The sequence below is a fragment of the Tympanuchus pallidicinctus genome, unplaced genomic scaffold (assembly GCF_026119805.1).
Source record: "Tympanuchus pallidicinctus isolate F22 unplaced genomic scaffold, pur_lepc_1.0 scaffold7, whole genome shotgun sequence".
Lineage (NCBI taxonomy): Eukaryota > Metazoa > Chordata > Aves > Galliformes > Phasianidae > Tympanuchus > Tympanuchus pallidicinctus.
Genome location: NW_026294791.1, coordinates 8252055 through 8390607, shown reverse-complemented (window position 1 = coordinate 8390607; position 138553 = coordinate 8252055). Strand labels below are relative to the sequence as shown.

General features: G+C 45.9%; 8 protein-coding genes across 15 annotated transcripts; 3 read left to right on the top strand and 5 right to left on the bottom strand.

Moving 5' to 3' along the window:
• The first annotated feature begins 33884 nt into the window (after positions 1-33884).
• RAD54L (RAD54 like) lies at positions 33885-52093 on the top strand. 3 transcript variants are annotated; one of them, XM_052665775.1, is made up of 18 exons: positions 33885-33995; positions 34082-34162; positions 34360-34479; positions 35153-35213; positions 37059-37194; positions 38007-38076; positions 40391-40679; positions 41158-41282; positions 42890-43040; positions 44968-45094; positions 47175-47249; positions 47680-47810; positions 47914-48024; positions 48167-48290; positions 48600-48678; positions 48786-48965; positions 49942-50105; positions 51233-52093. In XM_052665775.1, the coding sequence occupies exons 1-18, from the start codon at positions 33993-33995 to the stop codon at positions 51432-51434; spliced, it is 2229 nt and encodes a 742-aa protein (XP_052521735.1). In that variant the 5' UTR covers positions 33885-33992; the 3' UTR covers positions 51435-52093. The 3 variants fall into 3 exon arrangements, with proteins under 3 accessions (XP_052521735.1, XP_052521737.1, XP_052521736.1); XM_052665777.1 differs by lacking the exon at positions 51233-52093 and having other exon boundaries at positions 48877-48965; positions 49942-50081; XM_052665776.1 differs by lacking the exons at positions 33885-33995; positions 34082-34162; positions 34360-34479; positions 35153-35213; positions 37059-37194 and adding an exon at positions 37221-37339.
• Positions 52094-52103: 10 nt separating this feature from the next.
• LRRC41 (leucine rich repeat containing 41) lies at positions 52104-61621 on the bottom strand. 2 transcript variants are annotated; one of them, XM_052665773.1, is made up of 10 exons: positions 61304-61616; positions 61135-61221; positions 60691-60761; positions 58779-59946; positions 57163-57408; positions 56564-56728; positions 55904-56002; positions 55286-55408; positions 54293-54368; positions 52104-53052 (listed from the first exon to the last, which is right to left on the bottom strand). In XM_052665773.1, exons 1-10 carry the CDS (start codon positions 61485-61487, stop codon positions 52818-52820), a joined length of 2454 nt encoding a protein of 817 aa, XP_052521733.1. In that variant the 5' UTR covers positions 61488-61616; the 3' UTR covers positions 52104-52817. The 2 variants fall into 2 exon arrangements, with proteins under 2 accessions (XP_052521733.1, XP_052521734.1); XM_052665774.1 differs by lacking the exons at positions 54293-54368; positions 55286-55408 and having other exon boundaries at positions 52841-53052; positions 61304-61621.
• A 94-nt stretch (positions 61622-61715) lies between these two features.
• Positions 61716-63170, top strand: LOC128072235 (cytochrome b-c1 complex subunit 6, mitochondrial). The gene is made up of 4 exons (XM_052665788.1): positions 61716-61846; positions 61951-61977; positions 62114-62275; positions 62908-63170. Exons 1-4 carry the CDS (start codon positions 61805-61807, stop codon positions 62938-62940), a joined length of 264 nt encoding a protein of 87 aa, XP_052521748.1. The 5' UTR covers positions 61716-61804; the 3' UTR covers positions 62941-63170.
• Positions 63171-64119: 949 nt separating this feature from the next.
• NSUN4 (NOP2/Sun RNA methyltransferase 4) lies at positions 64120-67444 on the top strand. The gene is made up of 6 exons (XM_052665784.1): positions 64120-64258; positions 64571-64977; positions 65666-65820; positions 65998-66152; positions 66630-66754; positions 66937-67444. Exons 1-6 carry the CDS (start codon positions 64160-64162, stop codon positions 67208-67210), a joined length of 1215 nt encoding a protein of 404 aa, XP_052521744.1. The 5' UTR covers positions 64120-64159; the 3' UTR covers positions 67211-67444.
• A 303-nt stretch (positions 67445-67747) lies between these two features.
• On the bottom strand, positions 67748-77393 carry LOC128072232 (vitamin D3 hydroxylase-associated protein-like). Its single transcript, XM_052665783.1, has 15 exons — positions 75331-77393; positions 74389-74502; positions 73932-74075; positions 73002-73135; positions 72419-72625; positions 71982-72022; positions 71534-71658; positions 71268-71393; positions 71002-71099; positions 70759-70858; positions 70246-70289; positions 69781-69820; positions 69170-69278; positions 68833-68978; positions 67748-68736 (listed from the first exon to the last, which is right to left on the bottom strand). Exons 1-15 carry the CDS (start codon positions 75523-75525, stop codon positions 68611-68613), a joined length of 1749 nt encoding a protein of 582 aa, XP_052521743.1. The 5' UTR covers positions 75526-77393; the 3' UTR covers positions 67748-68610.
• Positions 77394-80278: 2885 nt separating this feature from the next.
• On the bottom strand, positions 80279-92437 carry LOC128072230 (vitamin D3 hydroxylase-associated protein). Of its 3 annotated transcripts, XM_052665782.1 has the most exons (17): positions 92220-92437; positions 91874-92053; positions 90008-90135; positions 88984-89097; positions 88516-88659; positions 88149-88282; positions 87620-87826; positions 87233-87273; positions 86806-86930; positions 86136-86261; positions 85500-85597; positions 84724-84823; positions 83935-83978; positions 83326-83365; positions 81640-81748; positions 80741-80886; positions 80279-80566 (listed from the first exon to the last, which is right to left on the bottom strand). In XM_052665782.1, the coding sequence occupies exons 3-17, from the start codon at positions 90080-90082 to the stop codon at positions 80438-80440; spliced, it is 1632 nt and encodes a 543-aa protein (XP_052521742.1). In that variant the 5' UTR covers positions 90083-90135; positions 91874-92053; positions 92220-92437; the 3' UTR covers positions 80279-80437. The 3 variants fall into 3 exon arrangements, with proteins under 3 accessions (XP_052521742.1, XP_052521741.1, XP_052521740.1); XM_052665781.1 differs by lacking the exon at positions 91874-92053; XM_052665780.1 differs by lacking the exons at positions 91874-92053; positions 92220-92437 and having other exon boundaries at positions 90008-91856.
• Positions 92438-92498: 61 nt separating this feature from the next.
• Positions 92499-101937, bottom strand: LOC128072229 (fatty-acid amide hydrolase 1-like). Of its 2 annotated transcripts, XM_052665778.1 has the most exons (16): positions 101579-101937; positions 100423-100536; positions 100010-100153; positions 99827-99934; positions 99583-99716; positions 98713-98919; positions 98213-98253; positions 97566-97690; positions 97251-97376; positions 96430-96527; positions 95969-96068; positions 95641-95681; positions 95133-95172; positions 93344-93452; positions 92886-93031; positions 92499-92796 (listed from the first exon to the last, which is right to left on the bottom strand). In XM_052665778.1, the coding sequence occupies exons 1-16, from the start codon at positions 101834-101836 to the stop codon at positions 92668-92670; spliced, it is 1920 nt and encodes a 639-aa protein (XP_052521738.1). In that variant the 5' UTR covers positions 101837-101937; the 3' UTR covers positions 92499-92667. The 2 variants fall into 2 exon arrangements, with proteins under 2 accessions (XP_052521738.1, XP_052521739.1); XM_052665779.1 differs by lacking the exon at positions 99827-99934 and having other exon boundaries at positions 101579-101800.
• A 26815-nt stretch (positions 101938-128752) lies between these two features.
• Positions 128753-135111, bottom strand: DMBX1 (diencephalon/mesencephalon homeobox 1). Of its 2 annotated transcripts, none has more exons than XM_052665786.1 (4): positions 134946-135111; positions 131423-131601; positions 129613-129967; positions 128753-129153 (listed from the first exon to the last, which is right to left on the bottom strand). In XM_052665786.1, exons 1-4 carry the CDS (start codon positions 135097-135099, stop codon positions 128753-128755), a joined length of 1089 nt encoding a protein of 362 aa, XP_052521746.1. In that variant the 5' UTR covers positions 135100-135111. The 2 variants fall into 2 exon arrangements, with proteins under 2 accessions (XP_052521746.1, XP_052521747.1); XM_052665787.1 differs by having other exon boundaries at positions 131423-131618; positions 134948-135099.
• Between the last annotated feature and the right edge of the window lie 3442 nt (positions 135112-138553).

Below are 138553 nucleotides of genomic sequence, written 5' to 3'. Positions count from 1 at the left end.
GTTGGAATGGAGAAGTGGCTGAGGTAGCTCCCTGAAGGCCTTTTGCCTTTTTTCAGGGCCTTGGTTTCGTGGGCAATATTGGTGGCAAGTGAATGCTTGGACCAGATCTTAGAGTTCTTTTTCAACCTTAATGATATTATTCTATGATTATTTCTCTTCCAGATTTTGTGTGGAATTGTGCTTGTAATGGCAAACCTGGGAAACCCCTTCCTTGCTGTGCTCTTGTCACCACTGAGCAGCCAGCTCTGGTGTTTCATTCTACCATGCTGCTTCTGAACTTCTCTCCAGCTTCTTTCCTAAGTGAACGTCTACTTGCTGCTCACTCAGGGAGCTGGCTGTGCTCCTTGCAATAACTCAGGTGTTGAAGCATCATTTATTGAAATGGTCTTAGGCCATGCCTTGTGCTCTGCTTCAGCAATAAAGACAGCACTGAAGATGTTTCTCTTTTTCCACACACCTTCTTTTCATTCCAGCCACAACCAAGCTGCCCAGGTAGGGCAATCACAGAACATACTGAAGAAGGCATCTGGATCAGCAGTGCAAATGAAGTGGGGATGTCCACCATCTCTACAACATGGTCCCATTAATCTCTTAAGAAGTTAATGTGGTTTGCACGTCATGCTTGGAGATGAAATTTGGGCTGCAGTTTCTAAGGCATTAGCCTTAGAAAGCTAATAGCAAAATCCAAGGAGAGATCCAGAGCTCATCAAACCTTTGATGTGATGCTGATTTAGGGAGTGACCTTGGGTGTGACCTTGGATCCCCATCAGCTTCGACCATGACTGAGCCAGCAAGGACAGCCGGGCCTTTCTCAGCTGGTGTCAGAAGTGGAGCAGGTTTATTGAAGCTGAAACTTTCAGAGGGTAAAATGAGAACAGCCTTGACAAATGGCTCAGATAAAAAAATAAAACAGCCCTGAAATTCTTGAAAGGTCCCACTTTAACAATCAAGATTGCAATTTGAAACACCCTTGTTCCACCATTTAGGCTGATTATTAACAGCATGTTCAGAGACTACTGAAACAAAACATTTTAATTGACCCCAACCAGTTGGTTTTGTTTTAATTTTGTTTCATTTTTCAATTCACAGAAGCTTGAGATTTTATCTTTCATCTTCAGCTGGAACAGGAGGAAAAGAAGAAATCTCCAGAAGCTTTGTGAAGTCATACCCAGAAGAAAGGCTTGTCGCTCTGTGCCACTGAGCTCCCTAAGCCTCCCTCTCCTCCAGATAAATAAGAATTGCAGCTCTCAGCTGGGTGTCCTGCAAGCGGGCACGCATAGCTGTTACCTGGGGAGGATGAGGCATAGGCACGTGTCCCTGTTGGCTGCAGCTGTCACAGGGCTGGGGACACATCCCAGTGCAGAAGGTGGGTTGGTCAGGGCAACATCTCCTAATCTGGATTCCTATGTCGCTTATTCCTCTCAGAACACACATGTCCAAACTTATGTGTGGGGACTGCTGAATTCAGAGGCTGCCAGTGGCACTCCCTGTGAAGAAGCACCAGGCAACCTTTTACTCACCCAGTGTGTGCAGTGCAGCTCTCCAAGCAAACACGAGAGCTGTAAATAAGCAGCTCATTTGAATGCTGAGCCTTCCTTGAAGAAGGAAAGCGCTCGAGTGTGTTAAGGGGCAGCTATTTGTTTTCCTCAGCTCCCATTGAGCTTTCCAATTAGCTAGAGAATGCATGCATGATGGAAGGAACTTCTGTTGAAGCAATCATATACACTCCCTGCTGTCACACATCTACCAGCTATGGGGTGGGATGAGAAGCAGGTCTCTCCAGAGTGGGGAGTTTCCTTCAAACCTTTGAGATTCCTCTGTGTGGGGGCACCTCATGGCCATTCTTTCAGGTCCTTGACATCCCCAGCAGGGCTTCAGTCCCCAGAATAAGTTTCCAAACCTGACAATAGTCTCCAGCAACACCTGTGCTAACAGCACCCTGAATATCTCTATGCTTAGAGAAGAATTGTGACCCAGCCCAGGGGACAAAGGTGAAGTGCTTAGCAGAAGCTTGACATCATTTAAACTGTGGGATTATTCAGGATGAAGAAGGATGACGGATGGCAAAGGTGAGCATCAGAGCAGGAGTGAGGAGGGGCAAGAGGGATGTGCGCTCGGCAAGGAGTTCCAAGAGGTCCTGTGCTGCTGGGGGCTCCTTGCAAACCCCTCCCTCTGAAGCAGCAAGCAGGTCAGCATCCCCACTGTGCATGACTCAGGGTATTTTTCATCCCCACTCCTTAATCCCAGCTATTAGGACCTCTGCCTGACACAGATGATTATTGCCAAGGAGCGCAGTCATTTGGAAAGGAACAAAATATTTTCATCAAGCAAGGAAATTCTCCAGAGAGAACAACAAGCAGTGAAATAAACTGGGTGGGTTGAAGCAAGGAGCAAGGAACTGTAGTGCACAGAGGGTGTGCAGGTGCTTTGCTGCTGCGCTTCACGCCTGGATACCTGGCTCGTGTAGAAATCCCCCCGCTCATAGCTTTGCTGCTGAAGCCTGTGTAATGCTGGTTGCAAAGCTCTGAGGATGGAAAAATCTGTGCTGTATTTTAAGATATTTTTAAATGATGGATGCGGGACACAGTGTTGTTAGCAGCATGGTCAGGAAAGCCATCTTTTTCACTTGAAAATTGATCATGTTTGATCTGAGCTCTGGTGCGAGACAGTAATCGTGGCCCTCTGCAGTGTTGTTATTAAAAGGATCATCAAGTCAGAAGCTCACTTTCATGTCATTTCTAGTACATCTTCACACAGGCAGCAGGCTGGAAATCCATCCTGAACCCATCCAGAGCAGCTGTAGCTAATCCTCTTTGAATGGCTCCTGAGGGTGCACCAGATCCAGGGTTCAAAGAGGACCTAGAATCATAGAGACATAGAATCATATGAGTTGGAAGGGACCATTAAAGATCATCCAGTCCAACTCCCCTGCAATGAACAAGTACACATACAGCTCCAGCAGGTGCTCAGAGCCTTACGGGGTACTGGCCATATCCAAACGTTGCTTTATGTTTATGATGGACAAAAGCCAGCCCTCCTTGGAGATTTGGGCTGGTCTTTGTGACTTTTGGGCTGAGGAAGGCTTATGGAATGGTATAAATAAGGAAGAAATTCAAATGGGGAATTTGTGGCTATGCAGAAGCAGATTGCATCAGGTTACAGGAGGCACACTGAGTGTGGGGATGCGTGATGCTCTGCCAGCTCTGGGGACCATCAGTCATGTTGCAAGTGGGTGCATGGGGTCATTATACAAAGAATGAGGCAAGTGGAGGCTTGGGGAGTGGGAGGCAAAGTGGGGGGATCAGCAAGTGAGAGATACTGGTCAGCTCTCCCAACACCACTTGTATGAAAAAGGAACATGAATGGGAGTGTTAATTCGGCACCAATGAACCTGTTCATAGCCTCAGAAGTAGTATTTTCCCTTTCATCCTGCTGCTTACCTAGCATGTCTCTGCAGAGCTGCATTAGCAGGCAAACTTTAGGTCTGCAGGATATACCACAGTTATCTTTCTTTTTTTCGCCAATTTTCCTTTGAAACAGTTTTGGTTGGTTTATTATTTGTTTTTTTTTTCCCTTTCTTTCCCTGTAGTTCAAAATTTCCCCAAAATGCTGAGGTCTGCAGCATTGCTTTAATGCTGGTCAATGGGTGGGCAGGTGGGGGTAGGACCAAGATGATCTCCAGAGGTCCCTTCCAACCCCTACAATTCTCTGATGCTGTGACTTCATAGTGCTGCTCTTGCAAGAGCCATCTATATTTTTCTCCGAGTGTCTCAGAGGACAAGAGATTAAGCTACACAGGGACAGAAGAGAATTCCCCCATAGTACTCATGTTGCTAATTAGCTTTCTAAACACATAACAAGGTCCCACAGCTGTAGTATGGATCCTGTTGACCTTTCAAGTTGTGAAGCATACTTACCAAATGCCAAGCTGCCTGAAAAACACACAGAGAGTGGTTTTCTTGGCTCTTCCCTGTTATATGGGTTTTTTGAGGGATTGAGTTGAAGAGAGCATCTCACCAGAGTATAGACAGTCATGAATATAGAGGGGTCTCATAGAGCATCTGTCCCACAGTGAAATCAAGCTTGGAAGGATCATTAGGCAAGACCAGAGCCCTAAGCCTGTGTGACTTCAAGAGATTTGCAGAAACCATGGCCATGGGCCAGAAGTGCTCCATGGGAGGACAGAGCAGCAGTGAAGAGGCCAGTAGGCCAGCCGCATCCACAAAGCCCTAATGCGGCTTAGCGATGCGATCCCATAATAGTCAGCTTGTCCAGCAAAAGAAACTCTAATTCAGCCTGTGTGTTTATTTAGAGAGAGAGCCATATCCTCCAGCCTGACTTCCCTGCTCCTGTGCCCAGCTAATCACCTGCCAAGTGGCTGGAGGTGACAGACTGGAGGAGGGAGCACAGAGCAATGAGAAATCATTTCTGTGGGTGATTTTTAATATCCAGGAGACAGTGGCAGACAGCAGAATGATGGAAGTGTGGACGCTGGCAGCTCATCTGCCAGGAGCTGCCTGTCCTACAGCAAACAGATGGGCCTTTCAGCACATATTCAGCAGGGGAGAAACCTGCAGCCTTACATGAAATGGGAGCAATGTGCCGAAGAGTGAGGTCTCAGGGAGGGCAGCATCCCTACAGCAAGCTTTTGCTCCCAGGGAATTCACCTGCCTCTTTTACCTCTTCTGCACAATCTACCCCTCCCCCCCTGCAACCACCCAGGGAGAGATGGTCAGATTTCAGCTGAGTGTATTTTGGAAATGAATTTTCTATTTCATTACCCCACCTAACACCTCTGAGAAGAAACGGTCAGAAAGTTAATTTCCTCTTTTCCATTGCCAGTTGGCAATAAAATGCTAACAGAAAGGGATGTGGAAACTCCTCTTGCTAATTCAGATTTACTTTTACTGGTCCCTGTATTGGACCCTGGCTGCATCTCAGGGACCTGCTTTCTAGTCCTAATTGCTTTCTCTGTGCACTAAGGAGCTTTAATTGCCCTGAGCAGCTTCAGGTAGGACCCCATCCACACACACTCTTTCTGCACGTTGGTCTGGGAGTTCTATTTAAGCTCAGGGCCTCTCTGGTCCTGGTGCTTGAGCTTGACTTTTATATTTCTATTTTAGCGGTAATTTTCTTTCTAGCCTTTTTTTGACCTTTTCCCTTGATATTCCTTGGACTTACGTTGTAGGTAGCTTGCCCCTGTTCCTGCTGGGCGTCCTTGGGTGTATGCTGGGCCTGATTCATCACCTTGCCTCTGCTGAAACTGTCAATGGATGTGCTATTCCTCCTCTGCTCACCTAATCCAGTTCAGCTTTTGTTGCTTCATGATATCTATAGCTTGCTTGAGTTACTGGCTGGGGATTTGCCTATGACCCTTAGAATAGCAGGAGGAAGCTCGTGCCTGACTCCAGAAGGGTTTGTTTCACTACCATCAGTTTCTCTGTATGTATCTCTGCTGTCTGTAATAGGAACTGGCCAAGGGGAGGATGTCCTGATCCAGCAGCAGAGCACGCATTCCTCCTGAAAGTCCTTGCCTTTCTCTTGAATCTATTTCTGTCCTTTAGTGTGCTTTGATCTTGACTTCTAGAGGATGCTGCAGCTCCTTTGCTCTCCCTTTCTTCTTGCTGTTAAGTAGCTCAAGTGAGAAGAGGGGGGGTGAACAGAAAGGTTAAACCAGTGACCCTCATCTAGGGAGGGACTCACTCCCATACTGGGGCATGCATTGCTTTGACATTGCTGGATTCAGGTTATGTCTCTTCCTCCTATTAGATGTTGGGTTGGAGATGATTCTGCACAGCTTCCCTCTGAGGCCTGTCTCATAAGGTCCTTCATAGCTCCCAGCTGCAGCGTGGCATCAGAATCACCTCATCCTGGCTCTTTCTGCTGATGTCTGCCTCCAATTTGGGAAGTGGGATTCCATCCGAAGCGCTGCTCCCGTGCACAAACTTAGCTCTAGGCAGACTCAGGAGGTTATAATAGAGCTATAAGGTAGACTCCTTACATCCCCATTTGCAGCCAGTTGAGCTTGCTGCTGGCGGGCTGTCTGGTCTGAACCTCCTCTCTGATTTTCCTTTTGGTCCCCCCTGCTGGGTGCTTCCCAGTGCCTCCCCAGCTCACTCTATTATCAGATCAACTCCCTGCAGAGATCTGCAGAGGGATGCTCATTCTCAATCTCTAACTGATTTGGTTTGTTCCAACACAGGCTGAATGTGAAGAGTTTTTGTCAGGACTGTGCGGTGGCTCTGCCTTTGGAAATGGAGATGCCCTGCTATTTCAGCAGTTAATCATAGCCTTGTGCTGATGAGCGCTGGCTGGGCTTTGCACAGAGGTTTCTCTTTGGAGGCTTTTTCAGGTGATGGATTCCTCTTCTGTTTAAAGCTGACTGCAAGAGGAAACAAGCAGCTGAATTTCTTGGGTATTTTTTATGCTGCTGCGATCAGGTTCTTCCTTTGGGACAATGTACTCTTGGGGTGACATACTGTTGTCTTGCTTTGCATATCTAAATGGCTCAGGCTTGGATTGGAATGGATTACTTTTGTGATCCTGAGTCAGGCTTCCTTGGGGCAACACCCCCACCAGTCTGTCACTTCATTCATCTTGCTGCATCCTAAATCGGGTCCTTCGTATCTCCAGAGAGATGGAGTTACCATCATTGGAGGTTCAAGAACAGTGGAGGTGTGGCACTGAGAAATACAGCTGGTGGGCATGGCTGGGGGTGGTTTGGGGTTGGTCTAATAATCTTGGAGGTCTTTTCAAACTTAATGATTCCATGAACCTACTAGGTGGCCAAACCCCACCTTGGATGCACGTGTCTCTTTGTGATCCTTATTTAGTGGATTTTCTCACCCTCCTGAAGACAGAAAAGCTTCCAGTACTGCAGAAATCCAGTCTCCTAAAAAGCAGAATATGTTCATCACAACACTGTGCTCTGTACTCAGTCTCCAGCCAGATGTATTCCCCTGTTGGGCTTTTCTATTGTTTAAGCCAGTAGAGCCCAGGCCTTCTCCCAGTGAGCTCAATCTCTTATCTGTTGTTTCTATAGCAACCTCTTAGCCTAAAAGAGGCTGAAATCCCTTTGTAAACACAGCTTGAGGATATGCCCACAAACCACGTGGGAAGGAGGACAGCAGGTGCCCTAGAGCTCAGAGGGGCACCCAGTGGACAGCCAAGAGTCCTCCTGCATCACTTGGGCTTCGCAGGATGATTTGAGAGGTTGATTTCTGCCAGCCCAGCTGGTGTTTTAATGAAGACTCTGCTGTTCTGCAGGGCCAAAAGACTTGTGCCTGCAGGTGGCTGTGGCTTCAGGTCATCACAAGACTGCTTCAATCTTCTTACTTCCCTGGCTTTCTATTGGCAGCTTCGCATCCAAAGAAGCCTTGATTCAACATCCCAGGGTAACAATTAAGACATTACTTTGAGTGTAATGGCATGGATCATATATGAACAATCCAAACCTGCTTTTTCTGCAAGATTGTGAATCAGAGGATGGCTTAAGTTGGAAGGGACCTTAAAACCAATCCCATTCCAAACCCTTGCCATGGGCTGTGTGCCCCCCACCAGGTCAGGCTGCCCAGGTCTCCATCCAAACTGGCCTTGGGAACTTCCAGGGACAGGGCTCCCACAGCTCTCTGTGATGCCAAGCCATTAATGTAGAAACAGTGAACTCTGATACGGCCCCATATTTGTTGTGGTCCATAAATACTTACTGCTCTCATGGTTAAACCCAGCATGGGCTAGAATTGCTCTGAACAGAGCTTAGTGACAACACAACCATTCCACAGGGATCCTGATATCCTTTCTCTGAATGACACTGAATCACTAGTGCATGCTGGATGCATTTAATATTTATTCTTTTTTTTTTATATGATGGTAGTGTGTGCTGACCATATGGACAGCTGCTCAGAGACAAGTCTGCTGTCAGGAATATAAAAATCTCACCTCTTTGGCCACGTGTACCCAGTGCCAACTGATGTCCTTAGAATGCTCAGAGGATTTGTGGGACCTAACTACATAGATATTTTTCTGTGCTTATCTGTGGATGCGGGCAGAAACCCAGAGGAAATCTCACTGTGAAGAACATACGTAGGTCATGCGGGAAGTAATTCCTCCTATTTAGTTTCATGGAAACAACAACAGATATGAAGGGCGCAGTAACGCTATTTGACAGTGGTTTCTAGCTAAGAGCTTGCTCTGTTTTTCAATATAGTCACCACTGTTAGCTGTGCATTCTTGACAGTGATGAATAAGAGCCTGTGTACCACACTCATTAAAAAACCTGCACCAGTGGAGATGACCCATTGCTTCACAGCTAGGATGATGTTATTGCTGGGAAAATGTTGCCCACGCAGTGTATTTTTCATTCTCTTAAATGGAAGGAAGTTGGGTGCCAAATCTGGATTATGCTGTGGGTAGGACAGTCCAGCCAAGATTAACCATGTGCCCCATGGTCTTCAATTTGGGATGGGGCCTGGTGTTATCCTTTTGCAGGAGAAAGGTAGTATTCCTCTCTGTTCTTACCCTGCAAGTTTGAGCCTTCAGCTCAGTCAGCGTTGTGATGTAGTGATCAGAGCTGATAGTTTGTCTGGGTTCCAGGAAATCCAGAAGGATCATTCATTTCCTATGCTAAAAGACAGTGCACATCACTGTACCCACTGAGGGCTGTATCTTGAGCTTTTTGTTTGGGGAATTTGCATGCCACCACTCCATGGACTGCTGATTTGATTACAACTCATAGTGGTGACACTGCTTTTTGTCACTGGTAATGATGTAATCCAGTAAACTGTCACCTTTGACCTCTTTTTGGTTCAGTAGGTCCTGACAAACTTGCAGACAGTGTTCGTGCTTCCTGAGGGTGTAGAAGTTGTTTTAGCAGTTCAGTGGTCCCCTCAGTGGGGCTGGTTGGCTTAGGAGAGTGCAGTCCCTGGTGTAGGAGCATTAAACAATTGGGAGGAAATTATGCTGATTACTCATGTATTAATTGGAAGAAAGAAAAGCTCTGGAGGAGGCTCAGACTGCTAATTTCCCTCTTGACACAGGTATGGAGCAGTCTCCAAGCAAAATCCACTCTCTGGAGAGCTTTTCTTCAGCATAGCTGTGACTACTGCAATAACAAACCCAGGGAACTCATCCTGTCACAGGTTAAGCAGGGTGATGTGACAGTGTTTTGCATGCCTGTGTCTCACCTTCTGTCCCAAAGTGATACCTGGGTTGTTCAGAGCTGCCATCATGGGCAGGAGTCAGCCCTGGGAAGGTGCCTCCTCCCCTGCAGCTCTCAGGGAGAGCTTCCTCTGGGTTGGAAGTTCACCAAGAGCCATTCCTGCTGCAGGTGGAAAGCTTGTCCTGGTGTTAGACTGAAGAATTTCATTTCCCAGGCAATGCTCGCTGTGGGGTGCCTTGCTTCCTGGTGAGAGCTCTGCCAGCTGTGAGAGGTGGAAGGGAAGCAAGGTGGAGGAGATACAGTGGTTGCTGGGAGGTGGGGGAACAGCAACAGCTGAGATCATCCCCCTGCTTTCTTTTCACAAGCTTGTGACTCTCTGTACCTGTGAAAAACGGACTCTGAATCCAATGCACAGGAGGGGGAGGTGTGAAAATCCCAACCTTGGAGATGCTGGAAGTGTGACTGCTGTGGTGACTTCATTTAAAGCAAAGCTGCTTTGCTTTAAGGGTTTGCTGCTGTCCAGTGCAAACACTGGCCAGAAGTTGAGCTCAGTTCTAAGCCTTTTGGTGTAGATTGATCTTGAGATACCGCTTCTTTTCTTGATGTACTGCCAGTCTGAGCAGACTGGTGCTGGGACGTGCCCCACCCTGGGGGGTGATGTGGGTGTTTGGATTCTCTCCAAAAGGAAATGTCAATCTGTGCACACCACTGTTTTGCCACAGCAAACAGCAGTTTGATGTGGGCTAAGAATTAAATTGCTGGACAGGGTGAAATCATTGCTTCCTGCTGCCAGCAAGGGGAAAAAGGCTAATTCATGGCAGTAATAACAAATGACAAATTCCCTGCTGCTCCCCTGGGCTGGCAAGTGACATCCCTGCTGAGGGAGATGGATGGCCCTGACCTTCCCAGAGCAGAGCTACCCTACTTCCCTGAGCAGCCCATGAGAACACCAACAGTTCTTTGGGGGGTACTAACAGAATAGTATACAGGGATGGAATGAAAGACTTTCAGTGCCAGTGCCCAATCAGGTCTCACTGAGAATGGTGATGTTAGCAATGAGGCTGAGGTGTGCATGAGGTTGGAGGAAGTACCATGAAAACAGTTGAGTACAGGGTGCCTGGGCAGGAGACTTGGGTTAGGGTGACTCCACAGAGCAACCACTGGGACTCCATCCCACTCCTCTGTTCCAGAAACACACACAGACTGAGTGTTCTGGCACCTTCCACCTTTAGAGATATTTGGGTTGAAATTAGCTGACCAGTTCCCAAGCAGAGTGTGAAATGAATGACACACAGACAGTTACATGTGGTGTGCTGTTGTTTCTCTAGAAAAGCTGGTTGATAACAGTAATAAACCCAGCAGCTTTATGGCTCTGGTGATATATCAGCATGCTGTCACACTCTGATGGCAAAACACTTCAATCTGAGCAAGCAGAAAGTGATGGACCTGCAGAGAGACATATGTTCCTGCTCTATTATTTTTATTGTTGTTAATAGCAGGGTTTTTGAAAACCCTTCATTTCCTGATCACACCTGTAAGTGACAAGAGCCGGTCCCATAGGATGCGAGGGCAGGGAGGATCTTACAATCACAGAATGGGATGGGTTGCAAGGGACCTTAACACCCATCCATTTCCAACTCCTGGTGTGGTTGGCTCACTCCATCTCCAGCCAGGACCCAGCTCAGAAATCCTCAGAAACTGCCACATTTGAGCCCTTTGGAGAGATTAGGAGCAGCCTGTAGCTTCTGTACCCAGACTTGTGGCATGACAGCTGCTGTTTGAAAGCATTAGAGGAAAGTGTCATCCTGTAATGGCAGCAGAGTGCACCTGGGCTAATGATGAATTGCAAATTACTGGTGTGTTTTTTTTTTGTAACAGGGCAGCTTCTCCCTCTTCTCTCTGCTCCATCTCTCTCCTGAGAGCAAAATGAACCAGACTGAAGTAAGGGCTCGGGCAGATGAGCCCATCTGCTCAGGGACCTCTGTAAATGACACCCCTATAACCCTGTGAGAAGGAAGGGGGAGGAAGGGGGGCGGAGATGCATGTGGATCTGCTCTTCATTTCCCTAACCAAAAAGAGAAGCAAAGCGGGGAGGGCTGGATACAGAGTTCAGGAGAGAGCTTTGCGCGTGAGTGGAAGTGCTGACAAGCAGGAAACCTCCTGTCTGATAGAAAATGCAACCTGATGGATGCATGCAGTGGAGGAGAGAGCTGGGGCTTCAACACCTGACAGTCCAATGAGGGGGAGACGATGAGGATGAGAGGACTCTGATATTTGCAGTTCCTGTGTGTGTGTATGTGTGAGAGAGAGAACAGGGCATGCCTGGGGGCTTAGAGCCAGGCTGGTGCTGGAGTGAGCAAGCTGGCCACTGTAGGTGGGGGAGATGGCCCAGTATCCCCCAGCAATGCTTTTCTCCCACCATGGTAACCTTAGGATGTTCCCTCTGGGATGTGCTGGTGTAGGGGTTCCTGCCCTGTTGCAGTTCATCCCTGATCTGTACCCTGGGCCAAACCTGAGTCAAGCACTCAGTGGTGTGTGTGACCTCTCTGGCCTCCTACCAGTCCAAGCCCAGCGTTTGGCTCCAGGTTCCCACTGGTCAGCACGAAAATGGGGCATCCTTTGTTCTGCAAAATGCTTAGAGCACCATCGGGAAGGTGAAAGAAGAAGAGAAGCTGAAGGAAGAAAGAAACTACTTTTGTCTGAATGGAGGGAGGGTAAAAGGGAGAAGACTGAAAAGATGCATCCCTGCAAATCCATGGGCTAGGCTGGTTTCAGTGATCAGAGATTACATCAGAGCGGTGCTGGGAGAGGAGCAGTATTAAATAAGTGGCTTTCATCTTAATTGTGTCTTTCTAAAGCCAGTGTGGCTGCTGTGGGAGGAAGCCTTGGAATGAGAGCCTGACTTATAGGATGATGAAGGAGGAAAGGGACATTCGTGCCCAGGGAGCAAGCAAGGAAGCTGATGTGGAGTTGTTTCATCTGTGGGCATGCAGACTGGAGGTGGCATTCTGGGGGGGGGGAGGCAAGGTGGGAGCCATGGGGACAAGACACTGAGGTGTCTGCATCCATGTGTGGGGTCTGTAGGGGATGTTTGGTGTCAAAGTGGCTGTGAGTGATGGAGATGAGAACGGAGACAGGAGTGATGAGATTTTCTTGTGCTGCCCTCCTCACATTCCTTAGGCTGGGACCCCCAACCCAGCATAGGACTTGGCTGCACTAGGCTGGAGAAAAGCACAGGGACGCTGCATCCCCCTGGTAACTGGTCCATAGATGGGATGCTGGTGGAGCTGGCTGCTCGAGCAGGAGGTGGATGTGCCCTGATGCCAGGGACGGTTGCATAAGCCATACACCCTCCTCCAGCTCCCGTATAGGCATTCATACTGCGCAGCCCCTATTATTGGGCTTGCAAATGACACTAATTTCCCTTCCCAAGCCCTCCCTATAATTTAGCAGCAATGTCCTGTACTCAGATATTATTAGCTGTCTTACGTGAATGGTTGCCCTCTTTCTGTTGGTATGGGGAGATAATGAATTTGATAGGAACAGCAGCCCTGGACCAAATGCTTCTGTCTTTATTTTTTAATTGACTGGGCTGGCTGAAGTGGGAATGGCATTGCACCGGCTCTCTTTCCTCCTTAACTGTCACCATCAGCTCAGAGGGGTTTCCCAGCTCTCTGCACTGCAGGAGCAGGGTGTTGCAGGGAACCAGCTGTAAGGGCAGTTGGCAAAGGGCTGTTTAAAATTTAGGTAGTCGTCATGTTTACAGACCTGTCATTTCTCAGGGCTCAGCAACACCCAGGTCTTTCGTTACACTCCATTCCTTTAAGGTTACGTTGTTCTGGGCTGAATATAAGGTGACCTTGGACCAGAAGAATACTGCACACCCAGATCAGTATGTGTTTTGTCAAGAGCAGAAAGAAAAATGAATCGTGAGAAAGACAATGTGCAAATACATGGACCTGCCCCAGACTTTTGTGCGGTGAGCAGCTCAGCCCATACCGTTCTTTCTTCCTCTATCACCCAGCAAAGGCACCATTTCCAGACCAGCACAGGACGTCATATGGGAGATTCCTGATTGCTCCAAAATCATTCAGCCAGGCTTGGATTCCAGTTCCTTGGGCTCCCTGCTGTAGCTCAAATGTATACTGGTGGCCACATGCAAATGGTGTCCCTGCTTTCTAGCTGACACTTGTGCTTGCCACAGTGGGCACAAAGGTGGAACTGTGAAGGTTGGAAAAGACATCTAAGATCATACAATCCAACTGTCAACACATCACCACCGCATCCCTCAGTGCCACATCTATGGTTCTATGTGTGGGCAAGTGCAGGACTCTGACCTGAGGGGCTCAGATGTGAGAGCAAAGCTGCAAGGTTCTGCATGAGACCCCTTGGTTAGAGCTGGAGAATGCTGCTGGAAGCATGGCCTTGTCTCCCAGGCACTGGAGGGAGAATATTTTCTTTCTCCCACATAGTCACCAAGGAGACTCTTACTGGCAATTGACAAAGGACCAGAGCTCCCACTTTGTTAATTTTCTGTGCATACTTTTACGCTTCTGGCTAAGTAAATATTAGAGATTGTCTGTACAGAAAGACTGAGGAAATCGTCATCTGTTGACCCTTCTCTCCCTGACTGCCAGCCTTTCCCTGAGCAGGCGCTCAGCTCCCCAGCAGGGATCACAGATGTTGGCCCTTTCTCAGCTCAGTTTCTGCAGAAGTGTAAAGATTCTGCTGGTAATTAAAGCTGAAACCTGGGCTTTGCTACAAGCCACCTTTACTGCTAACCAGGAACATAATCTGAAGCTTAGCAAAGGCTGGGGCTGTGATAAAGGGAGGACCCCCAGTTAGACTGAATTGGAGCAGCTCATGCTGCTGTCTCTTCTAGCTTTGATTCATTTCTACTGTGAATTCACCCAGCTGGGCTCCACTCCTCTCCTTGTCACCCTGGGCTGCTCCGCCAGCTGGCTTCAAAGTACCGGAGTTTGGCAGAGAGCTCTTTGGAACACCCTGCGTTCACTAAGACTGCAGAAAATAAAAGGAAGAAAGTAAGCTAGGAGAACTGTGGGTTTTTGGGAATGCCTAATGGGTATGTTCCATGCCAGCTCTGTGCCAGACTGCAGCACGTGTGCTGGAGACTTTGGGATGACGTGCCCACCTGGTCTTGGAAGCATTCAGGCTGGCTGAGGGCGTGGAGAGGGAAGCCCTGTTGACTCTAGGGCTGGAGAGGTTGTCCAAGCTGGAGGCTTCGTTTCTCCCGTTTGTGCTCTGCTAAGGCCAGTCATCTGAGGCCAGCTAGAGTATCTCTTCCAGCATAGAAGCAAACAGTACCATCTGCCTGTGATCTGAAACCATCAGAAACTGGAGACCCTGCTGCTCTGCTAGGCAGCTTGCTCACATTTGTGTTTCTCTGACTTTCAATGCAGCCCTGATAGCTCTTTCTCTGCTGGACTCAGAGAAGGTAGTGATTGACAACTGTGCCTGCAGCAGGGTGTTAGAACTAGGTATCTTTGCCCCTTCCAACCAAAGCCATTCTATGATTCAAGGTATGTGCATAGGACATGCACGTCCCCTCACTTTGCTTATCAAGGGTGATTATTTGGATACAAGATTTGGATGAAGATGAGGGACAGCAAGCAGGTGACTGTGATGCTTGGGGGAACCTCCCTGCACTATCAAAGCTGTTATTGTCTGTATTGTCTGTCTAGAAGGATGTGGTAGTTCACCTTTCCTGGCCAAGATCCTGCTGGGGCTTGGATTAGCACCAGTTCCCCCATCTCTTGGTATATTAAGAAACCTTCAAAACAAACAAATGAGCTGTTGGAGGAGTTGAGCTCACGTTGGTGATTATCACCACTCTGATCAGTGACGCTCTGTAATTGCACTGTCTTTGCTGGAGATGATGGGCTGCTCTTTATCGCTGCTGAGATAAGCATCCTGTGAGCAGGACATTGTCAGTGCAGAAGGTGGAAGTGGCCACTGGGGTAACAAAATTGGCAGGTGAGGTGTTGTTATGGATCCTATTTGAGAGAGCAAAGCTCCCAGTGTGGGGCAGTCTGTGAGCAAAGACAAGCAGAAACATGCCACATTCAACCCATGTTTTTCGCTTTTTTTCTGGGAAGAAAAGAAATCTCTCTCTGACTTCCTCCTAATCTCACATCAAATGTATCTTGATTGAGCGTGACAAGGAGAAAATGCAAAGTGAATAGCCTGGGGCTGATAGGAAATTTGTCTTGCTCTTTCTCAGCAACTTGGTTCCCCTACCCTGCCCAGCACTGAGCTACTCACTTGGGTAAGAGCTGGTGCCTGTGCTGCTCAGCCCGCAATGCACATGGACAGCCCCGTGGTCTCTACTCTGTCCTGCTCAGGAGGAGACGACTGCTCTCCCAGTTTGCAGCCAGAGTGTTGCAGGCACTGGAGGCCAATTACCTGACACGTCGAGCAATTTGGGAGTGATTTCACGCTTCCTGGGCGTACGGAAGCTGTGCTCGGAGAACCCATCCTTTCAGAGCACAAATGCTAAACATCAAACAGGACCTGAAGTTTTCAGTGTTTAATTTCCCATTTAGCTAAGGCAATTAAAAGCATCACCATGTAACACGGCTGATTTTCTTCTGCATTTTTATTTGCTTGTGTCCTTAAAGAGAGTGGCTGAGAAGCAATCATATCTATCCCGCAGCATGTTCTATTGCAGCATGAACAAACCTGTCTGCTTGCCACACCAAGGACATCTGAATGTCTCCTTGCACAGCCCTGAGAGCCACAGCTCTCAGAATGTTCCCTACTTGGAGAAGCACACTGCAGGCACATGACGATATGAGAGGACTGTTCTGGTGCTGATGAGGCCAATAGTTCATGGAAATGAACCACTGATGAGAGGAAATGGCCTGAAGTTGCACTAGGGGAAGTCCAGATTGTGTGTTAAAAACAATTTATTCTCTAGGAGAGTGGTGATGTGCTGGCACAGCCATCCAGAGAGGTGAAGGAGTCACCATCCCTGGAGGTGTTCAAGAACTGTGGGGATGTGGCAGTGAGGGACGTGGTTAATGGGGATGGGTTGGGGGCTGGACTGGATGATCTTAGAGGCCTTTTCCAACCTTTATGATTCTATGAAAATGAATGCTATGTGCAGTCACTAATTGGGTAGTAGTGTAGAGAAGACAGAGCCAGGCTCTTCTTGGAGATGCCAAGTGAAAGGAAGAAAGCAATGGACACAAACTGTGACAAGTGAAATTGCAGTTAAAAGTTAGGAAAAAAATCACACTGAGAATGGTCAGAGAATGGCACAAAGGCCCAGGGCGTCGGGGGGGTCTCAAAATAAGAACTTAGCTGGATGAAGTCCTGGGCAGCCTAACCTGAGTGGTCTTGCTTTGAGGGATCAGGAACTTGCTGAGACTCACAGCTGCATCATTCCATTTGTTCCCCAGCAGCAGATGGGTTTTTAACCAAGTATTTAATGGTTGGTTTCACTCATACCTGAGATCCTAACAGTGAGGCAGAGATAAGGTAATAGCAACACAGCGGGTTCTCTGCTATTATTCTGGCTATGAATTAATCGCAGACGCTACAGCACTACTGATAAGTGCATTGATCATTTGCTACGACAACAAGAATTTCAGCCAGTTATGCTCTCTTCTCCATAAAAGCTTTGGAGATGGCAGACTTAAAGAATACAAGTCCAGGCTCTTTCCAGAACACTAATGGCATCCTTTAAAAAGGAGCAAAAAACAAAACCAAAGCCCAGCCCTTTTTTTGTTGTGCGTGCTAAAAGCCTCTTGCTGTTAATTGCTCAGTTCTGGGTGCTGCTGATGGAGACCCCGCTCTCCAGTTTGCAGGAGGATGCCAGCTGTTCTCTGATATTTGGGCAAGGACAAAAAGCAGCTGGAAGCCAAACAGGCTGGTCCAGTGAAGGAGAGCTGAAGTGAGGAAATGCAGGATGGACTATTCATTTACCCAGATCTTGTGTTTTGATTTAGAAAATTAATATTATTAAAATAATTAATTACCATTTTTTAGGGTTCTGGGCTTTATTATCCACTTGTTAAAAGAGGACTGATAATATTCTGTCTGTTCATTTAGAACTCTTCCGTCTCTAGACTATCTTCTAGTTTGTTTGGCTGGGAATTGGTGGTCTTGTTTTCAGATGGAAACTCTGTGCATGCTGTTTTGCAAAGAACAGTAAGGAAAATTCCCATACATTCCTAATGATTCAGGCAGGATTGTTCATGCCACCCAGACAAATACAGGAAGCAGCTGTCACAACCAAGAGCCGACAAATCTTTCCTTGGAAATCCAAACATTGACTTTTGTCGCACCCCCAAACTATTTAACTCCCAGAGTGGCCCAGGCAATATGTTTCCTTTAGATACTCAGATGTTTTATTTTCTTTTTCACTCGTTAACCTTCACTTGAACTGACATTGTATAAATTAAATTGATTCAATTAAAAAGATTAAATGTTTAAATTAAAGAAACATTGATGTATGAGGCTGGATTATTTTATTTTTAGAATCATATTAAAAAAAGAATGTGGGCTGAATCAGAATGTTTTTCCACGTGTTTTTCTGTTTGAGCCAAGATAGCTGCCTTTAGTAGGCTTTGGCAAGCATTTCACAGGGCAACCCAATTTCAGCCCACTTTTCCCACCCATGGAACCTCATTGCACCAGGGGAGGTTCAGGTTGTATATTAGGAAAATATTATTCTCAGAAGGAGCAGTGATGCACTGGAACAGACTGCCAAGGGAGGTGATGGGGTCACTGCCCCTGGAGGTGTTCCAGAACTGAGGAGATGTGGCACTGAGTGACATGGTCAGTGAGCACGGTGGTGGTGGGTTGGGGTTGGGCTGGATGATCCCAGAGCTCTTTTCCAACCTTCATGATTCTATGATTATGACAGCCCATGAGCACAGGAGAATGAAGACAAGTTCAGTTGTTGTAGAATTTATCCAATTGCTAGTAAGCACCCATCACTGCTATGAAACTATTGCTATATCTTAACAATGACTTTAACTTGATGCTGAATAAACTCTTATTTGCCAGAAGTGCAATCCAGGATATTCCTTCACATGCAAGTGATAAATATTTAAATACCTGTTTCACCACGAAACAGCCTCAGGGCCAAAAAGGGTCTGCTTGGTTTATCTGTTAGAACTTTTCCTTAATTGAACACAGCTGTACAAAGAAAAAGGAGAAAACGTGGCAGTAAGAGGTATTTGTCTGGTCATTGCTGGAGGATCCAGGCATAGAAACCCTTTTTTATCATCAAATGGGAGGAATTCAGATGAGAAACATGGAAATTAGGGCTTATACTTACTGTCCCTTCTTCCAGAGATGCCCAAAGATGCTGGGATTAGCAGTATGAGGAAAAAAAAGGAATTTTCCCAGTCAACCCAAGATAAGACATATTTTCTGGCATACTGTTTGTATATACTTTCCTTGCCCTCTCCAATCCAACCCTGGAAGATGGCTCAACTGTGTTATGAACAACTCATAGGTGAACAGGCCACAGCACACTTACTGATGGAGTGATTGTGCCCCTTTATCCCTGAATGGGACTGACTTCACCAGGACACTCACTGAAAGACGAAGGAGTTAGGGTTAGAAGCTACAGCTTCGTGCAAAAGTTGGCAATTAGTAAGTATATTGTGCTCCTGACAGACACAAAAAATAGAGGCATCAGTGGAAAGATTTGAAAGAAGCCAAATAACACATTGTTTCTTATTAAATTATGAATGTTATTTTTCCAGGCAGGTGTGAACAGGTGTAAAAGCAGCCTGAAAATGTAATGGCAGTAGAGTCATTCAGAGCCTGTTGATAGCTATGTGGTAACCTCTAAGAGTCCAGCAGTCACAAAGTTCCGGACACAAGGAAGAAATTTGAATAAAGGATCACTCCAGACTTGCATTTTTTTCACCTACACTCCTGCTAATGTCTCATGCCAGGGCAGACATGAATATATGATGAGCTAGACCTCCTTACGTTTGTTTTTGTTTTATGCTGCTAACTGTCCATGCTTTCATTTCTACCCATGGCAGAACTGTTCCTTCCACTCAGCTGGAATTTTTCACCAGGACGTGGCTGGCACATTGACAGGAAGGATGTCAAACACTCAGACTACCACGAAACCTTTGGAAATCTCAGGCCCAAAGATAAGGTTTTGTCTTTGAAACCATGAATATCAAGCATTTTTCTACCCCATAATTAGCAAGGAACTTAAAACTTTCTGAAATTGCTATTAAGAGAGAAAGAAGACCCTGTACACATATACCTATATACTGCAGACCCATAAACTCCACTTTGGAGCCAGTCCAGCTTCTCCCTGGCTTAGATCTGCTACCCAGCTCTGAGCTGAAGGCACCCAGAGGCACTGAGTACCGATCTCCTTGAGTTTGCTCTTCTCATTTATCTCCCTCTCTGCTAAAGATATGTGCCTTATGGCTTATTTGCATTTGTCTGACTTCATCTCTCAGCCATTGGTTCTTGTTCTGGCTTTCTCTGATAGATTAAAAAGCTCTTTAGAAACTGGTGTTTTCTTCCGCTGACGACTCTTATGCACTGTAATCAAATCACCTCTTGACCTCCTTTTTGATAAGCTAAATAGACGCTTTCCTTTGCTCTGAGATTATTTGTAAGTTCTTTCCTGCAGCACTCAGCAGCAGGGATGAAGGGGGAAATGGGTACTTAAAAGAAACTGGAAGAGTTATTTCATAGCTGAAACTTTGGCTGAGGGTTTGACCTCACTTGAAGGGGCTATGCCCTTCAAGAACACCATGTCCTCTTCTCTTCTCCTCCACCATTCACTGCTCTACCCCTCCTTGTTGATCTGTATCCCTTCTTCTTGGGCCACAACAGCAGCATCCTCACTTCAGAGATATCCCCCATAGGTGTGTCTTTCGTCCTTCAGACTCTTCCTTTGCTGCAGCTATACCAGGATGACCAAGCATCATCTCTGCAGGATGACAATAGCTGTGATGTAGGAGACCCTTCTTTCCCCAGCCGGATGTTATATCAGCCTCTAGTTTCTAGCTTGTTATTAGAGACTCCTCTACTGCTCCCATAGCATCTGTGTTTTTTCAGCAATGAAGAAAGCAGCCCCAGACTTGAAGCGGTCCCTCAGTCTGCCACACTTGGAATGGCTCCACCACTTTTCCCCACAGCTCAGAGGCATTCAGAAGGTATTTAATTAAACCTACATCAGAGAGCTGTTAGCAAGCGTTCTCCAATTAGCAAGGTGGAGAGCACTGCGTGTCATGGGGGGAAAAGAGCTGACATGAAACGATTTTGTTGCCTGAGCCTTCCTCAGTGTCAGATTAATTGGCACTTTTCTTCCAATTTATGGCAGGGCTCTGGACACAGAGGTCACAGCGCCACAGTGCAATCCCATTCAATTTCCTCGTTTCCTCAATCTTTCTTCAAAAATATGTTCAAAAATTTCCTTAGAAATCTGAATCAAGTTCAGCTCTGTCTATTGGAGCAAATGAAGGAGAATCAGTGACACTTCGATTGCTCCTAAGTGCAGGCTTCTCCTAGGATCTCCACTGTGCTCTTCCTTAGCTACTCTTGAGGGGTGGATCTGTGGCTTGGGTTGGAGGGAGCCATGTGTCAGACAGAGCTGGCTGTATAACCAAGTCCTGCTCCTTGGCCATGCTACATGGGCAATGATGCAGCACTGCCATAGATTGTGCTTTGACCAGTTAGGAAGGAGAGGGAATGAGATGCTCACTCCAGAGGATTCAACAACAACTTTAATATCTCTTTCCTTTGGCTCTGAGAATTGAAGTCAAAAGCGGTTTTTATCCTTGGAAATCCTAACAGGAGTGTGCTAGGGGTGCTAACAATCAGCTTCATTTTGTTTTTTCCCACCTTCAAATGCAGTTACAACTCTAACAACACAGCAAATCCTCCCCTAATAAAGCAGGTGATCAGGTTTTGTTTATTATTTGCAAACTGCTGAGCAGAACATACAAAGGAGCCCTACCTCAGTGTGAGAGCCAGCGACGGGGACATGCTGCTATGACAACAACATGAGGCTGAATCATCCAGACAGATAAGACACACATAATTGTGTGATCACCTGTTCCCTCTTGTTCAAAGGAAATTTTATTAGCACCACTGAAAGTACATTAGAGAACAAATCATAAAGCATCCACACATCAATCAGGGCCATGCTAATCAATGCAAGCACTGCCTGAGCCCACTGCCTTGCTGTTTGGACATTCAGCATTTCATAGACTTCAGGACAGCATTTAGAGAAACTTGTGTCTGCACGTGAAAGGCCCAGAAAGACTCTATTTCTACTGAATCAAAGCATTTATGGATCTGAGGTCTTGTTGAGAATACCAGGCTTTTGCCTATAGGTTGTTTGTGGCCAATGGAAGGTCAGGCTATATCAAGAATGATGGTTAGAAAATGGACACAACTGATGGCAAACATGTCTTTCTTAGCATGATGGCAAACATGTCTTTCTTAGCATAAATAAAAATAACAAATTAAGAAGGGCAAGAGGGAGAGGAGAGCTGGCCTATTGTGTTACAGGTAATTGGAGATATGCAGGGCCTCCCTTCACTTGGCCCTGAATATAAATCCATGTGCATTTGTGCTAGGCAGGTGCATCAGATACAGCATCCATTTCCAGCTGGTGGGAAAGGCTTCCACTCGGTTTCCTTGCTCCCTCCTTTCTCCTCACATAAGGGCACCAAAACCATGACTCTCTAATCTTAAGACTGCTTCAAACATCCATTTCTTTCAGTGGAGTAATCTCTGCCCTTTCCGAAAATGTTTTTGGTTTTGGTTCCCCAAGTCTTTCAGACCTTAATTTCATATCTTAAGATTCCAGCAGGTACAATGTGCTCTTCAAGTGAAAAGACATCCTTTGGAATTATTAATTTGGTCAAAATATTCCACAAGACACTTTTTTTCCCAGCATTTTGTCAGGATTTCAGCAGTCAGTGACAAAAAAGAGCAGCTTCACTGGGGTATTTACAGTGTTTGAAGACTTTCTACCAGAATCAGCAATAGCATTTTAACTTAGAGGGTTTTCCACCAATGCTGCCTCTGCCCAAATAAATATCCCATTACGAGTTCATCCAGAAGCTGACAGGCAACACTGCAGGCAGCAGCAATAAGATCTGAGATGTTTTCCCCAACAGATGTTGCATATGCATGAATGTCTCACTGCAAGCATTTCCACCTGCTCCATGAGTATTGCACGAGAACCATGTTGAGACCTCTCAATCGAATGCTGTTAAAGGCAGCCCCAGAGTAATTCGAAAACAAGAGGTTCAGATGCACAGACACAAGACACTGATGAATGAGCCTGAGCTACAAGCCAGGGCTGTTCTCTCCAGTGACAGAGCAAATCATGAATTCAACATCTCTCCCGGTGCTCCCTCACATGTGGCACCAAGGTCTAGCCAGGTGCAAATACAGAATGACTGGAAGTCAGCTTCAAAAGGCAGTGGGAAAGGAGAAAAAAAACAAACCCAAGAGAAAAGACAGTGAAGGATGACAATGGATTTGCAGATGAAAGCAAGATCTCTCAATTGCTGGACATGAGCAGAAGAAGTTATTGTGAAGACTGGCTGAATGGCCATGCCTGGCAGCTGGTGGTCAGTGGTATGAGGTCTGCTTGTAGGGCAGCATCTAGCAGTGTGCCCCAAGGTCAATACTGGCCACAGTCATATTCAGCACCTTTTGAAATGGCATGAATTTTATATTGTCGGCAAGTGTGATGATGCTGGGTTCAGATCTGGCAGCTGCGTTTGCTGAACAACGCAGTGTTAACAGGAATCTTCAAGATCAGATGGTGCTATAAGATTTCTGCTGAAGAATGGGTGAAATTTTGATTGCTTTCCTAGTATTTAATCCAACAGAGATCTGGAAAAAACCCCTTACCCTCCTAATTTTGAATTTCCTCAGCATCTATAGGATGTACATCCCTCTCCTTGGGGGCTCAGAGCTCTGTCTCCAGCCAGAAGATCACAGTCTCACTCCATGGCTGCACACAGAAGTCCTGTGGGCATGGCTGTCACCTCTTTGCACTTTCTTAGCTTTGCAGATCCTAGTCAGTGAGACAAATTTAAATCATGAGCCTCAGTGGCTCAAGAATGACATAAAAAAGCAGTCCTATGACCTTGCACTGCTTAAAAACCAATGGGTGCCTTTTAATGGGGTCGCTTTGCCATACGTTAGGAAACCTCATGCATTAGCCTTTAAATTCAGTTTCCTTCCACAATTTGTCAGTCAGATTTTGTGACTTGGAAAGACCTGACCGGGCTGCAGAGAACAGATCTGCCTCAGATCTCCTCCTTGAACTTTTCCCCTGGGAAACAGAGCCTGTGAGGATGGAGGTGATGGACACTGTGTGAAGTGTGGGGGTGGCTGTCATTCTGCTGTCACATGTTATCAGTCACCTCCTCTCACCAGCAGTGTGACTGAGGAAAGATGGGCTCCTCTCTACCTGTCTCAGTGAATAAAGAGAGGGGACCACAAGCACAGCAGAGAACAAAAATAAACTAACCTGGCTGAAAGCAGACACTGTCACACCTTCAAGGGGAAAATTGATACAGATGCTTTCTTCTATTTCAGAATCAATTTCAAGCCCATTCCATGAAAGAAATGGCATAAAGGGCATTAGGTCTTGCAACAGAGCCTGCTATCCCTGGGATGATGGATGTAAGATGAGTACAATTACCTGGAAGCTGAGAGCTAGGACACAGACTTTTTTGTTCAGCAGGCTCTGGCTGTCCTTCCCCATCAGCATGAAGATCAAAACAAACTCTGCAGAGACTCTGACGGTGCTGGACTTGTCTCTGCTCCAGCTGTCTTGGAGAATAGAACAAGGAGCAGCAATCACAGCTGCTCAGAAAGGACTGTCTGTGCTGTTGTACTGAGGATGCTCTGCCACACAGCATGCAGGGGAACCTTCCAGGCACAGGCAGCACAGTGCCATGCTCTCCCTCCTGTCTGGCGAAGTGCCATGTCACGAGCTGTAGTCCCATACATGGGCAGCGCTCACTGCAGCTGCAGCACAGCCTCCCTAAAAATAAGCTGCCACCTCCTAGATGCAGCTGAAGCTGCTGTACCTCAGCCTTTGTCCCAGTGGTGTTGGTGCTAATAGCATCAGCTACAAGCTCTCCACTGGTTTATTTACCAAAAGACCGACAACATGATTCTGTGCTTACATTGGTTGCAATGGGTGATGTTCAGTTGTCCCTACATCAGCCAAGTGTTGACTCCAATTCTTTCAACCCAATGCTGCAGAGATGCCCTGCTCATCCCCAAGGCTTAGGTACACCAACACCCCAGAGAGACTTGCAGCACAGGCAGTTAGCAATCTCACAGATCACTATGGCTGCCATTCCATCACTTCTGGATTCAAAGCAAAGGAGAAAACATGAGACAGTTCCTTCACATGCCTTGCTGGTGACATTTTATTTCTCTTAGAGCTGGCACAGACAGTGGAGCCATCAAGTTCTCACTGGGTAGAGATGCTGAGGTCCTGGCACCACTCACATACTCCTTGCTCAGGAGGCCACCCATGGGATGGCAGAATGAGGATGCACACCCACACTTGTGTGATGCCCACAGAGCCAGGAGAGCCCCACAGCAAGGAGACCTGGATAAAACCTCTTACACCTCCAGCCCCTGCATTTAGCTTCTGTGGGAGGTGGTGATGGCTGATTTCCCCTCTGGCTGCACAGGGCCTTCTGCTTGCTCTCCAGCTCTGCTTTCCTTTGGAAGCCACAGACAGTTGGAAACATCAAAAAGTGGCAGATCCAGAAGCTGTGACCAACTGCTGTCTGTGGCTTTCCTCAGCCCACGAATGGACAGATATCCACAGCCAGCTGTAGGATTGATGGGGACCACTGCATCTCATGCTGTGTGGTGAAACTAATGAAATCTAGCCTTTTTTTCTTCTCACACAAATTGAAATGCTTTGGGAAAACTTCATCCTCTGTCTCGTGGCTGCAGGCAGCTCTCCTGAATAAGCTATTGTCAGGCCTCTGAGACGTGAGTCAGAGCATCTTTAATCTCTGGGCGGGAGCGTTCTCCGTCGCTTTCATGCTTTGGAATAAATCTTCAGAGACGTTCCCAAATTAAGCACGATTATTTTCTAATCTCCTTGCACTTCTTCCTCTCCCCATTTTATCAGCCAGGCTCAAACACATTCAGCATGGCCTACTTCGAAGCAAACTGATTAATGCAATCGCTTCAGGTTTTAGGAGGGATCAGTGCTTACAGTGGGGGAAAGAGCTCCTACTGTTGCTGGCTGCCCTGGCTCTGAACTGGGGAGCTCATGGGGAGCTGACAGCAGGGCCTGGCACCTCACACTCAAGTGGATATCCCAGAGTTGGGGGTTGGAATTGGATCTTTAAGGGCCATTCCAACCCAAGCCATTGTCAACTCATTTTGGAGGACAGTATCAAAATAGGACATCAGTTACGGAACGCAGAAGCTCGTGGAGCTTGTGGGGAATAGTGGATGCTGATGGTGAAGGAGAATGAGGAGCACAGTTAAATGAAAAAAGCCTTGACAGACGTAGCCTCCCAAAGCCACTAGTTTCCTTGCTCACCCGCAGTGTCTGTGCCTTTGCCCATTTGAACAGTGTCACATGAAGCCCCGCCAGCTCCTGCCTTTGCAGCCTGGTCCATAGGTCTACAGTCTGCCTTTTTCTCTTGACTGACAAAAGTAGAGGGTGCGCTGGCTTTAGTGAGTGTATAATGGCTGACCTGATTTATTTTGAAGCTTTGGAATAGCTATGCTTTCTAATTACTTCTTCCCATCTGCCCGAAAGAGCACTTTTTGCTTTCAGATTAACTTCTTGCTGTCTCTTTGAACCTGTGCCTTTGTACTGCGAGCACCCTGGGTTTTGTGAGATCAAGGCAGGCTTGGTTAAAGCAAAAAGCAAATAGTGATTGTGTTTTGTTTTGTTTTTAATCTCTTTTCTACAGGAACGTGCCAGGGTTGCTGATTAGACCTTGTGTGGCAGCATCAGCTGACTTACGGTCCTTGTGCCTTCCAAGCACACTCTTGAAGACAAATAAGGATGACTTTGAAAAGGAAAAAGTTCAGAGGGGCATCAGAATTATCCAGAACATGCATGCATTTAGGCATGAATTTAGGCATAGAATTTGCATCATCTTTATAGCTTAGAGCACTGGGGAAGGGATTGCCATGAGCTTTGCACAGCACCATGCACACAGTGGAATCTGGCATACTTGCTTCTTCTCTTCTAAGGCTCAAATCCTCCTCTGTGGGAACTGCTGAATCACAGCCTGAACCACTGATTGAACACTTGGAGAAAAGACCTGGTCAGCCCTGGAAACACAGGTGAAGTCAGTTTACCTGTGCAACCAGGAGCCAGGCTCCACCTCTCTTAGACCTCATTTTAAGGGCTGACTGCCCCTGACCAATGATGTCTTGTTGCATTTTCTTCCTTTGTGGAGTTTTTCTGTAAGCCTGCATCTTCAGGTAAGGGTGAGTATTTTTATTTTTTTTGTCACACCTTCCCATTACACGTATCTGGGACTGCACCTGCTGCCTTTACGCTTGCTCATTTATTTAAGACAGTGCATAGACCTGCCAGTGATCTCCTCAGTGGCAGCTGCTGCCTTATGGAAATGTGGAGGTTAGGTTGGTAATTAGAAATTAGGCCATGAGAGAGGTTCAGGGGTCACCACCATTCAAAGTTCATCCATAGATGGCGGGTTTATTGCCTTAATAACTGCAAAAATTGAATGCCCTCCATGCCTGGAGGGATTATTTTTCCTCTTGGCAAGGTTTTCCTTTATTTCTAACTGGCATCTCCTAGTTAAAACTGAAACCTACCGCTCCCTTTCCTAGATGTAATGGTCAAAGGGAAGTCCTTCTTCACAAGGACGTTTTGCAAATTTGCTGATTGCTTTCATATTTTCCCTTTTCTAAGACTAAACAATCACATAACTTCTCAGTTCCCTTCTATGCTTCTGAAGCACTGGTCACGCTTCTCGCCTTCTAAAACTGGATATTCTAAAGCAGGCACAGAATTGCAGCTGTGTGGAGAAGGGTGATGTCTTAGTGTGTCTGAAGTCTCATGGTGTACCCCAGGACATAGCAGAGCTCTTCAGCAGCTGCATGCAGGGTGTCTCAAGCTGTTCATCGCTGAAAAAGCCCTGAGTGCAAATTCCTTCCATACTACAAATCAATTCTTTGCTCCTGCTTGCACATAAGCTTATTTCAGCATTGCTCAGAGCAAGCTGCAAAACCCTGCCATGAAGCAGAACAACTCGCCTGGGACTCTACCAGGTCAAACTTCTGCATCCCATAGAGTGATTCTAGAGGCCAGGTTATGCTTGGAAGATGTGATGTTTAATGTGACTGTCAGTGGGAGGTGCTTCATGCCAGCAGAGTTTCTCTTCTCTCCCTGACTGCCTGTTTAACCCAGTACCTCTGTGAAAAATCAGTGTGAGCAGCCAAAGGATTTAAAAGTTATTAGGAAGGAAAAGAGAAAAATGGCATAAAAATGGCATAATTCTGCTTCCTTCAGAAATGAAGCTTAAAAAAGATGAAAGGTATTTGCCTCAGCTCTCTACTGGCTCCACCTCAGCAGCTGGCTGGAAAAGCCAGCTTTGGGAAAAGCCCGGAGCTCTTAGTGTCAGTAAGAGCTGCCCTGGGACAGCAGAGCCATCTCACTGCAGTGCACTCTTTTTCCTGGCAGCTTCAATCTCCTTCTAGCAGTTTTTGGAGCTGAAGATCCCCCGGTAGCTTCATCCGCTCCCTATGCAAGATAAACCAGATGGCACGTGGCAAATGATTGCCCACAAATGTCAGGCATATTTCTTGCTTGGCAGGCTATGGCTGATCAGTTCTGCCTTCTTGTTTTACTGCTTACTGTCAATAAGCAATCCCTGTGCCTTCAGAAATGGAACTGCTAACAGACTGAAAGGAGGAAAACCAAACAAGGATGAGAAACCAGGTGTGACAGTTCTGGAGTACAGCTTAGGGGGCTGTCCTGTGTCTGTCCATAGAGATCCTCAAAGCTCAACCAGGCAAAGCCCAGAGCAAACTTAACTTCTAACATTGGCCCTGTTTTGAGCATGGGGTTGGGCCAGAGAGCTCCAGAGGTCCCTCCTCACTCATATCCCAGATGAGTCTGTGATTGCAGGCACCATTTTCTGGTCCTGAGGTCTCCACCTCTGGAAGGAGGGAAACTCACCTTCCTAATTCTGCATTATCCAAGCATCCAAAAATCATAAAGCAAGGAGTAAAAAAATAAATTAAAAAAAAAAAAAAAAAAAAAAACCCACACCAACCAATTCCTTTTTTTTTCCAAGGTTGGGAAGATTGTCATGCTTGTCAGATGTTTCATTTTTTATGACATTTTTGCTGATTTTTTTTCAAGAAAATGTTATTGCTTTTTGGCTTGACTGAAAAGTTGCTTTCAGAGAGGAGAAATTATCAATAGCCATCGTGATAATGCTTTCTATTTGTTGCTGTGGTCTGTTTGTTTCTAATATATATAATTAAAAGCCCTCATTAGCGGAGTTCAGAATCCCTCATGGTCTGTTTTGAACCCTGCAAAATGACAACAGATACTTATGCATTTTTCACCAAAATAGTTTCCCCCCCTTTATTTCTTAAGTCTTTCCATTCAGACTCTAAGCTTTTCAGGGCGAAATTGCTTCTCTAACAATGTCATTTTACAGCTTCCAGTTCACCATGGTTTTCAATTTGGATGGGAGCTCTAAGTCAGATAATCGTTCAAGACCACAATGTCTCTGGTTCAAAGCAAAGCTGATCTTTAAGTCATAACTCCAAACTAAGATTTTCAGTTGATTAAAGAGTTGAGCTTTTGCAGATATTTTTTTTTTTCCAGTAGGTTTATTTGTGCCACGGATGTTTTGTAAACCAGTATAGAAAATAATGCTTTTTTTTTTTTCTCTTTCCAGGAAGGTGCTGTAAGTTCTCTGCTTTTCATGAATTGCAGTCATCAGACATGGTTATCCCAGTGCCTGACAGATCTGTCATATCAGCCCCTCCCCTTTATGCTTACAAACATGCATCATGTTGATGAATTTAAATGGTCATTTAAAGGCAAATTGCTTGTCCTACTTTTTGGTTCTTATTGATTGTCATGTAATTAACTGATTCATTTTGTTAATGTAATCCAGAGTGTCTGCAACCCACTTAATCAGGAGAGCCTGATCAGAAGACTAGGGTTTAATTAGAGTGCGCTAATTGCCCCAATGAAATGCTGTTTCCTCTGTCCTGAGCCATTACTTACAGAAGCCAGACTTTTTATTTCTGCTGAGATTTAATCAAGGGACAGAGAGAATAACATTTTGTCTCTTGCTAGGGGAAGGACCCTTCCAAGCCAATGTGCAGCAGTTGGGGTGACACATTCCTTCCCAGCTAAGCAGTCCCTGGCAGAGCAGCGTGATGCTCTGTTTGTTATGTAAATCTCACTGAATCTCACTGCAAGATCTATGTTGTGATCATTCAGCTGGCCTCAGAGCTCACTGGGGGACTGTGCAAACTCCAAAAGATATCTTCCAATAGGTGCAACTCTACCAGGCATCAAGATGATTTGCTCCAGGTAACAAATATGGTGCTGGGTGTAGAGAGCATCTCTGCTGCTGGCCAGCCTTGCTTCTAGCCCTTGGAGCTGTATGCATCACAGAAATGATACAGAGACCAAACTCTTTTGCCAAGGGGGAAAGGGCTTGTTCTCTGCATGGCTCAAACAGCAGGGAGGTAAGAAATTCCTCCTTTTTTGGATGGGGGGGGGAAAAATATCTACAGGGAGGTCTTTTTTTTTGGTTGTGCCTGCTGATGAGCAAGTGTTTTTAAACAAGCTGGAAGAAGCTTGGTAGATTAACTGCTTAGCAAGTGTGTGTATATATAGGATACATCCGCATATATTCTGTCTTTCAGCTTTCATGTTCAGGCTGACTGCGATGAGACTCTTTCTGGGTCGTAAGAGTGATGTGATGGAGGCTGCTGTTATGCTGTTATGCGAAGATGCTTGTAACCTTGTAACAGGCACAGAGGTGCATTTGTACTCATGAGCATGTACCCATGCCCTGAACACAGCCCCTGAAGCACTCTAGTGGCAATGCTGGTTGGTTGGAGAGAATGCAGTGTGATCATGGACTATTCCTGGTCCATGAGGCTGAGTTTTGCACTTGGATTTTTTTTTTTTCCTGTGGCTGAATGCTCCATAAAAAGTCTGAGCTTGGCAAAATAGCATTTGATTGTGAATTTCTTGCAGAAAAGGACATTCAGAAGGGCTAAACAAATTTGCAAAATCAAAAGCTGTATTTGGGAAGTCATTTCAGCATGACCACTTCCTCTTGAAAACTGAGGGATGTGTTTTTGGAAGTGTTAATATAGTTTGAGTCTAACATTTCTTAAATCCTGCCTTTGTAATGTTTGCAGCTTGCGTTGTTGACTTGTGTGTGCTCATAAAGGTGAGACAGATAAGAGTGGCTAATTAGCTTGTAAATAAAATAGAACATAGAAATTCTATAGATCGATTCAGACCCTGACACAGACTTGTGCACATTTAAAAATAGTTTTTGGAAAAAAAAAAAAAAGAAAAAGAAAAAAGAAAATCATTCTTCAGCCAGCACCATGAGCCTGGAAAAAATAGGCTGCTTTGTGTCACAGTAGTGAAAGGGCTGTGATCAGTGCTTGTTGCAGCAACAATACAGAAGGAGAAACCCCAAGGCTCAGACCCAGGTCCTTGTCCCTTGAGGAGGCTGCTGCTTTACCTGGAGGTAAGCTGCCCCCTGCATCCCCTTGGTCCACATCCTCCTCCTATACCCCTGGCTCCTTCTCTATTTCATTGCTCCCCAGCCATGACCTGGGGGTTGTTGGTGTAATACCCAGCACAGAAACAAGGGGTTTGGAGAAGGAAGTACCAGACCCACAGTAGTGGAGATTGCAGCATTCCTGGGGCTCAAATCTTGCTGGAGAGGCATCTTGGAGGTTTATCAGCCTCAGATTCCCCTGCTCCTTCTGCTTTTGCTGCTTTAAGAAATAGGATTATGGGGGTTTTTTGTTTGTTTTTGGTGCTGTGGTGTTTTTTTTTTTTTCTTTCCAAATAGACAATATTAGTAGAGATTTATTTCTTCTCCAGCAGCAGTAATAGGGATTAGGTACCACTTGGGCCAAAAGGACAGCAGTCATAAATGAATCAAAAGACACCATGAAATCTCATGCACGGTTGCAAAGAGCTCTGAGACTAAAGCAAGCAACAGCTGTGTCCCCAGGCTGGGTGACACCAGGGCTGTGCCTTGGCTGCACCCACCTGCACCATGGGCGCTGTGCAGCAGCTGTAACCCCAGTCCAGTGCTCACTGCCGGGATGTGAACTGTTGTCAGCTGCACAACCTGAACCCAGCTGGGCTCATGATTCAATTTTCCTTTGGGTGGAATTTATGTAAATGTACCAAAAACAGCTGCAACACTGAGTCCTTGCTGCTGAACCTCTGCCTGCATCCGGCGTGCAGCCTGCCTGTATGTGAGTGGCATCCGACCTCAGGAATGGAAAAGGATTTTTTCTTTTTTTCTCCTTGAATTTAATTTTTTTTTTTTTTTTTTAAAGCACTTAGCATTTCCTCTCTCACAGTAAGTGGCTTTGGTGGAAGGGCATTTGAGCTGCCTCTGACAGTGATGAAAGGGGATTACAACTCCAGCTGACAGCAATTTGGTGTGGCCATACTCAGTTTCCCTCTTGTGGTTTCTGCAGGAATTAACTGGAAGGATATTTAACTAATTACCTTCCCAGCTTAATATGTCCCAGTTAAACTGGTGGGGCTGAGGTCCTGATCCTGCAGCCCTGGTCCCTTCCTAGCTTAGCTAGGAAGATCCATGTGGCACTGCTGAAGCTGCTCAATCAGGCCTGAGGTTTGCATCCATCAGGAGACATTTTGTCACATTACCTCTCCCTCATGCTGTTTTCTGCCTGCTGCTGAGGTCACAAGCTCTACAGAGAGGACAGGAGGCTAGGAAGGGCCTGTCCTCATTACCTGGTGCCTGCAAAGTGCTGGATGCAAAGCCCTGGCTCCTACAGAATGAAAAGAAGGAGCCTCAAAAAGAGGAGGAAAAAAAATAAAGGGGGGAGGAGGGGTGAAGAATAAAAGAGGATCCTGCAAGTTGGGAAATCACTGCATCCACCAGAGAATGAGATAGGACCAGGAGGGAGGAGGAGGATGACAAGCTGATCCTGCAGAGTTATCAGGGAGGATGTTTGCCATCTCTCCTTGCTTGTACTGAAGGGACTTGGCACCCTGCAGAGACAGCAAGGGAAATGACAGGGTTATTCCCTGTGGTGATTATCTTGTGATCTCTCTGGGTTGTATAAATGGGAGTTGATTACAGCCAGAGGAGGAGTAAATTGTGTAATTAGACAGGGAGAGGGGAGGATGATTTAACCTCTGCCTGAAGGTGATAGTTTGGAGAGAAGGGTGGAGGTGAGTGCAGAGTGGTGGGATCTGCTGTATTGGGAATTGCTGTTCTGACCTTGTCGTGGGCAAGTCCTTCAGCCTTCCCTCAGGAAAACAAAACAACAAAGCACCAAAAAACAGACAGACAAAACCTTTCTGCTGTATCTCATAGCACCTTTATGTCTGGGAACATTTCACAGCTTGTGCCCAGCACAAGGGGATGATACCCTTGCAGCTGCCCATGGTGCTCCAGGCTCATGGCGTGGCTGTTCCCTGATGTTGTCCCAAGTTCCCCTCTCCAAGAATGATTAGCAGAGAAAAGCTAAACAAGTCACGGGTCTGCATTCCTCAGTTCTGTGTTGGGTGTAAGAGGAGTGAGATCTTCTTGCTGCAACAGTAATGTCTACACAGAGCAAGGAAGAACATTCTGCCTTCCCTTCTTGTTATTAATTCAGCCTGCCTGGGCCAGAAAATGTGTCAGCTTCTATAGCAGGCAAAAAGCACAGAGCAGGACTGCTCTCTATGCCAGAGTGAGGAAGGCAATTAATGTGAGTATTACTCATGCCAGGAAAAATAGCCAATTACCTTCCTATGGAGCTTTGCTCTGCCCAGTGAGCTGATAACTGCAGCATCTGACATTTGTCACTGAGCTCTCAGAGCACTTCAGGAGTAAAATTCTGGCAAATGGATTTGGGTTGTGGAGAAAAAGACAGGAAAATAAAGTTGAGGGACGAAATGTTCAGCTCCCAGGTAGCGGCAGGTAGCCTGTGCCCCTCACACCTCCAGGTCCTCGTGTGAGAATGTGGCTTTGCCTTATGTCCACTCTGCTTTATGGCTGTACTTTAAAGGAGCATCAATATGTTAACATAAAGGTTAATATGAATATGGTGTGCAACATGAGGTGGGGGTACAGCCAGAGGGTTTTCTTGTGTTTCTCATTAATGTGAGGCATGCACTATCCACCACTGAGCGGAGCCTGAGGAACTGGGCTGAAGAGTGTATTTTGCTTTTCACAGTTCTATTAAAAAAGAAGAAATGTCTTATTTCAGGAAGTCTGGGGTTTCTTGGGACCAAAGGGACAATTTAGCTGGATATCTTCGCATGCTGTGGTTTTGCAGTTTGTAAACACTCGTCCTATAAACCTCAGCGAGCACCAGCCACGATCCTGGTCGCTCTCAGGGATAACAAACCCTCAGCCTGTCCCGCCGTGGCACCCAGAGAGAGTCGATTCGGTTCGATGCGCTCGGCGCTCTCTTAGCCATGCCTGTTGCTCTACCCGAGGAGCGGGGCGGGGCGGAACCTCCCGCGATTTTCGCGCCTGCGGAGCGGCGCGCGCGTCCCGTCGCTCACCTTCCCGCCCTCCTGGCCTTGTGCCGGCCGTTACCATCCCCCCCCCAACCCCTCCGTGAGGCAATGGTGAGTGCGGGGCGGGCGGCGGTGGGGGCGGCTGAACCCTCCGCTCCGCGCGCACCTTCATGCGGTGTGCTGTGCCCTTCTTATAGCGCAGGAGCCTGGCCCCCAGTCAACTGGCCAAGAGGAAGGCAGGCGGCGAGGAGGAGGACGGCGAGTGGCGGCCGCCGGCGGTGAGTAAGGGGCTGCTGGGCGGTAGCGGAACAGGCTCGCCCGTAGTTGCTGGGTGCTGCTGGTTCTGCCTTTGGGCAGTTGAGGTGTGCGGTGCTCAGGGATGCTCAGCTGGCTCTGAGCTGCGGTTGGGCGCTCACTGACCGTGACAGCGATCTCGCCAGCTGCTCACCGGCTTTGCCTTGGTGCTGTTTTTCAGATTCAAAAGAGGCAGAAGGCAGGCAGTGAGGCAGAGAGTGGAGACTGCTTCAGATCGCCGTTCCGGAAGCCATTGACACAACTGACCAACAGGCCTCTCTGCCTGGACAGCAGCCAGCATGTGAGTGGGCATCCCTGCCGGCTCGTGGTGGAGCTTGTTGACCAGCACAGTCCATACTCTTCTGTGGGCCCATTTATCCCGGATGTTATGGAGGGGTCACATGTGGTTCTTTGGAAGGACCTTCACTTGCTCCTGCTGTTGTGAAGGGGATGTAGTGGGAGTCCTTGGGTGTTGACAGATGTGAGAAGCTCCTCTGACATAGATGGCTCAAGTGCTGTCTGTTTGTTCACCAAGCTTTCAAAGAAGCCCAGAGAAGATGGAGATGAAGTTGTCTGAGATGGGACGTAGTGCACTTTAGAGCTAACCTAGCTCTTTCACAGGAGAGAATTGCTTGACTGAATTACCTTAAGGTTAAGGAGAACGTAACTGTGTTTAAAGAATTGAATACTGTCAGTGGATTTAAGTAGATGGAGTTATGAAAGTAAATGTCATGCATTAGAAAACTTAAACAGTTTTGTAAAGTGGAGTAGGGAGCAGGAGCGGTTCTGTTTTGTTACTTTCTTCCTTTTGCACATAGAAAATAATTGGGGTTGGCTGGAGCTTGAACAGTTTAAACAGAGGAACTCTTGGCACAGGGCAAAAATGAGTTCTTAAAATGTATTGTAGACTTGCTGTCTTGAGCAATCTCTGACTTCAAACTTCTGAAGCATGTGCTTTCTCTCTGAATTCTTAGGAGGCTTTTATCCGCAGCATTTTGTCCAAACCCTTCAAAGTCCCCATTCCAAATTATAAAGGTAAGATGACGAGGATTAATAATTATCTGTGTTGTCTGACTCTGGGGAAACGTGATGGTTTGGCCTGTCAAATGTACCTGTGGGGATTAGCGTTATTTTTTGGAGTGATGACATATGTTCCAGAAATCCTGACTTAATTCTGATAGAAAAATACTAGCATATTAGCAAAATCTTCATATTTTTTTCTAGTGTTTTGTTTGGATAATCCTACATTTCAGAACTGGGTTTTGTATTCTTGCAGCTATGTGTTTGATGTAGTGCCAGAAGGTGATATGCCACATTGCAAATACAGAAGCAAGATGAATTCTAAGCCATGGAAGAATATCATCTAAAAAATATCTAAATTGTGCTAACAGACTGAAGGCCAGGGTGAAAAAGACAGTATGTGCCAGTTCTCTTTCTATTTTACTTGGTTTGTTGAGTCTCAAGGTGATCTTCAAAACAAGGGTAACTTTGAACTTCAAAGCCTCAGCTGGTTTTAAATCAGGCAGCACATGATCCCAGAAACAAATGGGACTTTTCTTGTCTCCTTCTTCCCCTTCACCCTCCATCTGAAAAACTGAAGGACAGGACCGTTTCACTCAAACATTAGTCATAAAATATGTCTCTAGACACATTCAGCAGGTGCTGAATATGAAAGAGCTAGTCACAGAAGAGTTTGTTTGCCCTAGTTCTTATTTGATGGAGAAGTAGACTTGTCAAGAGACTGAAACAGAGCTGTAACTGCAGAGGCTTCTTTTTATGGCTGTTACTTTTCTCTCTAAACTGGGAGATGAGATTGTTTCATTTACTTTCTTCATGTGGAGGCACTGTCCCAGCCTGTGGTACACTGTTGTTTTGCAAGGAATTTCAGCAGGTGGCAGGGGATTAACTCTGCTCCATTTTTTTCCCAAGCATAATCACTCCATAGTTGTCTCCCAGGACTCAGATGAGTCTTTGAGCTGGGTTTTGACACAAGCAGTTTTTATACATGTTCTTTCTATGTTCATCTCTATTCCAAACTATGACATCAAAATATAACATCAGGAAGAGAGACTTGTCCTTATTTTCTTCTTTTCAGAGAAATTGGCTCCTGTGCCCAACATCTGCTATTGCTCAGGAGAGAGCAAATAATTCTCTAGACTAGGTAATGGCAGTGTGAGTCTGACTATGATACTGTAGAACTCCATTACTTTTACAGGCCTCGTTCTGATATTATACAAAAGATAGAATTCTTGCAAAGCCTTGGTTAGATGATCCAAAAAGAGGTTTTGACCCAGTATGTACAATATACATGGAAATGTATTTGTTGAGCTGCCAAAGCTCACGTGTGTCCTTGAACCTTGCTTGTCTTTCAAAAAAGTAAAACAATCACTGTGAGTGGAACAAGGAGTGGTAGCAGCTGTGGTGCCCAAGTGAAGCTGAGAGGAACACTTTGCCTTGGATCTAGAATGGCATAGAATCCTTAGAGCTGGAAGGGACCATTACAGGTTATCTAGTCCAACTCCCTGCAGTGAACAGGGACACTTACATCTAGATCAAGTTGCCCAGAGTCTGATCCATCACCCTGCAAGTTAGTGTATGCTCTTGTATGCCAGCATTTCTGGCATCTGCTGCGCTGAGTTATTCCAAATTTACTGCGTCCATCATGGTGGGCAGTGCCACTGCTCCATCTTTCTCTGTGCTCTTTCTTTCCTGCAGTAGAGCAGTGTGTGCTGGCAACGCAGTCTGCAACGGTTGCCTTCTCCAACCTTAGCACTGTATGCAATTAATTCAGCATTTCTAAACTTAATCAGATGCTTCTGCAAGTCTCTGCTTTCTTCAGGAGGATGTTGTTCTTTGAGTTGTGCTTTTGTTTGCTTTCAGGGCCGACGGGCTTGCGGGCTTTGGGTATTAAACGGGCAGGGCTGAGGAGTTCTCTCCACGATCCTTTTGAGGAAGGAGCTCTGGTTCTGTACGAGCCCCCACTGCTGAGTGCCCACGAGCAGCTGAAAATAGACAAGTGAGTCAATACCTGGCGCACATGCTTCAGCTCTGACCTCCTTGTATGTGTATGTTTGTGTGCTTTCTTCCCACATGTGTCTGAGCTGGGCTCTGAACATCAAGGGAAGCTTGGTTCCAAGTATTCTGCCACTGAATTGTTTCAGGTATGGTAACGATCAAAGGAAAGCATGTACCCATGCCAGATTGTTTACTTTCTTCCACAAGCTGTTTGATCTTCCACTCGTCAAAAATATAAGCATGATGCACGGAATAAGGATGCATGCATGGATAAGCTGTTTAGGAAATCTTACGGATCAGTTTGAAGTCAGGATACATCAGCATCTAGAGACAGCCAGAGGGAGATGACTGACAGTCAAATGCTAATCTGCCTAATGGTTTTTATTGTTAAATAGTTTCTTCTGTGCCCTCTTTTTCTTTTTTTTTTTTGACTGAGAAGAGCTATTAGCCAGATCTTAGATGAAGGAGGTGTTCCTTGATTTACTCTCTTCATTAATGCAATTACACCAATGTTAATGAGATTAAGAAAATATTGGCTTTTAAAATACCTCTCTATAAGATGTTCTGCCCTTGTTTTAACCACAGCTCTGCTATTGGTTTCATTGACATTTCAGATTGTAAATCAGGCCTGTGTAACTCCATTCCAGAATTGAATTAATCCTTTTTTCACTTTCATTGATAGTTGATTCTCTTACTCCACGGAGAAGCCCTCAGAATAGCAGTGAGATTAAAAAAAACCAACAAACAGAAGCCCTTAACTAAGCATATGCTGGACTGAGTACATTAAGCCTTTGCCTTTACTGTCTCCTGCAGGGATAAAGTGCCTGTGCATGTTGTGGTGGATCCTATCCTCAGTCGTGTTTTACGGCCTCATCAGAGAGAAGTAAGTTTTCTGCTGGAACACAAGGCTGTGGTTGGAAAACTTGGTGCATTTCAGAAAGGTGCAGGCCTCTGCTGGAATTGTAACCCAATAACCGTGAGGTCTGCATAGGCTGTCTAACAGACTGGCATGTTGCAAACGTAAGGTGAAACATTTGTTCTAAACACCATTTTAGAGGCGCGAATGCTGAAATATTGTATCCTGTCCTAAACAAGAGGGTGTGCTGGAAGTCTTACAATAGCCCTGTTTGTCCTTAAAAATGGGGGAATTTATTGTTTTCTAGTGGGCAAGAACTTTTTCCTCTTTTCTTGCCTCTGATCTAGCAGAGTCAGAGCATTCCCAGCCTACACACAGTACAGCCTAATGCAGAAGCTTGTTCTCTGCAGGCTTGTAGGTTAGATCAGCTTATAGTGGAAATCTGGGAATTTGTGGGCATATGTGCACTGGTTGCATAGGTCTTTTAAAGCATGTTGGCTTGATTTTATGTCACCAGTGATGCCCTAGGAAATTACTAGATTCTGCAAAGAGATGGGAATTTACAAAGTAGGGGTTAAAAGTTCAGACTTTACTTGAAATCTGTCGATGTAGCTCTTCAGACTGGAACTCTGTGAAAGGTGATAGGATGTAATTGCAGTAAATTTTCTTCTTGTGTTCAGGGCAGATTGTGCAGCACTGTTTTGTTGATCACCAGAATCAGTTGGACCTGCAGTGTCTGCCTTGATACGCAACAAAGTTCTCTCTGGTACTCTTATAGTATGAGGTGGTGTCCTACTTCAGTGTATTTTATTCAGAGATTGCCTTTTGTAGTTGAAAACTGTAAGTGACCTAAGTGGACTTGGAGTTTACCAGTGGAATTTGCTTTTTCTGTCACAACATGTGGAACATCACAGTACAGAAGCAGCTGGAATTAATCCACAAATGTCTAGTGTAGGTATCTGCAGAGTTTTAAGTTTATCACAAATGCAGTATGTAAGCCTAGAGACAGCACAGGTAAAAGCTGTTGTTGCTGATCTTTGAGCTAAACAGGTCAAGCTGTATGTATTGCTGTATGGGAGATTGTCAGATGGCACGTTAGCAGCCTACAGCACTATCCTGGTTTGTGCTTTTATCTCAGACTTGATACTTAACCTGGGAGCCATTATAATGCTGGCCTCTGGCTACATAGCTGGAGGGACTCTGTGTTGTGTAAGATGCTGCCTGCTGGCACTTTTGTCAAGTACTGATAGTTACAGAGGTGTCCTAGGCACATTGTTTTTTGACAGCTGGATATCTGCAATAGCAGTCTCTGTTCTAGTCTGACTGATCAGTCTTTGCTTGCTGAGATTCCTCTGCTGTTTTGTTTTGATTTTCCGGTTGCTGTCAGGCTGTTGTGCGGCCTTGTTCTTTGTCACGTCACTGGGAGGTTACTGAACTAGATCCCCAGCCAAATTCTTCTTTTTAGTTAGTAATATATTTGATAATTGTTCAGCTGGCTTAAATGAATGAGCCTAAGAAAGAAATGAAATGACTTGGAAATTTAAGTGGTTTATCTTCCAGTCTTGTGTAGTAGAACATAAAGAGTGTGTTCAGGCTGTATCTGTCACTCCTAGTTTGGTTGACGTTATGGGGATATTGTCCATTGCCAGGACAGTGCCCCAGGTTTTCTTTGACTCTATCATCACATGATAGAACACCTCGCAGACTTTTTTTCTGCTTTCATCTGTCTTGGTGATGTTGTCAGAGCCTAGCAACCAGGCTGAGCGCTTCCATCACGCGATGAGCAATAACCTCAGCCCTGTTTCTTCTCTGAAGTTAAATCTGGTTTGCTCTTTGAGTCCCCAGGTGAGTCACGGTGGTTCTTTGCTTCTAGGTGGAGACAATGAGAGCTGCTGGGGGTGTCCTGGGGGTTAATGAAGGAGTAGAAACAAGTCTGAACATTCCATTGGGTGTTTTTAAGATGTTTAACGTGTTTGCACTGATTGACGCAGGTTGGCTAATGGCTTCAGCCTTAACTAGTTTAGTTAGGATATAAATTCCTGGGAATTCTAAGTCAGGAAACTAGTTACAACAGTGCAGTTAATGCATAGTATGGTTTTGTATGTGTTTTGAAGTGTATGTCATCACCAGCAGTGTTTTTCCAGACCAGATGTGGCCATGTTTTAGCTGTGTCTCGGCTGATTTCCCTCTGTCTCATTAGAATGCGTGTCTCTTGGGATCTGCTATACAAATTTGCTGTTTGTTGTAATATCAGTCCTGTGCATTGCAGTAATAAAGCTCTAATGAAGTTGTCATTCTGTGAATGTCCCCATCCTGCTATAAGAGAACAATTTCCTGGCAGGGAGTGAAATTCCTCTGGGACTGCGTGACGAGCCGGCGTATTCCTGGGAGTCATGGCTGTATCATGGCAGATGAGATGGGGCTGGGCAAAACCCTGCAGTGCATCACTCTGATGTGGACGCTTCTCCGGCAGAGTCCAGACTGCAAGCCTGAAATCGAGAAAGCCATGGTGGTGTCTCCCTCCAGCCTGGTGAGAAACTGGTACAACGAAGTAGAGAAATGGCTGGGGGGAAGGATTCAGCCACTGGCCATTGATGGAGGCTCCAAAGAAGAGATTGACCGAAAACTAGGTACAGAAATGTTTGCAAATGGTGTGGTTGGCTGGTTTGGAGTGAAACCTCTGATTGGAAGAAGCTTACAGCAGCTGAAGGGAATGTTTCCGAGTGGTTATTAGAGCTCTGGGGGCTGACAAGAGTGAAATTCTCTTTTCTAACATGTTTAGATCAGATCATTGCATTTTTGATAAAAGCTCTCTTTTGGAATAATCCAAGTCCATTTGTGCCCTTAAGTTGGGGCAGTTCCTGTGTGTCATCTTTCTTCCAGATGGAAGCTAGAGTGGGAGTGGGCAGAGGCGGGAGGGAGTGGAAATGGGAGCAGCTGTGGGGAATGGAGCATGGATATATTTGGAATCAGCTCTTTGTCAGCAACCAACAGCACTGAAACAAACGGAAAGGTTTTCCTGGATGTTTAAAAGTTGATTTTTACTGAAGAGTTTGGAGCCTGTTCCGTTACTGTTTTCATCATCCTTTTCCTACTTTCCACCCACAGTTGGCTTTATGAACCAACGCGGCCTGCGAGTGCCTTCACCCATCCTGATCATCTCCTATGAGACCTTCCGACTCCATGCTGAGGCACTACAGAAGGGCAGTGTTGGCCTGGTCATATGTGATGAGGTATGGTTAAATCTCTAAGGAGAATCGGTTCCTGATGTTTTCTTGAATTTCAGGCAGAAGTGGCCCAGCTTTCTTAAAAGGCAGGGAGTGAGGATGGAGGTGTCAAGCAAGGTTTGCCTGTGGAGAGCACCCATTCCAGTTTGAGAGGCTATGGGTACCCAGCTTGTTCTTGGTGGGTGAGCCTGAATGAGAAACTGTTCTCAGAAGCTGAAATAGGAGAAGAAATAATCAATAAAAAAATGAAGTGGTGGTAAGTATCTTAGTTCCCTGGAAGAATGGAGACACGTACGCCTACCTTGGAGTGTAATATGTAGAGAAAGAAGATTCACCACCTATCTGTGACTCTGAAAAAGCCCTTACTCTGTTGGATCCTTGCTGATCTTTCATGTTTGTCCAGCAGTCCCAAGGCATCTGTTCCCTTAGCATACAGTGGGTGAAAGTGGCCTGCTCTTTGGAGTCAAAAACTCAGGAGAATTTATCTGTGATTGTAGGGGAGTTTGAAGGTTCAGCTGCAGCAGGACCCTCTTCCCAGGGTAGCATGCTGCTTGGAGTGGAGGTAGGAGATCTGGATAAGGAGGCCCTTCCAGCTACTTGTTCAAGGACTGACCTGGCTCACTCACTGCTGGGATCTAGCTTTGCCTTGCCTGGTTTTCAAGCTAAGCTTTCACATGTCTGAACTTGAGTTTTTCTTTTTGCTTTATCATTCTATATTTGTGATTACAGATAGTGAGAGACAGAGATGTTCTTGAGGAGAAAAGCAAATAACCTATGCCTCCTTGAAATAATGTAGCTGGAGGTCTCAGTGTGTGTCCCCTGTGGCTCTTTAGATTTGTTAGAAAGTGGTGCCACCCAGCGGTTTGGTTCTTCATGTGCTGGTATGGCACTGAGAGGGACTTGGACATCAGGACTGTGATGGATGGCTCCCATTCACCATTTATGCTGCAAGTCTGTGGCTGCCTATACTTCTCAGTGCCCCTGGAACAGGACCAGCAGGTCCTTGGCTCTGCATTTTCCCTATGTTTCAGCCTGTAATAAGCATTTCTTCACTTACACTTTGTCCTGCAGCATAAGAATAAGAGCTACTTTTTCCCAGGTTGTGTTTTGCAGCACTTAATGGAGTTTTGTTTGTCATCCTTTAGGAATCAGAGGTGTCAGTAGTCCCAAGTATTTATATATGGAGCATCAATATAACAGTTTGTCTTTGGAAAATAAAGCAGATTTTAAATGTTCTTAATTTTATTCGTTTCACTCTTGTGTGTGGGGTTGGTATTTTGTTTGTTGTCTTTGATTTCTTATAATTAGAACTCGTGATTGTCAGTATTTTCATGGCAGGTTCTTTTCCTTGGGTGTGACTCACATGTTCCTAGCCTGGGAAGCTTGTAGTGGAAATGGTATTTCTCCTCATGTAATTGCTCCAGATTTCCCACCAATTTCTTACCTTTAAAGGAAGTCACAACACCTGAATACAGGAAAGACACTTATTCTACTCTGAACAGATGAAAAGCTATGAGGTGTTTTGTCACAAATACAACATGTGTTGATGATGGTCTCGAAGCTGCTTCCCATCAAGGCCACCAGATTTTTCAACTGCATTCTTTTTTTCAAAGGGACACAGACTGAAGAACTCTGAAAACCAAACGTACCAAGCTCTGAACAGCTTAAATACACCTCGAAGAGTCCTTATCTCGGGTACTCCCATCCAGAATGACTTGCTTGAATATTTCAGCCTGGTGCATTTCGTTAATTCTGGCATCCTAGGTGAGAAAAATGAATGTGTGAGGCATGAGAAAGGGGGAAATTAATGGCAAGGCTTCCTCTGGTTCCCAGTGCTAGTGAAAGGAGCAATCAAAAAGTTAAAGAAAGGAAAAGCTGTGTACAGATTGGAGACTTAGTCTCCTTCAGAGAGTCCAGAAAGTCTATGTCATGGTCTCCTGTTCCAGAGGCTGTACAGAATTGGAGCTGTTTCAATTTAAAGTACGCATGTCAAACATGTTTTAAGAGTATTAATTATTAAGATAAGATGAACATGTGGTCCTGAGTACTGTGTGGTTGATCTCCAGTAGCTGTACTGATCAACCAGAATGTGTGGGGCTAGGAGTGTCTCTGATAATGTGCACTTTGAGGTACTGCAGGAGTTGCTGAGCAGGAAGATCTGGCTCAAAATAGTGCTTCCCACAGTGCTTACAGCCTACAGTAAATTTAGAAATCTAAGCCAGGTACAATTCCTTTGTGGGAGAGGCTCTGGAAAAAAAGGGTTTTACATGACATATTCCTTGTACTCTTGACAGAGGTAGCCTGGAAGATGTGCTTTTTCCTTTTCTCTCTGTTGTGTTCATTTGGATTAGGAGTTTGAAGTGACTGGTGCAAGGTAGAACGGTGTACCTTAAGACAGAGCAAACAAAGCCCAAATCTTTGGTAGTCTGCCATCCTGCTCTCAAATATATTGAGAGAAATTTGAGGATGATGTATAATATTAACTCCAAATTCTAGACCATGACTTTTGTGTTTTATGTTTGTATGATGTGGCAGTTTGGTGGTTTTATTTTTCTTTGATAAGGGAGGCCTGTGAGTCTGGGGTTGAAAAGAACCTGAAAGAGGGACACTGATTAGTGTGTTTTCAGGGGAATTGGAGCTAGATGATCTTTAAGATCCCTTCCAACCCAAGCCATTCTATGATTCAGGATCAAACACCTTCTATAGTTGCTGGTAACTGACTAGAATATCCTGCCTCTGGCTCCTAATCTCTGTTTGTTTTTGAGAAGCAGAATAGCAGAATAGCTTTTGCATTCTCTCCTACATCTTTGGGTTAGGAGCAGGTCTGCTGCTTTCTGGTGTGAAGCAGCTTGTCTTTATCGAGACATAATTTTTCTGTCAAGGACTGAGAATAAACTGATCTGTAAATCATTTATTTGCTGCATCTTGTCACCCACCTTTGTGTCAGACTTGGGAATCCTGTCAAAAAGGCTTCTCATTAATTCTAGTGCATGTACAACTCTTGTTAAACACCTAGTCATCAGATTCTCAGCCTTAAAAGCAACATTTGGGCCGTGTTTCTCAAGGGAAGGGTGAGATGTGGTGGTACATGTTCTGCATCTGCTTTTTCCTTGTTTTCAGCTTTTTTTTTCCTTTCTTATTTGATGTGACTTTTTTTCTCTCAACCTGTGCTTTGGACACAGATTAACTCCCCTGTACTTGCAGTTCTTTCTCTTTGAGATGAGATTAATATTATAAATACTTCTACCAGAGCCATATGCATGTAGTGGTCACTTTTCTCTGTCTCAGCCTGTGACCAGTAGTAAGCAACTGATTAGAGACCGTTTTGGAAAGGGCACATCATTTCTGCACTGTTGCTGACAAGGATACAAATTCTGGGAGTAAAACTGTAACTGGAATGAAAGCAAAAGCAGTACATGCCTGATAGGACTCAGGTTTAACTACATTTGAATGACCTTTGGCAGTGCAGCATTGTTAGAATTAAAAAATAATCTCAAGTTGTACAGATTTTCCAGCCATGTTTAAATCTTTCCTGGCTAGAAAGAAAACCAAATCCTACTGATGGGGCAAGAGTTTGTATTATCTGCTGGGCCTCTTGTTTATGGCATGATAGCTGGGGCTGTGGGGATATTGATCGAAGGTTATTTGGTAGTAGCTGTCACTTTCTCATTTTTCATTTCTGTTTGTGCAGGGACTGCACAGGAATTTAAAAGACATTTTGAATTGCCTATCTTGAAAGGCAGAGATGCAGACGCAAGTGAAGCTGAACGACAGAAAGGAGAAGAGAGGCTTAAAGAGCTGATCAGCATTGTGAACAGGTGAACTTCATCCCTCTTCTCTTTGCAGAGGTTTTGCATAAACCCTTGATGCATGAATGTCTTCCAAAAAGCAAGTTGTAGCTGTAACAAATATCTTGCTAGCTAAGACTGTTCAGCAAGTGATTATGCAAGTGTTTATTGCCTTAAGAAATCTACATAGTGTGTAGCTTTAGTCTGAAAAGTAGCATATCAAAATGGCACAGTTAGTTGCAGTCACTCCCAAACAAACATGCTCAGATATGAATCACAGTTTTACGTTTGTTTTCTTTTGGTATCTAACAGTCAGGTAGCATTCTTTTATTTGTGCTAATTTAACTGCAGTGTGTAGACTGGGTTGGACTGCAGACTGCAGACCATCCGGTCCAGGTGTGAGCAGCAAAGGATGAGGAGTATTGTTCAGTTCATTGATGATAGCCAGGTCACAAAAGAGTTCAGTTCATACTTTCACAGCTGTGTTGGCTTTGTAGAGCTAATGGGATTAGAGTACTGGCATCAGAAATGGGACTTCTGATCCCTAAGGAGCACCTCTGTGAAGTAAAATGTCATCTATCTTCTCTGATTTTTGATAATTCCTTAAATATGTTTTGTTTTCTGTTGATTAATAGAATCAGTGCATCCACATCTGCTGACAGTCACTGACCCTAAAGAACTCTTACTAGAAACTCCTTTGTATTCTTAGCATTGCAGGTGTTATCATTTCTTTTTTTTTTTTTTTTTTAAATTAAATCTGAGCTGTTGCTACCATCACAAATACAATACAGCAGTTCATAGTCATGGTAAATGAAATTTCACATTGAGTATAGCCTGTCTGTAGAGATAGCCATGACCTTGGCTCAGATTGGCTTGCAAAACTCTTAAGACAAGAAATAGTTTTGGAGAAGAGGTTGTTTTTCTACAAGGCACGTTATTTCTTTAGCTTATCAAAAAAGGATGTAAAAGTGTGTTCAGGAATGCTTGTACCTGGCTGTTGAGATCTGTGTCCTTCTCTTTACCCTCCTACAGTCTTAGCAGACAAATAGAGAAGATGAATCACACTGGCAATATCAAGAGAATTGACAGAAGCTAAGTAGGGCTTTCAAGTGAGACAGTGATCCAAAGATATGTGGTATCACAGGCGTGGGGCCGAAAGGCTCTGCATAAGGCACATAATCCATCTTGATGTATTGAAGCAGAGGATGTTAGACCTAAAGCATCTGTTTGCGTAATCCCCACAGAGCACTGGAGACCTCACAAATGCTCAGGACACCTTTTCCAAAGCATCACTGTCTTTGTGCTTAGAAAACGCTCTTAATATGTAACCTAAATCTTCCTTATGGCTGCATAAGCCTGTGTCTTTTCATCCCACTGCTTATGTGTTTGAAGACCAGATTATTCCTTTCTTTAACAACCTCTGACAGATTCTGGGGCTGTCGTATATCCCTGGTGTCTTCTGTGGATTTTGTAACCTCATGTTTTTGATGTCTCTTGGCAGAACTGGGTCTTTGCATCTTTTTCTTATTTCGGTTGCTCTTCCCCCCTCCCCCCAGTTCTTTTCATATTTTCTGAAGTATGGTAGAACTATTCTGCAGGGCACCTTTAGAACCCTAAAGGATGTGCCCTGAGCTCAAATCTTGGACCAGAATGAACCTATCTTGATTGAAGGTGACTGATAAGTTACTTGGGAATCTGACTGCTTATACTGTGTGCTGAGTGTATTGTGTGTGAATCCTTTCCTTGTTTGCTGCCCATGCCACTGGTCTGGTGTTGCTCAGCTGTTGAAAATGCTGTTGGTAGTTGAGAAAGGGTTGAATTTCTCTGCTAGGGAACTGGGCTTTGATAGCTGTGATCATTCTTTAGCCCTCCAAGTCTCATGAATAGCAGTTGGGAGCCTCACAAAGATGGCAGGCTATTCCAGTTCCTGTATAATGAGGTAACGTGGGTGCTTAGTGTGGATGGTGGGTGTCCAGCCTTTGCCACATGTTTGATTGTCACATTCTTTTGGAGATTAGATGTCAAAACTTTGTGTTAAACATGAATAATGTTGATTAAATGGAGTTTCTTATGTCATTTAAGCATCTGATTTTCATTTCCCTCCTTGCAGGTGTTTAATCCGAAGAACTTCAGACATTCTCTCCAAATACCTGCCGGTGAAGATAGAGCAGGTGGTCTGCTGCAGGTACTGGGAAGTATGTGTGCTGCCTGAGAGAGGGGAGGAACAACTCAATAGCTGCAAAAAGCCCTGAATTCTATCCTTGGGTGACTGTTTCCTTCTAGGAATGAGATTGTAACCATCAGCATTATGTTGCTTTTCCACCTCAAGCAGGGGTGGCCAACTCAGAGCTGATGGTTTTGCCAAGTGACTGGCATGCTTTGTGCAGCTGTGGGGCAGCAGATCCCTGGACTGTGCAGAGTATCTGTGAACTTTTCTTCCAGCTCTGAGCTGAAATAACAACATTGCACCATCAGTCATAGAAGCAGTTTTTAGGTTGTTTGGGATGTAGCTAAAAAAGTTGTGTGCTCAAGTTAAAAATGAAACCATTGGTATGGAGGAGGAAAGGTGGTGGTGGTGGTGGTGGAGTGACTGCAGGGCTTTTACTCTTTTTCAGACTGACACCTTTGCAGGCTGAGCTGTACAAGAACTTCCTGAAGCAAGCCAAGCCAGTGGAGGAGCTGAAGGAGGGCAAGATCAATGTGTCATCTCTCTCTTCCATCACTTCCCTGAAGAAGCTCTGCAATCGTGAGTTGTTCCACTCGGGGAAAGGGTTTGGTTTTTATGCTCTTGGTGGATTTTTGGGTCTTCGGTGTGCACTCCAACAGACTTTGAGTTGTTTGTTCTCCAGATCCTGCTCTTATTTATGATAAGTGTGTGGAAGAAGAAGAAGGTTTTATGGGAGCCCTGGATTTGTTCCCTGCTGGCTACAGTACCAAATCTGTGGAGCCCCAGCTTTCAGGTACTGTGGAGCTCACTAGTAGAGATGTTCTGCCTAATAAGCAATCATGAGAGTATGTTTAGTGTACTGTTAAGTGACCCTTCCAAGGTCAGGAATTTGGAACTTCTGTTCTAGCTTGCTTTCTTCTTTCCTTTTTATCTAGGAAAGATGCTGGTTTTGGACTACATCCTTGCTGTTACAAAAAGCACCAGTAACGACAAGGTGGTTTTAGTGTCTAACTACACTCAGACACTGGACCTATTTGAAAAGCTCTGCAGGAACAGAAGGTTTGTCTTTGGGCTTTATTTGTCTAATCTTGCAAGGCTGTACTTGCAGCCTACACTGCAAAAGAAACTGGCTATTTTTAAAGTTCTTGTCAGCAGGAACTTCTGACCTGTAATGTACCTCAGATGTTCCTGAATTGGAACTAACATGGCTTGTGTTCTGGCTACTGAGATTACTTGGCAGAAAAGTTTTGGCCCCTATGTAAAAGCTCTTAAAGCTTTGTTGCAAGGCAGTTTGTGGAAGGTTTTTTCTCTTATGGGTACGATGCTTTAAAGGTCAGAGCAGTGAAATTGCAGTGTTGTATATTCTAGGTATTTATATGTCCGGCTGGATGGCACCATGTCCATTAAGAAGAGAGCAAAGATTGTGGAGCGATTTAACAGCCCCTCAGTAAGTAGAACCTAACAGATAAGGGCAGTTTTCCTGCCTCTTCTCGGAGTGTGAGTAAAAGTGTTGGATGCCTCTGTTGTTTAATCCAAACCTGCCTTTCTCCACAGAGCCCTGAGTTTATCTTCATGTTAAGCAGCAAAGCAGGTGGTTGTGGTTTGAATTTGATAGGGGCTAACAGACTGGTTATGTTTGACCCAGACTGGAATCCAGCTAATGATGAACAGGCCATGGCTCGTGTGTGGCGGGATGGCCAGAAGAAGACCTGCTACATCTATCGACTGCTTTCAGTGAGTCTTTATCCTCTCCTCATGGGGTTCTTGGTGCTAACCCAGGCTGCAGCAGATGTAATTGGGACCAGAAGAGAGACAGCCCTTTTGTATCAGCAACCAAGACTGAGTGGAACTCAGTTGCTTCCTACCTTTAGATGTATTGCCATGAAAAACAATGAGTTCTAAGCTGGAATGATCATTATTTCAGGCCTTGATTTCTAATAATGTTTGGCTTCTGAGAAATAGAAATGATTGAGGCTTTCCAGGTAACATTCTTTTTTGAAATCATTAAGGCATCTGACTTCTTTAATCTTGTGGGTTGTCTGATGCTGAAGTTGCTGCTTTCCAGTCGGGCTGTGGTCTGTTGTGGCTGGGAAGATATCTACTTAATAAAAAGTGACTACATTCCCAGAACTGCAGAAGCTTTTGAAATGGGGCTACCAGTTAATAGGGAGATGCTTTGTAAGGAGAACAATGAAGATGACTAGTACTTTCAGAGAAGTACTAGTACTTTTCAGACTTGGGGGTTGGAGATTCATGATCCTGGAGGTCCCTTCCAACATTGGCCATTCTGTGATTTCAGGCTACTGCTGTAGCAGTTTGTCAGGGAGTGTCAGTGATTACTGCTCAGAAATGTCTTCTGTGTGCCTTTGTTTACCTTCCCCTTTCAGTTCCCTTTAACTTCATCTAGTTAAGGATGACTTTTTTTCTTTAAACTTGTGATCCTTGATAAATTATGATTTGACTTTGACAAAACATCTATATCTCAGTTGGATCCACTCCTGTGGCCACAGTGAAAGACAAGAGAAGCAGTATTGGGCTAGATCAGTAACAAAAAGGGAAATGGTCAGAGTGCAGCTCTGCCTCTCATCTGTATACTGGTCTGATGGGACACTCTGTGGTCCTGACTGCTGCTTGATCTCTGATGCTTTCCCAGCATAGTGTTCTGCACTGGCATCCAACTATGCTTCATCTCTGACCTTCTTTTCTGTAGACAGGGACCATAGAGGAGAAAATATTTCAACGCCAGACCCACAAGAAGGCACTCAGTAGCTGTGTGGTGGATGAAGAGCAGGATGTAGAGAGACACTTCTCGCTTGGGGAGCTCAAGGAGCTGTTTGCATTGAATGAGACCACCACCAGTGACACTCATGACAAGTGAGTATGTGATACAGTAATGGCTGGGGTCAGCAAAGAACTCCAAGCTTGGTTTAGCAATTCAGAGGTTCCTTAGTTAGCAGGAGAAGTTCAAGAGAGAGGGCCTCAAGTGTCTCTACTTCTGAACCTGTTAATCATCTAAAGATTAACACTTCCTTGCTGTCTTCCTTTTTGTTGTGTTAGAAAAGCTGCCCTGGCTGAACAAGTGAGCAAGGCATCTTGCTGACTGTGCTTGAAGGCTGTGAAATACTGCAGTTAATGAACAGCTCTGAGCAAATTTTCCTTTGAAGTTGGTGGAGCTCTTTGCCAGTACTGCTCCTGGTAGTGTGACTGGCTTCCAAATGCCAAGATACTGAGCTACTTCTATGGCCAGGGCTATTCCATCTGCTAAGAACTGATGAGGCCAACTCAGGTACTTCTCTAGGGGCTCAAGTCATAGGCTCTGTTGTTTGCCCTTCTGTGCTCCCCAGGCCCCCAAGACCAGAAAGAGGATGGGGAGTTCAGGAAAATGCTTCACTGAGAAGGTTGCTAAGACTCTTAATTCAAGCAAGAATTGACAAAGATAAGCTTTAAGCTGACTCAAAGCTTAGGTCTGTACAGGTCTGTGTGGCAACAAACCTTGCCGGCAGGACTGGTGTTCCTTCTCTCCTTGTACAGATGCTCAGCAGGGCATCTGCTAGGCAGTCTGAGCACAAGTCAGTGGCGGTGGCAGGAATTGGGATGGAGCAGCTTGGAGCATGGCACTCTCCTTTGAGCTCAGCAAGCCTGACGCAGTGCTGAGGATGTTTGTGTTAGCAGTGGGGACGATCACTCAAGATCTTTAAATGTTCCTCACTTTCAAGAGAAGTCATCCTGAACTTTAGGCCTTGCTGTCCTTTTCCTACCTTGCTGGAAGTTGTGGGGAACACCATTGGAAACAAAATGGAGGTTTTCACAATGTTTTTTTTCCCCCCTATCAGTCAGACGTGCCAGAGAGTGGTTGTGTGTTTAAATAAAGCATGGTAGCAGTTCATCCTTTCTGAAATCCACTCAGTGGTGTAGGTGACAGGGGGAGTCAACCCAGATGTTATTGGGCTGTATTTTTAACACCTAAGCAGAGAAGAAACCTTGCACTGATTTTGTTCCAGGATCAAGTGTCGTCGCTGTGTGAACGGCCACCAAGTACGGCCACCTCCTGAAGGGTCTGACTGCACCTCTGACCTCTCCCAGTGGAACCACTCTGCTGATAAGCGGGGCCTGCAGGACTCTGTGCTGAAGGCTGCGTGGGATGCTGCTGTCACCTTCACTTTTCATCACCACTCCCATGAGGAGCAGCGAGGGATTCCCTAACAGGTTACTGTCCCCTGTGGGGGCGAGGGCAGGCTGCTGGGGCAGTCTTTAATCCCTTTCAAGGAAAGGGGCAGTGGATAGCAGAACAATGCTGGATTTGTTGTGTGGCTGTGGGGCAGCAGAACAGCATGGTTCCTGAGAGGCTGGAATGCCCTTAGCATTGGTCAGTTTCTGCTGCAACAGCAGTGAGTTCATCGCTTTGTCTCTGCTGCTGTGTCTTATACCTGAGAAGAAGCATAGTGGCAATAACTAGAGCTTGTGTGCTAGATCAGATTCAGTGCTGGTTCTTGTGCCATGCCTTCTACTCAGCAAAATTCTGCCTTCAGGTTTATGATAAGCCTGCAGTTTTAGAGCACTTGATATGCAGTCACACTTTTTTATTGGCAGCTGTGACTTCCAGCTTCATTTGAAAATGTGCAGGTTCCATTTCTGTTACAAAATATGAAACTCAGTTCATTATTCAGGATCAAGAGAATCTGTGCCAAAAACATCCTCAGCTTTTATGTTAAGCATCTCACCTTCACACACAGACAGTGGAAAATCGGGCTCCATTTTGGTCACTACATTTTTAAAACTACTTGCTGTATTACAGGTGCGATCCCCACATCTGGCAAAGTGTTTTAATTAAATCACATTAAAACCCAGTAATAAAATTCAAACTTCAGTATGTTTGAGTCTTAATTCTGTTTTTATTATAAAAATGTTACAAAAAAAACCCCACAATTATTCAAAGCCTCTGAAAAAAAGATGCAGACAGTGGATGGGACATGACCAGTGATTTTCCCAGATACCTTGATAAAAGATTGCTAAGAAACAGCAGAGTACGTTGTATGCAGCTTTTTCTATAAGGTAAACAAAAGGTTGAAGTGGGGATCTTTGTTGTTTTTTTTTCCCTATTCATTTTAAGTGGTGGGAGAAGTTCTTATTTGAAGGATCACAGACTAACAGAATAGCTGAGGTTGAAAGGGAACTCTGTATGTCATCCTCTTCAACCCCAGCACCCATAAGCTGCACCACCTAGGTGTGCTGGTCAGGGTCCACGTTCAGACAGTCCCTAAAGGTGGAGATATTTATGGATATGATGTTGGGTAAATCAACATGAAATCTGTACAAAAACCCTGGTCCACAGGTCTGCAGGATATCATAGAAGCTTATTTAATATGTCTGTCCCAGTTAAATGGAGAAGATAAGAGTTGAACTGGAAATACCCACATAGTCACCTACATCACTTCACCGTGTACCTCTCCAGAGGAACAGAAAAGTGACAAGAACTGTTCCCTGCTTGAACCGGGAGAAGAAGACCCCCATCTGTGCTAAGTTTTAGTGGCCATGGACTGAAGTGTTTTAGTTCAAGCTGATCAGCTTTCTCTTGCCCTGTGTCCTTTACATGACACTGATGTAGTCAGCGAAGGCCTGAGAAGAGTCCCACGAGTCATTGACCACACTGCACACTGCTCTGAGACGCCGCAGTGCTTCTTGAGCTGTTTCAGCATCCTGATCCAGCCAGTTTTGAAAGAGCCTTAACTGGGTGAATTGAATCTTCCCCCCTCTCTGCTGGATGTAGCCTTCCAGCTTCTTTGTGAATTCCAGGAGCCCATCAGGCTTGATGCAATTTGAGCTGCCCAGAAAAAAGAAGGACAAAAAAAAAAAGTCACTTAAGAGTCTAGGCTCTAATTTGAGCAGTTACTGCTCCATCTAATAGCTGTCTATGTGAGGATGTTTTAATGCAAACTTCCCTCAGCCATACAAAGTGTGAATGGGCCATTAATTTAAACTGGGAAGAAAAAAAACCCTCCTGAAACACAACAATATAAAGGGCTGGAAGTTTTTAAAAACTTTTTAACTATGGGAGAAAAGCATGAAACTTACTCTTCTAGTTCCTAATAAATGACTGGAGTAGTCCTCACTATGACCTTAAAATCCTGTTGGACTCAAGCTCCTGTCAGTGCCCTTCAGTCTCATAGCAGCTGACTGGACCCGAGGGGCTTGGCCCAGTCCACAGCTCCCAGTGCAGCCCTCAGCAGTAAGGGATCATTTCTCACTTAGAAAGCGTGGAGAGGAGATGTCAGATCCCCATGTTTCCAGATTAAAAGATCATTTCCCTTGCATAGATACATAAATAGAAAGTTTACAAGATTTTCTCTTGTGAAGAGCACGTAATAGCCAAGTGGAGATGACAATTTCAGGATACCAGATTGCTGAAAGGATGGCTATGGTTAGATTCTCATGCCTGCGTACTCCCAATAAGCTGAACCTTTAGGATGTAAATGGGATTAAAATCAAGGAAAACAGTCAGTATTGCAGAAATGCCACCCTCCACCTGCTTTGTGAAGGTTACTGTTTGTGTTTATGGCCATTCAGGCTCAAAAAAATCCACAAACAACAACAAAACCCAGCAGAAGTTCAGGTTGAAAACCAAAGAAGATGAAAGGAATACAGAAGCATTTACAGGATCTGACAGGGAATGACAGTGCTCCCCCTGTGCTGGAGCAGTGGGAACAGAGCTGTTCATGCTGATGGCTATGAATAAGTGGAGGTAGATACATTAGTTCTAACCTTAAGAGCAACGAGGGTGTGCATTAGCCTCCCAGGGGAGCAGAAAATGAAAGCTGCTTTAAGATGGAACTTTGATTCATTTATAGATGTGACAGTGCAACACCTCAGGGAGCACAGCTTGGCCTTAGTGGAGTTCCCTGAGGTTTTTAAGCACTCACTGCAGCATTCTCTAAGCTTTTCTTGTGCACGGGTTCTCTTAAGTAAAGAAAAAAATCTGTGCTCAGACTTATCTTGCTGTTCTGAGCCCAGCTGAGCTCTGGACATCCTGAAACATATTCAGTGTGTTTAGAGCAATAGAATACCTGACATCCAGTTGGCAAAGGGAAGAGGAGGAATCTTCAGAGAAAATGTCTGCCAGGGCAACCAGCCTGTGATTCCCTAAGAGGGGAGAAATGCAGCTGTTAGTTCCCAGCTTGCATCTATCTTAAATATTTGAACGGTCAAGGGGCTGAGATATCAATGGAGAAGGAAAGCTAAAAGCATGCATGCCCAGCATAAAGGACTCATCTTCAGTCCGTCCTTAATGAGATTTAGCCCTCTTCACACTGAGGTGGTGGAAATATTTGCTGACAGGACAGATTATTTCACTAAAAAAAGTCCAGATTTCATTTGTTTTAAGAGTCAAAATGCAGCTTTGTTTTAAAAATGGACAGAAGCCAAGGTTTAAACACCCACCTTGGTAATAAAAATGCATTTCAGGTGATCCCTTTTGTTTCATTAAAAGATCAGAAAACACTTGAACTGCTTTTCTCAGACATTTCTTCCTGGCCTATAATCCAAAAAGTCAGTTACTTCTGTAAATTCAGTTCCACAGCTTTGACACAAGCTCTTCCTTTACTAGGTCCTGTCCTTTCAGTGGCCACCAAGAATTTTTAAAGCTTCTGAAGCACAAAATACCCCAACTTAAGCAAAATGCTTAAAAATGCCTCTGGATGAGAAGCAGTGCATCTGGTGATGCATCTGCTGCTGGGTCTGTTCCTGTTAAAGCACCCGAAGCAGATCACTCACTGTTCAGTTGCATCTGGAGTCATGCTGATACCTGCTTTTGCCACAGAGGTAAGCAACTGTGGCACCTGGCTGCTTCCTACATTGTTGAACGCAGCTGAAATCCTTCCTGTAAAAAAGTTACCTCACCCCTCCTTGCTTGGTGAGCTAAGTGACAAAGTTGCTGCTGTTCATGCCATATGTTAAAGTGCAGCACTAAGATCACGGGCAGGCAATGCTCCCAACTACAACCCTGAAGGCACCCCCTGCAAAGCTGGTCTGAAGTCAAGGCTGACATCTACGGTACGCACCAAGGCGATTCCCAGGCAGTTTGAGGCTCTTCAAAGATGAATTTCTCTTTACTGTATTGATAATTTCTGACAAAAACTCAGTAGTGCAGCTTTCAAACAGCCGGCAGAAAGAGAACGTTATTTCTGTGGAAGAAATGGATTGTCAGTACATGTTAGTACTGCCTTTGCACTTAATTATTCCACAATTACATCCTGCAGACAGCTCCAGACTTTAATCTATTTGCAAGAACAAAGCTTCCCTGGCAGCAGACCACGTATGAGAGCACTGTCATTCCATCCGTATAAAGATGGCAATCCTCACACCAGGGAGGTGACTTTGCCAGCTGACCCAGTTAAAAGCTGATCTGCTCTGCAGGTTAAAAATCTTTGTTTTATAGCCAAGTTGATGGACTCTCCCCTAAAACATGTGCCAACTTTGCATCTCATCTTCTCTGCCCTGCTAGCACAGGGAGCCAGACTTCCACGCACTCTTCCAGCACCTACAGGTTTATCCCTGGGACACCTGATTTTTTGCTTAACATTGCACATCCAAATACCACCTCCTAAGCGTCAACCAGCCAGTCAAGCACAGCCAGCTGCAGCACCTTTCCAGCACCAGTGCCTGGGAATTTGCTGTACCTTGTAGCGTGGGATCCTGAAGCAAAAGCAGAACTTCTTTCTGGTGGTCAGCCAGGTTCACATCATGAAAGCTCAGCTTCTTCAAGTTTGGATTACACTCTAAAAGCAAAACAAGTTCTCACGTAAAGTACTGTCTGGTCTTAGGATAAAAACCAAAACAAAACAAAAAAACAACTGATGTAACTAACAGCTAACACCCAGAAACTGTACTGTACAGTGCATAAACTGCTGGATTGTGGATAGTTAAAAAGAAACCATCCTGTTGTGCAGGGTCATCCACATGTTCAATAGAGAAACTGGGATGGCTGGCACCCATTTTCTTTCCTCAGGTAATTCCAAGAATTTCTGCACTGAAAGAACAGACTCACCCAAGCTGGTTCCAAACTAAAAATATATGGATGTGAAAGAGCTTAGAGTTCAGATGCAGGAGGCTCAGGAACCTGAACAACTAAGGACTGCTGGCCCAGCAGCTTGTGCAGTGGAAACGCTGCCAAACTAAAGCTGGGCACAGCAGAATTGCCAGCGAGGGCTAACCAGAGCAGGCCCTGGCAGAGTGCAAGCTAACTGACCAACAAGCAGTGATGCTGCAGAGATGGGAGACTGCAGCAAAGAAGTTATTCCATGTATCACAGTGATACTAGCTACACGTTAGCAGAGTACCTTTGAGTGCCTGCAAAAGGAGCCCAAGCTCCAGAGATGAAGGCAGTGTGGCGCTGTCAAGGGACAACTGCTGAAGGGACTTTGATGCCTTAAGCACTGGCAGCAGGAATGCGGTGTGCAGAGGCTCCCTGGGGAATCGGATCTCCAGCTGCTCCAGGCAGCACTCTAAGACAAGAAAAAAAGGAAAAAAAAAAAAGAAAGATTGGTCTGGAGTACCTGTCTTCAGCATAGCTAGGTCCTGGAGCAACCAAAAATCCGTGTGCCCTTCTATCTTTTAGGTTGGAAGAGCAGAAGCTCCTAAACGATTTAAAGACCTGGTGGGTACATTGCCTGTGGGCTGCATGGACAGTCATGGCTAGCAGTTTAGGCCCAGCCTTGTACAAAGCTGTGCTGTATCAGGTTGGCATGCAGCAGTAAGATGCTTTGTCAAAGACTCAGGCTCCACAAGAGCACATCATAGACTGGGAATGACAGCACATCACCATCTCAATCAGAAAGGGGAGGCTGTAATCACTTAATTACATGCCACTGTGACAATACAGAGTTCAGCTCTCATTTACGTGCCACATCCCACTCATTGCTCAGAATCAGTTTCCTACCTGGGATTTCTGCATTACTGCAGCTTGGATTCCCATCTGGCCTGTTTCCCTCCAGTTGGTTTTTGAGGTCAAAGCTGACTGAGAGCGTGTGGAGCCGGGGAAAGACACTCAGGATGCAGCGAACAAGCTCCATGCAGGGCATGTGGGAAAAGACGTCGCTCACACGCAGCACACGGAGGCGGCAGTCTGAGTGCTGGGAGAGGGCCCGGAGCCCAGAGAGGATGCAGAAGATGTTAGCACCCAGGCCTGGAACAGCATTTGTAGAGAAAGGAGTTAGGTGTGTCTGTACAGACACTGGTGCACCTGCAGCTGGAGCTATACCGACAGTGGAACTTTCAGCCCAGTGCCAAGCAGTGGAGTCAAAGGCTAAATTCACAGGTTCCTCCTAGGTACTCTATCCATATATGCTTAAGTTACAGGACCAACTATACACAGGAGATGGAGATCTGGTTCTTTCCTTCTCCTTCTCTGGACAGTCTTTCAGCACAAGGCTGCAGGCTGTTTTCAGATAGATGAGGCCCATTCTCTCTCATTGCTAGCATTTGTCTTTGTACAAATATTTGCTGAAATACAGAGCAGCACGCAAATGCCCACTTCTCCTGGGACCTGGCACTGCCAAAGAAATTCGTTACAACTGTATAATGCTCTATTCCAGGGTTACTCAGAAATCAGACTGGTCAGAATAAAAAGAATTCTGTTTTACCTGGACTTTGTCACTCTGTATATGTCCCACATGGCTACAGTACAGGATGCAAGGATGGCAAGACCAAAATTGAGTATATTCAGGGGGGTTGAATCTAGATGATCATTACAGTCCTTTTCAACCCAAGCAATCCTGTAATTCTATTTCCTGCTGCTAGTAAAAATTAATCCAGGAGCCTTTCATTGAATCACAAATAAAGGAAGAAATCCATATTGCAAGCACGGACCATCATATCTTTGAGGATATAGAATTATGCAGTTTGACTTCTAAGTGTTTTGCTTTGTCTTTTGCAAAGATCAGCACTTAAAGATACAAAACCAGCAAGTGACAGATCTGTGTCCAGACCAACAGCAATACAAAATTATCACAGGCCTATTTTCCTCAGTTCAACACCCACAGAGCTTCCTATGCTGCATTCTCTGCATATCACCACTGTCCATTATCAGTCATTCATCCTGTCTCTAACCCAAATGGGTCTGTGCATCCACACAGACAAATGCTCAGCAGATTCCTTTGAACATTCCTGGAAAAACCTGCAAGCTCAGGCCGCAGCTCCCCACAAAGGAGGAGCCAGTATCTGACCAGAGTTTGATTTGTCACCCATTCTGTCTCTGGGCCACCCCATCTGTTCTTGTGATCCTACTGGGCTTCCATTGCATCTCCTTTCTCCACCCCTGATGTGCTGTGCTTTTGCAGCTGCTTGTTTTCATCTCAGCACCATTTCAGACATAAAAATTCCTCTCATATTCCTGACTGTCTTGTAGCACTCGAGCAAGTCCTCACTCTAACTGAACATCTCTGCTAATGCCATTCTCAACATCAGGAATCAATACTCTTACAACACTTGTTTCAGTAAAAAAATAAATCAGACCAAATCACAGCTGAAAGGAAACATCCTGTTCACACCACTAACCATTGTAAGACAGAACCAGGTTTTCTAGAGACACCCAGGAACTTAGCAGGTTACTCAGAGTCCGACACGTGTCACCAGTCAAAGGAATGGACAACAGTTCCAGCGTGGACACACTTCGGAAGCGGCGAGCAGCTTTTAAAGAAAAGACCCCAGTGGACCCTCCTCTTCTTTTACAGCCAGCGTGGCCACAGCACAGAGATCCTGTGGAGGAACTAGTCCAGTTATCAGCGTTTTGTCCCTCTGCTATTGTGTTTTGGTCAACTGACGCTGAGCTGTCCTCTCTAGCAACAGTAAAAACAAAATCATACAGGTCATCCAGGCCAGCACAAAGTCCCCTGCTTCGTCTGAGGCAGCGGCGTTTCTTCCCTACCGCAGATTTGATCCGTCTGCGTGCCTTTCGAAGAACAGAGCGATGGGACAGCTGTTCTGAGAAGCAAGAAGAGCCTCCTTGTCCGCTCCTGTGCTCACAGGACACCTTGATGCTTGCCTCCTCACAGGCTTGGTTCTCCAAAGAACAACAATTCTGTCCAGAGAGGGCAGTGTTCCAGCCAGCGCCAGCCACCGATCCATTCACCTCTGCTTGCATATCAGCCTTCTCCAGAGCCCCAGGGGATTCCTTCTGGTGCTCACCATCACTCCACTCCCTCTCACTGCAGCAGCCCTTCTCACGTTGATCTTGTGTTGACTTCTGGCTTTGAGCATTGCCCTCCTCTCTGCAAAGGCCACATGGGCTGCTGTTAAATGTAAGAGCATTTCCTGACCGCCAAAACCCAGCACTCATGCTCAAAATGAGAACAAGAAGAACTGTGTCAGGCACAGGCCAGGCACACATGGACACGTGGCTAACAGAGCCATGGTGAATCAGTCGGTGAAGGAGTAAAACCAGTGAACGCCTGATGGACTGGTCAGAAGAGAGGAGGTGCTGGAACTTCAGGATCCGCAATGAGCCAGCCAGGTTCTCAAGAACTTTTTGGTTGTGCTCTGCAGCGAGCTCCACTGCGCCCTGCAGCATGTTGCACAGAGTAAGCTGGCTAACATGAGGTGAGCTGTGGAGCAGTGGTGAGAAATGATGGTCATTGAGACGCCAGTCGGAGGAAACATCCAAGACACCATGAAGAACATTTGAGAAGAATGTTTCAAAGAACTTCTTCCTCCAGCAGGGTATATTCTGCAATTAAATCACCTTAGAGTCAACCAGGATAAAAACTACTCAACAGGGCCACGTTAACAAAAAGTCAGCCACCATCTTTCTCACTCTCTTTGAATCAAATTTTTACACAGGTAAACGCAGTATCCAATGAAGCTACAGCTAGAACAGTTAGCTTCCTAATTCTCAACATCCTTCCTCTGAGTATTTGTTCTAAATACGGTGCTGCTCCCACTGTTAACTTTTCATCCTGCTCTGGCCTAATTTATATATATTCAGTAGTTTGAAACCAAAGCTAAATCACATTTCTGCCAAGTAAAGAACACACCATCAGGAATTTTCTTCCCAAAAGGCCATGGCTAATTTGGTGACCATTCTTCTGTGATACTGAATCGATGGAGCTTCTTCAGCTTTCACACGTAAAAGATTTCTTTCAAAACTCCCTCTCTTCTGTGTTTTCTAACACATCAGCAGTTTCTGCACGTGTGTGCTTAACCACAATACGAAATATTGTTTTTACCTTCTGCTCCCCTAAAAACTGCATCTGTAAAGGCAGAATTTATTCTTTCAGCGCTTACTGCAAGTGATAGGAAGGCTGCGTATAGTGCATTTCTCACAATAGATGCTTATTTCCCATAATTATTCTTACACAAAAGCCACGCCTTGGTCCCAAGCTCTACAAACACCTATAAGTGCCAGCAGCGCTCAGCAGACACGGCATGCTCAAGTAAAACCAGAACCTGGGTGTCAACGCAGTTTCCTCACCTCTGAGTTGGGAGGCCTGGTTTTCATCACGTCATCCCACAGCTTGCGCCAGATGGGCTGCGTGGACAGCCCTGAAAAATCAAACCAGGAGCTCTCAGCCCTTCTTCCCCAGCTGGAAGTCCTGCTCAGCGTTCCCACCGACAAGGGCAGGCAATGGAAGCAGGGGGGATGCAGGGTCAGTAGGACGAGGAATATCTTCTACATTTATCCCTCAGAGTGCAATGAGGTAAAGGCTGAAGGTGAATCAAATTAACGCCTAGTGCTCTTGCCTGGAGCGTCCCTCTGGGTTGGGCCTGTCTCCAATTAAGTTGGGGTCCCTTCAGTTTGGGGTGCATCCCTCCCCTCCGGGTTTGGGGGGCAGTGATCCCTCTAGGGTTGGAGTTACCTCCCTCCAGGGTTAAGAGAACCCCCCAGGCCCACCCCCCGTCCCCCACCCCCCTTTACCTGCTCTCCGCGCGGCAGCCTCGGCTCGCTCCAGACGGAACACGGAGAGCAGCGGCAGGAGAGCCCGCAGGAGGTGTCCGGGCAGCGCTGCGGAGAGCGAGGAGATGGCGGTAGCGTGCGGGCAGGTCCCGCTCCCAGCAACCCGCGCCTCCGCCGCCCCGCGTCTTACCCCAGACTTCGGGCTCCAGGGCCGCCATGCTGCGGCTCACGGCCGCCGCGCTCAGCTCCTGCAGGCTGCGCGGCCCCTCCGCCGACATGGCCTCCCTCGGCACCGCCATCTTGGGAGGGGCGAGCCACGCCTCCCTACTTCCACCGCCATTGTGGGGGGTTGGGGAGGAAGATCGGGCAGCCATCTTGAGAAGGTGGCAAAGGGTTTCTCCTTTCTTACGCTAGGGCTGGGCAGGCCGGCATAGCGACCGTGGGCTAGCAGACAGAGTGCTGCAGTGAGGGCGAAACGCCCGGTTACAGCGTTGTGATTTCTGGAGATAAGGAGGGGGCGAGGGGGAACGTAAACCGGCAGCCATGTTGAGGAGGTCAGGGGTGCGGCCATGTTGGGAGAGGAAACGTTAAGGGCGGGAAAAAGTCAGGGAGCGCTTTTGGATCACTTCCGCTTCCGGAGCTGAGAGTGGCACTTCCGGCGGGTGACCCTGGTTAGTCCTCTCGTACCGCCATGGGGCTGCGAGACACCGTTGTTCACGCTGGGGAGCCCGAGGTGAGCGGAGCCGGGCGGGGCGGAGCGCGGGGAGCGCGCTGCGAGCCGGGACGAGGCCCGGTGTCAGGCCGGGAGGTAACGGCTGTGCTTTGCTTTGTCCGCAGGAGGAAGAGGAGGAAGAGGAGCTGGTGGTGAGTCGGGGAGCAGGGTGGAGGGCCGGGGAACACGCGGCGAGCTCGGGCTGCGGGCCCTGGCTGCCATCCGGGCTTTGAAGACGAGGAAATCAGAGGTAAACCGCCGCCCTCCGCTCTTATGGCGTGCCCGCAGGACCCCCTCACCACGATCAGGGAGCACTGCGAGCAGGCGGAGAAGTGCGTGAAGGCCCGGGAGCGCCTGGAGCTGTGCGATGCGAGGGTGTCCTCTCGGTCCCACACAGAGGAGCAGTGCACGGAGGAGCTCTTCGACTTTCTGCATGCTCGGGACCACTGCGTAAGTGCAGCGCTGCCGTGTGGCACAGCTCAACGGTGCTGGGAGCTGAAAGGCCTTCGGCTTTTCAGTCTAGGTGTAAAAATGGGTTGCTGTTGAGTCGTGGCAGGAGCTCTTAAGAACTGTGGGCTTAACGCTTTTCTCCCTGAAAGGAGGTTGGGGTCAGCATCTTCTCCCACATAACTGCGATAGGATAAGAGGTAACGGCCTTAAGCTGTGCCAGTGGGGGTGCAGGTTGGGTATCTGGAAAAATTTGTTCTCAGAAAGAGCTGTGATGTGCTGGCACAGCTGCTCAGGGGCTGGTGGGATTGTTGTCCCTGGAGGTGTTCCAGGACTGTGCAGATGTGGCACTGAGGGATGTGGGCAGTGGACATGGTGGGGTGGGTTGAGGTTAGACTGGATGATCTCTGAGTCTTTTCCAACCTTAACGATTCTATGACTTACCTTTTCAAGCTTGAAAGCTTTGTAAGAAATCTAGTTAGTTTGCTGGAATTAACTTGTTGCAAAAAAATGAGGAGAGCAGATGTGCATCAGTGACCTGCAGAGCCAAGAGCCTGGTGGTAAAGCTGTGATAGTTCCCAGCCCTTTTGTACTGGGAGAACTATCAGTTACTGAGCACTTTGTCTCATTTTCAGGTTGCCCACAAACTCTTCAGCAAGCTGAAGTGAATGCTGGAGTGATTGTCCATCTGCTTCCACAGTCCATCAGAAGAGCCTCATCGGTTCACAGTACTGCTTCTGCCTGTTTATTGCCAATGTGAAGTACAAAGTGGCTTCTTGGCAGTGACTGAGCACCAGAATGTCACTGTGTCTGTTCTCATCGAAGATGTGCAGCTACACAAAAACCTCGTGAATGTTCTGTAGTTTTCCATATTAAACATTTAAAGTTCCTGTGGAAATGCTCTCAGCTTATTTCATAGTCCTTATAATGCTCATTTGTACTGGTATGGAATTATGATGAAAGTAGTGAAGCTCAGAGCTCACCCCACCTGCTTGTATCCAGGAGAGACTTTTTCTCCCTTGTAGGAATTTCCTTTCTGTGCACCCTTGATGAGCAGAGGCTGATGCCATCCCACTGGTAAAAACTCACCTCTTGGAGCAGCAGACACCACTGAACTTATGACTTATGCTGTTCATTCAGTGAGTTGAGACTAAATTGGTCTTCCCAGAGATGTTGCTACCCAGAGGAAGTGAAGGGAGGCAATTATGATTCCTATAACACGCTTCACTCCTGTGAGCTATGAGGTGATGCCATTCCTGTTTAATGTGCCTTCGGGGAAAGCCTTCAGCTGCCCCTGTTGCTAGCAGAGGTTGGAGGAGACTGTTGTTGTCACCTGTGTGTTGTGGCCCAGAGCAGCTGTCCCTGGGGCTGCAGGTGGGCACAGTGGTGGTGCCATCTGAGTCAGTGGTGCTCTGGGGCGCTGCTGCTGTAGTACCACTGTAAGCACCAGCCCTTTCTGCTGCCCTGGGGCTGTGGTGGTGAGATTGAATCCTCGAATCACAGAAGATCCAGAGACAGGAGTGGCTTTAGGGATCATAAAGTGCAACCTATCAGTTCAGGCTCTGTCATTCTGCTTCAGAGCAGGAGGTTTAACAGCAGGAATACTACAGGGCTGTTTCCTTGGGCAGCAAATACTTCCTCGGCTCTTTGTCCAAGCAAAATGGCACCTTTTTAAATGCGGCTGCTATTAGAGCAGCAGTAGCAGCAATGCCATCCTTTTGCTGGTGGTTCTCAAGCTCAATCCCTAACAGCTCGAAACAGCTCTATTCGCACAGCTGTAAGGTCCGCATTAGGCCGGCTCTGCTTCCCACATTCCCCGGCAGCCTCGAACCCGAGGGAGGGCTGGGAGCTCCGGTCCCGCCCCGGAAGGCGCTGCTGAGCGCGGCCATGGCGGCGCGGAGCGGGCGGTCAGCGTTGCTGCTGCGGAGAGGTCCTGTGCTGGGGCTGAGCCCGGTGCCTCGGCGGTACCTCTACAAGAAGAAGTGGGTGAGAACGGGGGGGAGCTTCGCGCTTGTTTTCTTCCCTCCGATCCGTCTTCGCTGTGCCTTTCCCATCGCACCTCCTTTTTCTGTCCCCATTTCATCCTCATTACCCCCCCAGCTCTGTTATTTCTGCACCCTTTTCCCTCTCCCCGTTCCACCCATCGCTGCTCCCATTGCACCCTCCTTCACCCCTCACCCCTTTTATCCCAGCTTGCACCCCATACACCTCTCCCTGAGCCCTCCTGCCTTTCCCCTCCTAAATGCTCCGGGTTTTGGGCTCCCAGCCCCTTCACCCCTTGGATGTCTCTCTCCAAAGGCCACCACCTCCCCGCGCATCCCGGCCACACGCCTGGCACTGCACCACTTTGACACCACTTACAGCCTGCAGCTGCAGGAGCGCTGGCCGGCCGTTCGAGCTGCAATGCTGTGCGAGCAGAAGTACGGAGCCCTGCTCAACAACTTCGCCTCTGCCGACCTGATTGCCCAGCAGCTGGAGCTGCTCAGCGCCACCGATTTTGTTTCTGAAGCTGCCAGAAGGGCGCGGTGTTGGCAGGAAAGTGAGGGTGTGGAAGTAGAGAGGAGGAAAACTTCCCTGGAGGGGTCTGGTGGAGATGGGACGATGGTGCCAACAGAGACGTCACCGCTGCTTCATGCCTCTGTCAGCTCCAACATCAAGTGCTACACCTTCCCCAGGGGCGACATCTCACGCTTCCGTCCTGCGTGGTGAGATGGTTCTCCTGCTTCCTTCACTCCACTTTTAACCATAGTGCAGGCACAGTCAGGCTTCTGGTAATGCTTTATTGACTGTCCCGTATCTGGAGGTGCTCAGTGCTGGGTTGGATGGGGCCCTAAGCAGTCAGAGCTGTTGGGGGGCCACCCAGCCTATGGCAGGGGTTGGAGCTGGCTGATCCGTCCATAAGGTCCCTTCCAACCTAGCCATGTTATGATTCCATGAGTCTGTGTTTCTGTAACTGTTCCTGCTACAAACCAACATTGGTAGTTGTAATGCTGTAATCTATAATGTGATAGAAAGCTCAGCGATAGTAGTGGGGTGGTACAGTCCTAGGCTGCAGCAAATGAGAACAAGCCCAAATGCAGCAGCCATGGACACAGAAACAAAGGAAGAAAAACTTCTTACCCTTAGATGTTCTCCAGAGATAGCCTCACCTCCACTGCCAACCCTTAAATGAGGTCTGGGAAGGGCTGGATCCTGACTCTATATCTTCTGGTTACTCCCCTGGGTTGGCCCTGCCTTCCCACCAGGTGCTCCATCACTACTTCAAGTTGTGACTTAGCATTTCTGCTGCACCAGTGTCAGGCTGTTAGCACCAGGTCCTTTTGGCCATCCTCATCTTAGTTTCCAATTATATTTTTTTCCCTTGCTTTCTATATGCAAAATGGTGGTTTCCAGGCCAGACTCTCTTGGGATCCTCAGCTACTATCTCATGGATGCAGCATCCCTCCTGCCTGTTTTGGCCCTCAATGTGCAGCTGAATGACCTCGTCCTGGACCTCTGTGCAGCTCCAGGTGGCAAGACGCTGGCTTTGCTGCAGACTGGGGCTTGTGGTAAGTGGAGGAGTTGTTCCTCAGCCCCATTCTGTTACAAAGCTGAGATGGAGAGAGTGTGGGGTACATGATGATGCCTCTCTGTTCATCTTTTCTGCTTATAGGAGTTAGTGTGTTGTTGTTTTTTTTTTTCCAGAGTGAATTTCTCAGCATGCTGTTTCCCATCTCTCACCTCAGGGCATCTGGCAGCCAATGACGTCTCCATTTCCCGAACAAGGAGGTTGTACCACATTCTCAATAGCTACATTCCCAAGGAAATCAGGGAGACTGTGAGCGTTACATCGCATGATGGAAGAGACTGGGGAGAGCTGCAAGGTGGAACTTTTCATAAGGTGAGTGGTTGGAAACCAGTAAAAGGAATCATAGAATGGTTGGGTTGAAAGGGACCTTAAAGCCCTTCCAGTTCTAGTCCCTGCTGTGGGCTGGTTGCCCCCACCAGCCCCATCTGACCTGGGGCACCTCCAGGGATGGGGCATCCACAGCTCTCTGGACAGCACCTCACATCTAGTTTAGTTTCTTCCTGTTTCAGAGGAGGACAGCAGTGTAATTGTATAGCTTTGCATAGCCTGATATGCTGAACAAGAGCTAAGACTAAGCCAGATACAGAGTAGTATTTCCTCTGGCTGTACCATTCCTCCAGGATCTGTGAGTATGGGTATCCTGAGTTGTACTTTTATCTAGTGGCATAAGCTAGGCAAGGCACAGAGGGCTGAGTTTGTCTGTCTGGTGTGGTGGAAGTATTGGTGGTGCTGGGGGATTTCCGAGACAGACCAGGGCCCAGAGCTGATGTAGGATCTGTGCTGCTGCAGGTCCTTGTGGATGTGCCCTGCACAACAGACAGGCACTCCGTCATGGAGGAGGAGAACAACATCTTCCACAAAATGAGAACCAAGGAGCGTCAGATGTTGCCAATGCTGCAGTTGCAGCTGCTGATGTGAGTGAGCTTGAAGCTGTTTTGTTGCTGTATGTATTAGCACTGAAACCTCTTCTTACTTATACGTGCCTAGTCAAGAGCTCTCCCCACCTCATATGGTTATTTGCTGGCTTCCTTATTGCTGTTGTCCCATACTTTCCTCTTCCTCCCCTGATGGTATGTTTTTTCCATCTTGTCCACAGGGCTGGGATCCTTGCTGCCAAGCCAGAGGGAGAGGTGGTGTACTCCACGTGCTCCCTCTCTCAGCTGCAGAATGAACACGTGGTCGAGAGAGCGATAGACATTGCACAAACCCAATTCAGCATCACTGTCCACGTTGAGGACCTGAGCCACTTCAGGATGCTCTTCCAGGACACATTTTGTTTCTTCTCAGGTTGCCGACTGGGGGAGCTCGTTCTTCCTCACCTCACAGCCAACTTTGGGCCGATGTATTTCTGCAAGTTACGCCGAGCATAAGGGATGGCAGATCTGGGCTTGGGGCAGCTCAGCTTTCCTCACTGTATGTCTCTGGGCCATCACGTTTGGAACTGATGTTGTTTCCCGATTGCTGGCTATCATGAAATACCCTGAATGTCCAGGGAGAGCATATTTAAAGGATATTTATTTTTCTTTTCAAATGTCTCAGATGGGCTAAATTGTTTTCATCTTATGTGAACATGTTCAGGATAATAAATACTAGCTGGGCATGGATCTCTGGCTTCCTACTCTACCAGGTCTCTACTCTCCTGTCTGCTTTTAGAAGAAACAGCCTAAGATCCTGAAAGAAGAGGATCTGAAGAATGTTCCTCTGCTGGGGTTGGAAATACCACTCGTGATGCTCGAGGTCTGCTGATGGAAAAAGCTCAGTGCTGTAGAGAGGGATGTGTTGCCATCTCCCACAGACAGGCTGAGAGGGGTGTGAGAACTGCCACACGTTCTGGGTGCTGTGTAATGGCCAGTGGGAAAGTGCATGATTTTGGGTAATAACTGCACCTGTATGATTGTATCCATCAGTGGAGTGTTACTCAGGTTTATTATAATATTTTTATTTTTGTGGGCAGAATAGTGGTGCAGTAATAGATAGACATGGATGTATTCCATGCAGGGCTGTTAGCCACATAGTTGCATCCTCTGCCAGCAAGAAAACACTACTGAGTTTTCCCTTATCCTTGCCCTGCTTCTTGCAAGAGGCTGCATAGATGTAAATGAAAGTGACCACCCACCCGTATCCATCCTTTCAGGAAGGTGCAGTTCATGGATTGTTGATCATTTGAGCTCAGCTCTCTGCGTCACCTCTCTGACAAGTGTTGGTGTGACTGCACAGTGTGCTGGTGGGGAATGCTGTATAGTTATTAATGCAGCAACAGTGACTGGTTGTTTTCAGCCACTGGTGCAAAAAAGGGGAAAAGGTTAATGAGAAGCAGAGGAATAGGGGACAGGTGTGTTGTGAAGGCTTCAGTGTCCAGGTGGAGTCTTTGGGTATTATCATTTTTCTTCAAAGGAAGACTGATGCAGGCATGATTCCCTTTTACAAAGAAGTTTGGTGCTGTGAAGTCTTCATCACTGTGATGAAGTGCTGCAGTTTTTATGCTGATGTTTTGGTCTCTGCCTCAGCTGCTGGGCTATTTAGAGCTGAGTCCTGCAGTGTCTCAGCCAGGACAGGATAAGAAGGCAGACTTACAGCCTTTGTAATTGCTACTGAGGAAATGGCTGTGTCCTTTAACAGGATCTGTGATTGTCAGCAAGAAGAGGGGCAGGAAATAGCTTTTCTGTCTTCCGTCCCTCCTTACTGTAATTCTGTGCCCTTCAGATTGCAAAAGGGAGCAGTGACGCACAGCTGTCCCCCTTCCCACCCTGCTGAGCTGGGACTGGAGGGGCTACATTGCTCTCTTTGCTCGGCTGAGGGTCTCCACCTCCTTCATGAACCGGAGGCACAGCTCCTCCTGCCACGGCAATGCCACACATTGCACGGCCACGGGCAGCCCCACGGCTCCTTCCACAGCCTGCAATGGGGACACGGGTGGTGAGGGGACGTTTAGGAGCTGCTGTTTTCAGTGACACCGTCACTCTGAACATCCAGCACCTCCTGTGTCACATACCTGCTTCAGCATCCTGTCCCAGAGGTCATCACAGCATCCTCTGTAGAGCTTCAGCTCTTCCTCATCGGCCTCTGTCACTGTGCTGACAGGTACGACCCCGGCGGGGAAGTCGAGGACGTTGTACAGCATCGTAGAGGAGATGGCAGCTGAAAGAAGAAAAACAGACAATACATGTGGCCACAGGCTCCTGTTCCTTCAATTATATCCGTGTTCTTTGAAGGCTCTGAGAAGCAGCTGCTGCTTGGAGATGAGATTAATTAGGGCTGATCATCCACAAGTCCCAGTCCTGTTACAAGGCCAGTCCTCTCAGCCCCCAGGGAGGCCAAAGCTCACTTACAGAGGAGTTTCCCAGGGAACCCTATGGTGAAGGCTGGCCCCAGCACAGGGCACAGCATGACATCCAGCTGCAGTTCCTTCCATTGGGTGATGAACTCAGAGCGGTACACCTGTGGGAGGAAAGGGGGGACATGCTGGGACCATTTCAGTTTCTTTGGAGTATGCATGGCGGAGGAACCCTTGCTGGGTCACAGTGCTGCCACAGCAGATAGAGGTCACTGCTGACCCAGTCCTGAAGTGGAACCAGCTCTTGCAGTCTCTTAGTGCTGATATCCCCAAAGGGAGAGAGACACTAAAATCCAGTGTATAAGCATCTGTCTCCACAGCACGTGGACAAAATATGGACAGGAATTTGAAAGGTCGCTCCTTAGCTGGCCCTATTGCACTGGGGCAACTGAGCATGGGCACTGACCACTGTGCAGCCAGTCAAGTCTTAAGTGGGTTGACCCGAAAGTCCCAGCTATGCCATTCTCAGCTCTCTTTTGTGCCTTTCTTTCTGTCTTCTTCTCAGCACCCCACTTTCTTAAATACTGACGCCTCCACAAGCCTGGAATTTGCCCTTAAGACTCAACTCGTAACATGATGTTGGAGAGAAAAGTCCTCAAAACGTACCTCTATTTGATGCTGATGATCCCACATTTCCTTCACTGACCTGTGAGTGGAAATCACAGCAACTTTTTATAGCCATTTTGAAGCACTTTGGTGAGGAAGAGAAAGTGCTCAAACAATTCTCCAGGTTGATAACCCTCAGTGATTTTAGCAATTCCATAAAGTAATGTATCTTGCCCAATTTCACCCAAGTTTCCTTTGGCATTTGTCCATACAGTTAAACAATAAATGTTTGGAAGATTTCTCTTCCTACCCAAGTCCCTTCATCCTTTTAGTAACACTAGGGACAGTGTAACATCAGAGGAGTGAGGAAACAAGCTCTTGAAATCTGAAGCGTCCAGGGCAGGACAGGTCCTGCAGAAAGTGGGTCAGAACCTGTTGTGAACCCAGCACCTTCCACCCCGCTGCAGACAGAGGAGAAGGTAAAGTTCATTTCCACAGACACTCCTGCAGAGGATGCTGTCTTACCTCATGCCACCCAAGGCGTTCAGATAGTCGGCCATGCGGGGAAACTGGAAAGGAGAAGAGTTGCTGTTAGGGAGATGAGGTGGGGTGCAGCACCTCCCAGCCAACATCCACTGCTGTCCTGCCTCAGCCCTTGAGGAGGGATGTGACACTGCTTAAAAAGGCTCCACATGGCTCTTGTTTTGCTTTGCTTCCAACCTAGGATAGAGCTTCAAATCCGACTCCCCCTGCCACAGTATCCCAATGCATGTAGGAAACCTGGCACCAATAGATCTAGCATTTGGAGAACCTCTTGCTGTGGGCTCTGCACTATTCTTTCACAGCTCTTAGCTGGTCTTGTTCTCATTTTCCTTTGCACTGGATAAACCCCAGCAGGGTAAACCCCAGCAGGATCCTTGGCCTGAAGTCCCAGTGTTGCTAGTTGGAGGTGTATGGAGATGCCAGTACCATCCCACTTTCAAGAACCTCAAGGCTCGCTGACACCACTCAGCTTTGAGAATGAAGCCAGGAACTCACCAGAGGTTTAAGAATCAGAGCCAGCATCTTCTTCCCAAGCCTTGGGATCCTGCAGAAATTCACCTGGGGTTTTAAGCTTGGATCTACAATATTTCCTGTACTGAAAAACGACAAGAGGAGGGGATCATGTCAGAGGAGCTGTTGGCGCTTTCTCAGGAAGCTGAGTATCTCCTGTTTGGGGTGTGAAAAGAGCTGGTTTTGCTGTGAGTTGTGTTCATGGGCATGGAGAATGCTTCTACTTACAACACATCCAACCAAGCACGGCCTCCATCAGCAAAAAATGTCTTCAAAAACAGTTCAGTCATGACATGGTGGATGTGAAGTGGAGAGAAGAGCACCAGCTGCATGAAAACATAAGATCATGTGGCAGCCTGAGGACGTGAATAATTTCCATGGCCTGATTATGGCTATAGTTGTAGACCTCTGGAGTAGAAGCCTCCTTGGTCTCCTCACATCACTGGGCAGCCCTTTGCCATCCCAGCCGTCTCTGCTCCCATAGTGGTGCTCACCTCATGCCCAGCTGCCTGAAGAGCCTCCCTGGTTTCATGCACTGCCCTCTGCATGCAAGGAGGCAATGGGAAGTAACCATCTGTGTCGTAGTATCCGATCCGCAGGGGAGCAGAGCTTGAGTACACCTGGAGCAAAGGAGACACCAGTCTGGTGCTGCCTTCATCCCATGTTGTGGTGTCTCAGCCTGATAAACCACAAACCACACCAGTACTGTCAAGATAACTGGGTCCTTGAGGCATGCAGAACCCTTGAGGACAAGGCTCACCTCCTCATCGAAGGGGATGGGGGGCACGGTGGGATCCAGACGGAACATCTCCTCACAGAGCAACGCCTTCATGCAGAGGGCCAGGCTGTCCACATCCCTTGCCATCGGCCCCAGTGCACACGGAACTGGCATGGGATGAGAGAAAATGTCTGTGGTAAACAGAGAGGTGTGCCATCATGCAAGGAACCATTGGGCAACGAAGGGGGATGTTCTAGATTGGCCCCCACACAAATCTTGGCAGTCTCAGCCCTCGAGGATGACAGAAGATCTCAGAGATGACATAACTTCACTGAGGTGACCCCAGGGAGACATGGCAATTTGCACCTGGGCTTCTAGAACCCACATCAGTGTCCTACAAAGCAGATAGAAGCAAACCTCAGCTTCTACCACATTCCACTCTCCCTGCTCTTCACAGCGCCTGGAGAGAAACAATCTGAAATTCACACACCTGACACAATCCCATCGACTGGGCCATTAATTCCAGACAGACTGCAGGAAAAGAAAAAAAATATATGGTTATTTCAAGTAAAAGAAAAATATTCCCAACCTGTCTGAACGCATTGTTAGTCTTCAGTTCAGGTCCTGAAATAGAATAAATTTGAACTGAGTAAAACAGAAAATCTTGATAAAATGATAACAGAAAATCCCAAACTGTAACAAATCTTTGTTTAAGCAAAAATTGTTCAATTTTGGAGCTTCCAGAGATTTAAGGACTGAAACTCAGACAGGTTTGAATTCCCATTCTCTCACCAAAGACACCCTACATGAACAGGCAGCAGATCCGTCTGCTTACTGACTCTCCCTGAACATGGCAGGTAGGCGCACAGGGTGGCTGTGAGCTAAGAGTCTCCTAGCAGAGTGTGAAGAACAGACCCCAGCACCTACCTGAGCCTTTTGGCTGTGGGTTTGAGGCCACACAGCCCACAGAAGCTACATGGAAGACGGATGCTACCACCGACGTCCGAGCCAATGCCCAGGAGGGAGCCTCCCCCTGCAATCAGAGCTCCTTCCCCTCCTGAGGAGCCCCCGGGGGTCTTCTGGTGATTGAGGGGGTTCAGCGTCTGGCCAAAAATGAGATTGCTGCAGTCATAGCTGTGGAACAAACCAGCAAGGAGGATGTAAGGAGCAGCCAAGCCCCTTGAATTAGTTGTCTGTTCCTTGCAGTGGGTTTACATGGCATAGCCAACCCCTCCTTCCACCCTGTAAATCTTTCACACGTGGCTCGTTCCCATTAAGCCACCTCCCATGCACAAGTGCACTTGATTTCTGTTATACCATGGTGGGATTTTTCCCCCTTAATGTTATTGAAAAGCCATTTTCAGTTGAACTGAGATTGTTGGCAACAAATGGAAGCCAGATTTGTCTGGGAACATCTCAGGAGACAGGAAGAAGTCTGTCCCTAAAACCCATGAGCTACAGGCTGGGTTTTAGGTTCAGGAAAAGAGACATATCTAATGATGTATGTTACTTGAAGAGGGATTGTGGCACATTGGTCTTAGCGAATGGGATGGCGCCTTGTCTCTTCAGAACCTTGACAAGGACACTGTCCTCCTGCTCTGGAGTGCAGAGGAACTTCACAAGCCCACAGGTTGAAAGATGCCCCTGCAGAAAGGAGAGGTGACAGTGGACAGTGTCAGCTCAGTTTCCCTGCTGTTTTGGAAGGAATATCATAATCATAGAACAATAACACTGTTGGGTTGGAAGGGTCCTTAAAGCCTATCCAGTTCCCAGCCCCTGCCATGGGCTGGTTGTGCCCAGTAAATCAGGCTGCCCAGGGCCCCATCCAGCCTGGCCTTGAGCACCTACAGAGATGACCCACAGCTCGTTTGGGCAGCTGTCCCAGGGCCTCACCTGTCTCTGAGTAAGATCTGGTGTTCGCTTTGGGGTGTACTAATCCATTCCCTTGCATGAAGGGCCAAGGATTCCCCCTCCTATCATAAGCACAATGCTGCCAAACACAGGGTTAAGGCTTCTCCTGAACCTACCCTTGCTCTTTTTCATGCTATTTCTCTCCCCTGACATAGATGCAACATTGCAGGCATTCTTTGTTCACTTGCTCAGGATCAAACCCAGAATCCTGCTGTCCAGTTGAAGCATCTGTTCAATGTTCAGGGAGGGAATACAAGCCATTGGCAATGACAGCATGGTCCTTTTTCTGATAGCCTTGGTGTCTGGGTCTTATTTTGGGCTCAGCGTCCTCTTAACTGTGTTGGTAAATCAGCATGGAGCTGATCATTAAGAAATCATCACGACTCATCAGCAGCTCCTAACTCCGTGGGTTGCAGAAGCAATGAGATATGGAGTCACAGCCCAAAGCCTAGCCAGGTTCCTATATTCATTCACTTCACCACCCAGCCCAGCTCAGGATGGGATGTTTCATGGGCACTAAGGGAAGCACCTTGTGGCCAATGTGATCCTTGATGCTGACAGGAATGCCATAGAGAGGTCCTTTCTTCCTCTGCTGTTGTATTTCCTGGAGCTGCTCTTCACACTCTGGGATGAAATACTGCACGCAGTTTGTCTGCTGGGTCACTTCCAGGGCCTTTTCCAGACAGATGGAGGAAGAGGTGTTAGTTAAGAGCAATGAAATGACATGGCTGCATCCAGTAGCTATCTGGATCTACAAAGTGAGAAGCTTGATTTGAATGGTAACCCCCTCCCCAGAACATCTGAAAGGGCTCAAACCATCTGAAAGGGTTATTTGATGATGGGTACAGAGATATCCCTGTCCTTCTGCATCTTTCTTCTGGTATCTGCTATATTAAAGACATGCCATAATCAGCAAGTCACCATCCCACACATCACAGCATGGATAACATAAGCAATTTGCCCTTAGGATGCAAATAGGCACTCACCTTCTGTACATAAGTATAAAGGACAGTCCTGGGGGACAGAGACCCTTCCTGCAACCTTCCAGCGAGTTCCAGCAAGGGCAGGGACAGGATGGCATCTGTCTTGTCACTGGGGACCTGCGACAGAAAGATGAAGAAGGAAGTTTTAGAAATACATACTTGTAGCTGCCATGCTTTATCTCCAGATATTATTATTATATTACTGCTGTAAATGTTGAGTTAATTGAGCTGGAACACGTGGAGAAGAAAATAGGGCAGGAATGAAGGGGGTTAGAAATGAGTACTGCAGAATTCAGGGCTGCATTCATGCTGGCTGAGTGTGTGCCTGGCTCGTTCACACACTTGTCACCTCCTGGTTGCTCACAAATGACACTGAGTGCCCTGTGTTTCACCAGTAAAGTTGGGTCAAATTTTCTGGGCAGCCTGAGAGGCCTTATTCGCTGGAAACTCTGGTAAAATTTCTTTTGAAGACTCTCCAAGAGCTACTAAGAACCCAGGTTTTATAGCCAAGGGTATAGGCGTGTGGACAGATGTGTTACCTTAGACTCAAGAAGAGTTTTTGCTTCTACCATATAGGCAAGAGATATTTTCACGCCCCTAAGGATCTACAGGGTTTGGACCAAGTGCTGATCACCTTCATTGGTAATGACCTTCATTGGTTCAAATCCTCTAGATCTTCAGAGTCTTTGTCACCTTTGTCCCAAGCCTCTTCCAAGTGTAATTCGCATCTCTCTGGCTGTAAGCTTTCACCACATCTCCTCCAGCTCATCCAGCTTCAGAAGATGTGAGCTCCCTTCCTCCCAGGGCAGCCCTTGCTGAAGGCTGCCAGCACATCTCCCCTGGGATCCTTGTTATAAAAGCTATGGAGAAGTGAGGTAGGAGGAGGAGCTGAAGAACATGAGCGGACACCCCAGTGGGTCTTAGCTCCTCACGAGGATGGGTTACCTGCTCCCTGAACTGTTGGACAGCTTTTGCCATTTTCTTCACAGCTTCATCCCGCATCCTCCGAGCCTCTTCCATCTTCTTCTGGATGTGCCTTTTGCCCAGCCATTTCCAGACCACTACAGCTGCTGCGGAACCACAGAGAAGGGCAAGGGCAGCAGCAGGAGCCAGCTCTGTCTCTGGCAGGAGCTGCCACATCACTTTGTACGATTCTCTGGTCTTTGAGGATGGGTTGAGAATGCGAAGCAAGACAGGGGGGAGGCTTCCCTGTCTCCCCAGATCAGTTCCTCCTCCCAGAACCAATGGTGTGGCTCAGCAAATAGCTTATAAACCCAAAGCTGACCTCTGCAGAGGTGCCTTCAATGGGGCATGAAGTGGAGAATGATTGACCGAAAAGTGCAACAGGTTAAGCATGCAGAGCTAGTGAACCCTGGCTGTATCGGGTTTATGCAGGCTGTCTGCGCTGCAGGAAGTTCTCTGCTGGGGAGGAAGAGCTGTGGGATCTGCTGAACAAAAGAAGCAAGGAAATAGCTTGGCTCCTGCTTCCTGCATAGCCTAGGAAGACAATGAAAGGAGGGGGGAAAAAAAACAGTTCGAAAGCACAAGATTTCCCTGCACAGAGATGAGGATGGTGTGATGAGAGGATGCATGTTTGTGGGGTACTTACTCATCCTCCAAGCTCTTTAAACCCATCCTACTCCCATAGGTGTCTAAGGCTGCTTCAAGAGCCCTATCAAAGAATCACTGAGGTTGGAAAAAAAAGCAATAAGATCACCCAGTCCAACCCCACCATGCCCTCTGCCCACGTCCCCTGGTACCACATCCCCACAGTTCTTGAACACTTCCAGGGATGGAGACTCCACCACATCCCTGGGTAGCTGTGCCAAAGCATCACCACACTTTTAGAAAAGAAATTTTTCCTAATATCCAACCTGAGCTTCCACTGGTGCTCTCATCTTATGAGACAGGGCTCAGCACTGCCACAATGCCTGCGTGCACCAGAACAAGTGGGTCCATGTCATGAACGAGCACACAAATATTGTGGTGAGTTCCACATGGTTGCATCCCAGAAGCAAGTCCCAACAGACATTGAGACAGCCCGTGGCTGAGAGTAGCACAAATACCTCTTGCTACAAGGCCACAAGAGCATCTCCATGATCTGAGATGAAGGCAAGAACTTTGCAAACATCAGCCCCTATGGAAAACATCAACTTTGGCATCCTCCAAAAAAGCAGGGTGGAATGGACAGCAATTAACCAAGTTGTAGCAAACTAAGCTGGTTATCTACTGTGCTCCTGTTTAGTGGCACCTTTGCTTAGTGGGCATGGTGGTGATGGGTTGATGGTTGGATTGGATGGTCCTAGCGGTCTTTTCCAACCTTAATGATTGGATTCTATCCTCTATGAGTCTGTGAATACCCAAGCCCTCTCCCAACCTCTTGAGACTTGTGCAAAGGCTTCCTAAGAAAGAGGTGTGCTCTTTGCACGTGGCAGTGACACAACTCCTGCACTGGGCTGAGAGGATGTGGGAGTTTATTCCTCTTGCTGAGAGGCATCAGGGCATTGGGTTCTCACATCCGCTCATGCTCTGGGTCCCGTGCTCTGATCCTGCCCTTTAGACACTGCAAATGTTTAACAGAGACAAAGCCAGCTGTGTCCAAACCAACTCGGCGTTTCAAAGGGCAGTTTTATTAGTGAGAACAGCTGCACTTCCAGATGGCCGGATGCTGCTGAGGAAGCCCTTTTCCTATCAATGGACAAACGTTTTCACCTCCCTTGTAAACTGGAGGAATAGCTCTTCCACCATAACCTGCAGTGGGAACATAGGCAGCAAAAAGCAACCAGAGGGGAATGAGGGTTGAATCCATACAGAGGGATGGGATGGTTTCAAAATCCAAACTTGTTTACACCATTTGAGTAGACCTGCTGAGGCACTCCAAAAACCATATGAGAGTCCCTAACAAGGAGAGGAGCAGCTACATAGAGGCAGATAGGCTGAGCTGTATGTGGATCCAAAGGCAAAGGGGATCAAGTGTTGCTTGGAAACCTGATGAGAAAGAGACCTCTGGCCCTGTGGGGAAAACGAGGAATGTCTCAGATCAAATCTCAAGTCCCTAGCAAAAAAGTCAGCCTGCCTAATACACAGTTCAAGGTTTATGAAGATAAACAGTCAAGGCCAAGTACAGCACTGTTGCAATGATGTTATCACTCCACTCAATCCAGGTCACAACGTCAAAATAGTTGTTACTGCTTCCATGGGTTGCCAGGTAATACTACAGGTTTGTGCTTCACTTATTGCTAAACATCTCCTCTAAGCTTTAACAGGAGCTTCAGGACCACTGCTGAGACACCATTATAATGTCTAATCATAGATACTGACCCTGCAATGGCATCTACCTGCCTCATTTTTGGACATTCTCCTAATTCAAAGTACAGTTCCAGGTTCATCAGCTTATAACAGGCAAAGCTGATCCAGTCCCAGCACAAAGACTCCAGATAGATCTATAATTATTTTATAAATGATACACTGCCTATCATGCTTGGTGTTGGTGACATGGAAGAGACAAGTTTTGAAACAATCACCCAATTGACTTTCTTTGCTGTCCATTCAGTGGTTTCCTCTTTTTGCTGTTATCCTTTTTTTGCTGGGGATAGAAATAAAAATGCTTACCTGGCTGCATGTGGGGCTTTCAAATGTTGAGCAATGCAGGGAGAATAAGAGGAAGTACACTCAAGTGGGTCATGGGACAGAGCCAAAAAAGAAATGGAAGAATCCCTATCCTTTGGTACTCATCTGACCCCTGAGACAGACAGCACTGTTATCGCTTCTCCTCTTTCTGCAGACCTCCTCCACAGTGCCTCACACAGAATAAGGCAGCAGACCAACCCAGGCAGTCTGCTCCTGTTGCCAGCAAGGCTGTATCATCTCTGCTTGAAGAAGCAAGACAACACCAGCTTACTGTCATTAACCTCCACCCAACACCTGCAGCTCTCAAGCAGGCTGGTTTTCGTTAGAGCCTTTACATAAACAATCCTCCCTCCAATCTGGTAATTTTTTTCTTCTTTTTCTTAAGTCAGATCAGCTTAGAATCCATTTTGATAAAAAAGACGAAGAATTAACCCTGAGGACTGTATCCCATATTCAAGATTTTTGTATCCATACATTCTGCTGTACTTTTCCAAAACAAAATATGTTGACTATGTTGCCCTGAAACAACTTTAAAGATATTTCAGAAGCTGCTGAAGTCATAGTGAAATGGGCTGGTCTCCTCTAGAATTGTTCCATTTGACTCAAGAGGGCTGAATAAATATTTTCTGGGAACTCTCCAGTTAGTGACTCATTTCAGCCTGGAATATCTATTGGAATCATAAGATTTTCATCAAAACACATGCTTTAATTCCAGTCAAAATCCATTAGCAGTTGCAGAACAGCACTAACCAACATGAAACATCCTGTCAGAAACCTCCCATTACTATAAATGGGTTGTATGGATTCTACTCACAACTATACAGCTATACAGCCGCTGTCAGCCAGACGCAGAGATTTGTTATTTCTTCAATCCACAGCATTCCTGTGTCCTCCATCATGCCATCATGCACAGGCCTGGTCCTACTGAACAAGTGATCACAGACACTTCAGCAGCGTGATGGAGAATGATGAAGTTGTTCCCAGCTGCTCTGTGGCTGGGCACAATGTTTACTGCAAGAAGTTTTCCTTTTAGTGTCTCATACTGGGCATGCAGACAAGAGGAAGAAGCCAGATGAGCTGAATGAAGAGGAGAAGAACAGTAATAGGGGTGGGAAGAGCAGATTGGAACCATGCTTGGAGAATTGAAACAGCTGTTTCAGAGTGAAAGGTGGATTAGTCCTAATTGTTGCTAATTTCACCCATTTCTGGGTACTTGCTTTTAGTTACTTCCTCACTTGAGCACTGGCCATCACGTCTCTAATATCTTCTGCCACATTCTGTTACACCAGGCAGTCCTATCTATGTCAGATATTGTAAGAGAACAGTGACCTGTCCTAACAATGTATGTATGTTCTGCTGGTACCAGTTCTTCTGGGGAGCTTTATGTGCTCCCAATATTGCAACAAGACAAAGTTTACCCTGCAAAGTGAAGAAAAATAAGCAGATATAAGTCTTTATTAAAATTCTCCTGAATAATCAAAACAAAGCCTACAGCCAGGATGTTGTGCTGGACGTAAGTGGAACAGGAAACCTGGAGTGCAATGGTTAGGTCAAGGACAGCATACAATTTTCACAGTGAAGCTGGAAGTACCAAAACTGAGCCACAGAAATGTTTGAACTCAGATTTCCCTTTAGTGATTATAGGCAGTGAAAAGACAAAATAGCAACCTTCTTTTCCTATTGCTTAACTGGAAAAAACAGTGGGGAACAGGACTGAAGGCAGATTATTTACTATTCAGACAGCATGTGCTCAAACAGTGATAACAAAGCTTTCCACTACTTGCTTCCCAATTAAACTGTAGAGCTCGCTGCCATTGGATGGTGTGGAGACCAAAAGAACAACAGAGACCAAGAAGAGGCTGAACTAGTTATTAAATTATTGATGACCAGTTACTGATGGGCTAACTGCAACCTTTTGTCAACTAATGGCACAGCCAAAGAGAGAATCCTGCCAGGTTATACTCTCCCTTAAACATCTGTTACTGCCACTGTTGGAAATAAAATATAGAGGTAATCAGCTCTTCAGCCTTTTATTATACACCAAATATTGTTTCACTATGGTTTTCAGACTCCTTTGCTCCAAATTAACTCTCTTGCCTTGCTTTTAGTTTTCTCATAGAACCAAAGAGTGGCTTGGGTTGGAAGGGACCTCAAAGATCATCCAGTTCCAACTCCCTGCTATGGGCAGGGTTGCCAAGCACTAGATCAAGCACTAGACCAGGTTTTATCTCACTTTAATGAAAGAGGAAGTTTGGACAGGGAATAGATTTTTCCAACTGCTTTCAAGCAGCATTTATTGCCATTTTACTGAAATGGAATTTGGAGTCTGCAGATTGCTATCTGTGTTGCACACTGAGTAAAAGGTGACGGAGTGACAAGCAGGGTATTAAAGGTCAACATAAGCAAAGCAGATCCTGAGAAATCATGCATTTCTCCTCATGCCACGGGAAAGGTTCTCCACCTCCTTCATGAACCGAAGGCACAGCTCCTCCTGCCATGGCAAAGCCACACATTGCACAGCCACAGGCAGCCCCACAGCTCCTTCCACAGCCTGCAAAAATTAAGCGTGGTGTTGAGTCAGAGCACAGGGTGTGTAATGCCATCTTATGACAGTACAGAAAGTGAAAGATATACAAGGAGACAGATGTCATCATAAGATGGAGAAAAGACAATATGCCAGGGGTGCATACTGTCATGGCCTTCTGCTAAGACTTTCTCTGCTCACCTCTTTCAGTCTCTTATCCCAAGGATCCTCGTAGTGCCCTCGGTAATGCTTCAGTTCTTCTTCATCAGCTCTTGTGACTGTGCTGACTGGCACCACTCCAGCAGGGAAGTTTAAGACATTGTACAAGTTGGTATAGGAGGTTGCAGCTGGAAAAGATCACACAGAACATGTAAAATTTAAGTGTGCTGGGCCAGTGAAGACTTTCAGATGATAATTCAGTTTGAAGGAATTTTGGACTGGAGTTGCTGGATCTAAAAAGACCATGGGACTCCTGGTGGGGAGGTTTGAGGGCCGCATGGTGGATATTAGCTCTGCTCTGAGAGAGATAGATATGAATATTTGACCTGAGGCAGATGAAGTCTGAACTTGTCTTTCACACTTCAGGGTAAAATCCTGGTATCCAGGTCTGTAACACCATCTAGGGCATTTCTAGGGCAGAGAGCTGCAGTTAGAGGAATGGAAGACTCTGGATGTTTCTTGGAAGCTATCAAATCGCCTCTTTCTGCAAGGCAAATTTTCATGTCTGCTCATTGCAAAGCTCCTTACGGGGAACATAAGATGGCCGCTTTCAAAAGAACTTGTCTTGAGATAGGAACTGCCAGCACCCTAGCAGCTCTCTTCACGTGCACTTTCAGAAGGTCAGATGATACAGAGGAAGCTCACCAAGTAACTACTGGGACTGATGTGTCACTAAATGCCGCCCATAATAATCCAAACATCTGCAGCTCAGATGAAGTGGGAACATGAGGAGACACAGAGTGGAGAATTCCCTGTGCTAACTTCCTCAAAGGGAAGAGCAGACAGTCTGAGGAATGTACAAGAGACCTAAACATCTTGCCGCTGCTCTGCCCACAAACAATAACATAGATGCATCCGTGAGATGTCTCAATGGAGATTACCAAATAGCTTCCCAGCGTAGCCATGGTTAAAGGCTGGACCAAGTACAGGACAAAGAATCACATCCAGTTTTTGCTTCCTCCATTTAGCAATGAATTCAGTGCGGTAAACCTAGAGGGAAAGACAGAGCAGATGACAACCAATGCCTGTTGGACAGCAGTGGCAGATCAATGTCTACAGCATAGAAAAGAGGAAAAAAAGCATGCTTAGATAAAAGAGAAAGGTGAAATAAAATCCGAGCTGTACTTTGAAAGAGCCAGCAGGCTTCATTTTTCCTCTCCCAGGTCTATCCTGCCCAGACATAGGCACTGATGTCAAGTGGGCATTTCAGAGTTGACAGCTTTCTGTGAATGTTTACCCAGTCCTTACGCACGGTTTTGTCTTTGCATTTGATTGAGTGGAGATCAACAGTAATCCAAATAAAAGTCCATTTCCTAAAAGCTTTGTTAGTTTGGTAGAAGAATCTAGAGTCTACTGAACATCAGGCAATGGATGAATCCATTCTCAAATTGCTGCTCCACTGTCTCTTAGTAAATCAATACGGATGGACCATAGGGCTACTTGAGCAGCCTCAGTGGTACTGAGGGACTTGGGAAGCTGGGGACAGGTTGAGATTGGACTACATGACCTTAGAGGTCTTTTCCAACCTCAGTGATTCTATGATTCTATTTTTTATCTGTTCTCAAATTTCATACGCAGCCTGAGATCAATCTGCTGAAAGTTTGACGAAAGAGAGGATTTCCAGAAAATGCAGTGCAAATAGTTTCATGCTTTCCTGAGAGGAAAGCTGGTAGCTGGCCAAAAATGTTGGGTCAACTCTTGTTTGTAATAAATGAAAACCATGAATAATGCTTTGCTGAAGAAAAAAAAATCCAAAATACCTTTGAGGTTACCAAATCTTTTTAGAGGATTTTCTTTTCTATTTTTTTTTTTTTGGCAGGGAGTGGGGTGGGAGTAGGAGAAGAATGATCTGCTTTCAGTCAATCAGACCTGCTGCTGTGAGCGTGCATTTCTATCTCATGACTGACACTGACGGAGGCTGCATGGTGGAAGCTGGAGGCATGTTTGCTCTCAGGGATGGTTGTAAGGGTGTCCTAAGCAACACAGATCCTTGTGAGGAGATGCCAAAATAGCTCAACTCCTTCAGCCTAGCAAAACACCAGCTAAAAGGGGACACAACTGCTGTCTGCAAATAGACTGGGATCGAGTGGAAAATACCAGAGAGGAGAGGTGTTATTTAAACTCAGGGATGGAATAAAATGAGTAAGAACTGCAAGTGAACAAGCAGCAGAAGAAATAAGAAGGCTTCCAATCATCAGATCAGAGAGGAGAGGAGATGGCCAATAAAAATAAGTGCAAATGCAAAACCCAGGTTGTTTTGAAAGGAACCTGATTGGTTTGTGAGCAGCAATGGGCTCAGCTATCCACGACAATGCTTCCTGTCCCACATTGCTGAACCAAAATGAGTTCATACAAAGTACATCTGAGCCAAAGAGTTCACAACCGCAGATTTTTACCCTGTCCTAATTTGGGCTGGGGAGAGTAAGCAAGTAGAGACCTCTACATTAACATCACTTGAAAAGCCCAGCTGCTTTATTTGAGATGACCCAACACCAGATCCATCACAGAGGTGAAACCAATGATAGGAATCCCTTACTGTATTTACAAAGGAAGATAAATCATCCTACCGCCACAGCTATATGCTGATCCCAGAGGTTTTTGGCAGACCTGGAATGGTGAAAAGATTGATTGGAATTGGGACTGTGGCAACAGAAAACAATAATAATAATACAAGTACAAATAGCCCATTGTTATGGGAACTACATGACCACCCCGAGAACAAGTCATAGCATTGCCTGGATGGTTCCACAGGGTTCACATGTACTTGTGCATACATCAAAAGACCCTACTGCCATGATTTCATTTATTCTGACCTAGACAAAAATCATGGCAGTCTTTTAAATTCAACTGCTCTCAGTTTGCTTCTTTTTGTCTCTCAGAGGGGTCTGCACTTCACATCATACTGCATCCATATGCAGGTATCTGTACTGCCTTGGCACATTGCCTTCTGTGTACCAGAATCCACCTAACCACGAGGAAAGCTGCCTTTATCTGTGTGAGCTGAGATATCCTAGCCCTGCCACAATGAGGAACTTCGCACCCTTAATTTCTGATGCCTCGCCCTAGGCAACACCATGCTGAGCCATAGTAATTTTGCACAGCAAGCTGGCATCTACTTGCATGAACCCAGTGGATACATCCACGTGAATCCCTTCCTCTACTTCAGTGCCACTTACCCCACTCCACAGAGAGCACTGAGATCCCGAGCAATTCGTGGGTACTTTGGGAGGGAAGAATTAAAACTTGGGATTAGTCAACAATGCAGATGAAATAGATGGGACTTTATTTTGGGCACGCTTCTTGTCCTAGTAGAAGTGGCTCTGAAGATCAAGTACAGTTTCCAATGAGATGGTTGTAATCCAACAATAACTTACACATTCATAGAATTACAGAATCATTACAGTTGGAAAAGACCACTAACATCACCCAGTCCTACTGTCAGCCCATCACCACCACACTCTCTAAGCCATGTTACTGAGTGCAACACCTACCCTTTTCTTGAAAGCCACTTCAAAGCCATCACCTCTCATCCTATCTCTGTTACCTGGGAGAAGAGGCTGACCACCTCACTACAACCTGCTTCCAGAGGATTGTAGAGAGCAATAAGTTCTCACCTGAGCCTCCTCATTTTCAGACTGAACAATTCCAGTTCCCTCAGCCACTTCCATCAGACTTTTATTCCAGGCCCTTCAGACCCTTTGTTGCCCTTCTTTAATTCAATTACAACAACTCCTAGGAATAAGGCTCTAGACAGCACAGCTAGCCCTGGAGAAAATCTCCTGGATGTGGAGATGATGTTTAGATCCTTGCATAGAGACCAAGTTTACTTAAGAGTATGGCACTTCAAAAACCTCCAGACTCTTGACACAAGGCAGCAAAGCATTGAGTGGTGCAGCCCATCATGTGTCAAGTTCCCCACCTTGATGACTTCCTAGAACACAGAGGAGATGTCTCCATATACTTACAATAGGCTTCAAAATGATAGCCAGGATCCTCTTCACCAAAGCAGGAAGCCTGTAAGTATTGAACTGGGACTTCAGATTAGGATCCACGATATCTCCTTTGCTAGAAGGACAGAGAGCAAAGGTACTCAGAACAAGAAACTTGTGCCAGAGGGCACAACCCTATTTGGAGGTGGCCAACCATACCCCCAGAGTCAAATCCAGAGCTGGTTTCAGCTTGACTGCCCCAAGCTGAGTCTGCTTTACCCATGATAGCAATCAGCAAGCAATCTGTTTATATCTTGACCCATAAGCCTTCTCCCTATTTTCCTATCCTGTTTTCCCTATTATAAGGAAAGGCAGTGAGCAATTGGCAAGGTGGGCATCGGGCTGCTCACCAGAGCTGACCCTCTGCACTTCTGTGGGAAGTTACACAGCTTGTGCTGTTCCCCATGTGCCACAGACTAATCACAAGCATAAAAACATTTGCCACAGCACTGCTGACACAGGGCATGCTGTTACCCTATAGGGTTACCCATGCATGTGACCTACTGTAGTGAGATAGTTGCTGTCCAAGATGAATTCTCCCTTCCAGAAATCACTCCTCTGCTGCTCTCTCTTTAGAATCATAGAATCAGTAAGGTTGGAAAAGACCTCTAAGATCATCCAGTCCAACAATCCACCTACCACCATGTTCATAAAAGCATGCATCTACAGGAACAAAAGCACTTTGGATGCATCCATTGGTCACACCATGTCAAGTCTCAGGGTTTGCACTGAAAGCAATGAGTTTTACTCACAAAGAGTCCACCATGTGAGCAGCACCATCTGAGAAAATCCCTCTGGTAAACAGTTCATCTACCATGTAGTCAATCTTAGGTGGTGCAAAGGGAACAATCTGCAGGAAAACCATTCATTGTTCAAGAGGCAAGAAACACAAATGAATGACAAAGCCCTGTGTAGACCTCCCTCCATATTCAAAGAGACCTGGGCTGCTGCCATCCACCCTCTGTCCTTTCCTGTTTCCAAGGCATTAGCACACAGTGACATGATTTTACATAGGCTTTTCTTCTTTGCTCCTTAGAGAAGTATATTTAGAGGCCAAGTATTCAAAACACCAAATATTCTTCATTTATACTTGTCACTGGAACAACACTCTATATAGAAAAGACTACTGGCAGAACCACACTGTAGTTTAGGCTAGAAGTGATCCCTGGGAGCTCAACCTGTACTCCACCCAAAAATCTGTAAACTGGATTCAGCAGATTCAGGATCATGGAAGCTGCTGCAAGATTGATGCTCATGGAGATGCAAAACATGATGGAAAAAACATTGTCCCATGGCATTCTTTATAAAAGAGAGATGTGAAATGACTTGTCCAGACTCCGTAAGGAGCAGGATGATAGCTCCTAGTAACCACAGGTGTGAAAACTTACTGTATGTCCTGCTTCTTGCAGGAGCTTTCTGGTCTGCTGGACGGCCCGTTTCATACTGGGTGAGGGTTGGAAGTAGCCATCTTCTTCATAATATCCAATCCGAAGTGGCTTTGAACTGGTGTAAACCTGTGAGAAGAGCCACTGCTTGGACACATGTACCAGATCAGACCATTCCTAGGGAAGGCAGACAGGGCTGGAAGAAAGACAGGGCATTTGGGCTAGTGGAAAGAGCCATATGTCAGGAATAATTGTCTGTATAGCAGGGACAATTGAAAGATGCTAAGACCTGAGCCAGAAAGCAGCAAATGGGCAGAACCAGAGAGATAATTGCAAAGCGCAAAGATTTCTTAGGTTCATGGCTTCTCAATAAGGCTCTTTTTAAAGATGTGAGGGGTGAATTTCTCTGATCAGGAAAAATGAATTCCTTTAGGAAGCCAACAAGTCTTTTCCAGGCATTGCTGGGAAGGCAATGGTAGGGATCAGCATTCAGCAGGCCTCATCTGCCAACCCTGTCTGTGGCTTCTTCTCATGGTTGCTCATGCTGGGACTCGTCTGATCAGCAGCATTGCTTCCCCTTCACTGTCTTCAGGTACGAAACCAGATGAGAGTCTCTCAAGATCTCTCTTTAGTGGTAGACAAATGGAGGCATGGGACTGCCTCTGAGCCTCACCTCCTCATCAAAGGGGATGGGGGGCACGGTGGGATCCAGACGGAACATCTCCTCACAGAGCAGCGCCTTCATGCAGAGGGCCAGGCTGTCCACATCCCTTGCTATTGGCCCCAGCATCCCTATCACTGCAAGCACAAAGATCCCATTATTTCAGGCAGGTGGGCCTGGTGCTCCCTTATAGTAGCTGGTAGTGGCCCAGAGGAGAGGAGTTTTATTCAGGCCAGGGAAGAGGACTGGGGAATGAATGTGCAAGAAGTGAGCAAGGAAGCCTGCCAAGGACAGTCCCTAAGTCTCAGAGGCACGATGTCATCTTCTGGGTCAGCATTCTGGAGGCACAAGTCCCATTCAAGAGGAACAAGGACTGCAGCCATGCTGCCAACAGCAGAGAACGTTTGGCAGTAGTAATATATTATCTGGATGAACTTACCTGAGCTCATTCCTGCGATAGGAGAAATCACACCCAATTTGCTAGAAGCAGAATGGGAGAAGCAGATTAGATATCTAAGGTGTCATGCTCTAAGGTGTGTCACCATGCTGGCTTGCAGACTTCCCATTTGCCCCAGTGACTATCTAGGAGGACCAAAGGCCCTGCAGAGACTTGGCACCCTTCTAGATTAGGAAGACTCCCAGGAGCATTAAGTTGCCAGGTGCTAGAGATGTTTTTTATCATTTCCTTTCCCTGGTGCTTAAGCAATTCCTCATCTGAGAATAACCCATCTCTGATAAACAGAAATTTATTGTGTAGTTGACTGCACTGCAGGAAAAACTTTTCACCCTCTACATTAGCTGGAAGGGGACAGTTGTTAGGGTGTACCTGATCCTGAAGCCTGTGGGTTTAAGCCCACATAGCCCACAGAAGCTGGATGGCAGGCGGATGCTGCCAGCTACATCTGAGCCAATGCCCAGGAGGGAGCCTCCCCCTGCAATCAGAGCTCCTTCCCCTCCTGAGGAGCCCCCGGGGGTCTTCTGGTGGTTGAGGGGGTTCAGCGTCTGGCCAAAAATGAGATTGCTGCAGTCATAGCTGGGGAGAAGAACAGCAGGTGAGTGAAGTACTTCTATCTCCACAAATCATAAAGACAAGACAATGCATAATTAATGCTAGGGGTAGAATCACTGTGAACTAGATATGTTGATTAGTATAGGAAGAAAGAGGCATCAAAAATAAATACTTTCTTTGTAGCATTCTACAGAAAGACCAAGGAATGGTAGTTTGACATGGGGAGGCAATGAATTCAGCGTGCATGATTTGGTTGGAAGAGGGTGGGAACTTGTGCATTTGGCCCCGCTCGCTCTCAGTTCACAAGACTTGCATGACACAGTGTTTTCATGAAGATGAAAATTACTTTATCATTGTCTGCGGGATGTTGGTTTTCACGAAGGGGATTGCCCCCTGGCTCTTCAGAACCTGGACGATGACGCTGTCTTCTTCCTTCATTTGGCCCAGAAACTTCACCATCCCACCAGTGGAGACATGACCCTTGGGGATAGGAAGCAAAGCTCTCTAGGTACTAGTAAAGATGCTGTTCAGAGCTGTAACAACTACAGAAATAACATATATGGTCCAAAGCATCCTTGCCTGAGGGCACCCTTGGTTAGCTGTGATAAGGTAAAAAGGATAAAGCTGGATCCCATATACAAGAGTAGAGACATCCTGGACATCCTTGTCTGTTTCCAGCCCCAGGCCAAGGGGAGGGGGAATTAGGGATGTACCTTGCAGTCAATGTGGTCCTTGATGCTGACAGGAATGCCATAGAGCAGCCCCTTCTCCTTCTGTTTCTTCAGTTTCTGGAGCTGATCCTCACAGCCATGAATGAAGTCTATTACACAGTTCACTTCCTGATTCACCTCCAGAGCCTTTCCAGAGAGGTTGGAGAGAGTAGCAAGATGAACAAATAGATTGAAGGAAAGAAAAAGCACTTTGTGTTTTCAAGCTGAGAATTCAGTCTCCTCAAACCTCCAGCATTCAGCAATCATTATTCAGACTTTACCTATGAATTTTACATACTTATTTTGGGGATAATTTTCTGCCCTGGATCTCTGGATTCAGCCACAAGCCACCCTTCATCCATCCTGACAAATTGTGATCTCATGCATTGCCATTCTCCCACAAAACAGGCTGGTTGCAAGCAGCACCAGAGGAGCCCTGGAGCATCTCTCTATGTTGGAGACATCACTCACTTTGCCTATATAGGAGTAGAGAACGCTTTCTGGGGACAGGGACCCCTCCTTCAGCTTCTCCGCCAGCTCCACCATGGTCAGTGAGAGGATGTGTGCAGTCTGGGTGCCTGGGTTCTGCAAAGGGAAAGAAATTTGGTGCAGAAAGAGGAAGACGACAGGAAAGGCTGGTGTTGAAGTTGCAAATCCCATGTTCTAACATCTGCCTGGCAATGACCCTGAATAGATGTCACAGTTCAGCCTGGTTTCCATGACAAAGATCTGTTATATGGCATTTGAACCAGCTAAAGTTTTACAAAAATGTATCATTAACTTGGAGGAAAAAAAGTGCGTAAACTGTAGCCTCCCACTGTTCCTTTCCAAGAACAGAATAGCAACTGGTGTTCATTTTGGGTTTAAGACCAATCCTGAACCCTTGTGAAATCTGTGTGCTTCTTGATCTAGGGGTATGGAGGAAGAAATGGCTTTCAGTCACTGATGCGCTAATGTTAGAGGGACCTGTACATGGAGGACAATGTGGTGGATATTGGAAGTTATTGCCTCAGGCTGCCCAGGAAGGTGGTGGAGTCAACCCCCCCCCCCCGACATTTTCGAGATGTTCACTGAGTAACAAGGTCTAGAGTGATCACAGATGTGGGCTGATGGTTGGACAAGATATTCATATTGATCTTCCCAATCTTAATGACTCTACGATTATGTGAGATGTTGGGATGGCAGAGGTGAGGAGGATAGGAGCAGAAAGTCTTAGCAGGATGAACAGATGAGCAGTGATATGGTTCAGACTCCAATCCATCACTCACGCTCAGGATTCTCACAACATAATCTGTATTACAAAATATCTCCTTTAGGCTGCCTTCTCAGCTTGAGATTTTTGGTAACAATAAAGGTGATGACCCTTAAAAAAAGCTGGTAATGATCCAAAGTATGCATATTCCTGCCTTTGCCCCTGCAATCTATCAGAAATTGTGTTTCTTCAGTTACCCAAAATACAATCCCATCCTTCTACACATGCTTTTCCCCAAATTACCTCTTGCTTAAACCTGCGAGCTGCCTTCTCCATTCTCTCCAGAGCCAGATCCCGTGTTCTTCTTGCTTCTTCCATCTTCTGCTGGATTCGCCTGCGACCCAGCCATTTCAGCAGCACAATGGCTGAAGCTGAACCACAAAACAAGGCCGAGAGAACGCGAGGGTCAGCCCATAAGGGGTCTAGGACCTGCCACAGTCGCTCCTGGATCATGATTTTTCTCCTGGTCTGGTGCAGTTACAAACACTTGGGTCTCCTACCCTCTCCTAAGGAGAGTTGATGTACGAAGAGTATTCAGTTGCCTTCTGGGCAAGATCAGCTCTGAGGCAAAGTTGTGTTAACAAAATCCAGGAATGGACTTTTTAAGACTGTGGACTTTGAAAGGATCTGCCTGCCCAAGGAACACTGTGGGTTGGGCTGCAAGCTGCATGCTCGGATCACAAGAGGTCTGGAGGGGATGTCCCTCAAGGTTGTGGCTCTCCAGGCCACTGCCTGCTGCTAGAAATAGTTGATTAACAGAGCTGAGTATCTTAAAAACCCTGGCCTGGCTTATCCCCACATCTAATAATTAATAAGCAGTTAAGCCCATTAACTAGAAGCACCCAACTGTCATCTCTTTTCCCCTAGCAACAGCATGCACAGCCTACAGCACTGGCTGGGCCAGCCTTGCTTGCTGTGGAGAACTTGCATTTATTGGAGAGGAGGGAGCTTAGGAGAACAAAAGGCTCGCAGTGAAGAGTAAGCACAAGCAGGAAATGATTCTGGAAAGGCAGACTGGAAGGACCTATCTGAAGCTGCCTCCAAGGAGTATGACTGTTCTGTCGTTCTCTATCCAAGCCTCCTTAAAAAGTATTTCAGCAATCCATATCAGGGAAATCTCCTCTGATGGGTTCAGTATCCCATCTACTCCCAGTAGGGTAGTAGAGCTTGTAAGGAGACTGGGTCCTGGGAAGTCATTACTGTCAGATGGAGAGGTCTTCCTTGGGAGCTGAAAGCCAGTGCTTGTGCTGCTGTTCTGCTACTTTACTTGTACATCCCGTGGGATTATTACTGTGGCAGCAGGAAGGGAACTACAGAGAAGAAGCAAGACTTCACAGAGAAACAGATTGCTAACTGGAAAGGAGAGGGTGTCCTTCTTGTCCATCCACGATGGACAGCAAAACCCAGCCAAGTCAGCGTGGACATCACCAACCTCTCCTCACTGACTGTGGGGAGGTGATCCTCATTCACACATCCCAGCTTTAAGTTTCAGGGCCAACTGCCTGCTCTGGACTGAGGTCCCCAAAACCACACAGTAAGCCCAGCACTGCCCCTTGGCAGTGGGCACGGTTTGTTGGAGGCTTTTGCTCAGGGCTTCCGGAAGAATCCTTATTGGTTTAGGTCCACTGGCATCTCCACCCATAGGACTCCTATGTCCCACCCACCTCCTTGCTAATGAGAGACTGGTTAACGAAACTGGTTAAACTAACGAGGCTGCCTGGGCAGTGAGCTACACCCTGCCAGCTCAGGCCAACACGTGGGCATTCCTCCTCCTGGGACCATCTCCTCCCAACTTGAACTTTAAAGTGCAAACAGAAAATCCCAGACCAACATTTTCCATGTAGGCAGCGATTGCCTACAAATGGTGAAAAACTCAGTCCAAGCTTCTCTGGAGCTGTTGTTACATAGCATTCAGTCCTGGGATGCCTGAAGTTCCCCTCCCTTCCTCTTCCACTCCTTTTTTAAAGCCTGCTGATAAAGAATTAGAACTCTGGGGCTGCTATTTGACAGGCTGGGCTAAACCCTCTGCCCAGCTCCTGACGAAAACCTATCATTTCTATGACTCTGGTTTAAACAATAACAATGCCTTTAAAACCAAAGCACCCGTACCTTTTCCCGTCAAAGCTTTGTTTCGATTTATCTGTGAGCAGTTGCATCAGCAAAACGCATTGTGGAGTTCCTTTCTCAGACACCCACAGATGCCTTTTGGGAGCAGCCGCCGCTGCCAATCGCGGTGTGGGTGCCTGCCAGCAGCCGTGAGACCTCGCTGAAAACCTGGCCTGGCTCCCTCTGCAAATGGAAGGCACGAATGTGCAGCAGAGCAGGGCTCTGACACTGGCATGCTGCTGGGTTTGTGCAAGACAGTGAGCTGTACTGTTTATACCTCTGCTCTGGGGAAGGCAGGCGTACCTAAGGGATGGGGGGTTGCTAACCAGTTTTTCCCCTTTATGCCCACCCATGCCAGTGTGGTGTAAGCAGCTCTACCATCCAGGAAGTGGTCCAGCTCCCTCCCTGCTTATCAGAGGTTTAGTTTTGACCTTTGATTGCCGGTGCGTGACAGGAAAAGCCTTTCTCCCTCATAATGCAACTTCTGTGGAGCTCTGTGGAGGCACAAACCCTTCCTATGGCACTGAAAGCAGGAATCTGAGTGTCTTAGATAACATGTCCAAAAAAACAAAAAAAACAAAAAAAACCCACCACCAAACCTCCCCACAAAAACACACCTGAAACAGACTTTCCACTAACAAAAATCACTGTATTGGGTAAATTGGTGTAAACATTTGACCTCATCTCACTTTTCCACAATCCACCCAATCATGGATGGGAATGCCAGTCCTGCAGGCAGGTGAGATGCGAGGGCAGCTTGCACCGCTCTGAGCTCAAATCCCGCTCTGGGTGAGGACTCAGACAATCATGTTTTTCTTCATGACAAGCGTCTCCACTTCCTTCATGAACCGGAGGCACAGCTCCTCCTGCCACGGCAAGGCCACACACTGCACAGCCACCGGCATCCCCTCGGCACTGCTAAAAGCCTATGGCAGAAAGAAAAGGGAGAGGGTAGGGGATATGGCAGAGATGAGACCGGGACACTGTGCCCCCCAGGGGACCTGGCACAACTCACCGTTGCCAGGCCCCGGTCCCACCAGTCTCGGAAATAGCCTTGGTAGTTCTTCAGCTCCTTCTCATCCTCATCCGTCGCCAACGTGACGGGGACAACACCGACAGGGAAGTCCAAGGAGTTGTAGAGCATGGTGTAGCTGACTGCCACTGGGGGTAAAAGGGAGCTCACAGCAACAGGAAAAACCTTCACCCCCCTCTGTGTTTGACCACAGCACACGTGAATGCCCAACACCACTTCCAACTAATAGGCATCTGTGCTGTGAACTCAGTGGCTGCAGGATGGAAGCCTGCCCCTTGGTTCCTGCACACACCAGGGTGGTTGTCCAGAAGCCAAGCTGCCCAAGAGCTGAGTTCTTCCCACTGCTGCCCAGTGCCTCAGAAAGCAGGGGAAGGAGGAAAAATGCTTCCCATTTACACTGGCAGGGAGGCTATGGCTTGAGGTCAACCAGGCAGTCCTACCTGAAAGCTTTGCTGGGTAGCCAATAAGGAGAGCTGGGCCCAGCATGGGACAAAGCATCACGTCCAGATTCAGCTTCTTCCACTGGGTGATAAACTGATGGCAAGACTCCTGAGAGGCAAACACACCGGTGGTCAGTGGGATGGATGCACTGTCCTATGGTTGAAGCTCCGCTGGGCTCCATCAGCTGTGGGGTGAACCACATCAGTCCAAATCCTAAAATCCAGTGGCTCTTGGGGAGCCATGGTAGCTCTTCCCTACTGAGAAGCCAGGCCCAGCATACCAATCACACAGCAACAACCAAAGAGCAATGTGCTATTAACGCTGCCTCAGCTGAAACCAGGAGAAGGGAAGGGTGTAGTGCAGTCCTAACCTCACCTGTCACACCATCACACACAGTCACATCGAAACCTGTGTGTGCTACATGTTATGTGCCCTTGTACCACTTGGAGAGTATAACAGTGATTACCAGTACTAATATTTCAACCCATCTCATGGTATCTCAAAAGAAAACAGAACCTAAAAAAAGAAAAACTGTGGATGAGAGAACTGAAAAAAATAGGAAAGCCCATTGAAAGAAATGTGGGAAATAAAGCTGGTAATGTCAAATTTTAAGCTTTGGTGACAGATGAAAGTACTGATGCTACAGGTATGGCTTGATGTGCCATTTTTATAGGAGTTGCTGGTAATGAATATAATGCCACTGAGGAAATGGCTTCCTTGATGTCTGTAGAAGACACAATGAATCTCTTGAATTGGATGAGGCAGAAAAAAAAAAAACATTAAAGCAATTTTCTTTAACCTTTGTCAACAGATCTGGCATAGCTACCGATAAGCAATGGTTGGTAAAAAGGAGACATAAAATTAATAAGAGATGATGCAATTGCTGCCAGCAACTCACATGTGATGAAATATCATTGCATCATACATCAAGAAAATCTATGTGCAAAAGCTTTGAAGATGGATAATGTCATGCAGATTGTCATCAAAGCTGTAACTTCATCAAGTCCAAGGGACTGGCTCATTGCTAGTCCAGTTGTTCCTGAAAGGTATGGATGGTATGTTTTTATTGTGGACATAATTCACTTTTCTGAAGGAAGGTGGCTAAGCTGGGGTAAAATGCTAAACCGGTTTTATGGTTTGTGAAATGAAATCAAATTCTTCATGGAGTCAAAGGAAAAATCTGTGCCAGAGTATGAAGATGAAAATGGCTCACAGAGTTAGCATTTTTGGGGGATGTCACCACTAATTTAAATGAGTTACACACCTGTCTTCCTGGTGAAAATCAGCTTGTCTGTGCTATGTTTCAAAACCATAACAGAGTTCAATATGAAACTTAAATTATGGCCAGCTCAAGTTACTGCAAATAATCACATGCATTTTGTTACACTGACTAAGCCCAACCCTGTGAACAGCAAAAAATGTGAGCATATTTTGCTATATGAGGTTTCAAGACTTCAAAAAGAAAATCATCATATTTGACTGAATATTTGAATTCTTACCCTTGTACTTCATCAAAAATCTCTGATGAAAACCTTGAGAACTCACTAAGAACTGCAGCCACTTCCAGTGAACCAGCCTGATGCACTAGCTTCACAAAAATTAAGTCAAATATCCCACTAATTTTACATTTTTGCTGCTCTTTTTTATATTTTAATTAAAAATAATATTTAAAAAGTTAGTTAGTTCTATAGCTTAACTCTATTATATACTTTGTATGTGGCTCAAGACAAATCCTTTTCACTCCATGTGCCCCAGGCAAGCTGAAAGGTTGGGATACCTATGCTTTACCTCAATTTCATGATGAAGACTCCAGAGTTCTTCCACCGTGCTGAAAAAGGAAGCAAAAACAATGCAAGTTAGTGAGAAGTATTGCACAGAGCAGCTTTGTGGGCAGAGAAACGCATTAAATGGCAGATGGGCACCGGTGAGCTCCGCTCCTGAAGCTGCAGCCAAGGGAGGATTTTGGCAAAGCTCAAGCTTTCCCCTCATTGCATGACAGATGCATTAACCAGTAGCAAAGCAGTCAGCACATTTCACTCCTGCAAACTTCATCCAGTTCATAAGCAAGAGGCTGCAAGTGCCCGCCCTTATTTCCATCCTCAGCGCTACAACAGTTGGCAAAGCTCTGCAGTGCTAGTTATGACATGGATATAAACAGCTCTCAGTTTGCTCCCTCCCTTGTATTTTCTGCCTTGTATTTTCTCAGATACATGCAGCCGGGGAAGTATCCCTAATGTAGCAAACATTGCTGCTCTCCAAAGAGAAACCCAAACCCTCATGTTTGGCATTTACTCACTTTGCTCTCAAACTTCTTATGACATTTGACAACCGAGGCACCTGGCAAAGAGAAAGTAGTAAAGAAAATAGCTTACATTAATCCCAGCTCTGTCCTCTCAGACATCTCCATCACAAATGCAAGCCACTGACGTAGTGCTCAGGCAGGACTTCTGGCTTTTCCCCAAAATGGGGAGAGGGGGCAGAAATAATGTCTCTCCAGTTTGGAGGAGAAGTGCCTAAGCACAACCAGTATGCAAAGCCTGGAGAGTTCCCTCTGGTTAAGTCTTACTGCAACAGGAGACACCTACTGCTTGACTCCATCTAAGCTAGGAAGTAGTGCACCTTACAAAGGGTTTGGTAATCCAGGACAGCAGAGTTTTCATCCAGTTTGGTGACTTCACCAACCAGAAGAATATCCCCAAGTTGCCTTTCTCCAGCTCCCCTTCACTGAAAGAGAAGAAGAGTGTTTAGCTGAACAGTATTAGAAAGCAATTACAGGAGATCAACTTGCACAGGACCAACTCCTCTAAATAGCATATCTCAATGAGAAGAAGGTTTTCTCATTTCCTCTGGGCTCCCCTGTTTCCCATGGTTTTATAGGCTCTGCACCCAGTTTCCTTTGATCTGCCAAGGCTGGTAGCAGTCTTAAACTGAGCCAAAGTTCACCTTAATCTCTTGATTATTAGCTGCCCAGTAAATCCCTCTGCAGATCAGCCACTGTCCATATTCAGTAGATCTGCTGCCCAAGTCCAGGGAGGATTCCCATAGACAGGCACCAATCACACAAGCCATTTTGGGTTATACTCACAAATTGTTGAGAAAAGTGACACCTCCATCTGCAAACATTCCCCTGAAGCAGAAGTTATAAAGCGAGTAGTCCACATTTGTAAGTTCAAAGGGCACCAGCTGGAAAGACAATGGATGAGGTGTCAGTGGCACAAGCACAACAAAGCTGCATGGCAGGAGCCATCAAAGGCTAGCAAAGGCCCAAGCTGAGGTCATTATGACATCCTTTCAGGAGGGGCTCAGCCATTTGATATCCAACCAACCCCAGAGTGCAAGGAACCCTCCAAAACCAGCAGTGAAGGACAGAGAGCACAAGGACTGCTTGGCTACAGATGAGCTGCCATCTGCATCTGGCCCTTTATTTTCTCCACGGGTCCTGGTTTCCAGATACAAAACCAGTCTGTGGCTTTCCAAGCATGCTACATGCAGTACACCTGTGGAACTGCCTGCCAAAGAACATCACACACAAGAGGTGAAATGGTTTTATTTATGAATGTTCATAGAGTCCCAGAATCATTAAGGTTGGGACAGACTTCCATCTAGTCCAACTGTCCACCTACCACCAATACTGCCCACTAACCATGTCCCTAAGTACAATATCCACTCTTTCCATAAACACCTCCAGGGGCAGTGACTCCACCAATTCCCCTGGCAGCCTTTTCCAACGCATCACCAGTCTTTCTGAGATGAAATTCTTCCTAATACCCAACCTGAAATGTTGTGGGAAGTTGAACGGATTGAAGGCCCCTTCCCTGACAAATGTGCTTTATGGTCACTCCTGGGTCCTGAAGCCAAAAGGAAGCACAGCTGAAGCACGTCTGTTGGGTTCATGCAACACCCTACCGTGTGGCCAGCCTCCTCCAAGAGCTGCTTTGTCTCCCGAACAGCACGCCTCATGGCAGGGCTCGGCATGGTGAAGAAATCTGTTTCATAATAGCCTATGCGAAGGGGCTGTGTACTGGAATACACCTGCAGAACAAGGAAAAGCTCTAGCAGAAACACTGTCAGAAGCCAACAGCACACATACGATGCAGGGCAGGGCACTTATCTCACCATCATACCAAACCACATAACATCGCAGGTCGGCACGCCAATGGCACTTTGCCTAAGAAACAACAGCTCTTCTCACAGCCCTGCATCCCCTGCCAGGTCCCTTACCTCTTCATTGAAGGGAAGGGGAGGAACAGTGCTGTCCAGGTTGAACATGTCCTCGCACAGCAGTGCTCGCATGCACAGTGCCAGGCTCTCCACATCTTTTGCCATCGGCCCCACAGCTGGGGTCACTAAGGGAAACCAGAAAGCTTTTATGGCAGAAGGTCTTTAAAGGGACATGTCCCTCTCTTGGCATCATTCTGACTTAGTTTTGTGTTAGCAGCAGCTCCTTTTATAACCAGGACTAGGAGAGCCTATAGGTCCCTTCCCACCAACAGCCCCATGGCTACAGACCCAGAGTTGTTATCCAACAACATCTCTCCATTGCACAGCTTACAAAGTAGAACAAAATCTTCATGGATCACAACTAAAGACATCCTTCCAACCACTAATCCCACCTCCCACAAAGCCGTGGCAGACATCACAGCAAGCTGGAGGGTTAGAAGATGTATCTGGGTTTGCGTAACACACAACTCATGCATATTCCAGCATTCTTCTCCAGAGCCGGGCATGCAGGTGGCTCTCTGAAAGAGTCCCTGAAAAGGAACCTGCTTTTCTCTTTGAACATGTAGGAGAAGCTAACCCTAGCTAGCTCAAAGTCCTTCCCAACCTTGCCTTTCTTCCCTCCCTGCAGGGCAACTGCCAGTTCCTACCTGACTTCTGCCCACAGATACCAGAAATGACTCCTTTTTTGCTGCAAAGAGAAACAAAAGACAGCCACTGAATTTTCAGAGAAAGGAACACATTGCCCTCCCTTTGCAGATGCTGAGGTTGGCTGAAGGGGAAGCCCAAGTAACACCCAACCTAGGCCAGAATGGTCGATATCTGACCCATCAGAAACAATTATACATTCTTAGCATGCAGGTGTAGAATCTTCCACTGCCTCTGTAGTGGGGGAACTGATGCTTCCCTCCTTCAGAAAGTGTCTGGGCAGGAGGGAGAAGTGAGCCCTTCCTGGTACCTCCCACATTTCCTCTTGCCCACAGAAACAAGAGCATCCCAGCACAACAAAACAGGTGGTGGCGGGTGTCACCCTGAGAGATTACAGCCTGTAGCTGGCAGTGTTGCCTGCAGCATGGGGTTTGGAACTCATTAATGTTTAAGGTATCTTCCAACCCATGCCATTCTATGACTCCATGATCACTCGCAGTACCTGAGTCTGTTCCCGGTAGGTTTGAGCGCACAGATCCCACAGAAGGCAGCAGGGAAACGCAGGCTCCCTCCTAAGTCTGTGCCAAAGCCCAGGATGGACCCACCTCCTCCTATGAGAGCCCCTTCTCCACCGGAGGAGCCTCCAGGAGTTCTGGTGTAGAGCAGGGGGTTACACGTCTGACCGAAGATTAAGTTATTGCAGTCATAGCTGGAGAGACAGAGAGTGTGTACATGAGGGGAGCACAGACAACTGCTGATACAGAACCTGGTCACTCCTTCCCTCCCCTTATGGGCAGGATGTGACAAGCTGTCCCCAGAAATGCACTACCACAGGTCACTTGGCAGGGCAGAGGAACATGAGCAGGACAGTACACCTGACCTCACCCCACATCAATAACATTGCGAGCAGTCTTGGCAGCCACAACAGCAGGTTTGGGGACAGGATAATTTAAGGTTAACTAGCTAATGAGCCTCCTCTTCCATACATACATTTGCACTGGCCCTGCCAGGCCTGCTGCTGAGGTGTTAATTAGATTAAATAATAAAAAAAAAAAAAGTGATTTCAAAACACCCAGCACAGGAAAGAAGGGCGGCATTTTTTCTCCTCTTCTCCTGCTCTCCTTTGTCTTTGTTTCACGTGAAGCTAGAATGAATTTTCATTCTGAGTGGCAGGAAAGTGTAGAGACACCAAGGGTCTGGTGCTTGATCTGCTGGTTGGCAACCCTGCCCACAGCAGTGGGGTTGAAATGAGATGATCTTTGAGTTCACTTCCAACCCAACCCAAGCCATTCTGTGATGGGGTCATTATTTAAAAAGAAGTGCGAAATGAGAAAAAGACTTGATAGAAACCCAGCCCCAACTGCTCATGTACCTGATGAGGGACTGGGGAACATTGGTTTTCACAAATGGAATTGCCCCTTGTCTCTTGAGCACCTGCACCAGCACGCTGTCCTCTGCCACGGGCTTATCGATGTTTTTCACAAACCCCAACATAGAGTCATGGCCCTGGGGGCAGAGTACAACCAGGTTTCCAAATGCAGGATTGCACTTTTCCCCAAACCCTGTATTTTTATCTCAATCTAAAAGCATGTGCACGCACCATCCAGAACACATACATTGTGTGGTGTATTGCTAACAAAATCCAACCAGCCTTCTCTGTTGGCTTGTGTGGGAAATGGGCAGCAAATCCTATCATCCACCACAGCAAGCGTATTCTGCATCAGCTATGACATGAAGCTGAGGTTAAACTTCCCCCCACCACCCAATTTCAAAGCTCGGTCACATCATGTTGGTGGTACCTGGCAGTTGATGGAGTCCTTGATGCTGACAGGCACCCCATAGAGCAAACCCTTCTTCTCCCCAGGCTTTGTGTGCTGGAGCTGGGTCTCGCTTTCCTGCATGTACTCTGTGATGCAGTTTGTTTCTCTAGCAATCTGGAGGGCCTTGGGAAAAGAGACAAAGCCTACAAGTGAGACACAGCCTGCGGTGTTGGACAACCACATTCTGAAAAGCACACTTGTCTCTTCCTGCTTCCCCACCTCCCCAGCTGGCATCAGGAAGCCCTTTTTGTTCCTTGCCAAGAAGCTTTCGTGCCAAACCCCAACACTTGCCCTTGCAAAGATGTGGGCTACACAGGTGCAAGGTGGTGCTTGCCACTCCTCATTGCTCCAAACCAAGCCCAAGGCCATGACACCAGGCACCTAGCCCTCACCTTTCCCACGTAGGCATAGAAGACATGCTCTGGAGGGAGGGAACCATCCTGGATTTTCTTGGAGAGCTCCGGCAAAGAAAGCGAGAGGATGGAGACCAAGTTCACCGAGGGATGCTAAGGGAAAGGTTGGACATGGTTAGGTTAACTGATGGGGTCCTCCTCTTCCCCTGGAACCTACTATATTCCATCCTAAAAACAAATGCTGTTCAGTGGTCAGATGTAATATTTGCTCCTGGTAATGGAATCAAACCCACAGGGTCAGCAGAAACCCAAACTTTCTGCAGTCCTGTCTTCCCAGCCAGACTGTCTCAGTCTTCGGTCTTCCTCAGCTCTGTTGTGCTCAGACAAGTCTCAGCTGGGCCCTGGAGGAGATGCTCTGTAATACGTGATTGACTGAACTGTGGGGGGAACTGGCCACATTCTTAGATATTGCTCAGCAGAGAATGAAAACAGCATGGTGCCAGAGCTGCTGGCATCGCCAAGGGAGCTCACAAATTGGCTGAATGCAGGGAGTTCATCTGGGGCCAGCAGAAATCTCCCTAGCAGGGATGAGCACCAGATTCATGCTGGGCTCTGAACCACAAGCTGGGCAGCTGGATGTGACCGCAGAGCACGGCGTGCCGGCTTTGTGGCGAGCAGCCCCCACAGCCTGCCAGCTGTCCTTGGGTCTCGCCGTGCCGCCGAACTTTGGCCTCCGCTAGAAAATACGGCCTCTCCCATTTCCTACGGCTCCTTAACGAGCGGGAGGCTGAGCGTAAAACCACGGCGGGTGAGGCCAGGAGGCAGAAATAGCGCTTTAAACGTGGCGTTGGGATTTTCCTTCTCTTGCTGCTGCGAGCGGCTTTTTGCTGACTCCTGCACTCAACCGGCACGACGCGGGCAGCCCTTCCCTTCCCTCTCACCACCACGCTCATCAGCGGCGCTCCGGCCACATCTCTGCGGGGTGCGGGCATACAGCATTCAAAATTAAAGAATTACTGCAGATGAGGACCCACGATCCTCACTCCCAAACACCTGCCCAGAAACTGCAGGCACTGCTGCTCATCGGCCCGAAGGAAGGAAGCCCTGTTCTCTCCCCGTCCTCAGCACACGTGGGATCAGGGAAACCCATCCGAACCCTGCCAAGGGTGGGGAGAACGCAGCTTCCTGCACCCACCTGCTGCCGAAATGCGCGCACAGCCTTGTCCATCTGCTCCAAGCCTCTCTCCTGCCTCTCCCGAGCCTCCTTCACCTTCCTCCAGAGCCCCCTCCAACGCCGCCATCGCAGGAGCAGCAGCAACAGCCCGGCCGAGCCGCACAGCACGGCAGGCACCGAAGGCACGGCCGCCCGCATGCCGCTCCACGCCCCGCCGGCCTCGGGCTGCCCGCGGAGGTGGAGAGGAGGGAGGAAAACCCGGGGAGGACCGCCTGGCATGGTGGGCTGGGCCCTGCGGAGCGAGTTAACCGCTTCGCTGCTTGGGCGCAGGGTTGGGCAGCGGGGAGCGCTCCGGATAGAGCCCTGCGGTTCTTCTGTTGATAACGTGTGCTGCTCTCGCTTTGTGCTGGGGAGGATGTGTGTGTAACCGCCCCGCTGCGACTTATCAGCTGTGTGGCTGCAACCTTGACTGAGCACGCCGAGAGAGCAGGGGGGGCCAGTGAGAGGAAAAGAGGGGGGGAGAGAAACAGTTAACATGCCAGCCGTCTGCTTCAGGGCAAGTACAGCACGGCATGGTGCTGTGCTTTGCTCGTGGCTGCATCCTCCAGTGGAAAGCAGCGTCTTACTAAGGCCCTATGCTTGGGTTTGAGGGGAGCTCCAACACCTCTACCTTCTCACTGGCCTTCCATGAGTCTGTCTTTAAAAAAAAAAAAAAAAAAACCACGAAAAAAAACCCAACCACTCACTGTTTGCAAAAGTTCATGCCCAAATATTTGGATAGTTTGGAAAACCTGCTGGGAAGGGTTTGGACTATCTTCTCTCTCCCACTATCTCCCTGCAGGACACACTGTGCCTAAGCCAGCCCTGACAGATGCAGAGCTGAGCTACAGAACACTGCAGAGCGTTTGACATCTCCAGCCCCGGCTTCCTGCTGTTGTGGTTCAGGCCACCTGTTTTTCCTCAGCCTTCCGGCTGTCAGGGCTGCCCTGGCACAACTGCCCTGGACTGAAATGCAGCTTCATGCACAAAGAGTCCTGGCATCGGCTTTGCTGATGGCAATATTCAGCCTTGGGAATATTCAGCTCTTTTAACTCATTGCTTACAGCTTCTTGCTCTCTGTCTGAGGACAAGCAGCTCCTTGTTTATCTGGGTCAAGCATATTACATGCAAGAATAGCCTTTGTTTCCTAGACCTTGTGTTTTTTTTCTCTCATTCTTCTCTCCTCTCTGCCTTTCAGACAGTGGGGCTCAGATGATCACAGAGCACTGCACTCCAATGCAGACCGAGGGCAGCAGGGTGGCAAGGTCCTGCTTTTATCTCCATACACATTAGCAAAGTTCAAACTTTGGGATGATAGATATTAGGATGGATCTTGCCCCTGCCTCTCCCACATTGCCCCAGCGGTGCCACAAAGCTGTGTTTACTGTGGGAGGGACAGAAATGCACAGCACACACTGTTGGCAGGACCGGTTGTCTGACAGCAGCTGAGAGCAGACCCCAAGGGCATGGTAAGCACACAGGAATGTTTTCCAACGCCATCTCCTGGCGTCTGGAGATGTCTGGCTTCTCAAGTTTTAGTGACGAATAGCTGTGTGCATGTGCAGATAGATGTTTCTTGGGTGAAGCAATCCAGCTCTGGCATTCACAGCGTATCAACACACTCCAGGAAACAGCATCTCCTGTTTGCTGTCTTGGCTGATTGCACTTACTGCCCTTTTTGTCTGAAGAAGCAATGAGCAATAGTTCTCTGTCACCAGGAACACACACGCTACCATTCTCCCATTTCACCCTATTGCTATCAGGTTGCTCCCAGCAGTTAACTACCTGCCACCACTACCAATCCCCTTTGCCAGGGCCTGGCCCTCTGCAATCAGATCCAAATTACATTCACAGCGATTTGTCTTCTTCATTTCTCCTCTCTGTAAGTAAATCGCATGTTTCAACCAAACAATCCACTTGGTGACACCCTTGGCATTCACCTTGTAGATAGCTCTACCTGTAGAAGACACCTCTATCAGTAGAAGACGATCTTTTGCTCCTTGGGCACTTGCTTCTTACACAGGGGGCAGGATGGGGATCACTAGCTGGCTCACTACTTAGTTAGCTCATCAACTCGCAAGAACAAAAGGATTCTTCATAGTATTCCCATCAACATTACGGATGACATAATATGCAAGATATTTTCCCTTGTCTCCTTATTCCCAGCCCGGGTGACTTTCAGGTGAGAAACATAACAAATAGGTGCAGATGCATCCATTTGCTATGCTAAATTCTGGTGCTTTCTGGCTAGAAAGGGACATGGGATATTGGGAAGTGCTTCTCATGTCCAGTCAGCTGTGCTGTAGCAAGTATGGTGCTGCTATTTTATGGTCCCTTGGTGGGAAGGAAGGAAAAGCTGAACAGGTCCCCAGGATCACGGATGTTCTTTGACAGTTGCACTAGATGATCTTAGTGGTCTTTACAACCTTAATGATTCTATGGTTCTCTGGGAGATCTCTGGGGTTGTTTAAAACCACTTTAAGCAAACTTAAGCAAACAGTGCACCTTGAAAGCACTGAGGTCAGGCTCTGAAAACCTCCTCCTTACACAAATGAAGGAGCGAGGACTCATTAAGGAGTGAGGACTCATTTCTAGCAGTGCCCATGTTACAACAACCCAAATCAGAACAGCTTTGCATGTGAACATGTGAACATTAAAAACTAAAGAGAAAAAAAAAAAAAGGAGAGAGAGAGAAAAAAATATTTAAGCATCTAAAATTACTCCAGTAGTTGCTTTACACAGCTGAATGAAGATAATTGTGTTGGCAATTGTGAGTGATTACAGTATTATCTGCCATCAAAAAAGTTATTTTTTTGAATGCTAAAGGAATTAATGATACATAAAACTGTGTTTAGATTGAGTGCATTCATCAGCAGAAATTCTTAGTGTTGGCACTGCTACACTGTAATTACTCCAGCAGCTCGGAGGGAGGAGGAGAGCAGGAGACACCAGGGTATTGCGGATATACTGCCACAGATTTACATACAGTTATGTGCTGAGCACTTCTTATGATTCGGGAACGGGAGCAGAGCCAGAATAGAAAAGTTTGGCTCCTTCCTTAATGCATATTGCAGAGTAAAGCATAAGGGGTCACCACTGTGTTGACTGTCAGTGTGACTGTGTTGACTGTTCCTGTAGTGCGTGTTGACTGTCAACTGGACAGGTTGAAGGCAACATGGAGAAAATGGTCAAATGCTCCTCTGAGCAGCAAGGGATGAGACTTGGCTTCATGAGATCACAGAATCATGGAATCATTACGGTTGGAAAAGAGCTCTATCCAGTCCAACCATCCTACCACCAATGCTGCCCACTAAACCATGTTCCTCCATGCCACGTCTCCATGTTTCTTAAACACCTCCAGGGATGGTGACTCCACCACCTCCCTGGGCAGCTGTGCCACTGCATCACCACTGATTTTCCTAATATCCAATCTGAACCTCCTCTGGTGTAACTTGAGGCCATTCCCTCTCCTCCTATTGAATCCACAAAGATGCTGCCTCATGGTGTGTTGAATTAATGAAACCATTCCTGGGACCACAAGCAGTGATTTTCCAGCTCTGGGATCCCGATGGTGGTGATGGGCATAGCAGAAGAGGAACTTGGGATATTCTATGATTCAGCAAGGAGGCACAATATTAGGGGATGCGTAGATGGGGTCAGCCAAGGAAAGGCTGTTGGATGGGTTGTAAGGCAAGTGGCAAATGTCAAACCCTTAATGGTATCCGTCTCTTTTTGAACTATATCTTAAGGTTTTTAATAAAGAAAATAGAGCACAAACTCCCCTCCAGCCCATGGTGAAACACGGTGCTCAGGAAGATGGCTCTGCTGGATGCAGTTGGCCTTTCGAATGTGAGCCACCAGAGAGCAGGATTGAGCTGCTGGCCCGGTGGAAATCGGCCTCTCACGAGTCTCGCTTTCTAAAAACTTGCTTTGTGCCCTCGATTTGCAAGGGGCGCTGAATGAAGCAGAAGGCTCTTTTCTGAGTTATGTGTTGATGGGATAGCCCAAGTTTTGAGGGAGAAACGCTTTGATTTCAGATGGTTTGAAGAGCCCATATAAAATGATGCAAGATTTGCTCTTGCTCCATCCAAATCTAGGAATTTTTGCTAGGCAGGGCGTCTCTGCAGGGCTTGGTTCTGCATATGGTCAGTGCTGAGAGACCTGAGCACCTGGCTATGAGGATTTACTGTTGTGCACAGGACTATGCCTTCAATCCAGCACAGTGTCTGCTAAGGTATCTCTGCCACCCATCTGACTGTGTATAGGAGAAAGAGAGAAATGGATAAAATTGTTCCCCTGTGAAACCTAGTTTTGAGTCTAGCAGGAACAGCCTCACATTTAATCCTGACAGCCTTCTTCCAGATAAATGTTATTCCAGAGTTTGGGATAAAAATTTAAATGGGGTCCTAAATGGTGAACGTGGTCCTGGTGCATCTCTGAGTGTGGCTGCGCTGAGCCCTTGGTCACCAGTATCATGCTTTTCCTTGCATGGGAAACACAGACCCCACATTTTTCTTTTTTTTTTCCTTCCTTTTTTTTTCTTTTTCTTCTGAGCTCTGCTTTTTGAACAGGCCAGGAGAGGGAGACAACCAGCCAGTTACTGCACTGGCTGGATTTCCAGCTCTCCCTGTGTGCCATGGGATGAGAGCAAACACACTTAAAAATCCACACTGATTTCCCCAGAAGTCCTGGAGAGAAGATTTGATTGTGCAGACCTGCTAGTGTTCTGCAGTTCACATTACACAGACAGGATGGTCATAGAGCAGAGGGGAAGCTGAGGTGCAGAGCAGCACCATGCCTTGTTGGAACAGGTTGGCGATGTCCTCCTTCCTGGGGACCCTCCAAATCCAGTTACGGGCTGTGATTATCGTGCACCAATTGGCTCTGGGTGCTCTGGGCATGGGGTGGGCCCACCAGGTGGGTGCAGAGGGACCATTTTAACACCCCAAATCTCATCCCTATACAGACACACAACTCACACAGCACCGCTCTGCCCCATTCAGGCTGTGCGTTGGTGCCAGGACAACCAGAGGCTCGGTTCACAACACTGATGGCAAAGCCCTGTGGACCCCCAATGGGAGGAAGCAGTCACTGGTATGCAGACACAGGGAGTGCTGGAGGGGCCATCTTCCCAGTGACCAGCAAAGTGCAGAGCAGCAAGGCCCACCTGCACAGTGAAGAAGTTGATCGATCAATCGGTCCTTCATGTTCCTCCGCATTGTCCTTTCCCTTCATCTCCTCTGGACTGGTGAGATCATCCCCGCGTTGAGAAGAAATAAATAAATAACCAAATAAAAATGCTGACGTGGAGAAGTCAATCAGCTTTGTGTGGCCTTGTAATATCTCATTTTATCCGCGCCACGCTTTATTAAATTCTCATAAACCTGTCAATGAGGACAGATACCATTTCAGTTTACCCCATTAGTTCTACACAATGACATTGGGGAGAGGGAGACTGGGAGGAGGGGGAGGCACTCAGTGCAGAGAAAAGAGGAATGAATTAAGAAAAGAGAGAAACTCAGCTTCGTGACAATAATGTAATAGCATCGGCGCCCAGGGAAAGTAATTGAATTAAGTGGCTTTTGTTAATGGTTTTAAGATTTAGAAATGTAAATAATAGTTAGGACTCTTTAATGGGACTCTGGTTTTAGGTAACTGCAGCCCTGAGAATAAGAAATGCTTTGCTGTTTAATATGATGTCAGATAGTTTTGTTACTGCTCCGGTTTCATGCCTGCAAAGCATATTTTGCAGTTTTAAAGCCGGGTGTGTTTATCATCTTCCCTTTCTCACTTCAGACGGAGCTTAATTCGGGAGTATTTGCATGAACCCTTCTTAGCCAGTCCCTATCAGTTATTTGCACGGCCAGGAATAAAGTATTATTTCTCCGAGCTGCTTTGGAGAACTTCCTGACGGGAGGGTCACCCTGCCCAGAAGCCTCCCATCTATTTACATGTTCATTAAAGCAGTGGAGCGGGTGCTGCTCTGGTGGGGCCGGATTCAGCACGGGGGAGTAGGGCTGGGAGCAGTGCTGTTACACCCAGCTTAGCACAGTGGGGATGGAGGATCCAGCCGACAGGTAGGATGAGCCAAGCGATTTAGAAATGACTTTCATGGGAACTCGTTCTGCTTAAAATATTATTGGATTTTCATTTAGGAACCTATCAAAGTGCAAGAATAAAGTCTGAGCTGCCTAACCCACATAGGTCTAAACAAACAGCCTCCCTTCTGCTGAGGGATCTGACGGCTTGAGGATTGGAGAGGGTCCTTCTTCCTAGCTGAGCCTCGGGAAACCCACAGCGCTGGGTAGAATGGGGACTTTGCCTCCCCTGTCACCTTCAGATCCTTGGCTGGAAAGGGCAGTATAGCCCCAGTTCCAACACTGACCTGAACCAGCTCATGCAGGCAGAGGAGAGCGATGTCAGGCAGTAAATGCAGAAGGAAAGGGTTTGAGTTGCACGTTTGCCCCATGGGATTTCTTAAGTAGGTTGTCTGCAAAAAAAAAAAAGATATAGTTCTTCTTGGAGAATTTGAGAAACGGTTTCTAGCTGCTGACCATTCTCCGTATTGCTGTACCCTAAAGCGAACCTGGGGTAGAATAGAGGTGCTTGTTTCCTCTCGTGTAAAATGAAATCAGAATGAGAATAATGCTACAATTAAACCAAAAAATCTCTCGCTATTTTCCCTGCATTAGAAAAGAAAACCCAACCGCCCTTATTATTGACCGAATTCTTAAAACCAGCCCCTGCTCCAGCAGGATAGCAGCTGGGAAGAGATTAGCACAGCCCTATAGACAGGTGAGGGCTGTTTAATGCTTGGAGAGCCATTAGAGAATTTGCCATGATAAGACCCAGGCGATGCTATTTGCTGCAGATAAAAAGCAGGTTATTTTTCATGAGCTGCAAAAAGGCTGAAATTTGCCACTGGGTTTGTGACTCGACACAATGTGAATGGATAGGAACAATATCCTCACCCCAAATAATTGAAATCCACTGAGCACAGCTGGAAGGGAGCTCACATTCTGCCAAAACTGTGTGGATGAGAGTCCTGCCCTCGCTGCAGCACTGTGCCATAGAGGATCGAATCAAAGGACCAATCTAGTGGTTGGCAACCCAGCCCATGGCAGGGGGGGTTGGATGATCTGCAAGGACCCCTCCACCTAAGCCATTCTATGATTGGTAGCACTGTCCTGGGACAGGGACTGTCTCTGCTGACAAGTTCCCTGCTCGGCCAGGAGCCTGTCAGAAGCAGATGATGGAAGAATGGCTCTGCGAACCAAAGAAACCAGACTTCAGATGATTTACATGGAGCATGAGGGGCACCAGAAGGGCAGCCAGCCCAGAAAATGAGATTATAGACTATCATCCCCTGTTACACGCTGGGATGTGTCTACAGGGTGGCCCTCTGGCATCATTCAGGGAGGTGAAAGCAGAGAGCTTTTGTCTCCTCCAATTGGAAAATCCCCCATCTGAGAAGTCTCTGAGAACACATTAGGGTTTCTGCCACCTTCCAGACCCACGTGCACTGCCTGATACCATTGGAAGGACAGGGATGTCCTGAACAGTCCCTGCTGTCCCATGACACCGTCTGAGCCAGCCTTCCCACTGATGAGCCTGATGGCTCTGCAGATCACCTAAGGGCTGAAAAGAGGATGCAGGAGCCCCAGTGCGAGTGCCCCAAGCTGCTTACACTTGGAATAGTGTTCAAGCAAGATCAGTGTCGCATTTGAGCCAAGAAAATGCAAAGTAGCCCATCTGCTAGTAAGTATGAAACATGCTGATGGAAGGTTTTTTAGTGCTCTTCACCTCTGCAGTGTGAACCAGTAGGAATGGGAAAGACTCACAAACAGGAGTCCTCAGAAGAGACAGAGGCTGGTGTTTAATCTGAGCTGGCATGGAGGTGGTTAATAAGATAATCTCCGGGCCCTCTAATACAAAGGAGAAGTGAGTTTTCTGATCCATAAAGGATCAGTCTGCAGGAAGCCCCATCAGACTCCTCAGCGTGAAATTACACCACAGCAGGAGGGTACAGTCCTGCTACTGTACAACATTAAAGAGATGAATTAGGACTTGACATTCATGTGCTTAATATGCCTATTCCTGGCATTATCCCACAAGGACCAGCCACCACCAAGGACTTACGGTCACTGGGTCTACGGAGGTATTTAGAGTTGTTCATTTGCTTGCTTCCAAAGCCAGGCTATCTGGCTTCCCTATCTAATCTCCCAGCATTAGGAGCAGGGAGGGATGCAGCCAAGATGAACCTCTTGCAGCAATCTGGTCGGGTGAAGAAATGCTGTGTGTGCTGCTGTTGCTTGGATAAATCACAGCGATCCTCTGGTCTGGTTCTTGGTGAGAAAGGGGAAAACATGATGCGTAGAAAATCATAACTTGGACATCTAGAGGTTCACCAAGGGGGGAAAGGGAGAAACCTCCTGCCCTGGAAGTATGTCCCTCAGATAGTTGCTGCTAATAAAAAATAAATATTTGTTGGAAAGGGAAGCTCTAGCAGATCTATATTGGAAATCATTAGAGGTGGGTTAGCCTGCCTGGTGTTGTGCTGGTAGGAGGTGTGCCTCTGAGCTACTTGGATGAACCAGCTTGGCCAAGAAGCCAGAGTGTTTCCAAGCCCCAGGTCTGGGCTGTGTGAAAATCCCCATGTGTTTGAACTCCAAGCCAAGGCAGAGTGCTTTTGGTTTGCTTTTTCTCCATGAAATATTTCGACAAGAATGAAATTTTTGGGGGAGGAGAAGAATCTGCTCTGAATTCTGGAAGAAATAAAAAGGAAAATGTTGGCTACGCAGACACATAGTTCTGTTTTTTGAGCTGATTGTTTTCCAAAAGAAAATCTAAACTTTTTTTCAGAAAGTGGCTGTCCTGCAGGAAATTCCTGATTACACGGGTGTGCCTCACTTCTAGCAAAAGCATTTTTGATCAAACTGATTGAAAAGCCAGTTAATTGGAACTGTTTTAAGAACTGTCTGAAATTTGGCAGGGTTAATGAGGGAAGCATGGACAGGACCAGGAGAAATAAATGAGAAACAGAGTCCTCCCAGAAGCTGATTTTGCAACGGTGTGGTGTGGAAAAGGCTGGGAGCCTCCCAGTGCAAGGACATCCTTGCAGCTCTGATCACATTGTGTGGCACATGGGTGCTTTGCAGCCCTCAGCTCCTGCTTCTGACCATCCTGTTTGGAAACCCAGGCTGTGAGTTAAGGGGAGAAGGCATGTGGTGGGGTCCTGGGACTCATCCATACATGGCTGTGGTGTAGCCAGAGCCTGAACATGTAAAATGAGTCCTAAGTCTGGTCATACAGAAGGATCCCTCATGTCGGACCAATTGGATGCCCAAATTTGTAACCCGTTTCTGTGGCACATTGAACACTATGCAGTCTTTTTTGCCTTACTTCATAGTAACAGAAAGGTCATTCTGTAAATTCATGAAAAAAGGGTATGCTGTGACACTTAAACAGAAAGCTGTGTGGTTGGTGTGGGGACTGTACTATCATGCTGCTTCTCAGGGTTCTTCTGGTCTTTATTAAGCTCCTCCTCACCCATATTGTGCTTTTTATTCTTTATTATTTGTATTTTCGGGGCTTCCTGATGTTACACCAACCTCAGTAGAATAGCTATAAGTGCATACAACAAGGACGCATAAATCTTTCTACACACCAGGAACATGAGGTTAAGGACTTCTAGAGACCACTGTATTCCATAAGCTCAGGCCCCATGGAAATATTTTTGTACTGAAGTCGGAGATAACACTGTTGTGGATGAAATCAAACAGCAATTTATACCTGGATATTTTACACTTTCCTGTATGACGTATGTTTTGGTGCTGGGCTCACACATCCTTAAACCAAGCCAAACATAGAGATGCTCCTTGGACATGAGGTCTCTGGTGGATGCAGCTTCCAACTGAAAAGTGGCAAATGGAGTTAACGATTGAGGTGTCTGAACATGCCAAGTCTATTGACAGGATGTGCCCTTCCCAGCAGCTCACTGCTTAGAAGCCCCATCTCAAATGGTTGATGACCACTTGGTTTGGTGGAGTCCCTAGCAATGAAGAGTGAGGAGTAACATTTCTGGATAAAAAGACAAAGTTATTTCAGATAGATGCAACCAGGAAGGGCACATTGAGGCTTAGTTTTCCCTAGACAGAAATAGAGGTGTGTGGGGTGAGCCATGATCTGAATGGCTGCTCTGACCTCATCCGTGGAGACAAGTGCATCTTGTACCACGTGGCCTTTCTATCTCCCAGATCTTCCCCAAATTGGGCCTCAGGTCAGAATAAACACTGACAGAATGAGACAAGAAAAGAGCCTTGGATCTTGAAAGCTGACCAACTTTTTGGTTGTCCCGTCATCCAGACAGGGCAGACACAAAGTGTTCCCAAACCCATTCTGCTGATTTAAAATAAATCCCAAGAACAACAACAAATTCACAACCCTAAATGAAACAGTGGGTGAGGGGTGATGGAGTACTTCGCACCTGAATGATAAATCCCCATTCTTCAAGCCAGTGACAATTTTTTTTTAATGTGGTTGGCTTTTGTCTCCTATGAAATTAGAAGTCTCCCACTGAGGGCTAGGTTTCATGTCTGGGTCACAGTTTCTACAGAAAAGAATTTTCATTATGGTCTTGGAAACACTTAAGCCTCCCTGTGCAACTGATCTAGCTCAGCTTTTTATAATCAGGAAGGACAATGGATGCCATCAGCAATCAAGGATGAAATCTCAAGCAACTCGAGAAGGAGGTACAAGCCTTAGGAGGAGACAGGATCTCATAGAGAGATTAACATGGACTAGGAGAGTAATTAACCACAGTAACAGTTTGCTGAAGGTGAGGTGGGGAAAGCTCATTCTTGTTGGCAGGCTTAAAGGGGAGAATAGATTCCCTGTTTCAAGGGGGAATTAATTCACTGAAGTCCTTTGGTTTGTGATGTGCAGGGTGACAGACTAGATTATGAAGCTGGAAACAGAGATTTGGGAACAGTCTTGTAATATCTGAGTCTTCAGGCCACACAAAGTGCGAGAAGTAAATAGCTGTTCCCAACGTATCAAATAACATGGCGTATTCCAAACAGATATGAGATCTAGGAACTTCTCACAGGGCATAAAAACCTCCACAAACAAATTGTGATTGCAAAACTTAAAGAATAAATTCCTTAGCATGGGATTTGTTCTGTTTTCTTCATTCCTGCTCTTTCACAGCGTGCTCTTCACGTAGATGAAAGAGGTATGTGTCTGAAGCTCCACATGCTTTTCTCTTTACGGATAACACAACATCAGTATTTGTAATTTTTCTTTATGGATAACGTTTCCTTGTTATTCACATTATTTTTCTCTGGATTCTCTCCACTTAGTACACGTATTCCTTGAAACAGTATTCAAAATGAGAGATGCTTTCCCATTTCAGATCTAACCAGAGATGAACAGAGGGATGATGCATTCCCATGTTCTTTGGGCTGTCAGGGTTGTAAAAGTGACTCATGGTTATCATATGGCTTAAATCAAGCAGTTACGCTGAAAATGTGTGGCAGAAGTTGCGTAGGCTGAAAATGGCACATCTTTTGTGATTTCCCCCCTCTTGTTGTTGGACATGATGAATATGTGGAATGCCTCTTCTCTCCACGTGCCTTTCTCTGGAGAGGTGAGATGCCAAAACCACAAGATGTGTTAAAAGGAAGTAAAACAACTGTTGTAAGGTGGCCCTCTTTGTCAGTGCCCTGCATTCAGAGGTTTTCTGCATTGACCAAAACAAGTTTTGACGTGCAGTTGGATGAAAGAAGACCTGGAAAGTCTCCACCATGGTGCATAACCTGATCATGGTGATAATATGTTGTGATCCAGCTGGATTCCTGATGCTTGAGGTTGATGAGCTGTCAATCTAAGGCTTTAATGAGTGTACAAAGATTTTCAGCCTCCTTTGATAAACAGGAAAGCCATAATAAAGAAGCCTTTTTTCCAAATCACATGTAATGAGGCACTGGATACAACAGAAATAAGAAGCTGCCCCATTTCTTAGTTGAAAATTCATCTTTCATGCGAGTGGTGGGAGCTCTGGGTTTAGGTCTCTGTTCTTTTATAGATGATCTGATTTTTATCTCCTGGGAGCCACCAGGCAGTCTCGCAATGCTCTTCCTGTTCTGTCCTTCTCCCACCTCCACCTTCCCTATCTCCTTTCTGTTGGGGAGAGAGTCATTTTTACACATAATCATAGAATCAAAGAATTGCTTGAGTTGGAAGGAACTCTAAAGGTCATCCAGTCCAACTCCCCTGCAATGAACAGGGACACCTACAGCCCCAAAATTTTGCTCAGAGCACTGTCCAGTCTGACCTTGAATGTCTCCAAGGATGGAGCATCTGCCACCTCTCCAGTTCTGCAGAATGCTTTGCATTACTGGGCTCTCATCCTCCCAAGAAAAACAAAACAACATCAACAACAAAAAATAGCAAAAAACAAAAACAAAACCCAAGAAGAATGAAAATAAGTACTAAAGGCAGGTTTGTGGGGCCGCTCTGTGGAGATAGCGAGGCAGCCTTTAGGAATGCAACCAGAAAGGGATGGAGGGCAAGGGGAAAGGCAGCCCTTTCCACTGACCCCCACCTGCCCCTCTTTCCCCTACTGTGTGAACCTACTGTAGATTTCTTGAATTCCCTTTGATGTTTATCTCCCCCAGTAATTCTATTTGGGGGATTTGCTAAAGCGGCGGTTAGAAGAATACAGCCTGGAATAAGGAGGCCGAACGGCAAAAGAATGTTAGAAACAGGATTAAGATCATATTCTACAAGCGGTTGTCAGCCGCTGAATAGGGCTAAAGTTTCTTATCGGGCCGGGGTGCCAGAGCTCCTTTGGATTCTTCTCCCCTCTTTCCCTCCCCTCTGCACGGGGCTTTCAGTGCAGTGGTGAGAGCACAATCGTCGCCCTGAATGGGGAGATGGGCGCTTGGGAGCGTCACCCCACAGCACAAGAGCTGGGAGAGGGGTCAGGGGATGGCTGTGAGCAGGCAGCCCATCTGTAAGGGGATGGAAAAATGGAATAAAGCCATGGCGGGTAGCGCTGAAGTGCCCAGCAGATTTTAAGGTAAATATATATAAGAGCTTTTGCTTTATTTATTTATTTACCACGTGACTTCATGGCTTTTGTTGGGCATTCAATTGTTTTTCTCTCTTTCTCTTTTTTTTAAGGTGGGATCGTCATCCCAGTGGGAATTTTATTAGAAATATTTAGGGCTAGATGCTTGATCTTCCAGATGCGAGGAAGGAGAAGTTCCAGCAAAGACTGTGGAAATAAGGAAGAAAAAAATATATAGTTTGAGAATCAACAGAACTAAAAATGCTTCTAAAAGAGAAGAAATTTGGGCAAATTTTGAAGGTATTTTCACACGAAATGAAAAAAATGAAAGCAGACTGAGCTTGCCTGGGCTGTAGGATCAACTGGTATTAAATTAACCTGGGAAACTGTCCTCTGCTCATTACAGAAAGCTGAAGGCTTTTGAAGTTACCACCTGTAAGTTGCTCACACTCTTTTTAAAGGCTAAAGCCCTGGTAGCACTTTTGTGGCACTGAGTGATGCGTGAGCTGATGGTTGGACTGGTGATTCTTGTAGTCTTTTCCACCCTTAATGATTCTATGATAACAAAGAAAATTTTGAAGGTGGCAAAATTTCTCCAAACTGAGACACAACAGCTGGGCCTGTGTTGTTCCCTCTAACATGCGTTTTCCACAAGAAACATGATTAAAAGAAAAGGTTATGATAAGATATTTGGACTCCAGTCAGGGTTTGTTTGGGTAATATACTCAGACTGCATGGGTGTGGAATGTTTTTCACCTGTTCTGCACAAAGCAAAGAGAAAACCTGCCATTGCTCCTGGGTTATGTTGGAAAAGGAAGTTGTGCAGGTAATATCATTTCTGGGCCGATCAAAGCAGCTTAGGAAAAGAACAAATCAGGTTTTTTTTATGTCATGACTACAGGTAACTATTCTATAATGAGTTATTATGTTGTTGCATTTCTTTTCCCACCATTCTTCCTCGCTTGAAAGTGTCAGGAAAACTTTTGCCAAAGTGATTTACAAAGTGCTCAGAAGAAGCATCAGTAGTTGCTCTTACTGGTTTTCTTCCCTATATAATATTTGGGCAGTGAGGGAGATGAAGAATAAAGGTGCTTAAACCCAGCTTCTGAAGTCCTGTGAATGTGGGGCCATTTTGGCTTTTAAATGAGTTTCTCCCTTGTGTTTTACAGATATTTGACAGCTGAATACCGAAGTCAAAATGTCCTTTATCTAAATGACAAAATCTCTCTAGTTATTTTAGGGATTTGAGAATAACTTCTTTGATGTTCCCAGCTGGCAGTGATGTGAAACAGAGAATGAAATACGTTGCTGCGTCCAAAAGCAATGAGGTTCAATGAAGTTAAACAGCCCACACAAAATGATGTAAAATAAATTAGACTTTAAAAATTCTTCAATTTTTCATAGCTGTTAACAAATAGTGCTTTCAAATCAAACTACCAGGCTATATTGTGTAGTTCTTATTGATTTCAGTTGGAACTCTACCTAAATAAAATGTGCCCACTTTTACTTTGACTCTTTAAATCCATCATTCTTTGCTGCTATTCCTTGACTTTGTCACGTTGCTCCCTATGCTGATCAGCCCTCGTTGTGTGAGCACACTGTGCCATCAGAGCTCCTACTCCAAGGAGATGACGAACGGTGGTATTTTCACATCTAAGACTTATGCTTTCAATAACCCTCAGTCATTTGGAGTACTAGAATGTGAAAGATCGCTCCTCAAGCAAGGTGAGCACAAGGAGATAGGGTCATGGGAGTAGAAGGGAAGATGCATGGGAAGTAGGGGCAGAATCACAAGAGCTATTTGGAGAAAAAATTCTCTGTCTGTATCCCTGTGTGGCACTCACGTGTTCCTTCTCCATTTCTGCTGTTATTATTTTGTAATGTAACTCAACAGTTAATACAAATGAAAATGTGAGAAACAGGTTATGCAAGTTGAAGGCAAAGTCATTAGGTTGGTCTCATAACTGGTAAATTCAGAATACCTTCACAGCCATATCAAGAAGTTGCAGTAACTCCATCCAAATGTGTCAGATTGGGAACCATGTCAGCTCTGCAATTACAGAGTAACAGAAAAATGTTCATCGTGGGATTTAACCCCCCATGAAAAAAAAAAAAAAAGCAATACAGCTTTTGGAAGCCAACCAAATCCAAAGCAGAAATGGTTTTGTCTCTTTCATACTCACAGTCCCCCTGTCACAGCAGTGTTTCCATCTTGTGCAAGGGCAGCTCTACAGAACCACAAAATTATAAGAAGGTTTGGGTTGGAAGGGAAATTCAAAACCATCCAGTCCCAACCTCCCACTATGGGTGGTGTTGCCTTCTGCTAGACCAGGTTGCCCAAAGTCCCATCCAGACCAGCCCTGAATGCTTCCAGGGATGGAGCATCCACAGCTTCTCTGGGCAACTCATTACAGTACATTCCAGCATGTCCAGTCCCATGCTGTGACTCAAGCAGTTAAAGCAATATCAAGTGTTTCTAACACCCAATGATGTGTATAATCTCTTTGGTACTCTACACCTCCTTTCTCTTTTTAACACAGGTTGAGACATAATAAAACACGAGATGGTACATTTGAAAGAGGAGAAGCCATTTCAACAATCACCGGGACCCACAAAATGGAATAAGAACAGTGGGAGATTTGCTTCCACCTCATAAATTAATGACAAAACTGCCTGCTACTACCTCCTAGTTGGTTTGGCGTTGCCAGTGTGCTACAACATGCTGGCCACTGCATCACTCAGAGGCAACCCCAAGAGTCATCCGAATAGAAGGAAGCTCAAATATTGAGTTTGTTTCCATGATATTGGCCTGAACTGTTGCTGGTACAGGGTGATAGGGTGACAGCTGTGAGCTTGCAAGGGGTACAGGAGACTAAACACATGCTTAAACACGGTGCTATTTGCCCAATAATCAGTAACATCGAGAGGGCGACATTAAACAAAATAATAAATTGTGTGCTGAGCTTCAAATTGGATCCCTTTTTTATTTGATTTTGCTAGGATTTATTCCATTTGACAAACCATGCTGTTTAGAATACAATAGTGGCATAATCACAGCCCGAGGCCCTCATTCTTCAAGATAATGGGATACTTATTCATCTAAGGCAGGTACAAGTCTGTCCTTGGCTTTCATTTTACAAGATTACTTGTATTTCTGTCTCGTTTGCAATAGGTGATATCTGTCAGAAAGCAATTTTCACCCAATTTGGGGTTCTTCATATTTTGTCTTTAAACTGGCTTTGTTGTTGATTTTTCTTTCCCCGCTGCTTGACATGCGTTTGGCAAGCAACCTGCAGACAAGTCGCTTTTCTTTTCACACAAATAAATAAATAACCAACATCCTGGCCCTGTTTACATAGCTCAACGATTTATTAGTTAAGCGTGACAGCACAGGAATTTTTCAATGTACAAGGCATCCTGGCTGATGTGTGTTCCACTTCATCCTTAAGAAAAGAGAGCTGTGCCCACTTTCGTTGTCTCTGACCATCTGAAGGTTCACCAGGTAACCCCTCATCCCCTCCCAGATGTGCCAAAAAGCAATGCCAACTGAAGTAGCCAAACAGAGGTCCTCATTCAGCAACATGCTCTGAGGGCTTAGCTTCAATGTTTTGTTAAGTGAAGGCAAATAGAGAGAGGGTTAGTTTGTTTGTTGTGTTTTTGTTGTTTTTTGTTTTGTTTTTGGCAGGAGTGGAGATGTTTTTTTCAGATGCTGTTGGAAAAGGGAAAAAAGTTGGTCCACTGGCAAGGTTCTGCTTAATGCTGAAATGAAACATTTGGATTGAAACACAATTTCAGTTAAAAAAAAAAACTGAGCTGAAATGGGGAAAAATGTACTAATCTGCTTGGGCCTAGAAAGTATTTAGATAAGATGCTCACTGTTTGGGATATCAGTCTTTCTACATTCCCTACACAAAACCTTCTGTGTGATGGAGTTGTGTGAATCCACAGCTCAGTGAAGTGCTCAGCCCTTGTTACCAGTGGTTGTCCATCACACAATGCATGCTATGGGCCACCCAGATGCTGATGAGCTTTGAAGATGGCATCTTCTCAGGTCAACAGTGGGCTTAGCATTTTCAAGGGACAGCGAGACATCTCAAGAGGTGTCTGAGAGGCACAGGCAGAGGCAAAGCAAACAAATAAAACAGGGGAAAAGTGGCTGAAATCAAAAGCATATCTCTCATCTCTATTTAAGCCAGTTAGAGCAACTCTGTGCAAAGAGAAGCTGCTGCAACAACTCAGACACCTTTCTTTTCTCTCTGGGTGTCTCCAAAGACTAATTTACTCCCCCTGCTCCATCAGCTGTCCCTTCCACTGTTCCCCACAAATGTGTTTTTTTTTGTCTTACTTCAGAAACATTCCTGCCTGAGCAATAGTCTCCAACACGAAGAGCAGGGAGAGGAAATTAAGACGTTACAGAGGGTTGAGAAATATCTCATGTTTCAGAGTGGATCAGAAGGAGGTTTTTCTTCTTTTAAAATGCCTTTCCAGGGAGGTTGGGCAAACATGTTAGGTGGCTTATCTGGGCGAGAGGGCTGGGGTGGAGCAGGGTGGGTGTTCAGGGAGCCGGCACGCTTTGCTCTTCAATACATGTGTCCTTAATTCCTCAGGTGGGTCCGTCAGCAGCAGGTAATCTCCTGGAGAGAAGAGTTTCATCTTTGGTGGTCTCCACAGGGCAATCACAAGGAGTTTTACTAGGGATAAAAGTTCCCAGTTTTACTTGGAGAGCGGAGGAGGTTGGGTGGGTGTCAGTTGAGACCTTTTATTTATTTTTTTTTTTTTGCAAAACTGAGCATAACTTTTGAGTGACATTTTTTACCTTGAACAATCACAAGCTGAAGGGAGCTGAGCCACTTCCACCAGGAGAGTGATTTGTCTTCTTATAGGAAAGTTCATTTTTTTAACTACAGAACAAGAAGTCTGTACACATGAAAATCCATCAGCTATGTTTTATGCAGTGGATTTCACTTTTTCCCATATGTTTCCCTGGATAGATGTGGACACCCACATGGAGATTTTAAACTGGCTCCTATATTGCTTTGTTTCTCTCTGCTTCTTTTCATGGAGACCTTGGAGAAATGGTCTCCTGTACCTGGCAGCCACCCAGGGCTGGAGCCTCCAAGCCATGGAGGTGGCCATTGGCTCAATTCATTCAGTCTTTGTGGCTCTTGTCAACTATGAATTGACTCCATAAGGAAGGAAGATCAGATAAATTAGCATTACTGCTGTAGTTCTGATTAAATTGAGGCATAAAGTTAGGTTTACTGTGCAAAAACAATGGCTCCAACATCAGTCGGGGAATAGCAGATGCCTTATCTGGGCTTTCTTGTGTGGATGAAGCATCTTTTCATAGGAAATAGCTCCAGCCCTCTCTCTTCCCCATTCACTTCCCCATGACCAATATTGTGTGGACTTGCAGCTTCCCAGTGTTTGGTGGAAATGAGTTCCTCAGGCAAAAATGCACTCTGTGAAATGGCTCATTCTTTGTTCAGCAAGTGTTGCAGAGACCTTAGGTTTGACCCCCAGTTGTTTCCAGTGCAAAGGGCACAACCCAATGGTTCTGAGGTCTGCATGCTGTGGGCAAGCTGGGCAGTCATGGTGGGTAGTGGGCTGGAAATCAGCCCTGCACAGATGGTGTCACCACTGCAGAATACTTTGTGTTCATTTACATTGTTTTATCCTAGCTGTTTCAAACATACCCAGATTCCTCAGCCATGTCCTAGAGCAAAACAGTCATTCCATGATGTGTTTTTCCATTATGATCCCTCTGAAAAACATAAGGAGGAAGTTTGATCTCCAAGGAGATGAAAAATCTTACCGACGTCATTTTTTATTGGACCTTCTGCTATGTTTATTGAAAAAACCTCACACCGCTGTTTATCAGTTCTCCCATGTGTTTTCTTGTGGATATGGTGCAATCCAACACTGATATTTTGCTTTTCTAATGCGGAGAGAATGTGTTTGAAAGAAGCCCAAACTGCAGGAAATCCCTACCTTCCTGGTGGATGGGGCATACTCTCTGCCTCTGGCTGTTGGTGGATTAATGCTGTCCTGTGTCCCTGCATCCCCTGTTTGGGGCTTCTTGGGAAGATTTGCAGGAGGAGCGTTACAGAAGGAACCCTGTAGAGATGCTGCTGCTGTGAGAAGGGGCTCAAAAAGTCAGCAGGAACAGCCACCAGTTTGGTGGCTCCTGGGAGAAGTGGAGTTGGGAAACGGGCTTGGTTTGTGTCAAGCCTGTGGAAGCCAGAAAACTAAACGCCTTCTATGCTCTGAGTCCAACCTGGCATGCCTAGGATAGCCAAGATACAGTCCTACTGCATCTTCACTTGAATGCTATCCTGACAGTAGAGAAATTAAAGCATTTTCCTCTTTTGACTTCAAAAGGCGAAGAATGAGCTGTTATTGAACAGGGGGCTGGGCTTCAGCCTCAAAAGGTCATGTTCACCTGGAGTCACTGGGCTATCTGTAGTGCCAGTGGGACAGAACTGGGCAATGGAGCTGAAGAATTTCCCAAGGCTGCACAGAAAGCCAGCCTTCATCAGAAAAGAGCCTACAAATCCTGAAGACACCGAGTAAAATGTATGCAAAAGCCTCAAATGATAGATGGACAAAAGTTGCAGGTATTTAAGTCACTTAGGCATTTTTAATATTTGTGTTGTCAAAGGCAAGAGAGGTTTCTCTGACATGTGCCTTGCAGCAGGTTGGAATAAAAGACCAGCATGGTCCCTTCTGGACTTGCAGCTTCTGAAAACAGAGACAGCCCCAGTGTGTAATAGGATCTTCACTTCTATGCCACGGCTTGAATAACATTATGGTGACTTTGCATAGATTTTTGCCCTTAATGCATATAGGGAAATGATTTTTTAATCAGGTAAGATAAGGCTGAAACATGATACATGGAGTTGAGGTTGTTAATGAAATACAAAGAAGTAGCCTGTAGGTCCATAAACTCTTCTTAAAAATAATGCAGTAGCACAAAAACAAAAAGAGTTACTTAGGGTAATAACAACGTGAGAGATCCTTGATGCAAATATTTGTAATGAGTGCATTTCGATGAGCGTTTGAAAAATATATATGTATTTATTTGCATTGATATGTTTATATGGCTTTACATATCAACTTAGTCAGGAAAAATTGAATAAAATGTCTCAGGTCTGGGAAATGAGAAGAGATTATGAAAAGCAGATTTAATACAGCACCGTTTTTTGATGTTTGTGGCACATTTCATCATATTGCCAGAGACACCCAATTACACAGCTTGCAGAGTAATCAGCAAATGGGGGATCCGAAGGAGAATATTAACTGTGGTCTTTTTTCCCCTTCCTCCTCCTTCTTCTTTAGCAAATATTATGTTATGCTTTATGGAAATGGATCAAAATGCCACATGTGCAGTTAATACTGAGCTCTGGAGCTCTTTCAAATCTTATTTTTCCCCTCACATTGTATTTTTCTGGAACAAACTTTCGGACATGGCTCTTAGGGCCAAAATATCACCTTGAACTTCCTGAAAGTTTGGCTTCCAGTTTTAGCAGGTGGCAGAATGTATCTTGTCAACCTTGTGCCACAGGCAAAATCAAGTCATACTCATAATTGCATAGAACCATGGTGGATGCCTGTAGATAGTGAGTGTGATATTTGACAGCCTTGAAGCTTCCGGACTCTCTTTCCCAAAGGGTTTTGAATACTCAAAGCAAACCTGCAACGGTACTGAAAAGGGAAATCTAGTGATTAATAAAGCTACGTGACCCATCCTCTCATTGTGAGCACAAATAGAAATAGTTGCAGTCTAAGGCGATGGTGGATGATTGACATTTTGTGTGCATGTGATCAAATGGTCCTCAAAGGCACTGATAGAAATGGGTCAAAGAAATCAACTAAAAATATTGCAAGCAGGTTGTTCTCAGACTGTTTTCATATTCCCACTGTTCCTGGCTCTCTGCCTGGTCTAAGAGAAAATCACTTTTCTTGAGAATAATATGAGAAAAGTCATTAATCATGATTACAAATGAACTTGCTTTACTTTCCCAATTATTTTTTCCCGACTGCATTTTTTCCACTAACATGTTTCTACAGTTGGGAAAAGAATCTAGGAAGTCGTATCGGTCAAGTTTATGCAGAAGACATTCTGATTAGTTTCTTTTTCAAGAGCTTCATTAACAGGTCAGTAAAAACTCAATAATCTCAGTTCCATCTTTGTTTTCCCCATCAGCTCCATCAAGCATCAAATTAGATCTGTAGCCAAGATGAAAAACATCATCACCAGGTTCTTGTCCAAACAGAAGCCTCTCCAGCTCCGTCATCTAGTTCTGACTAAATCAGAGAGTAGCAATGTAGAGGAATGAGTAATGCTATCTTGTCAAGCGCAGCCCATCCTGGCTTTCTTGACCTAGAAAAGGCAACTGATCTTCCATTAAAGCAATAGGAAATTGCCCAAGTTATGGGAAAGGCCCAATCATTTGAGAACAGCCAGACTTAACCTTTAAACCAAGCTCTGTCTCTGGTCAGGTCTCTTCAATCACCACCCAATAAGACGTGATTTTGTCTCCTGGTTTGTGCTGGAAGATGCCTGGCAAGCAGACCACTTGTGCCTGCCCTTTCAGTACTATCTTGCAGCCAAAGGGGACTATCCTTTGCCATCCTGTCTGGAGGCAGTAGACTCTAACAGCAAGATGCTGATTCCTTGATCCCCATGAGGTTGACCATTCCGTGCCTTCCCTGCATGATGGCTGGTGGCACATGTCACCACCAGCAAGGACATGTGGCAGGGAAGCACAGGTCTTGACACGGGCACCAATGCCTGGCCCATGCTAAAAAAACCCCATGCAGCCACCACTGACAGGTCGACCTGCTTGCACCCATGCCAATCTTCTTGGGTAGCTGTCAATGAAGGATGCACAAAATAAATTTTCCTTGATTTTTTTCCCCTTTTTATTAGTGGTGTATGAAAACAGGCAATAATTTTACAGAAAGCAGGACTGGCACAATTGGTACATAGCATCATGCTGCAGCTTTTCTGAAATGAATATAAACTCTTTTTCTTCTTCTTTTACCTATCAGAATAAATAAATATGATACAAGTTTGAGTTCCTCAATAGTGAATTCTAAAGCACAAGTTCTTACACTACAGCTCAATTTTACAGCAATCTGTACAGTATATCACTTTGTTTTCCTTTTTGTTTTCCTTTAGAAGCCTTTGTTCCTTTGCAAGATAGGTTTGACACACAAACACGTTTACACACTGGAGCTAACTGTATACCTTGGGTCAGAACAGCAAAAAAGATTGATTGCCTCCTGGCATGAGGAAAGAAACCAAGAAGTAGTTTTCTTTTGCACAGACACACCTAAATTTCTCCAGCATGAGACAGACCTGCTCAGTAACTAGAACAGCTTTAAAAGGCTTTGGCCATTTGTAGGGCAGCAGATGCACTACGAGCTTTGTTTGTGTCTTTCTCAGCTTTTGCAGAAGGCTTTTAGCCTGGAGCCCAGACTGCTCCAGAAATAAAAATAAATTATACAATTCTGTTAATATAGGACAGATTTTTTATTCTTTGCAAATTAATGTTAGGACTAAATTTTGTTTGAAATCAGTGCAATTGTTCCACCGCGGCATCGGAGCAGTTCAAAGCAGTGTTGGTGTCTTACTTTAAAATCATAGAATCATGGAATGGGTTGGGTTAAAAGGAACCTCAAAGATCATCTAAATCCACCTGCCATTAACAGTGTTGCCAACCACTAAAGCAGGCACCAGATGAGACTGCCCCAGAGTCCCATCCAACCTGGCCTTCAACACCTCCAGTGACAAGGCATCTGCAGCTTCTTGGTAGCTTCTTCTGAAACAGGAAAGATTTCATGACCTGGGACATATCTGAACTTACAGGTCCCAGTGGCACAATCAGTGTTGGCATTAATCTGAACCTTCATCAAAGAGAGGCATCCATTTAAGAAAGAGGTGACATTGGCAGCTTGGCTTGTATATCCCTTCCTCAAGCAGCTCCTACAAACCAGGGACAACATGGCCATCACTGTCCACATAGCTGGGGATGAAACAGTGCATCTGAGAGGTCTGGAAAGCAAAGGATGTTTCATCATCACTGGGCTGATTTGGGACATGGCGAGAATCCACGCATTTATTTTTGTTTGTTTGTTTGTTCATGCTTTGCTGTTTTTGGTTGTTGTTTTTTTTTTCTTATTGGAACAATCTTTTTCTAACCTCCTATCATGAGTTTGTATTGAAAGCAGATCTACTTAGAGAAATAGCTTTTTTCACTCAATAGTAAATGCAGGAGGTGTATTGCATTGCTCTGGGACAGACTGTAAAAAATCAGCAAGGGGTACATGGAGGAGTAAAGAAGGAGGGATAGAAAAATCAACACAGCTTGTGAAAACCAGCAGGAAATTTCTGTAATTGAATTTTTTAAGCCTAATTGAGTTATGTTTCATAGCTACTGTAATTAAACTAATAGAATATGGTAGATTTGAATTTACATTTCCTCTCTACAGAGGTTTGTTTAATCCTTTTCATGTGAACTCTCCAGAAGTTTCCTGAAGTTGCTCTAAGTTGTCGTGCCAATGGAAATACCATGCATGGCACATGGGACAGAAACAGATCCCTCTGTATCCATCTGCCCTGGCTGCAGTGGTAACAGAGTCCTGGAGCTGCTAGAATTCCTTGTTACAAAATGCCTCAGTGAGGAAAGAGATGCAGGGAGCAATCCATTTGTTGAGGGCTATTTTTTATGTTTGGGAGCATTTTTTTATTACCTGCACATTAAATGATGGTTTTTGATGGGGGAAGTGGAGGAAAAACTTGCATTGCTCTTTGTTCCTGTATAGGAACAAAGGATAAAGGGTAAAACATAAAGGATATTTCCCTTTGTTTGACGTAAAAAGAAAAATAATGTAAAAAGGGAAAAAAAGCATTTTTTTTTCTTCCTCCCAGCATCATTACCGGTATTTCTCCTGCACCACTTAAATACCTCTTTCTTTTTATTAATACATATCACACTTCTCTTGCAGAGCAGGAGAAATTTTGCTGCAAACTCTTACCCTGAATATCATGACTTGTTTTCTCATGGGCCCTTACGCTGAATGGGCCGTGGTTAAACCCCTACAAATTCAATAAGCAAGGGCTGAAGCCATGGCTGGTTCACCAAGGAAAGGAAGTGGATCAGATCTCTGCAGGGACAGCAAGGGGAGGGAATCCTCTTTCTGTTCTCTGAGACTCCATCAAAAGACTCCCAAATAGCTCGGAAAGGACAGGAAACAAGCAGACCTCACCTTCACCATCAGCAGACTGGGGAGGTTTGCATCTGTCCTTTTCACTCAATAATGTTTTCAGGCTTTTAAAATGTGAAGAGGAATGACAGACACAGTACCATTCCCCTCAGTCTTTCCACTGCATATACTATATACTATATACTATATATAGCCCTGAATTGGTTGGGGAGTTGCTCTTTATATACATATATATATATATATTTCTATTTTTTTTCCAAATTCCCAGAGGCATTAAAACAATTTGCAGGAAAGGGTCTGTTTTGACAGATAATTCTTTGCAGAAGTTGTACAAGCTGGGAGTCTGAATTCTTTCTTTTTGTGCTTCCAAATCAGTTTTTGCATTATGCGTAAGCTTACTCTCGTTATGGAAGTTTTATTTAATTTTGGCCATAAGAAAATAAAAATGAAAAAAAATTGGGATTACGTATTTTGGTGGGCTTATATAGATTTGAAGCAATGGTATGTGTTGTTGTTTTTTCTTTTTTTTTTCTCCTGTTATTTTTAAATATTAGGCAATTTAATCCCAATTCAGGATAATCTCAACATAAGAAATGTGATGTGACTGCACCAGATGGAGGCAGATGAGCAGGGAGATCCCATGGAAAGGCTGCATCTGCCGTGGTGACAAAAAGGGGGGCTTATGGCTTTTTGGAGAAGGGGGGGACAAAAATGAAAGCTTTGTTGTGATGTCCCTGGTTTGGTGGACAGGTGCCCAGTGCTACCGACGTGAAAGCTGGGATGTTCAAGGGATCTTTCTGCAGACAGTAAATGCGCTTTGATGGTTTTAATTTAATTGGAGTCCTTTGAAAATGGCAGCCAAAAATTGACGACCTACAAATACATTTGGTTTTGGCAAAGCATAGAATTCTGCAGCGATCTGACAAAGTCAGGAAAGCTGAACAAGGAAAGAAAGGCCCAAAATAAAGCATTTGGCAGAGCAGAACTATTTAGGGAAGATGTTCCATTTACCTTGGAAGTTTGTGCAGTCAATGAGCTGCCCTTCCCTTTCTTGCAACAATTTTAAGAGGGATAAGGTATCATTTCCCACCAAATCTGGCTATTCTTGTGTCTCAGTTTAAGGGATTTAGATGCTTTTTTAAGATGTATTATTGGAGTTGAAAACACTCCTTCTCTTTCCCCCTCATGTTTAAAGAGGTAATTCAACCTACGGTTTCTGCCTTAGTATGAAGTGAGGCAGGAGCAAGAGGGTGTGTAGGCTGCGCACACGTTGCCTCTACATTTCTTGTTCAAATCAACTAGGGACCAGATGATGGCCTGCAGTGAATTAGCCCAGCTCTGCTGCGTGTTAGTGGCAGACCTGGCTGACACCCTTTGGATTCCAACCTAGTACCTGCCACAGAGCCAGTCTGCATTTTTGGTCCTAGGCAATATTAGATTAGATCTGGGTTTCCTCCCTCCCTTCTGCTTGGTGCGGTGAGTTCAAAGCATTTATTTGGTTTGGGAAAAAAAAAAAAAGAAGTCCTTCGGGTTGGCAGAGAGGTTGCTTCTCAAGAAGGAAAAGCACTTCGGGTGGATTACTAAAATGAAGGGTCATTGCAAAGAAATAAGGCCAAAACTGTGGATTGAAATCACTTTGCAGTTGGTGAGTTTTGGTTACTTGAGGACCTTGTACTTTTGGCGAGTGTATCTACTCCTTGCTGCAGGGAACAGAAAGCCCCCGATTACCACCTCGCTTGGCCTCCAGCATTTTTCATTTGTTACATTCTCACTTGCTAACCAGGGTCTGAAGCTGCACAGCTTGAGGGTAGAATTTGGTGATCGGAGCGTTTTTCTAAGAACAGCTTGCATTAATCGTGGTTTTGTCAAGGAACCATATAATTCATGGTGTATGAACGCAGTGGGAGTTCATACAAAGTTTTTATTGTTCTCTGTTGCCGAAGCTAGACCAAAATGCTCTCCAAAAAGAAAACCCCATAATTTGTAAATAGGGGAGTTTACACTTCACTGAAGACCAAAGAGGAAACAATCAAGTCAAAAGTAATCACGTGAGTTTGGCTTTCATTTTTTCTCCCCAGCCAGCAACATTTGGCCAGTATTTTGTCCTCTGACTGTGAACAAGTGCTATTAGACAGTAAAGGAAAAAACGCTTGCCTTTTTGGAAGTGCTTAAACAGGAAATTCACCGTTGCATCATTTCCTGGCCGCTATAATATCAGCGTTAGCAGAGAAGAGAGAAGTAGAGCAGTGAATTGCATAATGTTTTTTCTTTGCTCTAAGCACCATTAAGACTCTGAACCCAAGAAGAGCAACTAGCTGCGAGCTGAGGTTGGGAGCGTGGCTGATTTGTGACTTTGGGACTAGCTACCAAAACTGAGAGAAAGGGGAATAAAAGCAAAAGAGGGCACAGTTCTGTAACACTGACAGTAACAAATGGGCAGTGGATGCTTTCAACATTGTAAACTATGTACAAGACAAAACAGGACTCTTTGTTTTCCCAAAGAATGCATCGACAACAAAAGAGGGTGTATATAACACAGTTGGCACATTATTGTGGGGTTGAGGTGAGGGGGCTCTTTCTGAATGTTAACTCACAGCAGTCCAAAGGGACAGTTCATCTGTCTAAACACACATCTTCTCCCCCTTCCTCCTTAAATATTTAAAGAAGATCAAGCCAGTAGCAATGTCTGATGCAATTGTGTTGCTAGTAAGACATTAATAAATGCAAAGTTTTCCCTGATAGGGAGCACCTTACTCCAGGAAGAGACGAGGGTGGAAGGGATTCCAGGAGTGACATGTCTGGTGCCAACCTCTGGTGCATCTTCTTATGGGCAATGGTGGCCCATCTGGCAGTCAGTTGGGTAGGGTATCAAGCCCAAGGGATGCTGCATGCTGCTTTGCCCGGAGCCTTAGGTTCTCAATACTTGTTGTTTTACTGTTCAGGCTTGGAAGAGAGCTGGAGGCCTGCAGGATGGGTGAGGACCAGACCTGCTGAGCGTGGGAGAGCGATTGGTAGTATGACTGACAGTGCAGGGAGCTCAGAGGCGCCATGTTGACATTCATGCCCAAGTAGGGCATGGCAGACGGTGTCCCCATTTCGAAGGAGGAGTAATGGACCAAGTTGTTGGTAGCTGCCATGTGCTGGCGGAATTGCTCCTGCAGGCGGAAGAGGCTCAGGGGTGAGGAGGAGTAGGAGTGAGTTTGAGCCAGGCCACTGCTGGATGAAGGAGTCACAGTCGTGCTGATGGGAGACTCTGCATCAGGAAACAGAGGGAACAGAGATTATTTTGGCAGGCTGGATGTGGGTGCTGGTCTGCACCTAGTAAGGTTCAGACTAAGCAACGTCTTCTCTTGTGCAGCCAGGTTGCAAAAGAGAAGAATTGTATTAGCGCAGAAAGGCTAAAACGCGTGTCCATCTTATTTCCTAAAAATGGAGTTGACATCTTTGCTGTGGCTTTCTGACTCATAATGGACCCTGTTCTCCCCGAGTTATAATCTGAGCAGAAGGTCTTTATTCTTTCTGCCATTCTGTTTCAATAGATATCATGCCCTCCATGGGACACATTTAGCGCTGGGGACAAGAAGACAAGTCTGGACAGCCTACAAGCAAGCGCCCAAACCATAGGGAAAAAGGGTGAATACCCAACCACCAGCATCCCCTTTGGAAACATCAAGGACCCGATCCCAATTACCACCAAGATTCTGCCCCTCACCTGCTTTTGGGCTTGCTCTCTTGCAGTTCAAAGCCTTGCCGTCCACACCATGGCTCTTGTCCACTTTAGCCTCATCCAAGGTGCTCTTAAACTCCTCCTCTCTGTCAGTCTGGTCCTCGGGCGCCGACTCACTGGCTGACTGCTCTGACAGGGTTAGGTTGAGGTCCGTGCTCACCTCACTTGAGAGGCTCTGGGTCTTCTCAGTGTCAGGTACTGTGGACTGGGTCTCCAGCACCGGTGGTTCTGTCTTCCCCTCACTGTGGCTGCCTTCACAGTCCTTCTGCTTCTGCAGCTGCTCCTTCTGCAGGCTACGCTGCTTCTTCCGGAATTTGGCCCTTCGGTTCTTGAACCAAACCTTCAATGTCACAAATAGTAAAGGGGAAAAATGTTGAAAATCACACATAATGCCAAATTCAGCATCATTCAGTAGGGCATCTTCAGGAGACTCTCACGTATGAGATACTGCAATACCACTGTGCCCAAACCTCATTCCGCTTTGTTGTATCTTAACCTTTTGTTAGTGCTTCTATGAGTAGCTACTCATAGAACTGCACAATAAATATATTGAAAAACATCAGTCATTATGTGTTGTTTTTTTTAAGTCACCTCATTGTTTTGTTTCATTTTGTCTAAACTGATCAGGTTGTTGCATCCAATCAGAATGTCTTGTAGTTTTGTTTGATTACATTGAACTGAAAAGTGCTCTAAATGGTGATTGCTAAAGTCATTCTGAGTGCATCAAAACTACAGAGGAGACAGTCAAAGTAAGTCATTATGATCATAAGTCATTACAGGTAGAGGCTGGTATCTTGGAAATGAATCTAGGGAAGGGAAGGGAGAATCCACGTTCCTTTAACTAGAATCAGTAGACCTGGAAGAAGTATGTTTGTAAATATTGTTACTGGTTTTTTTTGGTTGCTTAGATGAAGAAACAGAAATCATGAAGGTCAAAATAGCTTGACATTCGTATAAAATAATTATTTTTTCCACTGTTTATCCCCAGTGAGGAGCTTGCTATTTTGTCTTGTCAGTGCAAGCACCATTCCACCAGGAGGTTATGAAGCAAGTTGCACAAGTTAGTCCTTTAAATAAATAAATAAATAAAGCCTTGGCCTGAGATGTTACAGTTATTGACACTGGTGGAAAAGAGCAGATGGAATTACTTGGGTTTCTGCTCCTCTGAGAAAGCCAGAAAAGCCTTACAAATAAATAAATAAGTAGACTTCTGTTGATGTTTCTAAAATTTTCCCCAAAGAAATGCGAAAGAACAGATGAAAACCAGTGTGCACTTCAGTCAACCCTAAATTAAAAAAATACGGCTGGGATTTAGAATTTCTTTAGCATATGTTGTGACCTCAGTTGAATGGTTTAGGAGTTGGGGCTCTTTTTTTCGTTTGGTTGTTTTTTCTCTCTCTTCACTGATAATTGTATTTGCCATGAAATATTTTGTTACACTGGGAGTATCTTGAAAGATCTGGGTTCATTGTGAGAGGGAAAGGAGAAATGGTTTTAAACTAAAAGAGGAGAGAATTGGATGGGATATAAGGGAAAAGTGTTTTACAATTAGGGTGGTGAGGCACTGGCCCAAGTAGCTCAGAGAGGTGGTGGATGCCTCATCCCTGGAGATACTCAAGGTCAGACTGGATCAGGCTCTGAGCACCTGATGGAGCTATAGGTGTTCCTGTTTGCTGCAGGGGAGTTGGACCAGATGGCCTTAAAGGTTCCTTCAAGCTCAAACAATTCTATAATTCTGTAACCCCAGTACATTCATTTCATCATCCCCACTCACAAACCCACATAACAGCAGTACCTGGACTCTGGCTTCAGGCAGATTTGTGCACATAGCCAGCCGCTCTCTCATCACTACATCTGGATAGTGTGTCTTCTGGAAGGTCTTCTCCAGTGCCTCCAGCTGTTGGGCAGTGAAGGCCGTGCGGCTTCGCCTTTGTTTGCGGTGCTGGGATCCATAACGTGCCTCCAAAATGATGTCTTGAAATGTACAGCCGTTGGAAGACAAGAAAAGTGGCCAATTTAATTATTGGAATTTGTATGCTGACATTTGAATGAAGCACTTGCTAACTGCAGATGAGCCATCACAACGGTGTTTTAATGGGCTCTAGATCTAATAAAACCCACACATGCTTTTTGCTGGTTAGTTGAGGTGTCTGAGGAGGTAAAACCTGGGACTAGAAAGCTGCTTCTGGAGCAGAAACCTACTTCTATCATCACAGCTGTGAGAACTATTGAGACTCCTGATCTAAATTTGATTGAAATAAGCCAGTATCACTGGGGTGGAACATGAAGGTACGCAGCCCTCAGTGTGGCCTAGACCTCTTAAGGCTCTTTCATTAAGAAACACATTTGAAAATAAGGTGTGTGGATTCCCTGTGGCAACTGGGAGAGGAATCCAACATTGTGTGTCATGTTCTCCTTGAAGCCGTGGGCAGAGCTTTGATAGGCTTCAGTGCTGCCATGACGTGGTGTGCTGATCAGTGGGAAGAGTCCATACAGCTCAAACACAGCTTTCCCAAGCCTGTTTTGTTGGCTGTAGCTGCACTAGAAGATATACACCTTCCCAGAAACCAGGCTGAGCTCGCTATTCTGTAGTGCCTTGTGTGTTGCTCACTGTAGTCTTCAAGGCATGACACTAGGAAGCCGTCCTGGGCTCCAGTTCAGGAAAGCACTTAAGCCCATGTGCTTTTGTGTTTAGCTTGAAGGCACGTGCTTTACTGAGCGTGGACACGCTCCAGCATCTGGGGTAGAAAAGGCAGCCAGGAACCCAACCCAGCCCTGCTGACTGCAAGCCTAGAGCTCATGTGCTGAGCCCATCTTGGTGGAGGAGCTTCTAAGAGGGTTTGACGTTGCAAACTGCACTCACAGAATTGAGAGCAGAGAAGAAATTCAGGCTGGGGGAAATTTGAGGCCCACATTTAAGGGTTATTATTTTACCACAGGCGTTACTATTGCACAACAGTTGGTGGGAGTAGAAAGATCTTAAATCAACGAAAATAAGTTATTTCAGAATGAAAAATAAATCCCTGTATTTCTCAAGTTGGGACATGTTGTGCTGCAGTGCTGGAATGAAATAGTCTGGCAAGAGGTTTGCTCTCAAAGAGGAAAATGCAGAAAGAGCTTTAGCGGTGTCTGGTATCATTTTTAATTCAGTTAAGAATGTGACTTCCAGTAGAAGAGAGGGATAAACACACTAGAAAACAACCTACCAGGGAGAAAAATCAGCGTTATCAATGTGAGGAGCCAGATGATGGCTCTTGCTGCTGTTTGTGCTTTTGTCATCAGTATCGTGGCATGAATGTAAACAGTAAAAGAAAACCTGCTGTCGGGCCAGCCCTAGAACCACACAGCTGGGTTCCAAATATGTCAGCTAACGAGCGTAGCGAATCAGCCCTGCACTGCTCGAGCATTCCTCTTCCCAGCTTCCAGCTGTTTCATTCTAGGTCACCATTTGCTGCGCCTTTCTGGGTTATTGCCAAAGCAGTGTGGGTTTGGCAACCTGGAAAAGACTTGACTGGGGCAAAGGGCTTCGGCCAAATGCAATATGGCCGTGGGTGTGTACAAGAGACCTTTGTGTTCAAGGTATTCAAGCTCTTGGGTAATTGAAACTGGTAAAAGCTGCCACTTTGGAGGCAATGACGTGAAGTTGAAGCTGCTCCTAAATGTTTTACAAAGCTAACAATTGTGTTTCAAGAAGAAGAAAGCAGGAGAAAGGACGCTGGTTTAACACCCTACCTGGAGGCTGCAATACTCCCGAATTTCTAGAGCAGAGTTAGACCAACCAGCTCCCCAGGGGCAGCAGCTCATGCATTAAGTTTGGCCACTCCAACGAGAGCTAACCAGCAATTATTTTAATGTTTTAACTATGTTTTCAGGCTTTGTGCAAGAAGAATATAAATTGCAGGTGAGGCCTTGCAGTTACAATCAGAAACCTCTGTTTTTTGACTTAAGGTCGTTTGCTTTTGTGCTGCTTTATTCTGACTGTCCCTAGAAGGCAAATGAGATCTATAACCCTGCACTGAAAGATATTCAGAAGTAACAGAATGTGAAGCAACTGCAAAGGAACCAGCTCATAGGTATGTAATGCATTTCTTCTACCAAAGATAAGCAGACAAGAAGGCTGCAGGATTTAATTCAGAAAGGCTTCCAGGTGGGATATTAATTTTAAAGATAAGAGGTTGGAAGACCAATTGAATCCCCCAGTCAACAATACCAGAAGAGCTTTTTATTTCATCTTTTTATCTCCCTCTTTTACCCTAGTTAAGGTAAAAACAGTAAGTCCTCCATCCTGTAGTGTAAAAGATAACAGGTGATGACAAAAATCTTTGATAAAATACTTGCATCTAGGAAAGGGGCAGCTTGAGACCAAGGTCTGGGAGGCACATTGTAGGTTTGGGGTCATCCACTCCCCTCTTATCATCTATGTGCTGGAATGGTTAGGCCAGGAGAGAATGGGTGACCAGGACAAGCAAACTGCTCATTTGTCCTCACTTTGAAGTAACAGAGACAGGATCAGTCTCCTCTCTACTTTGAATCCCTTTTTTTGACTCCCAGTTCTGCCCTATGGCCTCCCAGAGATCCCATAGGCTACAGTGAGTGGCTCAAGGAATCATTTTGAGGCGGCCACTACTAGCATTTCCTTCAGCAGATGGATAAGGGAAATTTACTGCTGAGAAGACTTGAGTGGTTCACTGGTACAGACCAAAACCTTCACACACCTTGCCTACATGGCATACTCACTTGAGTGGACTGTCCTGAAAATTCACCTTTTTTTAATTTCCTCAATATATCAGACAGCTGCAAAGCTTGCTTAAAGCAGATGGGCAATTTTTACGTGGTCAGGGAAGATGATCTATTCTGGAAAGTGCTCTGGAGTTGCACAGCAAAGTGTCAACTTAAGCTTCAGCATACTACTGCAATGCTTCTGCATCTCTCCTGTTGTCAGATCTGGTCTGCCACACCACATCCCAGTTTGTGACCAGAGTGCTAATTTGCCTGCTGTTGGTCATTTGAACTGCAGAAGACTTTGATGATCTCAGCCGGATTTGGGTGCCTACGGTAGGCTGAAAAGCTGAGCGGATGGGTTTACCTTCCCATAGTACAAGTAAATATTCAGGTCTATCAAATATTTTTGAACAGTTTCCCTCTACCAAAACATAAAATATTATGCAGACTTTGCGCTCCCTTTTAGATGGGACTCACATCAAATGGGAAAACAGGTCAAGCCACGGGTTTGTGTTCCCTGCTGAGAAAGAGTTCTGCAAGGTGCAAGAATCAAGGGCTTTTCCCATGGAAGGGCAAAAGCCGTGGGTTGTTCTTACCAGCCAGTCTCTCCGCCAGGGTGAGGGCGTGCACTGAGGGCCGGTAGTCGGGCGCGTGCTGTGCTTGCTGGGCTGCCTGCTGGTGCAGGTTGTACATGGCGCTCAGTGAGTTCATGGCATGCAGGGAGTATCCATTCACCCCATAGTGCTGCATGGCGACATCAACCTGCAAAACAGCAGCCAGATCTTTGGAAGCGTTGATCCCAAACTCATTCTCAACCTTGCAATGCCTGCAGGTTTGGGGACAGGTGCTCCTAGAACGCAGTTGACACCAATCCGGCTGCCGAACTTAGAGATCAACATCTGTCTGTATCCTACACATGATATGCAGAAGGGATTTTTAAGCGTTGTTACACACATACCATAATAAAAGAAATCATATTATCATTGCTTTTAATGAACCGATCCAGCTCCATCACAGAATCAGCTGAGTGTTTCTTCCTATCATTGCCTACAGCGGGCTGTTCCACAGGCTCTTTGCTAAGATGTCAAACTGTTTTTTTATCTGAACCTACTCACGTGTAATTTATTTCCACCCATTTTCCTTAAGGTTCTTCATGACAAAATCCAAATGATAGGAGGAAAAAGAAAAAAGAAAAAAAAGCATGTGGTGTAAAGGAAAATAAACCTGTAGCTTAATAGGGCCAAAAATGTTGCTGCTAAAGAGGGAGTTAAGGTTTGCAATAAATGCTGAAGACTCATAGCTCAACAGCAAAGAAATTATTTGAAAATAAACAAATGGCCTTTTTTTCTACGGTGGGCTCTGCATGAAACTTCAAGCTGCTTTTCCTAACATGCCATCTATAAAACTGAGCTAACATTGATCCCAAAAGCTTAGTGATGCTACATTCACCCACATTATGAATGACGGAGGGCCTCTGGGATGTCATTTCTGTAGCTCATGAGCTGTCAGAAAGGAAGTTGTGAAACATTTGCCACAAAAGAAAATTTCAAAAAATTCCATTTACACCATCATCTGGAAAGTCAGTGTCATGAATGGGCATTGAGAGAAAAAAACCTCGTCTGCATGAGCTGAAGGAAAGCAGGCAGGATGTGTAGGCAACTTCTTAGAAAACGGTTCTGATCATTGATCATTGGATCATTGGTGGCAGCTAACTTGACTCCTGCCATTTTAGGAGGACTGTGATGCAGTAAATAGCAATCATGTTAGGATGGAAAATTATGTGCTGCTCTTTTTGAGCACTGAGGACTCTTTAACCTATTGAAAGTACTGGCAGACGATTTTATTATCAACAGATGATTTATTGAATAATGCATCTAAAGGGTCCTGATACGTATGTTGAGGAAAGTGGGGGAAAAAATGACATCAGATCTGTCCTGTATTAACAAATCCAGGCAATTCTGAATTCATTTTCACAATATTTCAATTCAAAAGCTTAACCCAAGCTCATTTAAAAAACAAACAAACAAACAAACAAAAAAAAAACAAACAAAACAATTGGTTCACCTTATCAAGGTTTTATTCATTCCAATGGGAGAGAAAACCAAAGCTGCTCCAAGCTGAGTCACTGCGACAATGGATGTTTTTTTTGATGGTTAGACCGGATGATCTCAGAGGTCTTTTCCAATCTTAATGGCTCTATGATTCTATATTTGGTACAAATGCTGACCTAAACACGAGGATGCAACAGCTCTATGCTAATTGAGGGAAGACTTAAGCCATGCCAGAACTGTTTGGTTGTTCTCTAAGTTGAGGGCCTTCCTGTGGCCACCAGAAGACAAGTTCCATCACCTGAGAGGGAGAAGGTCAGACTGGAGCGTGTGGCACATCCCCAACACAGATATTTCTATAGAATCCACACCGGGGCTCAGTCTGGTCAGGAGATACATGGGAAGCCAAGAGGCTTTGGCTCCCCAGCTCACAGAAATGCCTTTTTAATTCTTAATCCCATTGTACATTCAGAAAAAAGAACAGAAGGGGAATTTTCCTGTGTCATCAATGCTGGAGGGCACTGCAATGGTGTGCCTTCCAGCTTCCACTGGAACTGTTGCTCCATGGAGATTGCAGGTTATCTGGACCATAGAAGACTGCCGGAAAGGAGGCTGTGGTGAGATGGGGGTCAGCCTCTTCTCCCAGGTAGGAGTGATAGGACAAGAAAGAAAGGCCTCAGGTCGTGCTAGGAGATGCTCAGGTTGGATATTGGGAAACACTTAGGGAAGAGTGGTGATGCACTGGCACAGGCTGCCTAAGGAGGTGGTTGAGTCACCGTGCCTGGAGGTGTTCAAGATGCGGTTCTAAGGAGCATGATTTAGTGGGCAGCACTGGTGGTATGTGGACATCTTAGATGTTTTTTCCAGCCTTCATGATTCTATGGTTCTATATCATACACTTACTGTGTGATACAGTTTGAACTCACAGGCAACGTCAACTGAGATAGAAAACAGCTCCCATTTAATCGTCAGCTCTGAGCACACTCCAACCTCAATAAATTAAATATTTAAAAGACATCATACAGCATTTTTTTTAATGGAGAAAGCCATTCATCAAGCCACCGCTGTGTTTCACAAGCTGTCGAATAGTGCTTACACTGGTTAAAACAATCTTTATATTTCATTAAGCAACCAAATAAGCTGATCCCTCCCCACTGGCTGTATAGATGGTTTTAATTTCCAGAATCTGCAAATGCATCTTTTATGTGTCTGTATGGCTGGAAGGCCTGGGAGGAGGCTCAGTGCAGCCACCTGCATGTTGCATTTTGCCTGATGTTGTAGGAGAAACTCCCTGCTCCTCTCCTTTTAAGCCCAGCGTCACCAGCCCAGTCCCAAAAAACTCCTCTGTTACTGCTGCTTAATTTGATGCAAAGCAATGTGCAGATTTATGACTGGGGATGGGAACTCTGCTATCCTTGAGCACTCCCACTATTCCCTTCCCAACATTAGCCCCAGAAGCCTCAAATTCCCATGAAGTCATAGCATGAGTGGTGTGATTTTTTGCAGTTAATGTAGCGTATAGGGGAAATTTGGCTCTGAACGTCAGTATTGTCAAACACAGTGGTGTCATCTGACTTTGGCTTCTCAATTTGTATAAAATTCTTGCAAATCCCCTGCTTAACCATTCATAAGGTTGAACAGAGGCAGATCATTCTGTCCTGAAACAAGATACAAAGAGGAGAAAACCACCCGCTTCCTTTCCAGGTGAAAACTCCTATTCCTGCTGGCTTGTGTTTCTGTATGCATTGAGTTGAAACAGTCTGAAAAGAAATTTTTAAAATTTGATATTAAACTATTCTGCAAAATGCCTTGTGACAAAACATCTGTATCTTTCCCCTCTAAAGGGGAAAAAAGAGATAATAATAATAATAATAATAATAATAATAATAATAATAAATAAGACCTAGAGCTGTACTAATCTCACTCAAGAATTTGGGTTGAGGGACATTTTCTGCTTGCTGCTCTCCTCATTCACCCCCTTGCTCCCCCATCAATATGTCACCAGTCAGTCTCTGGCTTTGCACGCCAGCTGCACGTGAGGCATTCAACAAAAATACACAACTGACAAAACTTGTTAGGTCAGAAATGTATCGATTGCTGCAGCCCAAGTGTCACGGTGCTGGCCTCAGAGCTCGCATCAATGCCGCAGAGCCTCC

Coding starts and splice junctions, on each gene's coding strand:
- LOC128072230 (XM_052665780.1), bottom strand. CDS start 90,217: ATGATCCAGGAGCGACTGTGGCAGGTCCTAGACCCCTTATGGGCTGAC. Junction 87,827..88,148: donor ATCCCGCAGACAATGATAAA/GTAATTTTCATC, acceptor TCTTCTCCCCAG/CTATGACTGCAGCAATCTCA. Junction 86,262..86,805: donor CCATCCCCTTTGATGAGGAG/GTGAGGCTCAGA, acceptor CTCTTCTCACAG/GTTTACACCAGTTCAAAGCC.
- LOC128072232 (XM_052665783.1), bottom strand. CDS start 75,525: ATGTGGCAGCTCCTGCCAGAGACAGAGCTGGCTCCTGCTGCTGCCCTT. Junction 71,659..71,981: donor AGTCGATGGGATTGTGTCAG/GTGTGTGAATTT, acceptor ATCCCATGCCAG/TTCCGTGTGCACTGGGGCCG. Junction 68,979..69,169: donor GTTCCCTGGGAAACTCCTCT/GTAAGTGAGCTT, acceptor TTCTTCTTTCAG/CTGCCATCTCCTCTACGATG.
- LOC128072229 (XM_052665778.1), bottom strand. CDS start 101,836: ATGCCAGGCGGTCCTCCCCGGGTTTTCCTCCCTCCTCTCCACCTCCGC. Junction 100,537..101,578: donor TGCGCGCATTTCGGCAGCAG/GTGGGTGCAGGA, acceptor CCTTTCCCTTAG/CATCCCTCGGTGAACTTGGT. Junction 95,173..95,640: donor ATAAGAAGTTTGAGAGCAAA/GTGAGTAAATGC, acceptor TTCCTTTTTCAG/CACGGTGGAAGAACTCTGGA.
- NSUN4 (XM_052665784.1), top strand. CDS start 64,160: ATGGCGGCGCGGAGCGGGCGGTCAGCGTTGCTGCTGCGGAGAGGTCCT. Junction 64,259..64,570: donor ACCTCTACAAGAAGAAGTGG/GTGAGAACGGGG, acceptor CTCTCTCCAAAG/GCCACCACCTCCCCGCGCAT. Junction 66,153..66,629: donor AAGGTGGAACTTTTCATAAG/GTGAGTGGTTGG, acceptor GTGCTGCTGCAG/GTCCTTGTGGATGTGCCCTG.
- RAD54L (XM_052665775.1), top strand. Junction 38,077..40,390: donor TACGGCCTCATCAGAGAGAA/GTAAGTTTTCTG, acceptor ATTTCCTGGCAG/GGAGTGAAATTCCTCTGGGA. Junction 43,041..44,967: donor CGTTAATTCTGGCATCCTAG/GTGAGAAAAATG, acceptor CTGTTTGTGCAG/GGACTGCACAGGAATTTAAA.
- LOC128072235 (XM_052665788.1), top strand. CDS start 61,805: ATGGGGCTGCGAGACACCGTTGTTCACGCTGGGGAGCCCGAG. Junction 61,847..61,950: donor TTCACGCTGGGGAGCCCGAG/GTGAGCGGAGCC, acceptor CTTTGTCCGCAG/GAGGAAGAGGAGGAAGAGGA. Junction 62,276..62,907: donor TGCATGCTCGGGACCACTGC/GTAAGTGCAGCG, acceptor TCTCATTTTCAG/GTTGCCCACAAACTCTTCAG.
- LRRC41 (XM_052665773.1), bottom strand. CDS start 61,487: ATGGCTGCCCGATCTTCCTCCCCAACCCCCCACAATGGCGGTGGAAGT. Junction 61,222..61,303: donor CCTGGAGCCCGAAGTCTGGG/GTAAGACGCGGG, acceptor CGCTCTCCGCAG/CGCTGCCCGGACACCTCCTG. Junction 53,053..54,292: donor CTTTGCCAACTGGATGTCAG/GTATTCTATTGC, acceptor TTTTCTGGGCAG/CTCAAATTGCATCAAGCCTG.
- DMBX1 (XM_052665787.1), bottom strand. CDS start 135,099: ATGCAGCACTATGGGGTGAATGGATACTCCCTGCATGCCATGAACTCA. Junction 129,968..131,422: donor TGCCTGAAGCCAGAGTCCAG/GTACTGCTGTTA, acceptor GTGACATTGAAG/GTTTGGTTCAAGAACCGAAG. Junction 129,154..129,612: donor GAGAGCAAGCCCAAAAGCAG/GTGAGGGGCAGA, acceptor TTCCTGATGCAG/AGTCTCCCATCAGCACGACT.